Source organism: Lutjanus erythropterus, chromosome 17 (assembly GCF_056507025.1).
Source record: "Lutjanus erythropterus isolate fLutEry1 chromosome 17, fLutEry1.hap2, whole genome shotgun sequence".
NCBI classification, from domain to species: Eukaryota; Metazoa; Chordata; class Actinopteri; order Lutjaniformes; family Lutjanidae; genus Lutjanus; species Lutjanus erythropterus.
Window position 1 is genome coordinate 23,084,390 of NC_139333.1, and position 132,892 is coordinate 23,217,281.

The window sequence follows — 132,892 nt, forward strand, 5'->3', positions numbered from 1 at the left end:
TCTACTGTAGGTAATACACTGACCTCATAAAACCCCTCTTAAAAAAATGAGAACTATTCCTTTAAGAGAACTCATGAGATACTTTGGCATTTTGGATTCCAGTTTGTTGTTTTTCCTCATGGAGCACCTTTTGCTTGAAGAAAACGTGACATTTTAAACACGTCATTGGACTCACACACGTTGGTGTTACATTTCAAGGGAGAGTGTGTTAATAAATGAATATTTTAACACCAATTATACTGTGTTATAATGACTTATTAATGTATGTTGACCCCAAAACATATGTCCTAAAAAGTTAAGTCAAGGTGCTTGATGAGGAAAGAAAGCTACAAAATATCAACATATCTCCGTCAGTTTAGTGTTTATGGAGGATTTCAGTTACCATCATTATCAGTATAGTTACCATGTTATTAATAGAGTCAATATTATTATTATTGCATCACATGGACTCGGGGCAGGGCAGCTCAGAGAGACAGTTTGGCACAGCCAGGGATTTGTTTGGGAGCCCTTCACCAGTTTGGGGGCCCGTCCCCAGTGAAGTCTACTGGTTTCACATGGCAACAACTGTGACAGATTGGGATTGTGACTGTCGAATGGTTATAAAACATTCTCAGACTGGCTTTGGACTTTTTTTTTTTGTGAGGAAGGCACGTTTGGTAAAGTTTAGGTTAGGACTCGGTGATGGGCGGGGTCCTGAGGTTTATTCCAGTGATGGTTGTCGTCTGGTTGGTTGGTTAGACAGAAGCAGCCGGGGCTTGTTCCCAATGTGCCGGTCTGGTTGGCTGAGCTGAGGGAGTGGCAGGGCCGTGGGCCAATGAGCACGCCAGCGGGCAGAGATGGGTGGGTCATCAGTGGGCGGAAAGGTCAGAAGGTCAAGGGGTCATGGGTTAGTTGCCGTGGCAGCTAGAGTTAGACAGACAGAGACGGACAGACGTGGAAAGGAAACAAAAAGGGCACATAAAAGGGGACATAAAAAGAAAAAAAGATAGAAGAGAGATTAGTGTCAGCTAGTGGCGTCAGGATGACAACAAGGCAGATCTACTGCAGTCACACAGCATGAGGGGCACTACATAAGAGCTGCACAACACCTTCATGAGCCCTGCATAACCATTCAGAAGGGCTTACATCAACCACGGGGTGGTGATATAAGGAATGGCTGGTTAGTTGATGCTCATATGTGCTCATGAAGGTGTTTACAGGGTTAAATGTGAGGAGATGCCCCTCGTGTCATGTGACTGCTGCTATAGTGACACTACTCATGCTAGCTGGGCTACGTCTAGCACAGACAGACAGTGAAACCATGAGACAGAGAGGGAGACAGCATGGTTTCATGTGGGTGAGAGTGTGACCTTTAAGAAAAGTGTCCGGGCCTCAGAGATACTTTCACTCACTGACACGAAGAGCTATTTGTTTAGCAGCAGGCATAAGATCTGGATGATTAACAGTCGTGATTATTGATTATGGTTTGATCTTTTTGCTATGAGGTATTAGAAGAGCACCTACTGACTACGGTAAGCAAAGAGGCACCATAAGAGACAGTGATGAGAGGTTAAAAGATGGTGATTTTAGAGGAAACAAATTTAACAATAGACAGACTAACTACAAGAATTTAGAGGCTTTGGTTTTCTTTAGAGATGTTTTTCAATAGTCATCTTTATTGCCTTTTAGTGTTTTTTGTCCATCGTGTACAACAAGAGCACCACCGCTCACATACACACATATATTGTAGCTAGCTAGTCCATTTCTATTGCATAAAACAGTCACGAGGCCTGTGAATCGAGAGGGTCACCTCATCTTAAAGAGATAGTTTGGATTTTTTGAAGCAGAGTTGTATGACGTACTTATCAATAGTTGGTATATTACCTACAATGGATGGTCGACATGCTCGCGGTTTGAAGAAACAGCACTGGTACCAGTAGAGGAAGCTGAGCAATGTACTGGTGAGGACAGGGTCAGCAGCAAAATGTATTTTAGCCACTTAAAAAAATCAATATCAGTTTAAGTGTACACTATATTTAGAATATTTTCACCACTTTACAGACAGCCTTTTCTGATAGGAAACTACTGTTATTTAAGCTAAATATCACTCTCTCCAAACCAACCAAACTCCATTAGCAAAGTGGTGAAAATATTCTAAATATAGTGTACACTTAAACTGATATTGATTTTTTTAAGTGGCTAAAATGTATTTTGCTGCTGATTTTCAAGGCAACTTACTGCAATAGAGTTTTGAGTTTTATGGCCAGTTTTGAAAAAGTTTTACCAACTGCTAAACTTTTGTTCAGAAAATTTACTTTCCTTCTTTCGATACAATTTTTGAGTTTTGGAAACTCAATATTGAGTAAACTCAATTAAATGAGTTTACTCAATATTTTTAAATAAATATGTTATATATATATATATATTATGAATAAATATGTGAATAATGGTTAATATTTTAATATTTTAAATTCAAAAGCATTTAATTTTCAGGCAGCCAAATAATGGCAAATAAAGTTCACAGCTAACTGTGACAAATTTTTTGAGATACAGTTATTTTTGAGTTTCTAAAACTCAAAGATTCAAGTTTATCTAAAGAAGAGAAGTAAACTATCCCACCAAAAGATTATAGGTCAGCAAAACTTTAAAAAAAATTATCTCAAAACTTAAGAGTTTGAGTTGGGCTTGAAACTCAAAAATATTGTAGTATGTTGCCTTAAAATTTTGAGTTGTCTCAACTTGTTTTCTACAGAGTTCTCCTGCTCCCTCTCCAAACTGGGGGCATGTCGACCGACATCTACTGTACGTAACACACTGACTATGGATGAGTACCTCATACAACCCCACTTCAAATAAACCGAACTATCCCTTTAAATAGACAGAGCAAAACACTGCCTTCATTGCCACCTTCGCGGTGACTTAAACAGTAGTAGCTACACACCTTGAATAAAGTTTGAAGTTTACATGGAGACACTTCATCTATAAAAAGCATATCGTAAAAACAAAAATAAAAATTTACAAACTAAAAAAAACTAAAAAAAAAAAAAAAATACTACAAGTATTTCCAAGCGATCTTGTTCCATAAGCTTCATATAAGCACTTAAATCCTTAAAATCCCTATATACAAATTTATTTTGCAGCTAAATACATGGTAACAGCACCACTCTGGCTAGGAAATATATGAAAGATGTAAACAGCCCCAATGATAAAGTCCAGTGGGCGACTGATAAGACCACAAACAACAGTATTTCATACAAAAAGAGCTTGTAACACAGACCTCAGTAGTCATCACACGCTGTGTTTTTAGTAGTAAAGACCAAAGATCATATTTGAATTGAATGACCTTCAGAAAGAGACAATCACTGTTACTTTAAATGTCATATATTCATTGGGCACAACACAGGATTTAATTAATAATCATAAAAAAACATTTGTGGAAATCTACTGGAATGAAGTTGGGTATAAATAAAACTTCCCACAGTTATTTGTAGGGTCAAAAGTAGTAGTGAAAAGAGATAAACGACGACATTAAAAAAAAAAAAAAAAAAAAAAGTTTCTGAGAGAGGACTCCAAATCCAGAGTCACAAGGACCCGAGTCACATGAACGGAGCGATCCATTCTAATTGAGAGGGTCCCGGCCTGCAAGCCGTCCAGTTTATCTAACAGGCGAGCAAAGATAACCGCTGCAGCTGTCACCCTCTAACATGGTTCCTCCCAGTCTGCTCACTTATTTCACTTTCACTGCAACAAATACTGTTTCACATTTTTTTACACTGAGGCTGCTTCAGCGTGTGATCTTTTCGCCTGATACAGTTATTTCTCTTTTTAGGCATGCCGTATTACAGACACATGTAAACTGAGATTGGTCCATTGGTCTGCATGCACGCACACTAACACACACACATATACACATACACATAAAGTGGCTGGTGAGCTAACTAACCTCTGTCTGGGGTCACTACCCTTTGGTAAGGATGGATTCTCTTGTCGTGGCGTCGTACCTTAGTGGTCATGGCACCTGCTTAACAGCCATTGACAAAAATCGCCAAAACAGAACACAGAAGGTTACTCATCAGAAAAGACATCAAACAGTCCACCCATGGCACCAACATCAGTGAAACCAGGAATTTACACAAAGTGTTCAAGGCTGAGGGTGAAAATAAGTCTTCTAAGAGACAGAATTTTTGTTGTTTTGTGGTCTTCTGCTCTCTAAAGAAAAGATTAATCCAAACCACTAATTTCTCACTAAGCTTCACTAGTAGATTCAACTGTATCAGCTGTAAGCAAAGTCACTCTATAGCTCTGTGATTAAAATAAGCTTTAACATATATTAAATCACAAACAGCGGCGCTAAAATATCTATGGGTTCACTAAAATGTGTTAAAATTACAAGCGGAAGCTGAACTATTAAAAAAAGTTAAATAGCTGTCACACCACAACACTAGTCTGCTAATACAAAGAGGAAATTAACAGGAATGGACACTTGACTACAGAATGACTGTCGAGGAATCTGTCATCCTAAAGTATGAGCAAACTTTGAGTGTTTGCTCTGTGGGACAAGTATGTAGGGGAGGGGGAGGAGGGGAGGGGAGGGGTCTCTGCAAGCCAGTCCGTGTGTGTGCTAGGAAGGGTTGCTATCGCTTAGCCTTTGGTTGGGAAAGCCATACCTGCAAAAACACAGGGAGAAGGGACTGTTAGCCCAGAAATGAGCTTCAGCACGCAACTTTATATGTTCTGGATGTATTACAAGAGCTGGACATGGCTGCCAATTTGTCCCAGTGGCAAACTGTGGTGCTGCAACGAAATAAAAGAGTTCTGCTATCTGACCCCACGATAGCACAAAATATCAGGTTCCTAGTCGGTCAAGGTTGTAAGTAGTGCAAAACTTAAGGCTTGGCACGAGCTTGGTTATTTTCAAATACAATTTGTAAAGAAATGTCTCTGTTTTGTTGTCTGACAGTGCGTCCACACCGTTCCCATGCAAGGCCCTGCTCAATTAAAGTGGGGAAAGCAGAGTTTATATCTACCTTGACCCCATGGCTGACACAGAAACAAATAAGTGAAGGGAGATTGATAAGAGAAAGAACTGATGAATCACATTTTGAACATTATTGTCCATATTTGCAATTAACTGTGGAGGTGTCACGATTTCTAATCTAAATTGAAAACTGATAAATATCAAAAGCAAAATCAGGAATTCTCTCAACCTACACCTACTTGTGCTTGTCCGATGCATATCCGATAAAAAACAAAGAAAGTCAAAGACTGCACAGTGTGGCTTATCAGTAGCCTTCAGCTGCAGTTTTCTATCTTTTTAAAAAAGAATCTGAATATGTAAACAACAGCTGTCGGGGCATAAAATCAATGATCTGTTGATCTTACCAAATTTCAAGACTCACTGGTCTGACAGTGGAAAAGTCAGTGCTACAACAAATGTTTAAACTGAAAATCGATTTGTGAACTTAAAATCTTAAAATTCAAATCGAATCATGGATTTGGAGAATTTTGACACCCCTAATTATTGTCAGCTGGGAAAGCTACCGTGGCTTTTGGCCTGCAGGCTGACACTGTTGTTTGTTTTGTCAGCTGACAGTCACATGGTTGCTGCTGCTGGCTGATAGATTTCACTCCATTTAAACAGCCCTCGCTGTTACGTGTTAGGCGGCGCACCTGTGGAATGAAATGGAGCGAACTTCTGAACTAACTTCTGCGTCCATGTGTCATGTTTTCCAAGGAGATGCACACATCCCAGCTTCTCTCTTTCATGTCTCTCAGGTTGTCTTATTGTTATAGATGACTTTTAAATTTGAATGTGTGTGTGCTTTTATGTAACTCTACACTGCTGTTTGACAAGTCTCTCTTGTGAATGACATCATGTGCAAAAGTGAAATAAATAAATAAACAGGGAAAAAGAGAGAGTGTAGACCGATTGTTTTTTTTGTCCTGGCAAACTAATACTCTAGTTAGTAATGGATTAAATTTGGCTTTAAAACTTGCCAGAAACAGACACATTCAGCCAAGTCATATCTTGTATGTTCTGACAGAACAAGAGAAGATTTTTAAAGGTAACATGTTTGCATATGAAAACGTGTAAAATTAAGACATGAAGGTGTGCGTGCAAGTTCAAAATGTTTCAACTTGAGCAGAATTTTTTTGCTTATTCCAGGTGTTCTATGAATCTCCTTCATAGATGAACAGAGAAACAGTGCAGAGGCTGAGCTGAGCACAAACGCACCGGTGGCGAGCTTATATTTGTACAGTTGGCACACCGACTGTTTGGGGTGAATAAATAGAGACTGCAATCAAATTTGCAGTAATGACGTTAGACAACAAAAACTGCTTTTTTTTTCCTTTATAGTAGATGTAGGTACAAGTCTTGACCAGTGCCAGTGCAGAACTTTACATTGAACTTAAGTTATAAACCTGGTGACAGCTGAGTGGAAAAACGCCAATTCTAACTCTTTGCAATATGAATTTGTAGATCACAAAAGTTATAATATTTGTTTGTTGCACACTAAAAACCACAGGGTTAAACTTGGCCAAGTAAGGGGAAAATATAGCACCGGTGGGTTAATTCTACCCAGTACCAATGAATACCACCCAGCAGAAGGGTTGTTTTGATCCAGTAACTGAAAATAACACTGGGTCAAAATGCCCCACTGATACTGGGTCAGGTTAACCCAGTATGGCATCTGTTCTATGTTGATCTCACACTGGGTACATTTTCAATTCAATGCTTTTTATTTTTTTATGCACGCTGTCACCTCATAGTAAAGTCAATGGGGAAAAGTGGGCGGGGCCAGGGACAGAGACACTAATGTAAAGGTTTTTTGACGTATGCAGCTTTGTTTGGAGTCCAGGATCCAGTTCTCATAATACATCCATTGACTCTGTATGACAGTGATTAACTTTTCATTTTTAAATACCTAATACTCCAGTTGAGTCAATCGGGTATTCCAATATGGAGGGCGTGAGTGTGTAGGGATACTCGTAGGGTGTGTAGATGATTCCAGATTCGGGCCCTTGCTGCACCAGCGCCGGGTGCGGATTGCCTCCTGGTACGAGAGCTGAGCTCTGGATCTGACGAATCAGAGGCATGATGGTCGGTGTGGTGACGGGGGCGGGGTTACGCAGGGTCGGAGGCAGGACGGGCGTCGGGCCTGTGATGATCCGAGGCGCCTGAGGGGTCGCTAGAGGGAAGGCGGCGGTGGCTGCGCGGCGCACGAACATACAGTACAAAAATGCAAGTATGCGCACACCCACACGTGAGCGCACACACACACGTACAATAGACAGGGAAGAAGAGGAGAGGACAAACAGACTATTTAACAGCAGAAACAGAGGCATTGTTCATATATACAGTGGACTCCTGTACGAGACCCCTCCTTTGTCACCCACCAACCCTCCTCCACATGTTAAATATGATGTCATCCTTACGCGTCTTGACATTGGCGTCTCTGTAGGTCCCGTTGAGAATGGCCAGCTCCATCAACTGCATTTTCTTCAGGTTGTCCTCCCCCTCAGCCTACACAAACACACACAGACAGAGCAGCACAATCAGCTGACTTAGCGAGGGCTGTCATTCCGCCATTCGACGAGTGAATGAATTAATCTTTGTAAAAGTCAGGTCAAAAAGTCAGCAAATGTTACAGTATGCTAAAAAGATCTGCAACAACTAATGGATTTGTCCAGGCGTTTAATATATGGCATTAGGTATGATACAGGAGATCACATAGAATAGCCTAAATACATGTGATTTTGATAGTTCAGAGGGAATTTTACTGTTTTTCTGAATTTCCCAGAGTCAGAAACTACTAAATACTTTAGGACAGACATTTTTATGTGTACTTGATGTAGTCAGCAGTTATGTCAAGAAATATTAGGCTACCCTGGCTCAATTGTTGAGTGTCTAAGGGATCAAATAACATGATTATGATCCTATAGTCATCCAGGAATTGAGAAAAGTAAACACGTATATTATGAGTCTAAACTATTTGTCTGAAATAGAAAGAAATTAGTTACCAACAATTTTGATAAGTGATTTAGTCATTTAAAGCATTAAAGATGTCACTTTGGACTCTTTTTTTGTAAAGAGCATTTTCCACTTTTTTTTTCTTTCTGACATTTTCTAGGCTTAATCAGGGGTTTTCAAAGTGGGAGGCAGGTCTCTCAACTTAAAATTAGTTCCCCAGAATCAAAAACTAATAAATTACTTAGGGTAGCCTTTTTTATGTATTTGGCATAGCCTGAAGATATATATGTCAATGGTGATCAGTGTCTATGGGCAAAAATAACATAATCATGATACTATACACATTCAGGAATTGAGAGAAATTAAACATGCCTTTTTCCAAGATTTGTCTGAGCTGAGGCCTACAGTCTCAGACTTTGAAAACCGGTGGTTTAGTCTAACAAAATCAAATTAATTCCCAACTATTTTGACAGTTGATTAATCTTTTCAGTAATTTTTTGAGCAAAAATGTCAAATATTTGCTGGTTCCAGCTTCTTAAATGTAAGGATTTGACGTCTTTGTCATTTCTGATAATAATGAAGAGTCTTTGAATTTTTGGACTGTTGGCTGGACAAAATAAGCAATCTGAAGATGCCACTTTGGGCTCTGAGAAATTGTGATGAGCATTTTTCACAGTTGTTTGACATTTTATAGACTAAACAATAGGGTTAGAAATCTCTTAGCACCTGAATTTGATTTGATACCAATTCAGAGGGTTATGTTGCCATTTTAAAACAATTGCATCTTGATGCATCAAAATGTTTTATCCTTATACATGATTTTTTTCTCACTACTATTTGCAATGATCCATAATTAGTTAAGTCAGACAAAACTTTCAAACAGTGCAGCTCTCTGTTTCTATGAAGGTAAAGGGAAAAGGAGCCTGCACAAAATGCCTCTAGACACTAGCTTTTAAGTCAGGGTTCAACAGTCAGGTTGAATCCATCTGCAGTTTCTCACGCTGAGCTTTCCTCACAAAAAGTCAAGAAGTAGCCTCGCCAAGAGCCTAAACATGATGCACATTTATACATCCGTTACGTTTACGTTACACCATCCAATTGGCTCAACCTGATCTTACAAAATCGAATTGGGTTTTAAATGCTCTATTATTGACTTTTTTGCATAGAGACTTAATTTCTCAAGAGAAAATTGTGATTCATCTAAGAATCAATTTGTTTCTAAATCAATTTCCCAAACTCCTACTGAGTGATTTAATGATGAATCATGAAAACAATCAGCAGATGAATAATGATAATGAAAATAATCATTAGTTGCAGCCCTGATGCTGAAACAAATTCTGATTCAATTTAGATGTTTTCAGAAGGGAAAAAAGTCAAACTAAGTCTGACAGGGAGTTAACCAGACTTTGAACATTTCCACACTGCACCTCACAGGCCATATTCAGTGTCAAACATGCTCACTTCTTAGCTCCAGTTACGGGTCGGTGAAAAGCTTGACTGATTTACAGTCAGCCAGCAAGGTCGTCTGGGTTAAACTAACACATATCATTAACTTCACCCTCCACAAGCTTAGATTAACAGGTGTTCAGCTCCTGATTGCCTATAGACACTTCTCACATCCTTTCTACTTTTGGGTTTGGTTGGTGCTGTGCTTTGATTGGAGCGGAAGTGACGGCTGATTGCTGCAATAGAAATCCCCCTGCTGGTCTTTTCACTGTGTTTCTATTGTTGCAAATAATACCGAGGAGAAAAAGGGAAGGAGCCTTGTGATTTCAAAATATGTGCTTTTGTGATTGTATGTCAGAGAGGGGGATAATTTAGAGAGTCCAAGCATCTATATGTCTGTGTCTGTGCAACGTTCCTTTTTCTTTCCTATTTTTCATCATTTCTGTGCACATTTATGCATGTATGTGGGTCTGTAGGGGGGAAATAGGTGGGCCGGAGAATGTGAGAAATGTTGAGGAGTGCAATCAAAATGTCCTCTTGTGTGTGGACAACAAAAAAAAAAAAAGAAAACCCAGGGAGAAAGAGGAATACTGTAGCCAGTAGTTGGGAATGAAGTGAGTTGTGAACGAGTGAAAGGAGTGATGGAGTGGGGAGAACAAGTGAACAGACTCTCCATTCATTCCCTCAGCCTTTCAAACAACCCGGGGTTACCATGGAAACCCCTTTATGCGTGTTCCCTAATTACCCTAACCCCTTACACATACTCTCTCATACACACAGAGACACACACAAAAACACAAAAAAAGACACAAACACACACACACTTTTTGGACTGACAATCCCCTTCCCCCTTCCATGCATACCAACACAGTGAACTCTCATCCAGTCACACACAGTTTTTCCATCAGTCCACAACGTTTGACGCTGAGGGGTTCGGACTGATACTCACAGCGGGCACGAGAAGTTTCTTGACCTCGTTGATGGCCCGCTGGAGCTTGATCTTGGCCCGGTTGTGTGTGTCCTCCACTGTGATCAGGACGTGGAGGTCCTCACTGAGGTGCTCCCAGTTGGGCTTCCCTCGGTTCATCTCCTCCTGGAACACAAAACACATTTTAGGAGCCCTGTTTGAATGCACCACCACACATGCTCGCTCCATTGCTGCAGAGAGGGAACAGGATTTCACTTTTTCTTCTCGTTTTGGCTCGGCTTTTGGATTGGCCTCAAAACTACACACACACAAACACACAGACAAGGCTCAAGGTCGTTGTAATGCAGCTTTGGGAGCGTTATCAAGCTCCTGTTGCTCTTCACTGGGTACACAAGTTTGCTGTTGCATTTTCATTGCATTCTCTGTAACATTTCCCCGAATCACACTGTTATTTGCTTTTTCTTTTTTTTTTATCCCCACCGGGTGATCATGTAATTGTTTCTGTGTGTGTGTGTGAGTGAGTGTGTGCATGATCACTGCAACTTCAGCTTCTCCGCAGTTAACCTTGAATACTACTGGGCCAATCAGCTTAATTTTTTGTGCACGTTCATTATTATATGCTGAAGGACCTCTGTGATTCACAATTCTCGAAAAACCTTGAAAAAACCTTTTTAATGGCTTTAATGACTTTATGTTTTTATGGCAGGACGCATTATGTTTTCAGGTCAACCCATTCTTTTGAACGCCGTATCTCAAGAACGCCTTGAGGGAATTTCTTCAAACTTGGCACAAATGTTCACTTGGACTCAAAGATGAACTGATTAAATTTGGGTGGTCAAAGGTCAAGGTCACTATGACCATATGTCCATCCTGTTCTCATGAATATGATATCTCAAGAATGCTTTGAGGGAATTTCTTCATAACAGCATTTTCCAAACTTTTAAGACTTTGTACAAACTGTTTTGGATAACAAATAGATATAAAACATACCACACACATGCTGGATTGGCTGCTTTCCTCTGTTCAGATCACTGCAATATTTGTTTTGGGGATTTATTTCAAATTCATCAGACAAATTAAAGTCTGTTTGGGTTCTAGGAACTTATGACAGACATTATTTTTAGCCACGTAAGACACAAGGTTTAAAGAATGCTAATGTCTGCGGTTTGGTCTGTCATTCTTTCACTTTGAACCAGACTGAAATGTGTCAGTAAATTCTCAGTCTATTGTTATGAAATTGAGGTTAGTTAGTCATAGATGACATATGAATTAGTTAAGTTAAGATCAATAATAAAGTCAAAATTTTAGTTTACGAATAAATACCCGCAAAACCGATGGCGTCCGCTTCAGCTGTACTTTGAGTTTAGTGCTACTAGTAAATGTTAACATGCTAACTCGCTTAAGTGAGATGTGACCTGTTAGCGTTGTCATTACTTAAATTAGCATTAAGCTAAAAGCACTGCTGTGTGAAAAATCACAAGTCAACACACTCTGGGAAATTAGGTTTTTGCTTTCTTGCTGAGAGTTAAATGACAAGATTGATCCAACTCTCAAATCCATCCATTAAAGGGAAAATTCACCACTTTTTATGGTGATGTCCAGTCAGTCTTGATGGCAAATGTAGTCAACTGAAGCAATTAATTTCTCAGTGTTTTACTAACTGACAATAGCTTTAGGTGAGTTTGGTGACACAAAGCAACATAGGGATGGGTGTCAAAAGCCTGCATGCAATGCATCCTGGTACATGTAGGCATATAGCAATGAAGTGATATAGCAGCACTGAGGAATTTGACTGCATTTACCATCAACACCAACTGGACATCCTTTAAATATAAAACAACATGAGACAGTTAGCTTAGCTTAGCATAAACACTGAAAGCAGCTAGCCTGACTCTGCCCAGTGGTTACAAAATACACCTTACAGCATCTCTAAAGCTTACTAACAAATTTTCAGTGATTTGTACAAAAAACCCAAAGTGTCAAAATGACACTTTGGGTTTTTTGTGTGGAAATGACTGGGGGCTGCCAGTATAGTCCTTTAGAGATGGTAGTCAGATGGTGGAAAAGCTTTAGAAACTCCCTCCCACCACATCACTCTAAGATTCAGGCCTCTGTTTCTGTTACTTTCCGAAAAACTGTCAGTCTGACATTCACACCCACTTCCCACTGTGATTGGCCAGCTGTGTGAAGATGAGAAAGTAAGCTGGGTGGGAACTTTGTTCTTAAACTCTCCTTTTACAATCTTGATACAACTATAAGCCACTTCTTATGGGAACAACTGAGTGTAATCACACAAAGTCTTCAGGGAGGTCTGTCTCCTGAAAATGTGTACCTTTATCTTTGTATTTAAACAATATGACACCCCCTTTGAGTTTGGCTGTTTGGTACAACAGCAAACACCTAGGCTAGCTGTTACCCCCTGTATTTCCTTTCATCTTCATGCTAAGCAACGCTAGCACCTGGCTGTAGCTTACTTTTTAATTGACAGATGTGAGAGCCATCTTGATCGTCTCATCTAACTCTCAGCAAGAAAGCAAATACATGTGACCAAAAATGCTGTACCATTCCTTTAAAGGGTGACTCCATCTGCATATTTTCTGGTGACACAAATTATTGCGCTGATGCCCTCCCCTCCCTCAAAACCCAGGGGGTTTATATGTAGCAGTGTCATCATGCAGAAACCTACATCAGGTCACGCTGGATCTTGTTTTCACAAGGGCTTGGGAAAAATAGCATTTTGAGGCTAATACATATATGCCTCAACCAAAATTAGATTTTTCAGATTTTAATGTATAGAGAACACTATTAGAAAGCTACAGAGCAACATAAAAACCTAAAAAACAAAAAGAAAATAATGGACCTGCCCTTTAAGTAAAGCTTTACACAGCTGTATCAGTAGAGTGTTTACATTTTATAGCCTAAACAACCAGCTAATGAAAAAATCTTAGATTAATCTTTAATGAAAATAACCGATAGTTGCAGCCGCAGTAAAAACTGAAATGATGAAGTCTTCATCTCAGTATTGTGCTGCTGGGACATTGTATCCTCTGTGGATGTTTTGTCAAGTGAGATGTATCATTTTGAAAAACACCAAAAGTCAACATCTTTCTCTCCTCTCCCCCTGTTGCCTCCCACTGTGTCTCTGTTTTCCTTCCTCTCTGTCTCTCTGTGTGTGTCTCTCTGTGTGTGTGTGTGTGTGTGTGTGTGTGTGTGTGTGTGTGTGTGTGTGTGTGTGTATGTACGTCTCTCTCTCTGAGGGGCGTGCGGGGTAGGGAATGTTCTGGAGAGAGAGGGTGGGTTGGAATGCTGGACTTGCTCCACCTGCCGTTTGGAAAGCTTGAGCCGACCGACTCCGTCCAACAGCAAACACCAGGGGAGAGGAAGGGAGAACAGATGGACCGAACACCAGGACAGGAGAGAAAAACTAAGCACCAAAAAGTCATTCGGAGAGGATAGATAGATAGATAGATAGATAGATAGATAGATAGATGGATAGATAGATAGATAGATAGATAGATAGATAGATAGATAGATAGATAGATAGATAGATAGATAGATAGCTAGATAGATAGATAGATAGATAGATAGATAGATAGATAGAAATGAATTGCTATTGCATTTGCTATTGCATGTTTGGTGTTGACAGGACAGCGTTTTTGGATGTAGCAGCACTTATCTACAGGTCCAATACACTCCATATTCGTATTTATCATTTTCCAAACATTTCCCATGTATTTTTCACAGCCTGCAGGCTACTATTGGACTCCATTCGAGTCAAAGCTGTTGCAAGTCCTCTCAAATGCATCCGAACATCCTGTCCTCATTTATTTTTGTCAGTTTTGTTATTACTGAGCATCTCAAAATAAGATAATTTTGAAGCACAGTTAGAATGTAACTTTGACAATAATGAAAGTGCAAATAATGTTCAGTGTCATGGATTACTTCTCTAAACCAAAGCTGAAAACTAATGGAAATCAATGGTTGCCCACTTATTGAGAAAAGTATAAAAAGCTATTTAAGGGAACAGACTGAAAATTTACAGAACACACTGTTGTACATGTATGAAACATTTTATATGTATGGTAGATTCTTATCGGTTGGCTGGCCTCTCCTTGGCAAATAAATTCTAGCTGTAACAGCAGGACTGTCTCAGTATGAGAGGATTGTGCTCGGAGCACAGCATTACATTAAATGGGTCAAACACACAACCTAATGACACTGCTATCATGGCGTTATGCTGGATGGGGAGACAGAATGTGTATATTGCATTGCACTTACTCAAATGTGCTAAATTACTTATATTTTCTCAAAGCATTTATAGCTAGTTTAATCAGCTAGTGGGCTAAGCTAACATTTGCCAAGTCTCTTGTAGAACTGTGCCCAGAGATTGCTGTGCCTACATGACTGACCAATGGGGTTTCTTTGTTTGATGACCAGGCAATAAAAGTGCACATAGAAACTGAAGTGTGTCTGCCCTTTGTCTCACATAACACAACACAGACTGATTTAGTGCTTACATTTACTTGCTTTCTTGCAGACTTAGATGAGAAAATTGTTACCACTCTCTTGTCTGTACGGTAAACTTTAGGCGTCAGCAGCAGGTTAGCTTAGCTTAGCATAAAGACTGGAAACAGGCAGAGACAGCTCATTTGGCTCTGTTGGAAGGTAAAAAAAATCTGTCTAGTGCAGTGACTTCCTGAGTCTCTGGTTATGACAATGTTCCTCAAACTGTGTGGAGTGCGCCACTGGTGGGGCATGGAGCCACTGACCAGGGGAAAAATATGGAGTGAAACTAATTTGAATTAATATTTATTCGTTCATTATCTGCAACTGCTTGACGGGTCGTGGGTGGCTGGAGCTGCCAGCCCCCAAGCTGGCTGGGGGATTCAAACTCTCTTCAAACTTTTTTGCTGTGCAGAAACCATGCTAACCATTGCACCACAGTGCCACCCATTAACATTTGTGTAGGAAAAATAAACAAACAAAAGTCTGCAGTGCTATTTTGCTGACCTTTATTTCACTCAACTTGCATACTTTTTTATTAGCTGCTCCCCCTGTCATTGTTTTCTTAATATTTTTGGGAGCTTTTATGCCCGTTATCGTGTAGGACAGCCGAAGATATGACAGGAAAGGGGACGAGAAAGTAGTGGAATGACATGCAGTTAAGGGCTGTAGGCAGGAGTTGAACCCTCAGCTGCTGCAGAGGACTCACAGCCACTGTGCATGGGGCGAACACTCTACCAGCTGAGTGTGGGGCAAACATACACTTTTTTTCAACTTCTGAGAGGGGGCATGCCAGAAAGAGTTTGAGAACCACCATGTCAAGACACTGAGGATTTTGTAACTTGTGGCAAGGGCCAGGTCAGCTGTTTCACAATCCAGTTTTTATGCTAAGTCAACTGTCTCCTTGTTCTAGCTTCAATCTTCAATCAAACTTCTCACCTAACTCTGTGCAGTGTATCTCACACTATTCAAACAGAAAATGAGATTAACCATGTAAGAATGTGTCTTATTTGTTTGTTTTTTAGTGTGTACGAATGTGTATACCTTCTTCTTGTCTCTCATGGAGCCCTTTCCTCGCACCATGATCTTGCAGCCGGTCTCTGCCTCCAGCTGTTTGGCCGTCAATCCACGAGGACCCAGGATCCTCCCTACAAAGTTAAACTATACAAAAGAGCAAAACACACACTGATAATAAAAAAAACAGGCCTGAAGGAAGACAGACACATTTGACAACACAAACTCAAACTGTCTTTTTTCACAATGAGTGTGTATTTGCATGTGCCGTGGGTGAGTGTGCCTTTGAGGTTTGTGCATCTGTGATGTGTTTGTGTTACTAAGAGAGACAAAAATAGCTCATTATATGGGTGCTGGCTAGTGCTGGTGGCATGACAGGACAGCGCCGTTCTCTTAACCTTATCTGTCACTAAGACTGAGTGATTAACTAGACAGCTGCCCCTCTGTGTGTATGTGTGTCTGTGTGATTCTTTGCCAGTATCCCTCTGTGTCTCTGCTTTGCTCATATCATTTGTCCAGTCCCTTCCTACTTTTTTTTGACTCCGGTGAAGTGACTTTAACCTAATGTTCACTTCAGTAACTGTTGCAACATATTCGCTGCGGCCTCTGCGATGACCCTAGCACACTCACACAAATGCAGATAGAGGAACTGCTTGCTCTCTAAATTTAACCTTGATCTCAACCGTTTTGCAACTCACTCCTGTGTGTGTGTGTGTGTGTGTGTGTGTGTGTGTGTGTCCTGTTAGTCTTCTGTCATGTGAGTGAGGACAGCCTGTCATTGTATTCGGTGATTGGCGAGCTGATGCATGGAGAAAATCATGTGAGCCATTCAATCTGGATCAACGCAACTCATATTGAAGTGCTTAACTGTACTTGGCGTGAGCAGGGACGTGCTGGATGGCAAAGTCTCTTCACTGCAGTGCACTTGTCTTTGTATTTGTGAGAAATACTTAATCCACCTTTTTAAGCTCTTATAAAGATTTATGGTGTAAACTTGTGGCTGAAAATTGAGGGGATTTATATCAGTATATCGCTTTTTTTGAATAAACAAAACTGATTCATTTTTATTGTATTGGAAACACTGGCCAGGGGTCATTATTCATTTATTTTTACATCTAGATGACATCACTGGGTGTGAGTAGAGATGATCTCAGAATGAAATCGGCTTTTAGATAAAAGGTAAAGGCAAAGCGCCCCTGTGATTAAGAGCCTTGGTGACTATCTGGCTGTAACTAAAAGGAGATAAAGTGACAACGGTAAAAAGTAAACAGAAACTCCTCTAAAAGGTCAAAGGTCATGGTTTTAAGCACTCACGTCGGGGTACTCTTTGACAGGCACGTAGAGCTTCTCCTGCAGCTGAGCCACAGGGCCGATAGCTTCAGGAAGCTCTTCCATGTCCCGCCCGTTGAACATGCCACCGTTCACTGTGTCGTTGTACATGTCCTTGCGTACCCTGCCGATTTCTGTGAGACAGGGGAAGACAGACACAGAACAGAAAGAGGGGGTAAAGTTGAGCAAATTTAACTGAGGACATCCAGGAAAATGTCAATCTGGGATGGCAAGTGTCACGTTTCTTCACACGTCCGTTTCTTGGGATGATGACTCACTGTCACCAGAATTATAGCAGACAGAGTGTTACAGCAGACAGTCAGACAATCAGACAGACAGACAGGGAAGGAGGGCAAGGAGGCAGTCACAAGCATTCTGCACCACAATGTAGAATCTAACCACTGAATGCTTTGCAATCAGGCCTCCTCTATTACTCACAATTTCTCTCTTTCTATTTCTTTCCAATACACACACTGTTCCACCTTTCACTGTGTAATATTGTAAAGAAAAACCATACATGTTCATGTACGTCACAGTGACCTACACCCACTTGTGTTTACTGTATGACGCTCTAGTGTAGGACAGTTGTTCAACAACCACACAGACAAGGAAACTTAATTCTTAGAATGCAATGCAAGAGATTATTTTTAGTACTGACTAATCTGCAGATGCAATTCAATAAATCTTTTAGACTATAAAATGCCAAAAAAATGCAAATTCAGTCCAAATACAGTCCAAAACCCCAAAACTATTCATTTACAATTACAAATGAGAAAGAAAAGCATCAAATTCTTACATTTAAGAAGCTAGAACCAGCAAATGTTGGACATTTTTGCCTGAAAAATTAGTGACATGATTAATTGATTATCACATTTTCTTTCCATTGAGTAATCACTGCAGCTTTATTTTCAATTATTTGATAATTCTTCTGGTCTATAAAATACCCCAAAAGTGAAAAATGCTTTTATGTGTCTTGAGACTCATTTTTCTGTCAGATGAACAGCCCCGAACCCAAACACTATCAGTTTACACTGATATAAAACAGAGAAAAGCAGCAAAATTCTCACACAGGAGAAATTGCAAACAGAAGCAATTCTGTTTAAAAATTACTGCTTAAACTGTCAACTTTTTGGCTTAGGTTTGGTGCAGAAGCACCATCATAAATGAGACAATGTTTGTCTGCCTGTCTGCTTGTTTAGTGTTGTCTCAATGACCGATGCTAGCCTCTGATGCCTTTGTAATGACACGCTAGCACAATAATAACTGACTACTGCATCACACAAACACACACACACAGACCCCCAGCTTGAACTCAGACACAGACACACACATACACACACGCCTTGAGGCACAAATATCATCTGACCTAAGCAGGCTGACAGGCATGTCTCCCTGCTCTGAGAGTGATAAGTCTGACCGTAATAACTACAGTAGGACGCTATAATTACAGCCACAGCTACAGTGACAATGATGATCCCCTAATAACCCATTCTGACCTGACCTGACCAAAAGTGACTATTAAAAAACACACACATACACAAACAAATCTGCACAGACAAGCAGAGCTTCAACTGAAACAGGGAGCAACTTGCTGGAGTAAAATGAGAAGTGAGACAAGAACAACACAGTTGAACGAGTGCAAGATAAAGGGGGTAGCTGCAGAAGGCCTTATCTTAACACTTAGACCTGTCATTGGTTTATATATAGACCAGACGCGGCCACAGTGTTTCCAAATATGCAACAAACATGCACCCTGACAATATGTGTGACTGGCAGGCTTTCTTATTACCCCTGCACAAACTTTCTGGTGCTGTGCCCTTGTCCACATTACTCAAGCAGAAGATACAGCCAGGCTGAAAATGAGCACGGTACAATGCCTTTCATTCTGACGTGGGTGTCACATTATCATGTGTGAGCGATGAATGTGCTCGGCTGTCAGTCTTCAACATGAACACACAACTAAAGATGTTAAGTTGACCTGTTTGTCAGGCTCTAGAGGTCGTCTGCTTTGAGCGCAACCTTGCTGCGTCATGAGACTTGTCAAAGAGCACCAAGTCAGGTCCTTGGTGATCCTGATGTGCAGCAACAGAACCAACAACAGGCCTTGGAAGCTTGTGGCAAATGTTGGAAAGTCATATTCAAAAAGGTGACACAAGTAGGGCTGCAGCTATTCACTGATCTGTCGTTTATTTTCTTGATGAATTGATTGATTGTTTGGTCCATAAAATGTTGATCCCTGTTTCCCAAAGTCTAAACTGACATCCTCAAATATCTTGTTTTGTCCACAACCCAAAGATATTTAGTTAACTGTCAAAGAGCACTAAAGAAGGCAGAAAATCTCATTTAAGAAGCTGAAATCAGAGAATTGTGACATTCTAACACAACTAATGACTTAATCAGTTACTCGTTGCAGCTCTGGATATTAGTGACATTCAAAAGATAATAAATTATGGTTTTATTGTTATGTCAAAACTGCTTGCAAAAATGTAAAATACCAACCAGTATAGCTACGATTATTAGTTGATTAATTGATTAGTTGACCAAAAGAAAATTAGTTGCCAACCCAGGGTTCCATGCAGCTTTTTTTGCACTTGCCAGGTCGGGCAAGTGGGTCACAAATCAGCTTCCCCAAAGTCCATTTAAACTTGCCTGTGTACACATCAGCTTATTTATTAGCAGTTATCAAATAACAACAAAGATCAAATTAATTGTCATGTTTAATCCAGGGCTGTAATGTCTATAAAATGTCAGAAAATGCTGAAAAATGTTCATCCCGTCCGAGGTGATGTCTTTAAATGTCTTTCTGTGTCGGTCTATAACCCGAAGATGTTCAGTTTAAAGCTGAAAACAGAATTTTCCGCCATTTTTGCAGGAAAATTGCTATAATCATTAATTGTTAATCAAAATAGTTTGATGGGTTTTGCCACTTTCCCCATTGGGCACTTGAGTTGCTGGATTTACTTGCCTGGCATGACATTTTCCTTGACCCTGCAACTATTTTGATAATTGATTAATCGTTTCAGTCACTTTCAAACAAAAATGTCAAACATTTGGTGGTTCCAGCTTCCTATGCTTAAGGGCTTGTTCCTTTTCTTTGACATTTATGACAGTAAATTTATAACAGTCTTTGGGTTTTGAACCATTGGTTGGACAAAAGAAGCAGTTTGAGGATGTCACTTTGGGCTCTGGGAAATTAAAAAGAGAATTTTTTGCCTTTTTTTTCACATTTTACAGACTAAATTAATCAGTAATAAAAATAATCATTAATTGCAGCCCGTCAACAAGTGAAGGTCAGCTGGTCAGCTGCACAGACAGACAGCATGTAAGCAGCCTCAAATCAAACATTTTACACAGTAACATGCTCCTGCTCCTGCTCAGGGATGGGCTGCAGCATTCACATAAGCCTGCGCATTAGGTCACTGGGAAAGACTAACAACTGTCTGTTTGTTCCCATCACCAACTGCCCGTGTGTGTGTGTGAGTGTGTGTGTGTGTGTGTGTGTGTGTGTGTGTGTGTGTGTCTATGTGAGAGAGACAGAAAGCTCATCTGCTGCTCTCAACAAATTAGAAATGTGACTGAAGACAAACGACACATCCTATTTACAAGTCAGGTTTTAGAGCAACTTACGATTCAAGATTTATTGTGAATTAACAAAATATTTGATTAATAATTAAGACCCAACCAATACCTGATTTTTAGGGCCGATAATGAAATTAAGGAGTAAAAATATTCTGATAATCGTTTATCTGCTGATATTGCATGTATTTATAAAACACAGACACGTAAAAAAGGCAGGATATCTTACCGTTTAAAAACGGACTTTATTAGAGATGCAAAGATTGTTTGATTAGTTGTCAACTATTAAGTTAATTGGCAACTATTCTGATAACTGAATTGATCTGGAGTAATTTTTTAAGGGGAAAAAAGTCAAAATTCTCTGATTTCAGTGTCACAAATTAATGTTTTCTGGTTTCTTTCCTCGTCTTTGACAGTTAACAGAACATCTGTTGGGTTGTGGACAAAACAAAACATTTAAGGATTTCACCTTGGGCACCTTAATCAACAACCAATATAATCGTTAACTGCAGCCCCAAACTTTATTGTCCAAAATGCTATCAGCTCACTGAGACAGTAAACTTTTACTGGTAATTTTACTAATTATATATAACTATAAATAAACACAAAAAAACAGAAAAAGAACAATATGCATCTATAAAATAAACTTGAATTAAAGGTAGAGTAAGTAGGATTTGTCAGTGGCTGCAATATAGTTAATTGTTGAGTCTCAGGACATCAAATACTAACACTTTGGGTAAAGCCTGATCGGTCAGAACTGATCAGTCAGCCACCCGATATTGGCCTAGCACAGCTAAATCATATGTCGGTATTGGCATGTATGTTGTGTGGTATTTTTTTTTCCAGAATAGGATTAAGATTTTTGTTTTATAGGCAGTATATTCATAGTTAGGATTTTTTTTACTCCCAAATAGTGGCATTGATATTGGCCCCAAAAATCGTCTGGCCCTGGGTTTTGGGCTGGAATGGTGTCCCGAGCGGAGCAAAATAATGAGAAAATAAGACGTTACAGGTGAAGGGCGGGGTCTCTGCAGATGCAGGCACCACCACTCACTTCTGATGGGTTTGTTGTTTGTTTGAGAAAAATCCTGCGTAGTTTTCCTTTAAGAAAAACTATCAAACATACATTAAATGCAGTATTTAAAACTAAAAGTAAATCAATACATGAAATATGCATTTCTCTCTGTCTAAAAAAAAGAGTTTTCCCATCAGTGTGTGATCAGACAACCGAAATAGCTGCGAGAGGCCAATATCGGCCAATATCCAAAAATCCTCCAGAGATTTCCTTTAAGAAAAACAAGCAAATTTACAGAAAATACAGCTTTTACAAACAAACAACAAAACAAATAAAAACAATATGCAATATGCATTATGTTGTCTAAAAAAGAAAAAAGTTTTCATATCGGTGTGTTATCAGACAGCCAATATAGCTGCTAGAAGCCGTTATCGGCCCATAATATCGGCCAATTAATATATCTGTCTGGCTCTAATTTATAACCACGGCTTTCTGAAGGAATTCAACGAAAATAAAGTAATTAAATAAGTAATCATTAGCATCTTTCAGTGCTGGCTGGATGACATTACTGTCAGGTTTCCATGGAGATATGGAGGAATTCCTCCAGTTAATCACTATTCAATAAAGTGACTCAATAACGGTTACTAACGGTTATTAACACTGACTGTTAAACTCAACGAGTCTGGCAAAGAAAACATGGACTATTTTCCTCTGTAAGTTAGTGTGCCAAGTGTTTAACATTCCCTCGAGTGGAGGGGTTGTTAGCCGGGTTACCTTCATCCAACAGCCGCTCCAGATGCGTGAAGATGCCGCTGAAGTTGGGCAGGGAGCTCATCACCTTCCTGTCGTTCATCAGCTGCATTAGATAGTCCGGGTTGGACTTGGGTCGCTCCTTCACCTCTGTCTCCCCGACCATGGCTTATGCTTCAGCAGTAGACTGACCTCGCTGAGTCGAGAAACTTATGGGAGAAATTTTAAAAAAGACACGCCCCGACGAGCGATGCGAGGACCCCAGGGGATTCCACCGGCCGACCGCGACCCGCTGACCGCCTCGAACTCAAACCTCAGCCCCGGGTAAGTCGACTCTCCTTCGGTTAACGTTTCGTGTGTGCGCCCGGTTCCCCCTCCTCTGTCCGGCTCTCTCCAGACTTTGAAAAAAGTTCCTTTTCGGGGGGAGTTTGGCTCTGTTTCGCACTTTAGCCGACACTTTCACCGACTCCACGCACTTCTCCAGCCGTTAAATCTCTACCATCAACTGGTGTCCTCCGCCCCGGCTGCTCCGCTGTGTCGGTATTCTCTATCATATGATTACAGTACAGCAGCAGCACGACGGGACTGACGGGAGCGCGCCGCGCGTCACCGCCCTCAGAGAGGAGGGGAGGGCTCGTGCTCGTCTCCTCAGCTCAGCAGCCCCCTCGAGCCCCCGCCTGTCTCTGACACACACATACACACACACACACACCCTACGCCCACAGTATAACAATATAACACATAGGTATGTACACCTGTTCTGCAACAGTTACTGTCCATCACTTGTCCTCCTGTGAAGTGTGTTTGTGTCCAAGTGTCCTCAAGAACTGGACTCTACTAATACTAATAAACTGAAAAATTGTTTGACCAACTTAAAAAAAACTTAAATTGGTAGCATAATTATGTTATATATTATGTTATATGAACATAATTGCTTTAGATCAGATGTACTTAATAATCTCATTACTTTCAAATCAAAAGTTTGCATGTATACAATTTGATGTCATCTTAAAAGTTTCAAATTTTCCAACTCAATTATTTGCTTTACCTAAAAATAAAATCCTGCTCCTTAACAACCTAATAGTATGGTTTCAGAGAAAGTACTTTTTAATTGTAACTATAGTATAACTATATATATGTATATGTTAGCATGACTTAACGACGGCTGTTTTCCTTCAGTGAGTTTACAATTTAATAAATCCAGGTGGACCATTTTACGTCTAACATAATACATTATTTGATCACAAAATAGAAATTTCCTCCTTATTTCTGAGTCATCAGGAGAAAATGATGGCTCAACAACTGTGGGGAAAAAATCTGTAACAGACGTAGACGTCATGGTGTCAGATGCACAGTACTAAGAAAAACCAAACGGACATGCTTTTGCTAAAATAAGAACAAGAAGTTGAGAGAACAGGATGTAATTTCCTTTTTTTCAAATTCAAGGTACTTTACATGAGTAACTTTATACTATATCTCAGAGGCAAATATTATACTTCATAATGACCTACTTAGTTACTAGTTATTTTTTCAGATTACAGCTGTTCATCCCCTTTCCCCTTTATGAGTTGAGAAACTTCCCCTGTTTCTTAAGCTAAATAAACTATTTTAAACCCCCTCTGACATTTCAAGAAAAGTATTTTCTGAGTTCATAAGAAGTTGACTTTTTTGAGATACATGGTTCTCACAGGACAGAAATACTACAAACATATGATGGTCTTATAGAATAGCATGCATCGCTATAGATTAAACTACACAGCAGTATATAAAGTAGGTCAAATAAGCTCAACCATCTAAAGCAGGAAAATGAAAATAACACATTAATGCACCAGTATTTCAATCCAGTACAGACAGGGATCATTTTCATAGAATGAATGACTCATACTTTAAGTACATTTTTTTCATCTTATGATACTTAAGCAAGGTTTTGAATGAAAGACTTTTACTTGTACTTAAGTATTTTCATAGTGAGGTATTAGTACTTTTACTGAAGTAAAGTATCTGAATACTTCTTCTGCTACTGCCTGTAGGCAGTACTTCCATTCTACTAAATTTAGCAAGTAAATGTTGCACTTTTACTACACTACATTTATTTGACAGCAACTAGACTACCTATTATCAGTGATGGAGAAAATATCCATATCTTCTACTTAAGTAAAGGTATCAATACTACCAATTACAAGTAAGAGTCTTGCATTCAAGTTATATGAAATATATTTGCATTGTGTATTAAATCATTCCTGTAGCTGACCCCCTCCACAGATAAATCTGAGAGGTCATGATATGGGACAAGGAAGAAGGAAAAACAGAAAACAAAAAGTGTGTATTCATTATTAAGATCTTTCTCTAACCTGTGCTTTTATTCTGAAATATTACATATTTCTTCCTCTGTTGGGCCTCGAACAGTTATTTTAATCAAACAATCTGAGAAGTTTAGAGGAAGAATGTCTCTTTGGTGAAACTGCTAACTCAAGTCAGTTTTATTTATAGGGTTAAATCATTTTCATCTGTAGGAGGTCAGACCGTACTCTTTGTAATATTATTTAAAGACACCCAACAGCTCCCACCATGAGCAAGCACTGGGAGACAGCGGTGAGGAAAAACTCCCTTTGAAGACGCAGAAACCTCATGAGGAACCGGACTCTGGGTGGGCGGCCATCTGCTTCGACTGGTTGTTTTGAGAGAGAAACTCAACTAACAACTCACAGACTTTTGAAATGTGATGAGGGGCCCTTAATCTGAAAGATAACATTGTGTCGGGGCTCAAACACAGTCAAAGTTTTTGAACAACATTTCCCAGATATATAAATGAGTCTTTTATATTATTATATATATTAATTAAATTTTTATTTTAAGTTTTTTAAATTTTATATCACTTTTTAAAAACTTGTAGGCTATTTTATTCATTTTTATTAATTATCTGTATGTTCTATGTGTGTGCATTAAACAGTACAATATAAAGTAGGTTTTAATGTAGGTCTACAAGCACCTGAAAATTGTACTGAAATAAAACACTTGACCATCACTGACAATTATTTTTATTATTAATTGATCTGTTGACTGTCATTAATGTTGGAAAAGTGTGAAAATCTTCTAAAAATATTGAAATTAAAATGATATAAAACATCAACGTTCTTTTACTCTTTCTGTTTAAAAGTGACTGTTTAAGTGGTTAAGTTTTTAGCACAGGTTTGTTGCAGTCTTCTCTGTTTATTGACTAACGGACTAAACAGCTAATTGTTTCATTAGATTAAACTACACCACAGTATCAGGAGCAGTTGACATTAGCTCCAACCCTGACCACACTGAAGTTCCATCGATGATATAATCATGGAGACTCTTTGCTATTTGTCTAAATAATGAGACATTTTACTTTTGGCACTTTAATTACATTTTGCTGAGAAAACGTATATAATTCTTGCATAAACGTTGTTTTGTCAAGTCGAAGAGTCTAAAACTTATATTGAATATTAAAATTTCAGTGATAGAAAACAGAGAAAAGCTGCAAAATTTTCAAACTGGAGAAGCTGAAGAGAGACATATTTCTGACTGCTTAAATTATGACGTTTTTGTATTAGGTTTGGTCTTTTCTGTTTATTGACTAATCAACTAATAAACAAATTATTTTTATAGATGAAATTATCCAGCAGTTTATGGAGTAGTTAACATTAGGTCAACCTTGACCACACTGAAGTACTATCAATGATACAATGATAAAATAATATAATATAACAGTGGCAGGGGCCGTTTTTCTACATAACCAAACCGTTACTTTCAACACTTTAAGTACGTTTTGCTGATAATCCTTCTGTACTTTTACTTCAGGTTTAAAATACAAGACCGTTACGTGCGATGGGGTTTATTTCTACATGTCTTACAGCTTCTTTTAGTGAAGTAAATGATCTGAATACCTCCTACACACAGATTGAAACTCTGCCCTCTGTTCACACCCTCCACATTCAGGACTTTTGTCAAAGGATCCTGAAATAATAAGAAGGTGTGATCATGTGTGCACCGGGTCTCTCTGGGTGGCTCCTGCTGCTGCTCAGATGTTATTGCTGAAGGAACAGATAGGTGCGAGGGTCTAAACTTAACTTGCTGTAAATCACACACATGTGCACCCACACACACACAGGCGACACAATGTGTGTGCCCATGCATGCCTCGACTTAAGCCTTTTGTCAGGCGCTGCATGCTGGCCTCCCACCTGGTTTCTCTCCTCTGTCCACTGTTACACACACACAGAGTGTGTTTTTCGCCTTGTAAGACTAAACTTATGATTGAGGCTGGGTGGGAAGCTGTGTGTGTGTATGTGTGTGCGCATGTGTGTGTGTGTTGAAGCAGCAGGAATTGTAATGGGGCAGCAGCAGCAGTGTTGGTAATGGCTGGTCAGCTGGTATGGCGAGTATTCAGGGCGGGGGCAGTGCATTGTCCTCTCATAGCTCCAACAATGCCCCTCTGAGCAGGCCACACATCTACCAGTCACGGGCCTCTCTCTGCCTCTGTCTCTGCTTTTCTTTCTGTCTGCCATATTTATTCAGCACCATAGTGAAGTGCAGAGTGAGATGTGATACGCAGCACCGGGCCTGACCTCTGCCTGACACGTCAAGGTCAAACGCTAACCCCGGTTAATATTAGAGCACGTGTCACTCAAACACATCGCACCTTGCATGTTCATTATCGCTTTAAATGATTAATAAATGCATAGGATGTTGCATAAATTCATCCCTGCTGCTTCTTCATGCATAATGAATAGTTCACATTAGTTAATTAAGTCACATTCTGGATGTATAGCTGGCTGTTTAAATTTCCTGTATGATCTCATCGACTACATTCATCTGTTTACTCATATATTCCATTTATCATTCTAGTTTCTACTTTGATTGATCTAGTGTCTGACAAAAACTAACTGGCAACAACTTTAAACATTTAAATAATCTATTACATAAAAACACCAAACTTTCTGTTTCCAGCTCCTTAAATATGAGGATTTGTTGGGTTTTTTTCTTTTAATTAATTCTAAATTTAAATGACCAGTGTGCAGGATTTAGTGGCATCTAGCAGTGAGCTTGCAGACTGAAAATACCTCACCCTCCCCTAACAAGCATGTAGGAGAACCTATGGTGCACTGCTGCATCCTACAAAACCACGCCCATCTGACAGAACAGTAATCAGCAACAGTTTGGATAACTGAGTACTTTGAAGTCACTTATCAAGTAAAAATGTCTGATTTTAGCTTCTTAAATGTGAACATGAGCTACTTTTCTCTGTTTTATATCATTATAAACTGAACATTTTAGGGTTTGGACTGTTGGTGAGAAATGGCCGACCTCTACATACCATCACTGTTGGGCAGAAACCTCTTATCTCCATATATATTTTACCTTTTCTGTCAGAAACCAATGCAATTGGTCATCCTTTATGTCTCTGTGTGCATGGGTTTCACAAATATTTAATCATGGAGAGGTAAAAATAGCTACCAACTTTGATCATGCAGTGTTAAGTTATTTAAAAACAGAGGTTTTTTGCATTTCCAGGAAAATAACGGTTTGGAAGGTCCTGACAGCAACAATATGTTGATTCATGGAAACTGGAATTTTTCACTGTTTTCTGACAGTTGATCAGCCAACAACATAATTGGCAGATTAATTGATCAATCAACTTCAAACAAGAACAGTCACACTTGTAATGATAATATAATGTTTTAGCCAAGCAAAATTTTCGTTAACATCTTGTATGCTGTAATGTTCAGTAAGATTGATTCATTCATTTGGATTCAAACCTATTCAACAGGAGGATTTCACATGGAGAGAACAATGTTGATAATATCTCTATTGCTTTATGCACATTTTGCATCATTATAAATTTAATATGTTTGGGTTAAGGTGTGCTGGACGTGCAAAACAACCAAACTTAAAATGTCACTTTGAGCTTTCTGTGCAAAACCATTAATCAGTTAATCAGACAAGTAATCAATAAAACAATCAGTGATAAAAATAAGATTTTTTTTTCCAGCTTTAACACGTTTAGTGTGTCAAAGGTCTACTTCCCTCATCAGGGTCAGTTAAATAGATCTTATTAAGGTGTTTACATCATTACATATAAAATGACTTATAAAGGGAAACTGATTGTTTTAAACTGGCATGAAGCTGAAATAACACACTCTCTTCACCTTTAGGCTTTCAGTTCACCCCTGTGACACTATCATTGTTGGAAAAAAGACACCCTCTTGTGGACGTTTAATGTAACTGAAACTGTTCGGAGTGAGAGGCCCTGAGTGTTGGTGCATGCCAGCAGATTTGTCAGTGACACAGAGGAAGTTTGGGAGACATTTGGAAGAGACACGACATTAAAGTTGGCTGCAGGCAATGATCAGAAACAGTGGGAGTGTTGGTGAAATCACAGATGAGACCGTCATGGTGAGAAGACGGTGATTCAGCTGGAAACCACCTATATATCAGATTACTGTTGGAGATCTAGAATGGATTATTTTCACAGTCAGTGTGATTTTATTACCTGCAGTCACCAACAGAGAGCAGCAGAATACAGACGACACACAGGCAGCTTGTTTCTGTTTCTTACAGGAGAATTAAAGGATGTTGGCTCTGTGTGAGCAGCTACATCAAGCTGTTTTCTTTGTCAGGAAGAAATGTCTGTGTTTAAAAGTTAGTTTCCTCTACAGATGTATTTCTATTAAACAAAAACAGTTCTGACAGTAGTTGAGAGGCCGTAAAAACAATTAGGAACTAAGACGCCAAACTGGCATTGAAACCAGCAGTAGAAACTAACCAAGTACATTTACTCAAGTACTCAAGAGTATTTCCTTTTTTTCAGATAAACAAACAAAACTGTTATAGATGAAGCAAAGAATAATTAACCGATATGTGTATTTTTACTTGTGATACTTAAAATATATTTCGATGCTAACACTACTTTTAGTTCAATACAATTTTAATGCAGAATATTTACTTGTAACGGAGTATTTTTTGTTTAGAATTGATTTGCTTTCTCCTTCCAACAATCATTCAAACTGTGAGTAGTCAGTGCTGGAAGTATTCAAGTCCTATAATTAAGCAAGTTACTATTGCGAGGCACTTCACTTTTATTTTCTGCTACTTCACTGCTTTTTACTCCACTTGTTTGACAACTTTAGTTAGTTGCTTTATTTATTTATATGTTAAGAGAATTTTATTGATCCACAGGGGATTATCTAAAAGATACCAAGCAGTAAAGTTATGAAGACACTAATCATCAGTGATTATTATCCAGTAATATAACATAGATTAAATGTCTGATATGGGCCGTTCATCATAATAAGTATGGCCGCTGCAGAGACCTCACTTGGCCACCAATATTTGGGACAAATCAGATATTTTGGTACCACAACATGGTAACCATGGGGTTATAGTTTGATAATAAAGTAATAATTTTTAAGTAATAGTCTACCCAGGTGTAATAACCAGGTAATAGCTTGATATTAACAATATCTAGGGAATATTAGACTGAAATTTGTGTAAACTACAACATGTGTATCCAGGTAAAAAGTTACAGCATTGAATATATAATTTGTACAGTACTGCTTTGAAACAAAGGGAATGAATGTCAGCATTATAATATGGTCATTACCAAGTTTTTTAAGGTGTTACAATCATAGTAGGCTATAATACTGTAAAAATATCAACCTATAATACCTCATAATTATCAAGTTATTACCCTATTTATGTCACCATATCACCATTTTTTAAATATAAACATTTTATTAATAGCAGGTTACCATATTGTTATCAAAGTATTAGTATTATTAAATAGTTTTGTTGCATTGCTGTTTTTAAATGTGTTTCCCCATTATTACCTTTATGTTTAGCTCTTGATTACACCGTTACATAAATATTACTCAGCCGTTACCTTGTAATCACTGATTAAATGGTCTGTCAGGAGCCATTCTGCTGCATATTGAGTACTTTTACTTTCAATACTCAAGGTATATTTTGCTGTAAATACTTCTTTTCTTTTACTTAGAAGATTTTTTTTAATGCAGGCCTCTTTCTTGTGACGACACAGTTACTTAAGTAAAATTATCAGATTACTTCTTCCACCACAGTTTGGACTGATTAGTTTTTGAGGGAAAATCTCTAAAGTTGTTCCTCATGTTAGAACCAGTCTTGTTTTTGTTCATGATAACACCCGTTTTTCACCTTGTTCAGATCATTACTTTCTCGTTTGTCTCTGTGTCTCTGAGTCCGTGACGTGAGTCCTGCAGCAGGACATCACCTGCTCACCTGGCCGAGGGGCTCATGCTAATCTAAAGCCGATTAGGCTTCTTATCTGCTCAGCGCTGGTTATGTGCTTTGGTCCAACAAAAATACCGCCAAGAGTTGGCCTCTTTACCTGTTCCTGCTGACTCTTCACGGCTCCCCCTATTTCTCCCCCATCTGCTCTAACACCGGCTTTGATATCATTCCTCCTCATTCTTCATGTCTGAGGTTTGAACAATATGTGGATATCAGTTCAGATGCACAAAGTGGAGGATGAAAATACCTCGCTGGTTGCTATTTATCAATATATTGGCTGAAGGGATCAAAGGATTTGTTGACTGTGTCCTCTGAAGTCAAAGATCAGTCCTACAGAAGTCCATTTCTGCCAAAGTGATGAAAAAAATTGAAACTTTCATTAAAATAATGACTCAGTATCTCAAAAATAATTGTCTTAAATTAATGTGAAACTTCTGAGATAAGTGAATATGACTTTGAGAAAGTTTCTCCTTATTTTGAGATACAAAGTAAATATTTTGAGTTAAACCCTTATTTTGAGGTACTAAGTCATTATTTTGAGATATAAATGATTATTTTAAGATACTAAGTCAATATTCTGAGAAGATTTAAAATGTTTTGAGACACCCAGTCAATATTTTAAGAATCTTTCTCATTATTTTGAGACAGTTTGCCATTATTTTTAGATACTAAGTCATTATTTCGAGAAAGTGTGTCATTATAATGACTTATGGGATCTTTATTTTTTCGTAACTTTCGAAATGGGCCTCCATACGTTCTAGCGCTGATTTAAAGCACAAAAACATCAGTTTGTGGATGAAATCAATTAAAGAAAAACGTGACTAGAGAAACTTTCACCTGTAAAAGTCACTTGCTAATACATGTGGGTGCACTAATTTGTTGATGAATGCATCCAGTGTATAAACTCTGCACCGACACACACATGCACACACACACACACACACTCTCACGTCCTTGTATTGGACATGTGAAGAGTCATCCCATGTCCATGTGAAAGCAGTAATGCCATAATTGCCCTCATCCTATTGACTTAATCAGGAACCCTGCGGCTCTCGCAGCATGCCTCGCCTCTTGATCTGCAGGTTTGTGCGACTCAAGGTCGAGACAACTCAACGTCCTCGTTTCACTGTCGAATCACATCTCTAAAATCCTTTATTCGTGGTATACAATCAGCATAATCTCCTCTTCTACACAGACACACAAAGCCAGAACAAAAAAGTCATATGGAAAAAACAAACTTTACATGGATTTTAAATAAAAGATTTAGCTTAATTACATTATTTTTTAAAAAAGTTAAATTTCTTTCGTCATTTCTACACTATGTACAAAGACCCAGTTGTTAGAATATACATACATATGTGTCAATATACAGATACTGAATGCACAAGGGAAACACCAAAGAGGATCTGAGATTACAGGACAGGGGTCGGGAGCCAAGATTTAGCTGCCAATTTCAGTCGTCCTCCACAGGTTTGGAGTCGGCCTTGCCGCCACCGCCGCCGCCACTGCTCTCCAGGGCTCACATCCCAGATCCCGTGCCTCACTCTGCGACCATGTGCTGCAACATTCATTCACAATTCATACCGACTCATTCAATTCATAATTTTACTCCATCTCAGGAGCTTATCCAGTCTTCATTGTGGACAAAGGTGGACTGGAGTAGAAAAAGAGCTGAGTGGGAGGGGTTAATTAGTTTGATTTGTCTATGTACAGTATGAGCTACACGCCAAAGAGCTAAAGACAGGTCAACAAAAGTGAAACCTGGATCTGCACCTCCATGAGAGGCAACCACCATTCCCGCCAAACTATCCGACAACAATACAAAGGAAAAGTTATGCATATTTACTTGATGCACATTAATCAATACATATCACATTTATCAGATAGAGGTGGACGAAGTACACAAATCCATCACTTGAGTCAAAGTATAGAAACTTCTGGTCGAATATCACTCCAATACAAGTGAAAGTTTTACTTGAGTGAAAGGAACTTTCATATTGGGCAAAAGCAGTAGTGTTTCCTCCACCATTACTACAAAATATAACGTCAAAAATACAATTCTGGTCATAAATATCACCTCCTGCTTCATTTTAACGGTCTAATATACTGCTCACTGTGACTTGGAGAATCCAAGTTTCATAACCAGCTAATAACTCCCCCGAGCAGCTTAAAAGCACTTGAGTACTTGCTTTTAAAAATAATTTTGCTGTAAAAATAGACTTTGTTTTAACTGAAAAAAAGAGAAAAGACATGTTAAGGTCATTTTGTAATGATTCGAAACTAATAAACTTTTTGAGTCAAATAAAATTACTGTTATTTCAGTTGTACTTGAAAAACTGTTCAATAAACTTAAGATTTTAAACCCTTCAGTCACACTGACAAACATTTATTACAATTTGTAAACTTTTAATCAAGTAATTTAATACTAACCTTCACCGTGGTTTGACCAAAACAAGAAAACAAGAAACCATCACCAAACTCTCTCACAGTGCATGCTGGGAAGTCTGCTCATATGCTGATTATGTTTCTTTAGAAGCTTAGTTTAATGAGTTGATTAAACTCTGTACAGAGCTTGCCTTAAATTTAAGCTGACTGAATTTGAAAAGGCAAGTTGAGATCATTTTGTAATGACTCAAATCAAATGAACTTGATATTGATTTGGTCGTACTTAAGGAAACATGTTCAATAAACTTAAGATATTAAGTTTTATATAAGTGGCACCACAGTGTTTGGTGTTTTCATTATCATGAAAACAAACAACTGTGACTTATCTTAACATGTATAAGAGAGACAGCAGGGTTCAATCATGATTCTATATGACTATAAAAAAATAAAGGTCTCAGCAGAGTGTTAATTCTCGCACAATGCATGCTGGGAAAGCTGCAAATGTGCTGATCATGTTTCTTTAGAAACATTCTTACAAGATTTCAAGTCAGAAGAACTTGTGTTTATAAGTTCTGAAGTGTTTTGAAAATAAATACTAGAAATTTTAAGTGTAATTAACTTCAATAATTTACGTTAAGTTAAAGAGAACAGATTAGCTGGCTCTACTAAATTCTTGTATATTTTTTTTTACAGGGTAAGTATTGAAAAGTTTTTGATGGCTCTGGGACCCATTTAATACCTGGCCTTGGTACCCATCACAAGTACAATATTTGTCTTTCAAATGTAGTGGAGTAAAAGTCACAAGTTTCTAAAAAAATAAATACTCAAGTAAAGTACAGATACTCGACAAATGTACTTAAGTACAGTACCCACACACAAATGTACTTTGTTGCTGTCCACCCGTTACCTGATTTATCACTTTGCATTCTCTTGGAAATACAACAAAGATCCAAACCCACAGACTGCTGGAAACCATAACAGTAAATCTCTTTTAAAGTATGCTGTGAAACAAAGTTGGAGCCTGAGATGGATTTCTTTGGTTGGGGAAAACCAAAATGAAAAACATAGCTCATCCTACTCATAATCTCTTTCTATGTATATAATGATTTATGTCCATTTGGAAGGAGTCCATTTAGAGTTCATAGCTAAATATGTGTGTGTGTGTGTGTGTGTGTGTGTGTCTGTGTGTGTAAATGCTGGTAGAAAAACTTAGTAATCTCACACGTCCCCCTCTTCTCCTCTTCAGGTGGAAGTTGTGTCAGTTTTTGCGTGAGCGGTTTGCTCAGCTCACCGTGGCGACCGCTGCCTCACCCCCCTCCTCCACCTTGGTGCCTTTGCCCATGGACTTCATTTTGTCCATGATGTCAGTGAACGTCTCCTTCACCGTCTTCTCCAGCATCCAGCCCTCGCTCTCGCTCTCCGGGTCATCAGGGTTAGCCAGGGTGGACAGCGAGCTGTTGACGTACTGCAGGCCGATGGTCACTGCAACCTGCAACGGACAGGAACATTTCGCATAAAGCGGAACCTGGGTCACTGAGATATGACACTATCATCCTCTGATGATCACTGAAAATATGTTTTATGTCTCATGTTTGTCACCATCAATACTTAGGTTGTTATGTAACAAAATTAACTGGCTTTACCCTTTCTAAGTCCCGCCCCTTTTTGCTCTGTGCTCCAATAACACTTGAGTGAACCCTCAGTCAGTTTCTTTCTGTTTCTGTGCTTTGTGCTCCACTTGTCTATTTTGACAAGAAAACCATATTTTGTGATTAAAAGATGTTGCTTTGAGGTCTGTAAAGGCAACATATAGTCTTATCTTAAGTTGGCTAATGTTAGCAAAATGCTAGCTAATATATATAAATCATTAGCCAGCCAGTTAGCTAGCATTTTGCTAACATTATCTATGGCTTTTACAGGTCCTCCAGCAACATCTTTTAATCATAAAAAAAAATCTCTTTTTGTTAGTGCAATGTGACACAACACAAAAATTACATAAACTAGATAATACCTAAATGCTCAGACACAAACAAAAGGATAAACAAAAACAGAGGTTATGAATTGTTTGTTGTTATAGGACAACTTATATGAATGTGTGAAAATGTGTAATTGGTGTGTGAGTTAAAAGTGAAATGTGTGGGTATGCATGAAGAGGAACAAAATTAAATCTCTGAATTCTTCAGCCTGAAGAATCTGCAGCCTGAAGGTCTCCTCTATCGTTGGAAGTTTTAAAAAGTCATTTAAGACTGTAAATGCTCAAGCTCCAGGAAGTGGGTCTGTCCCTGTCACCTCCCCTAGATTAACCCATTACTCCATCTCACTATCCCACTATCTGTGTCAGAGCAGAGACGCTTGCATAACTACCCTCAAATCTGGGATTCCTCCGACTGTGCGTCTGATCAGCTTCCAGCGTATCGCCTCAGTCCATGTTTTTTAGAGCGCGGGTTTGTCTGCTGGATTTCTGGGACAGGTGTTATCTAAATGTTGCTTCAAGGATTTATCTGTACAAGTTTGTGGCCGTTCTGTGAAACTGCGAGCAGATTCTTGGACCTTAAAAACAGCAGCATCTGGTAGATGTTGGCAGCGGAGGCTCAGGAGAGAGTTGAAGAGAGGCGAGATGCCATTTGGCTGCTATAGGATTACGGTTTGATTAGAAAGTAACAGGTGAGATATTCCAGGTAAACTGCGTGCGTGTACATGCCAAAGGTGCTGCAGGGTAACCTGACAGTAGTGCAGGAAAAGAGGATAGAGTTGTTTTGGAAGGAGACGCAGCAAGTGGCAGTAAGGGTGGAGAGGAAGTGCCAAATGGGTCAAGGCTTTGCGTGTTTATACTCCACAGGAGCTTCACCTCACCTGACTCACAAACAGTTTCAACCTTTCATGGAGTTATTGGAAAGTAGCTCAATAATTAAAGGGAAAAATATGTCATATATTTACTGTAATAAATCATGAAATTACCATAATATGTCATCAGAGATCAAGGAACCATGTTAAACTGAAATAAACTCAATAACGCTACAGCCTCCCTTTATGACACGTAAGAAATCATCAATAATCTTTCAGGAGGAGAACAAGTTTGTAACAGTTATGTTAATGGAGTCTGACAGGCAGTGAGATGTAGTGACTGAACTCCAACTCCAGTGTTAGTATTTTCAGAGCAGTGGGCTTTTGTTTTCAGGATATCGGGTTTAACTTTACACTGACAGACAACTGACAGTTAGAAACAGAGTGGGACTCAGTGTCACTTGTTAATGGCAAATTATAATTACGTGCATCCTGCAGAGCTCCTGCAGAGCTCCTGCAGAGGGGTGTAGGTAAACAACTTGCTTCAACCAAGGATCATATGTTAAATAGGATTTTAAACTATTTAATATACAGCTGCTGCTGCTGCTGTACTCATTTTTGCATGAGCAATCGCTGCATTTTGCCTCTTTAATGTTTACTCAACAATCAAAAGAAGTGTGTTTTTCTTATTGTTAATTCACTTGGACGTTCGAGCTTCACAATACTGAGTTTAACACGAGAAGATTCTGTTCACAGTCATCTGCTGAAGAGGAAAGATTTGAGCTCACCTTGAATCTGAGTTTAAGACCAAGGTGATTTTGGAATGTCACAACAATTAAAGGAAAATTATGTAAAATATTCACTGTAACAAGTCATGAAATGACCATAATATGTCATCAGTGATCAACCATGTTTAATGTTTAAATGTCACATTTTACAGGAAAGTGATGGTTAACCCGATTTAGGACTGTCCCTTCCACCGCATGGGAGACAGTTCTGTCCCAGTCTTGCTTAAACAAGCTCAGGGAGATGGCAGTGCACTATCAAACCAACCAAGTTAGTCTTCATCGTTAATGTCCTTTCTCTTGTAAAAACCAAAGAACAATCTGTTTGAAAGCACTTCTGATAAAGCATCATCACAAAGTGTCAAAGTTTGCTTTATAACAATTCACTGTTGCTCCCTGTGAGCATCAAGTCAAGGAGAAGAAGACACAAGAAAACTTGCTTGGACAGGTGAGATAAATGGGAGCTATATATGTTTTGTCAGGAGTGTTTTGGCTTTACAAAAGAAAGACTTTAAGGATGGAGACGTACTGGTTGGTTTAGCAAATTTAGGTCTGGTTTCCTCAACCTGTTTGAAGGAATGTGTCAAAATTTGTGTGTTTGTGTCGAGGCCCTGACCTCCAGCATCGTGACCAGCACCACCAGAGCTCCGATGGTGTTCATCATGCCTCCATAGTAGGACAGCAGTGCTTCACTGCAGCCGCGCTTCCACACGTTGAGCTCCTCTGTGTAGTGGTCGTAGCTGTAGTGGGCGGAGTTGTTGGTCATCTGGCCCTGGATGCAGGGTCTGGGGGAGCTGGGGTTACAGCAGCTGAATGGGACTCCGTCCATCAGGTACTGGCCGTCCACGTTGCTCCCAATGCGGCTAAGAGGATGAGGCACAGTGTCATGTTAGTGTCACGTTATGATGGGTTGGAGGTGAGAGTGAGATTATAGGTCAGGAACTTAAGATACTACATCTGTAGTGTGTGGGGGCTAAAATTAGCTTCGACAGACTCGTCTTCTGCCAAAATAACTAGAAGGTGTGATCACTATCAAAATGAAAAAAGTGGAGCAAACCAAAAAATTCCAGGCAACTTACTGCAATACGTTTTTGAGTTTTGAACCCAACGTTTAATCTTTTGTTGAGATAATTTGATTTTCTTCTTTAGATAAACTTGAGTCTTTGAGCTTGCATTTCAGAAATTGAGTAAACTCATTGAATTGAAAGCGAATAATGGTTAATAATTTCATATTTTCAGTCAAAATAATTAAATTTTCAGGCACACAAATAATGACTTTATCAGGTTCACAGCTCACTCTGAACAATTTTTGAATACTTTTTCTTGAGTTTCTAAAACTCAAAGATTCAAGTTTACCTAAAGAAGACCAGTATCTCTGAAGATTATAGGTTGTCAAAACTTCTATTTTAAAACTTAAGTTGTCTTGAAAGTTTGAGTTGTCTCACCTTTTTTTTTTTTACAATGTTTGTCACAGAGTGTTTTGTCTCTTCATTGAATATAATGAGATTGATTCAAATTCTGCTAATAAGCAAAGGCAGAGAGGTTTTTTTTTGAGACCATAGTTAATGGTGTTGTGCTTTAAAACATGCTCTCCAATACATCTGCACATACTGCCTTACAATAAAAGGCACTGAACTTGAACAAAGAGGAAAAGCATCAAATTATTATTATATTATGTTTGTCTTATGTCTGTCATGTCATCTGTGTTACTGCCTGTCTTGGCCAGGACACTCTTGAAAAAGTGATTTTTAATCTCAACAAGTTTTTTACTCCAGGTTAAATAAAGATTAAATACGTGTGTGTGTGTGTGTGTGTGTGTGTGTGTGTGTGTGTGTGTGTGTGTGTGTGTTTAAAGCCTGAACAACACTGTCACTGGTGTACAATCATCAGTCAAGAACCACTGATCAACTCTTACAGTATGTGGTGTAAATCAACATACAAGTAACTTCTCACCTACTGATGATTTCAGTAACAATAAATATACCTTTGTGTATAAATAAATGTTTTCAGATTAGTGGCACGTAAATGTGCAGGCACCCAGGCGAGCATATCTGTGTCAGTGTTCAACTGTGATTGATAGTTGTAGGTCAGCGGAAAGACACGTACAATTAGATCACTAAGACCTGAGAGACTCAGATATGGATCAGTGATTTCTAGAAACATCAACACCTGATCGAGCCCCAAATAAGAAAAAAAGAAAGCATCAAGGACATGTGAATCTTCAAAACTTTTAAATGAAACATTACTAGAGTCTTTTTCAATGATTATTGTCTGAGGACTGCCCTTGGACACCTCCCTACATTACTGTCCATTTTTTATAGGGCCATATCATAACAGAAGGTATCTCAGGGAACTTTTCATGTAGATAAAATAAATATAATATTATTTACAGTGATCCAACAAGTCCCACCATGAGCAAGCAATAAGGCGTAAGTGGTGAGGAAAAACTAACTTTTAACAGACAGAAACCTTAAGTAGAACCAGTTTTGGTTTCGCTTGGGTTTTCACTTATTTCAAAATCCGAGCTACAAATTGTTTTATCAGACAGTTCTGTCCCTGGAGCGCTGCCAGCTCCTCGGCTGATTGGACCAGACACTGATTCTTGAAGGACATGGACACCGTAATCCTTGAAATTAAACACTAGCTTTGCGCCAACGCTCAAAAATGTCCTCTTTTTCGATTGTCCTCAACAAGCTAACTGCAACTTGTTGCCCCAAAAATCAGTGCAGATATCAACAAGTTGTCACAAAGAGACAAGATATCACTGGAATGGAAGAACAGTGTACGTTTAATCCCTCTCGTGCCTTTTTGACCTCATGTATCTTTTTCCGTACCTAATCACCAAAGCCCCTCCTCCCAACTTTATCCATAAAACTGCCTAGTAACCTCTTCCGCCCTTGTAGCCCCCCATGGCCATGTCCCCATTGCAACCTATTGCTGTCACCGGTTCTGAGATGGTAATCCTTAGTGCAGGAAAGTGAATAATACACCCGCTCTGACCTACCTTCAAATCCACTTAGACCGAACTCAATAGACAAACTCTAAAGCACTTGTTTCCACCTTGATGCAGCGTTCAATAACACATCAACACATCAATGATCTCTAACTTTTACAGGTTTTAGTCCTGGTCACTTACTCTCTGACTTCCTTGGCGCTGAAGTCCAGGTAGCGGTTGCTAACCCACTGAATCTCAAACCAATCTCTGTAGTTTTCATTCCCGCAGCAACGAAACTCCATCTGCATCAGGTCCAGGGTCCTCTTCATGTAGCAGCGTCCAGGCGTGTCCGTGTCCTTGTAGAACTTCATGCCGTTCCTCAGGCCCTCAGCCAGGGTGAACTGCAGCGGGATCCTCATCACGAAGCACAGCAGGGCCGTCACCAGCAGCAGGGCGTTGAAGCCCACGCAGAACATCAAGAAGGTCTTCAACATGGGCTTCCATTTCACAAACTTCGTAGGGTCCAGGGAGTCGTAGCAGACTTTGCCTCCTAAGGCGTTGATGCCGCAGGTTATTAGACCCATGAATATGAGCAGGTTGGGCAGGAAGTGGCTCTCGTTGTTGTCCATGAGTTCCGAGCGCTTTCGCAGCTCGATCTTAAAGAACAGGCCCATGCTGAAGACCAGCACGCCGGCCATTACAGCGAACCAGTACATGAACCAGACCGTCTGAGCGAGCTTCACTCGCTTCTTCAGGTCAAATTTGACAACCATCAACGCCATCGTTCAACCTGTGGTGTGTCCTTGCCTGTGACGAAGAGAGTCGGTGATAATCTAGAACAACAGGAGCTCTGAGATTTCCAGAGAGCTCCGCAGTTCAGATAAAAGTTCTTGAAAGCGCCAACCTGCAGTTCCTGTGTCCCAGTCTCTTTGCGATCAGGGTCTCCTCTCGTGTCCTCTGGAGTCAGCTCAGCCTGTAATCCATCCCACAGCAAGAAAAAGCAAAGATGAAGAACCCAGGAGAACCCTGGAGCAGCACAGGAGTGTTATTTCCCCAACGCTATCTCCTCTCCCATGGTGACAGAAACTTAAACTTTCATAAGGCTTTATTTCCCCCAACTTTTACCGAGTTTTCCTTCCTTAACGCACAGGTGAGGCTAATTGTGCCGTTCCGTTCTCCAGGAGAGGTGGAGGATTGCCGAGGATCCTCATGATTAAACTCAAAGTTGCAGTACGTCATGCTAAGCCCCTGTAAGCAGCCTGATCCAATTTGCAGAAATCCCTCTACACAAGATGAGCCTGATCGTAAGCCGCTGCCAGGGGCCATAATTGGTTTGAGCGTTCACGTGGTCATGGTCGCCTTGATCGAACGCACCGGGAGCTGTAATGGCATCAGCTGAAGGCTGACAAAGACCGTGGACATGAAAGTGGAGCTAATAATGGAGCATACCCATTCACAGGTAGGGGTCTACAAGTTCAACACAAACAGGATGTCTTCTCTGTGGAGGAAGTAGGCCTTGCTGCTAAAGCCCCAGTAACCCATTCACAGAAACAAAAGAGCTTTCAAGATCACATAGTACGACTGAATATGTGATTAATTATTTTAAAACTGCACAAAAAGCACAAACCTGGATGGATAAAACTTATTGTCATAAATATGGACATAAGATAGTTGTAGAAAACTTCATCTTGCAAGCTAATAAATGGATTTAAGTGCTTTCAGTTATCTGATTGACTCATTGTCACTTGCTATCTTGGCAGTTAGAATCAACACTGTGTCTGGCACAAACATGAGCCAGATACTTAACTGACCAAAGCCGGGCCTTTTCCCGAACGCCTTCTGTTCTGACTTCACTCTGACTGGACACAAGAGCTGCAGGGCTGCTTACTGCAACATCACAGTTGAGTGGTTGTGGTTCCTGCCCAGTGCCGTTAAGAGTCATGACTGCATACCTTTCTCATGCCTTTTTCAAAACATATTTCATCCAGCTTTTAGAACTGCATTTATGTATTTTCATATTGTATCATATTGTTCCTTGATGCATGCCACTAAGTTTCTTACTAAACTACAGAGATAAATATCTAAAGATAGCCTAAATAATGTAGTTTCCCCCGTATTTTGCAGACTATGATGCCTGTGAAGTGTCCAACCGACCCTTCATACATAATTTTCTTCCTTTTTCCTACATACACACTTCAAAAAACACACCTACATCCCCTCAGCTTCTGTGTATAACCACACTCTATCACTGTTTTTCATGAAATGGCCTGACAAAACCCTCAAATATTTTAACGTCTGACTCTGGTCTCCACTATTTTCTTACTTTTCAAGAGGAGATCAATAATAGACTCAGACATTTCTGTACTTTTTTTAAACCTGGACTTCGCAGCCTGGACCCTTTATTGGTTGGTGGGAAGATGACACGACAAGTGATTTAACTTCAGTTTCCCAACTTAAAAAGCTGTCTGATACAAGGTAAAACTGTGAAAATACAGAAAGTGCATATAGAAAATGTAGTGCACTCCAGGGATACTAAATTTGCTTTGCCCAAGGGCCACTTTTGCAAATTGACAGGAGTCCAGGGGCCAGTTAATAAACAGACACTATTTCTCAACTTCATAAATAACAATTTCTTGCAGTGCTAGTAGGCATGAACACTGCACTGACGACTTGTGATCTTGACCTGTGATATAAACCATTTATTACAATGTGGAGCGATCAGTCTTTGTCTGAACAGCTTGGTAAAGAAGAACTTAAATTTATGTTGTTTCTCTTGCAGCTTAAATCTTGTTTGAGACATGAAAATCTGAATAATAGGAAACTGTGTAATGGTATTGTTCACTTTCTGTAATAAAAACAAATCATCATCAACAGAAAACACAAAGGCTCCAGGAAGACCCTTTATTTGCGCCTCGTTTCAATGGCTGCGACTTTTAAATTTCATTTTGACAAACTTCAGACTGGATTTACTTTCCTTTTGTAAGACTCAGAGCACCACTTTAGACTTCAAGCACCATTCAGGATCACATGAAAGGTTCACAGCAGCATGAAGGCACAAGTTAGCACAGGCCCCTTTATCTGGCCGTTATTCAAATAAATCTATTCAAATCCTGTTTTTTTTCTTTAAACCACCATAGAGCGGTTTAAAGCCCTGCTGTTAAACTGGCTTGAATGGTTTTTGATCCATTTAAAGATACAGCAGATTTATCATACAATAGGTTTCAGGATTTTGTCATTGATAAGATATCTGGGTAACAGGAAGCAAATATTACTATTATTAGCGAAACATAATTCTAAGTTTCAAAGTGTGCCGCACTTACAATCACTCATAGACCATTCAGGTGTTCAGGGAACATATTGTGTGCCTTCATATGCACCACCACTCCAGGTACGCTCACATAAAAATGTTTTTCATCACAGATAAATAACCCTCACATTGAACACATTCTTATAATACAGGAAGATTAGTGATCGTCTACTTTTGTGAATTTATTCCACAGCACCTATCCGTTAGCAGAATGGTTTTCCCCTACATAGCAGCAATTACCACCTTACAAAATCTATTCCAACCACCTAAATTAGTTTTTTGACATGCATATTCTGACTCAGTAGGACATGAATGGTCTTTTTTTTAAAAGTTGGAGTACGGGGCACCGCTATAGCTCAGTTGGTAGAGCGTGTGCACTGTGTATTGAGGCTGTCAGTCCTCTGCAGCGGCTGCTTGTGGCCCATTTGCTGCGTGTCATCCCCTCTCTCTGCCCCCTTTCTTATCATATCTTCAGCTGTCCTATCACAATAAATGCAAAAAGCCCCCCAAAAACTGGAGTACATAGAAACTGAAGCCAATACTAGACTTTTAAGAATGAGACTGAAGATTAATGTGCAGCTATTTTTAATAATAATAATTTCAATCATTTTTCAAGTAAAAAATATCAACCATTCTCTTGTTTCAGCTTCTTAATTGTGAGTATTTTCTGCTCTGTTTTGTCTCATGTGGCAGTAAAGTAAATATCTTTAGGTTTTAAACTGTTGGTCAAATCAGACAAGCGACCTAATGATGCTACCATTGGCTTTAGAAAACTGAGATTTTCATTTTCTTTTAATTTTCTGACGTTAATAGACTATTTGTCAAGAAATAGTCAGAAAATGTTCTCTGCAACTAGGTGGAAAAAATAAATGTGCATATTGGTATCATGTCCATACTGGACATCTGCAAAAATCCAATATTGTGCATCCCGATCAGCAAATTATTCAAAACTTAGAATTATTTAGTCGCAGCCATAGCTACCTAACCTCAGCTGCCATTTTACTAGGAACACTGATCTAATGCAGAATTTCTGTCCTGTAATAAATCTGACATTCATAAGTTATAATGTTAAAACTGTCTCACAGAGCAAACTTTATGAACATTTTGGAGGCTGCGTTTCGTGTTGCTGTTGAACCGTACTGCATTATATTGAGATGTGTTTCTGTTATTTAGCCTGCCCTCATTGATACAAGTTGATATAGTATGAGCCAGTTTCTTTTTTTTTTTAAATACAAACACATGATGTCAATACTTTTTTTATAAGGACTGTGACCAAGATATGAACAGGACATTTTTCATTTTTAAATAAAATTGCCACTGCTGTCTGATGGATGAAGTATGTAAAGAAGACTCTGTTTCACTGTTTTAAATGACCACAATGTTATCTTGCTGTACAGCAATTATTATTATTGGCAGAGCAATAAGCTTATATTGGCTGGGGTTAACTGTAAAATGTAAATAAACATATTTACCAGTAAGGGTCGGCTACTGCAGAAAAGAAGGAAATAAATCCAGTTTTCTCTGTGTGACGTAGTCTTTCACTGCCATTTTCAAGAGTTTTGCATTTTTGTCTTTAGTTCAGTTGTTTACTATGACGAGGAGGAAGGCAATACAATGCTCCTAATCAGAGTTTATCAGATTGGCAAAAGAAGTGATGCACGGTCTCAGCTGAGCTGAGATGGTACCACAGACCCAGCAGGTACAGAGGGATTTTTATTTTAATGTTTGCTTGTCATACAGACTAGGCCTGGGTAATAAAACAATACACCTAAGTGCAAACTGCCATGAAAGCACATAACAAATATGCCCAAGCTCATTAACAGCTGATCATATTCTTGCCGGACCATCAACATGTGACACAACAACAGAAATAGTGTGGAGTGAGAGAATGGGTGCAGCTGAAATTAAACACTGTGATAAGTTTTTCAGCTGTATCACCCAGCCCTTATACAGACAGCTTTATAGAGATGTAGCAGTGCAACACATTCAGTGGATGACATCTGTCAATAACAGCTGCGTAAGAAGCTCAAACTGTCTGTGCCTTAAAGAGAAAACCTTCATGAAACCAACTGATCTTTATGAAATAACATCAGCAAGATAATTTATGTGTATTTGATCTTAGAACATTGCATTTGATGGTTAGATTGATGTGTTATTTTGGCCAATACAGGTTTTAAATTATAATTCTAGGAGTCCCAGTTAGTTTTCCTGTCTGCTTCTGGAATGACACTCCAGTTAGGGGACGGTGTCCCTGCAGCGAGCCAGTTGAAGTCGTCCACCTGGCTCCAGTTGTTCCGGTCCCGGTCCAGGCCGGACACAGTGAAGTCCTCCTCCAGGGTGGGGTAAGACCAAGAGAACGGGGCGACGCTCACTCCACGACAGTCCTCGATGATGGCCCGGCTGGTGACATGCAGATACACCTGTGTGTCTGTGGTGTTGTGGGTCCGCAGCTGCTGACAGGGGAAGGCCAGAGTGCTGTTTCTACACTGATCGACGAACACCGAGCTGGACACGGGCCCACACAGGATCTCACAGCTGTCGATGTGCTTCAGGTGCAGCGTGCTGGGAGAACCGAACAGACGGACCTTGCAGTTAGTCAGGTGAGTCAACAGCACGTCTCGCTTCTGGATCTCCTCGGCTGTTTTTGTCAGATGCACATTGTCCATGTTGGAGAAGCCGCACTGCTCAGATGCTACAACTCCGTCCACCTGGGTGCTACCTGAACAGAGATGGACACAAAAACATCAATAAGTATCTTGGTACAAAATACTGGAATTTGTATTTAAGTAATTTGTACTTTGAAAATACAACAATACATTCTATACAAACTGACATGATCACATTTTAGGTAGCCTAAATATAGGTCAGACTTAAACCCCCCTACACTGAGAAGATGAGCTTTGCTAATTTCCCACATCATAGGTTTTAAGTGACTAATCAGGATATCTTAGAGGAGGCCGGGAGCAAATTCAGGGTTGCATGCTGGGTCGTTTCAGCCTGTCCTCACCAGAAAAGGACAGGACTTGCACCCAAGAGACTGGGGTTTATGTCCTGTGTGAAACTAAAAGTCAACGTTGACACATTTAAGGTTTTAAGTTACTTTTCATAAGTAATGTCCCTTACCAAACGTGTCATACTTATTTTAATTCAAAGCATTATCTTTTCTTTAATCAAGCAGTTTCAGTACGTAAACCCACCCAGTATGTTAACCACGTGTTTGGCCCAGTCACACATGTACCTGTTCACACAGGCTCAAATTAAGGGGAGAAGCTGTGAATTTGCATCCTTTCTTAGAATCAAGTTCAACTTTGATGAACTTTGAGGGGACGGAGTCACAGTCTTGACCATGGCCACACCCCTGCATTTATGTATGTGTGACAGGGCCCTGAGCTTGTAATTAGCCACTTAAAAAAAAAATAAAAAAAATAAAAAATACACACACACACATATATATATATGTATATACATTTTTTTCTTCAGTTTAAACTAGAAGATGTATGTTAATATATGGAAATATGGAACTGTTGAAGAATTTATCATATGTGCATAAGGAAAAGATTAGGTCCATCTTGACTTGATAAGTACATTACATCTATTATTTTTTAAATATTTGGAATTACCCTACTCCCATCTCCCCTTTCTTTCATTTACTTCTTTCCATTCCCCATTTTTCCCTCCTCCTCTTTTTCCCCCCATTAATTTATATTTTTATTATTTCTTTTCTTTCTTCTCTTTCCCCCCTTTTTGTTTTTACTTTTTGTAGTTTTTTTTCTTATTTTATTAAATTATTTATGTTTTTGGTATTTGTTATAATAAATATTACCATTAGTCATTATTATGAAATAAACCCCAACAGGGTGATGCAAAATGTTGAATCATCCTGAAGGAGTTTATAATGCAGTCCTGTGACAGGACCTGGTCACTTTACATTATTCAGCTTATTACATGTTACTTACCAAAAAAACAAAAACAAAAAAACAATAATTTTACACAAAATATTGATTTAAAAATATTTTAGGACTTTATTACTGCCCATCATACATAGCAACAGCCTGTCTTTCAGATCTTTGCTGGAACTGACCAACCAGAATTGAGTATGTAACAAAACTATGTAATTAACGGATTTAATAGAAATACTGCCCATGCCTGTACCTGAATCTGCAGGTGTGGCAGGATCAGGTGAGGGTTTATCTGACACAGGAGCAGGGGCTTTATCTGCTGCTTTCGTGCGAGCTTTAAAGGCAAACTTCTTCTTGGGCAGGCTCTCCTCTCTGGTCTCAGTCAGGGATGTTTGTAGTTTCTGGAGAGCAGCCTGGGCCTGTCTCAGGTCGTACTGTGTTAGAAACATCATGCTGTCATTCAGAAACTTCTGCAGCTGTAGTGTTTTGTTCGTAGCCTCCTCCAGCCTCTGAGTGACCACAGCCCGGTCAGCTCCGGAGCAGCTGGACAGCAGCTCCTCGACGGATGCCCGCTCTGTGTTGAAGGTGTTAAAGAAATACTCTCCCTTCTCCTCCGCCACAGCCTGGCTCTCTTTAGCCTCCTTCCTCCGCTCGGCGTCCTCTATCCGGGTCTGGTGCCGCTTCTGGAACCGCTCTTGCATCCTTGCGGCACCGCTTCCACCGGCAAACCCAGTTTCCAAGCTAGCATCAGTGTCCATGTTGTTACACTGTCAGTTGATGCGGAAGTGAAACGTCACGCTGTCTTCTTCGTGGTTATTGTGAGGCAAAGTTGCATACCGCCACCTACTGTATCGGAGGGAGTCATGACAGTAAAAAAAATAATACTAAATAGAAACCTAATATCTATTTAAGTTTTAGCAACCTAGACTAACTGTACCCCACCAAAATAAAATACTTGATTAAAATGCACCTGGTAATACTGACGTACGTGTCTAAAAATCTTTAATTGAAATGTTTTTTTTTACTGTTAGTGGCAATAAATGTATCAAGATTTGACTATGCATGTAGTAAAGCCCAGCCGATACTGGGTTTTGGGGGCCAATATTGGGGAGTAAAAACATTCCAATATCGATATATCGACCAAATTTCTGTACTCTGTTGTTTTATTTTATTGACATTTTCTTGGATTCTTTTTTTATTTCGCTGTTGTGAAGCATATATTTTTAACACGTCTAAAATCCAAAATGACCTCAAATTTTATTGGTAGTTTAATAATAACCTAGAAATAAAAAACACAAATACATTGTAAAAACTATATATATATATATATACATATATATATATATATATATATATATGTATCTATATATATCTATATATATATATATATATATATATATATATATATATATATATATATATATATATATATATGTATAGGCCTAATTTATCTTACATACATCTCTATATGTAGGGTATTGATAAGGCCACTTGCAGACTATATAAAATATGTTTATTGCAAAATAATATTAATAAAAAAGAATCCATTTAATGATAAAATATTTAGAATAATTATTGTTGCCAATATGATTAAGTGGGCCTAATCCTTTTAGTGTGTGAAAACTAAGATTTGGAAAAGCTTATTAGATGATGTCAGATAGTTAGATACTTTAGAATATTATACATATTTTAGAATATGTACTATTTGTATTTTGTGCAGTCTTTGTAGGTATTATAATTGTATTTGATTTATTACTCAATTTTATGTATACAGCTATTTTGTATTAAGGGCTATTTATAGTTTTTTGTGTTGTTCTCCTTAATTTGTGTATATGTGGCCAAGTTTGTTATGTGTATTTTTGTTTACATCAGACACCAAATGAATAAAAATAAAATAAAATATTTTGTAACCCTAGCAAATTAACGTTTCCCTTGATTTTTGATATGCACTCAACCTTATTAAGCTCTATAAGTTATATTTATATAGGCCTACAGTATGTGTGGTGGTATTTCAAAGAGATAAAGACAAAAAGAAGATTCCTATAATAAAAATGTGTAATGTGAGTGGAGTTTAAAAGCCAAATCTTAACTTAATATCTACTAAAACATTTTTATTGTTATCTAAATGTAAAATTTATGGAATAGTAAGTAACTAGGCAGCACTCTCATGAACAGTGTCCATTGTCATACCTGAGCAACGTCAAGGTGTGGCAAATACATCAGAGGCCCGCCCTCTACCGTTGGTAATGATTAAGTCTAATAACATTTATCTGCAATTCATGGGGGCATATAAAACATACAATTATGATTCATATTAATATAAAAAAATGTGTGTTTATTAATATCTCGTCGTTGTTTGTATATTTTCTATTCAAATTCGGACAGTCGTGTGCTATCGTTGTGCACTGCTGATTTGGGTTGCCTTGTTCTGTGCACTACCCCAACAACCCGTGCGGTGATGGCGAGGAAACCCCGTTGACAAGGCACTGCTTTTTCATGACGGTGAGTTTCCCTTTGAGTGTATTATAATTTTGTGATAAAAATTTCAAGGAAAAAACACACACAACCTCCTTCCTCCCTTCCTTCAGGGAGGGAAGAGAGTTTGAGCGGAGAGAAAAATCTATCCGAGACAGAACAGGGACAGTGAGAAAAATATATGAGTGGGAGAGGGAGAAGGAGGAGGAGGAGAAGGAGGGGGGAGCAAATTAAAAGTTGCCAAATGGAGATATTGGGTTTCAAGAGGAGTGAGACAGGAGTAAAGGGTTTGCCTCTTTGAGTCGTCTTTATGTTTTGCTAATCGGGATTAATATGTATGGCTCGACACGGTTTAGTCCTGTAGCCTTTTCGACCAATTCTAGCCGACGTTTTCCAAACAGGCTCCGTCGACACCGCTGCTAGCTAACCAGAACAGGCCGATGTTTATCGTTATAATGTTGCTGAGCGTCCAGTCCGGAGAGCGACCCGACCAGAACACGCGCTGGTACACTATCCCCCGATTGAAACGCGTCGGTTCGACATATCGAGACAAATGTGACGTTTTTCATGCTGGCAGATGAGCCACATAGAGGACAAATGAAAGCCTCCCCAACAGAGAAAGAAAGATCACGTCAGCGACGAGCAGCCACAGGCTGGACGACGGGCGTTTTGTGCTGCTTGAATGCGATTATCATTCTGTCGATTCAGTCTATTTTTGGAAATAAAACTTGCAAGCTGTACATTAGCTGGCTTACTAAAACCAACGGCGACAGCATACGGCACCTGCAGCGGGGACTAGCTTGGTTTGCGTCGAAGTACGCATGCTAGGGCTGATTTCGGAGCTCTAAATTATACAAAATGTTAAAACTTCTCGGATAATGTTTTGTATGTCGACAGCCCTGTTGGAAATTGGCGACATATCTTCAAATGCTGTGCTCTCGAGCAACTTGAAACGGTCGTATTTGTCCGTGAAACGTTAGAACTCGAATCTGTCTAGTTCTTTTTCTAAATGTAGCAAACGTTAAAATTCAAGTTGAATGTGGATTGTTCAGTTGGTGACGTCGTTAACCGTTAACGGCCGTGTTTTTTGGTGGTTTAATGATCGTGCTGGATTATCGAGATAAAGGAATAGAGTCGTATTTTGTGTTTTATTTTACATACAAACAGTCAACAGCTGGGGCATTTTGTGAAATAAAATATCTATTTGTTAATTGTTTGGTTTACGTTTTTTTGGTTTGTTTTGAAAAGTCCCGTCGTTTCGCATTTATTGCAACATTGTGTCCACTTTTGAAAGACAAAGGAGCCTCACTGGATGTTGTCTATCCCATTTGAGGAGGAAAATATAAAGTATTCGCTACGAAAATTAAAAACTCCCTCGATATTCTGTGATATAATATGTTTTAGAAAGTTTCTTGGTGTTTTTACGTCATGGTGAAGTCAGTTCAAACACAGTTTTTAGTGTAGCAACTCTGCCGTCCTTTGTTCTCCCTCAACCAAAGATGGAGGCTGAACGTGGCTGAGCTGTAAAGACAGCCTATGTCATGGTAACAGCCATTTTGTAGCATTGCAGTTACGACGTTTTGCACAATCTCAGAGACACAGCATTCTCCATGAAACAGTGCAAAATAGCTTGTGGTTTAAAAAGCATTTCTGCTGAATTAGACTAAATGATTTTTTTATTTCTGACACCATGTGTTCCACATTGTTTACAGGTATTCTCGGGCACTTTTAACATTTTGCACAGTTTCAGGGACACAGCCCTCTCCATGAAACACAGTTTGAATTAGCTTATTATTTAAATGCTAAATTTATGACTTAAGGACTTATATTTTTTTGGCACCACGTGCTCCAACTATTGTCTAGCAATTTTAACATTTTGCACAGTCTCAGGGTCACAGCCTTGTCCATGAAACACAGTAAAAAAACAATTTAAAGACCATATTATTCAAATGCTGAATTTGTGACTAATTTCTTTTGACACCATGTGCCCCACATTGCTTAAATACAACTATAGTAAGTAGTCAAAGTAACTTCATATTCAAACACTCATTCCCCATTACTCTGTTCTTTGGGCTTCTTTTTGTCCCACTTTAATGTGTTGCACCAAGATCGCTGCATACTTTTGCTGGCTAACACAACATAAAGCCAGCACCTCTTTCAATGTAGAAACTCAAAACAACCGTTCAAGGTATATAAATGGAGCAGGGTGGAGTTATTTACACTCAAATGCCCCTTTGCACGCACACTGTGGAGAGTGGAAAGACAACCAATGTGGGACAGCAGGGGAGGGTGATGGGTGGGAGTTAGTATGTCAGAGACAAACATCTGTAGGTGGGAAAGAAGGCCATCCGGTTCATTACTTACATACAGATCTCCCACAGCACTGAGCAACATATTTGTCCCCCTCTTCCTCTCCACCCCACGTCTCTCTCTCTCTCTCTCACACACACACACACCCATCTCTTCCTTTCTATCTCACCTATCTCTCTCTGCAGCACTCCCACAGCCTGTATTTCACGCTTGTCATTGTGTAATCTACATAAAATCTGTTTCTAAATGCAGTTTCTCACCCTGCAGCCCAGAAAACAAAGGGTGTTAAATGACTGAATCCATGCTTCCTGCTGGAAATCTGTGAGTGAGATGTCCTTACTACTACCAGCATAATATGCATATGCATATACATATTTTCAGCTCATACACTCCTGCCTCAGAATGAAAACAAACAAGTGATAATTTGAGGTTTAGTGTCATGATCAATGAAGCTGTTGGCCACTGATCCATGCAGATTTATACTTTATTTATAAACGATGTTTCTGCAGGTTCTTAAAAGTCCAGTAATTTGAATTTTGGGATATAAAATGTCTAAAATGTGATAGAAGTTAGTGAAATGTCTTAAAAATTGATTGGATTATTTTGATTGGATTAACATTACTTTTATAAAACTGTGGTAACTTCAGTCTCACCTTTAAGTATATTTTAGGGAAACACTTGTATTGATTGCATTGGTTAACAAAACAAAACCATGACTGAACCAGTAACCACAAACATAAACTAATCCATCTCTTCAGGAAGTTGCAAATTCAACCAATATCCGTAAAAACCGCAAGAGCTAGCAGTTTTGTCCAATCATCGTAGCTTCCCGTGCAAATGTCATTTATATGTATTTTTTTTTATTTTACACAAGGACTGAAAAGAACACAGGGTTTGTCATTGTTACTGACATTTATCAATTCTCTGTGCAGTTTAATATTTTATGATTTTTTTTTGCTGTTTTGGAGTTTGAGCTCCAAAAAGATTTGCTTCCTGTGTAATACCCCCCGAGAGGCACTTCTTCATTTACAAATAAAACATATTTTATTAGAAGTTTTGTAATCTTGAGCCTTTTTGGTCAGGTTTCTGATGATACAGAACAGAGTGCAGTTTTATTCTTCCTGGAACAAGCTGCCTTTCAAAAAGCTACTGTGAGATTTAGGCCGCAACAATCCCAAAAAAAGACTGGAGGGACTAACATGTTAAAATTATTTCTGTTAATGTTACTGTCCTCTAATATGGGTACGTGCAACTGAGTGAGATCCAGCTCAAGAATAGTTCTTGGTTAAAGCCTATTGAAAATAACTAACTAATAACAGAAATACATAAAGCTGCTATTAAAGGCAACCAGCAAATGTCTGCAATATTGTTCTGTATTCACATCATGAGTGTCACCAAACTCCAGGCCTAGCATCACCCACTCTGCTCTAGCAATATTTGGGATTTTCCTTCATATCCTTGGTACTTTTTTGCCTGTACAGACATGAAACAGGCCTTAAATTTCACTAATAATGGTTTTCAAAAGGTCTTAAAACCGGCAGAAACCCTGTAAAGATCTTTAGTTCAAATCAGAGAACCGTCCTCCCCTTATTTACTAAATTCTATCTCTTCATAATGTTTCAGGTGTCATGGATGATGATGACGATCGCCGTCTTCTGGATATTTTAGGGTAAATGGACACGCCATCACTTAATGAATGGATGCATGTGATGTTTGTCTCCACCAGGTGGTTCACAGTGTCGCCACATACTTTAAAAAATTTAGGCAATATTACTGGAGTTCCTCTTTGAAATCAAAGTCACAAGTGTCTGCAAACTTATTTCTTCCCCTTTTGTTGAATTAGGGAAGTTAATAATGTAATGGTCCATTCACAAGAGATTTATTGTAAACCATTTTCTGTCACTCAACTTTGGGAGAATTAAGAAATGTTTATTAGACCTGTTGTTGGTTTGTTATAGCACCTTCAACTGTTCTGTGCTTGTTTCAGAGATGTGGATGCATTGAACGATTATCTCCATGGCAGCAACAGCAAATCTGTGAGTGACCCTTTGAGAATATATTCAGTCATTCATTATAAAAATCTGTCTGATTAGTTACTTTATTTTGATGCATAAAGAAGCTGAGTCCGCTCTTTCCTCTGTTGAATTCTTGTCTATGTTGTTTCTGCAGATTGAAGAAGATGATGTAACGAATGCAGCTTATGGGTCAGATGGATCCTTCTTTGCTAGTGACTCGGTGAGTTAATCTGTGATCATCTTGATCCACCATCACATTCTGAACACGACGCGTGTCCACATATAAATCACGTTTTAATACCAGGTGTTAATGGGATGTTGGTGAGATTTGCGCAGTAACACCTCTGTTATGATTTGCTTTGTGTGGAGATGATCTACTCAGTGCTCTTAAGAAACGAGGAAAGTTGAGAATGAAGAAATATTTAAATATTTCAAGTAGGGGCGGGAATCTATTGGCATCTCAAGATTCGATTCTGCTTCAGAGAGCTGTGATGCAAATATAAAACAGTTATGTATGCATTTACAGGTTTATTTTTTTCCCCACTGTGAGATTACTTCCAGCTTGTAAAACATGGTGTATTTCTAGTGATCCATAATAAGTTTAGTTATAAATAACTTGCATACATGTGGCTTTTGTTCAGGTCCCTTTCCTCTTCGGTTCACCTGTAAGGAACATAATGCCCGGCCTTACAAATCTTTTTGTCAGGAAATGGGTTTTAGATTTTCTATTCATTATCTTTCAAGAGACAACCGCAATATATGTAAGAATCGTTTTTTTCTTGACCCCTATGTGAATCCAGTTAGTCCTAATCAGGGGAAATATACTATATAAGGGATAATGTACAGTGAGTTGGTCAATAATTAGAGTCCTGCACCACCCTGTCTGGGCTTATTTTGTAATAATAAAAACTGATTTTATTGCTGCTCCAGAGTCTATGATCAGAACTGTGTCAACATTAACAGCCTTTTATGCACAAATAACAGACCTTAGAAAGCTTTAACTTACCAGAACAGAGTATTCAACAATGGTAAACTACATACTAAAATGATAAAAAAGCATTTTGTATAGTTCTTTTTTTTCTACAGCTGATAAAAAGCATCATACATGTATGAGATGGACCTGCAGGAGAGTCACTCTTTTATTCAGTTCACATGCAAACAGTCTTTTGCTTTCTGCTCATTTTCTGTAAACGCTTCATTCAGGCGGGCTCCAACACTGGCCTCAAGGATGGCTCCTCTTCAATGGGTGAGTTCGGCGAGGATTCAGCAGGGGCAGGCCTCCAGCTCTCCAGCAGCCTTTCATTCATCGAGGATGAATTGGGGACGGAGACGTCGCCTGGAGGGGTGGACCTCGGCGGGGAGGACCAACCCTTCGACATCCTGCAGAAGTCTCTCATGGAGGCCGACATCACGGAGCAGACGCTGGCCCAGGAGGCCTTACTGGACTCCCAGCCCGCTCCCACTCTAGTGCAGGCTCCTGTTCCGTTCCCCTCCCAGCTGGTTTCTGGGGGTTATGGAGGGGGAGTGGGTGTGGTGACCACGGCGACAGCTGCGTTCCCCGCAGGCCAGTTCCTGCAAGGGGTGTCGCAGCTGCCCAATGGCTCCGCCCAGCACATCCAGGTGTTGGGCTCGTTCGGGGCAGGTGGTGGTGTGATGACTCTGAGCAGCTTGGAGAGGTCCCCTCAGATTGTGCTGAGGCCGGGGGCCCCTGTGTCTGCAGCTGGGACCCCAACAGGGGGACAGGTGTTCGCCCCCACCCAAGGGCAGGTGGGGTTACCTTTCAAAAACATCCCCCTTCAAAACATCATCATCCAGAGGGGCCCCGGAGGGACCCAGACTCTTGTCAGACCAATCCAGCCTAAACCCCTTCAGGCTGGGGCTCAGACTGTCTACAGTCTGGGTCTGCAGCCCACTCCCACCACCCTGGCTAATGTAGTAAACGCTAACACGGCTGCTCCCGCGGGACAGTACACCGCCAACGGCTCCATCGTGGTGCAGCCGCCCCTGGAGCAGCAACAAGCACAGACTAACATCCCACCCGGACAGTTCCTGCTGCCCAGCTCTCTGGCCCTCACTCCGGCCAGCACCATCCACAACGGCCCCGCCGACCCCAACTCAAACGCCCTCATCACCAGTCAGAACGCGGTGCAGATTGTTGCGGGGCAGAACTTCACTGCACCGCCAGCAGGCCAGCTCATACTGAATCAGGGAGTAGTGGGTGGGAGTCAGGTCGGAGGGGGTGCAGCTCAAACGTGGACGGGAGTTTCTTGTGCGAGCTCCGTCCCTGCGCAGACATCGTGCGCACCTGGGCGGCTCACTCTAGTCGGCCCGGCGACGGCGGGGATTGGCGGACAAAGCCAGGTCACGGCGAGCCCTGTCCAGCGCCTTCTAGTGACTCAGACTCAGAATTGCACTTCTCTGTCCCCTTTACCCGGTACTGTGACACAGGAGCAAGACTACAGACAGGTACAATCAGAGGTTACTGCTGCTGTTTCATTTATTTTCACCCTGAAAACTGTTATCTGACTTTTGTTTTTTGTTTTTTAATATTTCAGAATTCTTCATCACCGGCCCTCAAACAGGAACGACCGGTACAGCTCAGCAGTGTCCATGGTAACAATTTTGTTTATTTTCAATTATGTTTTTAAATGTTGCACTTTGACCTAATGAGGTTGTTTTTTTCTCTCTTTTAGTCATGACTCAAGATTCAACGCTAAACTCTCAGGTATATCACTTATTCTGCACCTTGTGCATTTTGCACTATACAGTATATTTAAGGTGAATTATGCTAACAGTGATGATATTGGCGTTTTTATGATGTTTTTGCTGGTTTTAGGTCAGTGCTCAGAAGAGACCTGCCCTTCCACCACTTACAAGAGGAGGAATGTGAGTTTTTTTTACTTACTGTGCATTATTTAGACCAGGCCTATTCAAATTCATTCCTTTACCATTTATAAATATGAAAATGAGAGAGAGACATTCATTAGTTATTTGTCAGGCACAGAGATGCTTATTTCATTAAAACGTTTCAACTCAGGCTGCAAAAGGAATCGGGGGTAATTTTTTTTTTACGTTTGTCATTCAGTCATTGACGAAGCTTGTGTCTTTTCCCCCGTCATCTCTGTAGGATTTTACAGCAGTTAAGGAAGGATCATGCTGGTGTTCACACCGCAGATAGGCGTCGATTCAATTCAATCGACGAGGCACTGCAGAGACTTCTCCCTTACCACGTGTTCCAGGGGGCCCCGCCCAGCCAGGATGAGTTCTCACAGGGTACGGCCTTGAATTCATTACCTTTAACCTGAATCTGATGAACTACAGCCTCTTTGTATACCATGTTTATGCATCTATTTCAAGGTTTCTGCAGGTCCTTAAACACTTAAATCTTTTTTGCCAGTATGGACGTGAAATAGGTTTTAAATTGCAGTCATAAAGGTCTGAAAAAGTCTTACATTTGACTTAATGCAAATGTTGCAGAAGTGCAGTTATGTTTGCAGAATTAAAGTACCTTGTTTTGTGTGTTTTGGTTTGCAGTGGATGAAGAATTTGAGGTAGTTGCAACTCAGGTGCTGAACAGGACACAGTCCATGATCAACAAATACAGACGGCTGCTGTTTGTGGAAGCTGAGGTAGGCGCACACAGACACGAGCAACTGGTTGCATACGTGCATTCGTTTCATGTTACGACATGCACGGGCCTAACAGGTCGCCTCTCCCTTCTTCCCTGCAGCGCTCCAGTCCCTCATCGGAGATGGTGATGATTGACAGGACGTTCAACCAAGAGGAGCGCAGCAACCTGACGCAAGACAAACGCATGGTACTAGTGGATCCAGGTAAAAAAATACAAGAAGCGCGAAACCATTTACAGCAAATCATTTTCTCTCAGAGACGGTTAGAGTGATTTCAGTGTGTGTCATGTGGGTTTTTTGCCAGATTCTTTCGTCCTATAGTCACCAAAGTAAATATTGGACCCATTTTCTCAAGCCACATAACTTCTGAACATTCTGACACAAAAAAATTTCAGACAAGCAAATAAGGAGAAAATTGACTTTCTTTGAGACTTGTTTGTCTTATTAACTCCTACTTGCGATATGTGACAACACAGATATGCTCTATAACAATGTCAAACATGTTAAGCTAGCAGATAAACATAAGCGCAAACATTAAATCTGTATGTGGTTTGTGTCAGGAGTCTGTGTGGTTATCCACTTGGTAAACCCAGGGTTGCCCAATCTAGACATGAGTGAGGGACTGTGGTCAAATGCTGCAGAATATTTTACAAACAAAGAGCAGGCTAAAATATTGAACAAATATGGAGAATTTTAACACATAATTTGGGCTAAAAGCAGCACAGTTGCAGCTGCCAAATGCAGGAAGGACATCTTACAAAAAAAATCATAGACTGTGTGAATAATAATGATGATAATACATTTATTTTTTAGAAAGCTTTCAGGATACTTAATGACACTTGAAGTAAAAATGATCATCAGAATAAATAATAAACAAAATATCTGACACACACACAACATTAATGACACATTAAAAGCGGTTCAAGTTTATTATAAATTAATGGTCTTATAATGTCAGAGCTCCATCATTAGGACATGAGTGGATCTGACTATAATAACCTGTGTATTCCATTAAATTAATTTGCTACTTGAATGTGTGCTTATGGTGTGTGAGACAATTTTAGCCTCACCTTATGTTCACATTAGCAGCAAGACAGCTACAAAACGATCAGACGTACTCGGCTGAATGCTGAGAAAAGTTGAGTCCCCCTCCACGCCTGACACACAGCGACAAGTGTTGGACGTCAGTTTCTGGCGCTGTCGCTGGTCTGAACATACTGTTTTTCTTTTATCTGCATGTGACAGCGTCAAACTGAAATTGGGAGATTGGATCACACTCACAAAGATATCGTTTAATACGTTTGCTTGATCATCTGGCATCATCTGATTTGCAGATGGATGATCAAATCTATTAATTGATTTTGTAAGTGCAACAAGTACAAGGCTTTACTGCTGCAGTCAGTCGATATATCATATACAAAAGCGCAGTGAAATGGTTTTGCTGACCAGTCTTTGAACACTTCTGCCTCTTCCCTCTCCCAGGATGTTCTTCTTCAATCCCTCTTCTCTCTTGCTCACCACTTTTTAGTAAGATTTTAAAGATAATTTCAGTTCAATTCAACATAAATTACCATGGTGATGTAACCCAGTGGGAGGTGAACTACTGTCATAGGACTGAAAACACAGGGTTCATCCTTAAGTTCAGAATCAGAATCAGAAATACTTAATTGATCCCTGAGGGGAAACTGTTTGCGTTACAGTTGCTCCCTTTCAAGAATAGAAGTGTCTATATGTAAGCATATAGAAAATATAAATATGTAAAACATGTGCATTATACTTCTCTTGTAACTTGTTATCTTCGTATTTGGTTTTATTTATATCTTTGCCTCATCTTTGTCTGTTTTATAGATGCCTTCTTGGAGGACTTCTGTTGTGGGATGAAATCCAAACTTTTCCAAGATCCCCCTCTCCCCCCTCAGTCGTCGTCCAGCCGCAGCTGGAATCAGTCAGACAGAGGCTCCACGGAGCCACCGTACAGGACAGACTCCCAGCCCGGGTATGGAGACCCGGGAGGGGGTGGAGCGGATAAACCCCACCCTCCACACTTAGAAAACAAGAGCGTCCTGGAACTGAAGAGATCCCAGCAACACTACGGGCCCAGCAGCGCCAGCAACAACAGCCTCACCGCTGCCAACAGTTATCCCCAAGGTAAGCCCTCAACTTTCACAGCAACGCCGGGAGGACAGACGCACTTCCACTTGTCCTCCCACCCGATCCAGCCCCAGTGCCCCCCTCAGCTCACATCGCCCCCTCACCCCGACACAGACTCTGCTCTGGAGGCTGCAGTCAACAGCATCTTGGAATGTTAAGACTGATGATATCAACCCTAATGTATGATTTCTGTTTTTTTGTGTGTCTATGTTTTATTTTTGTCAAACTCTCCTGTTGTAATATTTGTTGTGTTCCCCCACAACCCTGTGTGAAGAGAGGTCAACTCTTTCAGGCCTGTATTATCTTTGTGACACCATCTCCAGCCATGTAGCATGTACTTTGTTCTTTTTGTTTTTTGGTTTATTTTATTTTATTTTCTGAGGCATGACATAGGAGTCAGGGACTCTGTCAAGGTGCCAGATAAATGCAGGCACTTAAAATTTACCTATAAAGACCCGGGAATGTGTGCAATGCAACGGACTAACAGCTGGAAAATGTTGTTTTGTTTATTTTAACTTTTATTTTAACGGGCTGCGACGTCAGTAGCTTGAATATAAGAGTGTCCCTCTCTTCACACAAACATCATTAAGGGGATAGTTTGGATTTATGTGGGGGTTGATGTAGGGTTGTATGAGGTACTTGTTGTCAGAGTTTTAGCTACAGAAGATTCCAGTCAGCACGCCCTCAGTGAGGGGAAGCAGAGATGAGAACCAGTCTGGAAGCACAGCAGTGAACTGTTGTGCAACAAAATGTGTTATAGACACTTACAAAAATGGTCAGCAAAAAAAACCCAGCTTATTTGTAAGCTGCATTTAAAATATTTTCACTATTTTACTTTGCCATCAGACAGCCTTTTCTAACCTGGGATTTACACCAGGCGTGCCTGCGCCGCGGAACGGCTGCGCCGCGGTTTTGCTCCGTCATGCACACGACTTCAATTTACACCAGCAGCGTTTCAGAAGCGTTTCAGCAGCAGAGCGTTTTGCCTGTCTGATTATGTTTACTTGCTCTGATTTTGTTGATTAAGTCCTCTTTCCTTGCTCTTTGTGCTTCTACCATGGATAAGCAGGCTACGTAGTTAAATTGTCTGCACGGGGTCTTTTATTTTGAAAATCAACCGGATTCTCCCCTGTTTTCCGTGCCTGACTTCCTGCCCGTTCGACCAGCTCTGTGCCAATCGACGTGCCATCCGTCGAAAATAGACTCGCTGCGTATTCTCCGTGGAGCGCCGAGCCACTTCTGGGATGCTGCTGAGACGCACCGCGGTGCTTCTGGTGTAAATTACAGCATTGACTACAATGGGTTCTATTTCTGTGCGTGCCACGGCACAGCCGTTCCGCGGCGCAGCCGCGCCTGGTGTAAATGCAGGGTAATGGGGAAACCACCTTTATGTAAGCCAAATATCGCCCTCTTCTAACACACCAAACTCCGTTCACAAAATCTGTAATTTTACTACTGGAGTTGCTGGTCTACCGCTGCCTTGACTGGTTAGTTTGTTTATGTTATTGAGTGACTGGTGAATCTGGACTAACCTTTTAAAACACCAAAGTCACACAATAACACAAACAAACTAACAGATTAAGGCAGGCAGTGGACCAGCAACTCCTGTGTTCTGCAAAGTAAAAAGACTGATTTTGCCTATGGAGTTTGGTTTGTTTGGAGAGAGCGATATGTGGCTTGTGTAACAGCAGTTTCCTGACAGAAAAGGCTGTTGGGCCTCTCAGAAAAGCAGTAAAAATATAAAAAAAATACAGCGTACACTTAAACTGATGTTGAATTTTTTAGGTGCTAAAGCTGCTAAAATGTTTTGTTGCCGACCCTGTGCACAGCAGTACATTGCTTAGCTTCCTACACCAGAACTCCTGCTGCTGCCACTGTAGCTAACACACTGAGTATCGATAAATACCACATACAGCTCTACTTCAAATAATCCAAACTATCCCTTTTAATATTTTGTGCCAGTTGATTCCCCCACTACCTATGCTGAAAAACAGGGATGAGAAGGAGGGACAAAATGATGACTCTGTGCCTAATTTTAGGTTTTTACTTTGAAGTGTTTACATGAAGAAGCTCTATTCAGAAATATCCATGCGCACACACACACACACACACGCTTGAGGTAGATTAATGGTTCAGAGGTGTAGATTTCCTTTAAGATAAGCTCAGTAGAGACACATTGACATAGACAAATTGCACTAAATGTACTGTTGCTTCTTTCAGGAACTATATGAGTATGAGGTTCTTTGTTGATACACAGTGTACGCTCAGCTTAACAGAATGTGAACATTTGGAACTGAACCAAAATCTATCTGCCTGCTTTCGGCTGCCTGCAACAAGGACAACCTCTTAATCACACTAGAAACCAGTCAAACTAGTCACACAGACCTTTATAGTAGTGTTACTGTACTCAGCAGTGCTTCTTTCTTGTGCTTAAGTCACATTTTCTTTGGCATTTTTTCTTTTGTACCTTAAAGGTACGCAAGCCCCGACACAGACACAGGACAAATCTCGATCTCAACCACTTTTTATCATTTCACATTTGTGTCAGCGGGGGCTCAATCCTCAGATTGAGGAAGATTTGTTACAATATTTTTTATTTCCTCTTTTTTCTTTTTCTTTTTAGAAATAACATGATATAAGTCGACTGTTTTTTGTTTGTTGTGACGTGTTCCCCGGCTCTGTGAAAATGACCCTGGAGGGTTGTTGATTGTATGTATATTTGTCTGCCTTCTGCATACAGTATATTGATATATTGATCATATCTATCTATGCTTTACTACCTTGGTATGTCTGCCTGTGTGTGTGTGTTAATCTGTGCATGCACACACACATGGGTGTATGACTGTTTTCATGTAGTTTGGTTGTTTGATCGCCATACTCTCCTTGACTTTATCCCCAAGTGTTTGCTCAGTCTCCCAGGATGTTTTTTTTTCTCACTTTCCAGCATTTCTTTTCAAGCATTTCTCACATTTTTCCCCTCTCAGCAGCGCAACCAAAATTCATGATAGGAGAGAGTGTGGTCTCATCCAGAATCACTGTCAGATCTTTTTGTCTTTGTGATGGTGACAGCAGCTCTGTGGCTCCCACTGTGTTCTAGTTTTGTTGAGTTTTCATTTGGTTTTTAGAGCTGAGACTCAGCTTGTGTACACAAAAATCACAAAGAACTCCAAGGCAGTCTCTTTAAAAACAATTAAAATACCTGTCACAGCATGGTTATTAGGGGTGTAAGTCACAAGACTCATCACGATACAATTTAATATTGATTCTTTGGACAACTATATAACGTTTGCCATATTATGATTCAGTTCAGGGGTCTTTGATCGTTATCAGACAATATCATGTCCCTTTAATACACTGAGTTACATTTATATCAACTCACAAAAAGCAACTAAATTACGATGAGACAATTTTAAATGATATACCATGTACATTTCAAAATAAAAGCACACCTTAAAGATGTGTTACACCCCTAATGGTCATGTTTGACCTTAAAACAAACTCTTGACATGTTTCAGGCCTTTCGAGAGGGAGTCAGATGAGTAGTTTTTTGATTCTCAGATGACAGCTTGATGCCAAAATCCGATAGAGTTTGTCTGTTTTAACGTCTACCATGACCGTGCCATGATAATGAAGGCATTTTAATCGTTTAAAAAAAGTGCCTTGGAGTTTTTTTGTGATTTTTGTGTACATGTTTCCCCCTCCAAACTCATTTTGAATCAAGGATGCATTCTTACCCAAATGTATTCTAAAACTTTACTAAAAATTGTGATATTTAATTATGATTAAGAAGTAATCTGAAATATTGGCCTTATTTCTGTTTTTAAAAGGTCATTTTTGCAAATAAATCTCCAGAAATCTGTGCAAAGAAAGAAAGATTTCCACCAAACCCGACACAGGACCAAAGCTTAGATTTAATGTGTTAAATCTTTTTTGCGGTTGATTCTGGATAGTGCCATCTTTCCCCTGTAAACATGTCTGTGAAATATGCTTGCCAGCAGGCTACAGGAACAGACTGAAGGCCTTCTACATGAGGTGACGTTTGAGTGCCAGTGCCCGCCTGTATCTCTGCCTATAGACCTCTTTATCTACCAGTGCACTCTGAGAAAACTGGGCTCTCTGCTTTGAAAGCAAATCTCCTGTGACATGCAAGAGTCACGTGAGGTTTATTTGTTCCTTCAAGCGGTTGCTGCAAGACTTTGTGCCTCTATAGCACTTACATCCATGAGAAAGTTAGTTTTAGACTTGCACAAAGTAGGGACGTGTTCAGTGTTCAGTGTTCAGTGTGAGACATTGTGTTATCTTGATGCATATCAGCGTCTGAGGGCCTGGTAGGAACATACTGTGCTTTTTCTCCCCTGTTTTCAGTTCAGATAAGTGTCTTTCTGCCTCCATTCTCACTGTTATTTTGTCTCACTTGATTTGTATAGTTTGTTGTTTTTGTATAAAAATGAAAAGTGAAACACAAAATATTTATAATTTTTGTATGGAGAAAAAAGAAGAATGTAAAACAAAGAAAAAAAAATGTGAGAAAATGGAAATTATTTTTTATTGTGTTGGCTGAGGAGAAGCGACGCCAGGACAAAAAAAAAAAAAAAAACATTACAAAAATACTGTCATTTCTTCATTTGTAGCTCATGTGTGTTCACTACAGCGGCGAGGAGAGTCGACAATAAATTCATTTTGAATACAATGACAAACTGGTCCGGTCCAGCTGAGAAAACTCCTTCAGTGTCCCTCCATTACTATTCTGTGAGTGTTCACATACTGGCACTGACGAGCTAAGCATGCATAATAACATCATGTGACAGCCAGGGGAAGCATTCGCAAAAGAAAAACAGATTTGTAACCCTCTGCTACACAGATATCATCTCTTCACGGATACTGATGTCAGGACATTTTGAATTTCATGTTTCTCTAACATCTGGGCTGCCAGAGTAAGATTTTTATCGAGTTAAAAAAATCTGTCGGGTTCCCTTTAATCCTCTCATGGAGCCCAGCACCAGTGCTTCTGCACAAAGGAGCTAAGAAAACTCTGCATAGCAAACATTTAACTGCCCAGCCCCGTTTGGTTTTAGTAACACGACACAACAATGACACCTAGTGGAGCTGCTGGGACACACAGTGGGGCTGTAACACATGGTCAGAAATTATCAAGGAATTATAATGAGTTCTGTTTTCACACACACAAAAAAAGATATAAAGCAAAATAAAATAAACACATATAAGTAAATAAATAGCTTGAAATAAACAAGGTAGGTCATAAACAGTTCAGAGCCCAGAGGCTTTCATTTAACATTTTTACATTTTCTTCATTTTCCTGTGTAGGTGCAGAATGAACCTACTGGTATCTAGAGCTGCACAGATTAATCAGTTAATAACTGATCATTAAATTAATTGTCAACTATTCTGACAATAAGTTTGAGTATTTTTTTTAAGAAATCTCTGATTTCAGCTACTTAAATGTGAATATTTTCCTGGTTTCTTTAACCCTCTTTCACAGTAAACTGAGTATCTTTGGGTTGTGGACAAAACAAGACATTTGATGACACTGATCAACATTTTTCACCAATTTTTGACAACTTACAGTCCAAACAGCTAATCGATTAATCGAGAAAGTAATCAGCAGATTAATCAACTATGAAAATAAGTGTTCAGGGAGTAGTTTGACATTCTGGGGAAGAGGCTTATTCACCTTCTCATGTAAGAGTTAAAGGTCGGGTACGTGATTCTGAAGAAATGGGAGACGCCCACCTAAAGTGCATTAAATAGGAAGCTGCAGCTAGCAGCTGTTTAGCTTAGTCTTGTTTTGTTTGTTAAATCCGTACAAAAACGCCAGCTTGGTGTTATAATAGGGTTCTGTGTGAAGGATTATTTCTTGACTCTGAACTTGCAGGCCACCAGCAAAGACTTTTTTTTGTTTGTTTGTTTTGTTCTTAGGTGTAAAAAAAGAAAAGAAAAAAAAGTTGCAAAAAAAGGCAACTGTCTTTACTAAATTTAACTAAGTTTTGCAGACCTATACTGTTGTGTTGAAATGATTTACTTTTCTTCTAAACTTGGATCTTTGAATTTAGGAGATAAAAAACAGCACACACATAATGACAAACACAGCTCATTAGGAACAATTTTGAAATACAGAATATTTTGGGTTTCTAAAAGATTCAAGAAGTATATTTTAACTGTATTTTATAAATCGAGAGTTTGAGTTTGACCTGAAACTAAAAAAAAACTGTGAAGTGAGTTGACTTGAACCTTCGAGTTTTCTTAACTTTTTTACAGTTTGGATTAAACACATAATATATAAGTAAGTTAATTACTTGAAAGGTGCTAGCAGGTGGATTTTGTTGATGTTTGACAGAGCCAGACTAGCCGTTTCCCTCATGTCTACTCTTTTACGCTAAGCTAATGCTAACCAGCTGCTGGCTTAGCAGTTACAAGACTTGGACTGATGTTCTCATCGAAATCTAAAGCAAATAAGCACATTTTCCAAAAATGCAAAAAAATCCAATCAAACCAACCCTGACAGAAAAGATACCCAGCAGTCATGAACCGTCGCTCCATCACAGCTGTAGTTTCCTCATACAGAGTCACGCTTGTACAAACATCTTCCTTTTGGCCTCAGTGATGCTTCCTCCAACGATCACGCTCTGGAAAAAAATCCCCAAAAAAACAACAAAACAACCATCAGCATGCCAAGTTATCTCTAAATCTTTGCAGGCAACGCTGAGTTTAATAATCCTCACGACTTACTGATATGAGGGTAACTCCAGACGTAGCTGAGCACACAGTATCCTGCTAACAACAAGCCCAGTCCACCGACACCACCTTTCTTCACGTCGATGTACCTCCTGTAATACCACCGCCAGCCTGATGGAAGCAAAACATACGTTAAACATCACACTCAAAACTTAAGTTAAATTAAGACTTAAATTTAAAAAAGAAAAATCAAACACAAAAAACAAAACAAAAAGAATCTAACTCGCATTACACAAAATTTTCAACCAATGCTTTAAAAGCATTGTTATGATCACAGAAAAACTCAAACAGTCGGCCTACTGGAGTGTTTTGTGAGTAATATGCACAGTATATTTGTGTTTGTGTGAGATACGTGTGTTTTTTTTCACCTCTTTGCACCATTTCCACCACCTCTCTTGGGTGGGTGGGAGTTCTGCAGACCAGCCACTCAGGTAGCTCCCTCAGTCTCACCTGTCCGAGGCTTCGTTCTGTCAGAGGAGAGCCAATAAATCACAAATAATCAATGCATTGATACGTAAATACACGCTCACAACACTTCCGCTTTCATTTCATGAGTTCTGGGTTTTGAACTGGTGCCGATACCTGAGTTATCGTACCGATACCAGGTTTCACTGCCTCACTCTGAGGAATACAAACATGTTTTTCTACAAAATCATCTTTCATATTTAACTAAAACTTAAGTTCTTAAATGCTGTCTTAATTAAATCAAGCCAACAAGAACTTTTAAATAAATAGTGTCTAAAGTCAGCAGCTCAGTAACATAAAAACATGTATTAATTTTGTAGATATGGACGATGCACGAAGATTGAGTTGGCTGATTCACGACAGGAGAGACTTGTTGTTCTCTGCAGTTAGGTGGAAAATGACTTGGACAATATCGTGCATCCTTAATTTCAGTCTGTGCCAAAAAAGTTTGAAGCTTTGACACCACGCCCTTCATTTTACCGTCACATACTGACCTTTAGGTCCATTTTCGGCGGTGTTTTGTTTCCTGATCTCGAGCCGCGACTTCTCCATCATCCATCCATCATCGGCTCTCGATGTCTCCACCCTCGCCGGCAGAGTTTGTGGTGCAAAAGGGAAAAGATGAGGGCTGGAAAACTTTGTGACCGGGAGTCCTGTCCTGCGATGGCCCACCTTCAGCCCCTCATTCAGGCTGACTGCTGGCTCGGTTTGAGACGACAGATGTTCAGAAAGGAGGGGAGCTGCAGGGGAGTTTAGTTCAGGAGGGAAACCATCATGTTGCAGGGGGATTAAAGATGTTTGCTTTGACTCTGAAGTTTTTTTATTAACTGTTGGTGCTGTTTTAGTTGTTACCAAACAGCTATCAGCATCTCCTTGATTGCCTGTTGGGAGGGGACTGAGACGAGTGCTGGGTCTGATTTCACTAGCTCCGATCTGGCTCAGGATGCTCGGCCTGCTGGACTGACGGGTGGTGTTAGCTCGGCCTAATGTGGCTTTAGCATCCTGGAGTGTGATCTTGGCCTGGTGACCCATTCCTGATTTTAAGAACATCTTATCCACAGATAAATCCTCGTTTTGCACCAAGAAGTCATTTCTTACACAAGGTCTTTCATTTACTTTAGAGTCCAGAGAGCTAGAGGTATCTTTGGTTGTGGAAAGGGATTGTTGTGCCGCCTTCTTCGCCTTTGACACTTTCATTTTAGAGGCACCTTTGGATTTGGCGTCTGTGGGCAGAAAGGCAGGATGGGCGTTGTCTTTGTCGGGATTAGTTTTGGTCTCTGTTTGTGTTACCGTTCTGGAGCTTAGAGGACCTGCCTCCACTGATCCCTCAGAAACCTGTTTGGTGTTTGCAGCTTCTATCAAAGCGCGGAGGCTCTTCTTTTTGGGCTTAGAGATGGTGGCAGATAGGGACGGTGACTGTGCTGTGGTGGAGATTACGGTGGGCATGGTGGCTGTATTGATTTGTTCAGACAGCTTCTGTTTCTTCCTCTTAGCCGGCGGTGGAGGTGATGCAGAACCCAAAGATGAGGATGGTGTATTTGCACTTGGTAAAGGTGTTTGTGGTGCTGGTGATACCACAGACACCTTTTTACTCTTCTTTGATTGTGGACTGGCAGCCATGGACAGCGTCTCTGTGGACTTTCCTTCCTCGGTCGAGGCTGTGGCCAGTTGAGAAGATGACAATGTCTGATTCGCCGTGACATCATGTTTGACTGGCGGTGTTTTGGAGCTCGCTGCTGCTTTGCAATGCGGCAGGTGACTCTTCAACCTTTTGTAGGTTTTCCCGCAGAATGGGCACACCTCTGTGGGCAAAAACAGTGACAGATCAGAGCTCCTGTGTGGTTTAAACGAGCAGTGTGACGCTAACACTTTTATGTTTACATGTGGTCAGTATGTATAAGAATGCAACTCACAATTATCAATTAATCTGATGATCATTTTCTTGACTAATCAATTCTTCTTCAGAACACTCAGTCTCAATAAACAGATGCACCAGTGTCTCCTCACACTTGACGAATTTGTCCAAATTAACAGAGACTAAAATAACTAAAGTTTTGTATGCACACAATATTGTTTTAGTTAAGTTTTGGTTTTTTTTGTTTTTTTTCAAAAGTTTGGTTTAGTCAGTGATGGAAGTCATATTCAGATCCTTTATTTAAGTTAAAGTACCAATACAGCAATGTAAAAATTCTCTATTACAAAAAGAAAATCCTGCATGAAAAATCCTATTTAGTATTAGCAGCAAAAATGTAGTTAAAGGTACAGGTTAGGTCCCTTCTGTAGAATGCATCACAAAACAAAATTTTAATTTAATTTAATTTAATTCATTTAATTAACATTATGTACTACCCAGGTGCCTTTGGTGTGTATTCCTTTTTTTATATAATTGTTTCACTATTTATATATCAATTTAGTTAATTTATTTTTTATTTTGTCTGTTTTTGTATCTAGTTATTCTTTTTTTAAAAAATTTCCTCAGTTAAGTTCATTATTGGCATTTAATGTTACTATACTTGTTTATGTCAATCAGAACTGTATAGTGCTGAGTATCATGTGTATAAAAACTAAAATAATGCCAATAACATTTAAGTATTCAGATCCTTTATTTAAGTAAAAGCACCAATATACAAATGTAAAAGTACAAGTAAAAGTCCTGCAAGAAAAATCCTATTTAAGTACATTGGTATTAGCAGTAAAATGTAGTTAAAGGTACTGGTTCAGTCCCTCTGGCATGAAATGTTGTTTTTCTTTCATTTATCAGCCTTCTGTACAATATCATCACTAAACATAATTCTGGTTCTTTATTGCACAATAATATCTTATTTAACGTGATGAAGAAGTAAAATACCACAGCTGTAAGGTGCTGGAAAGGCTTAAAAAGTTACCTTGAATGTGATTTAAAGACGAAATTTGCTTTTTGCATGATGCACATGTTCTCTGCATCATGGACTGACCTTGTCATTGAAGTAAAAGTGCTTTGAAGAACTTCCAATAGACTTTTCTACTGCAGATTCTACTGTATTTCATCATTCAGCAGTGCAATAAGTCCCGATACAAATAATAGCACAAACACATGACGTCACGTGACGTTTCCTGTTTTATGAATGACATAAATGAATATTGTGAAACTTACCAGAGCTCATTTTGAACGCGTCTGTAAAACAGCCAATCAGGGTGACGCATGTTCCAGCAGTCAGAAAAGGAAACTCGTATCAGCGGCAAAAACATTAATTTGACGTGAAATTAACCATCACAATATTACTGCACAGTAGTGTCACTTTTAAACACGTTCAGTTAGACACGTTTTCTCATTCAGGGTCGTAACAAGTGTAATGTACAGAGACAACTGTTGGTACTGTGAGGGGAAAGACCCTTTGGGTAGCGCCTGAGGAGCCTGAGTGTAAATCACTAAATTACTTAACTTTAGCTTTAGTTAGCTAAATTATTGCTATTAATAATTAGCGGCATGTTTTCAAACTGTATTGTTAAATGGTTGGTTATACCGGGGCTGTGTGTGACGGTTAATCAAATGTCAAAGATCAACATGCAGTGATCGGTTCAGTGGGTGTGGCGCGTCGATTCGCTCTACGTCAAGATGATTCACTCCTGTCTACTTCCGCCCTTGCGTAAATCCCCGAGCATACCGCTGAATTTTTGGATGAAGTCGGTCAAAAATCCCAAAGAAAACCTTTGATACTTCGGTCAGCGGGGGAATTTATTAGTCTACAGTAGCATTCACGACATTATGTGGCAGAACAAGATATTTAATTCATGGTTTCGTTGAGCGAGTGAAACTGTTTCTCGCCAGTAAATACAACAAGCTCATTCGTTTCATTTTCTCACGTCTGAAAGCTCATTTCCGCCAGTGAAAAGATCCTGTAAATCACAGTAATGTGAAACTTAACACAAAATGATTAGTTAGTATCGACTAATAATGGCTTGTATCTAAGTCATTTAAGAAACTTGGTCATTGTTTTGAGACTTTACCATTATTTTAAGATACGATTTCATTGTGTTGAGACACTAAGACATTATTTTGAGAAAGTTTCTCATTGTTTTGAGAAAACTTCTCATTGTTTTAAATAATAAATCAGTATGATTGAGAAGTTATTCTATTGGGATACTAGGTCCGTATTTTGATAAAGTTTCTCATCATTTTAAGATAAGTCTTTATTTTGATTAAGTTTATTATTTTAAGACGCTAAGGGATTACTTTGAGATAAGTTATTATTCTGAGATAAGTATTAATTATTTATTATTAAGTATTTGAGATTCTCCAAAATAAAATAAACTTCAAAAATATCTTTGTATGTAAAGTAAAATACAAAGACACAGATTTGTAGTTTATTGGATAAAACAGATACACAGATTAATGGCACCTCATATGCATTTGTATATATAAATAGGATTTAACATTTCACTTATCTTTGAAAATCCAAACAATGTTAAGTTTAAATGCAATGTAGAAATACAAACGGTCATTTATTTTAAACAGGTCTCTTATCATATCCACAAAATGTGTTTCTCTTTTGGGTTATACACTTAATAATAAGTTTAATAAAGAGGAAAGAGCCCACTTTCATTAGAAAAGTGTATTTTATTGATAGGGTTAGAGTGGCATGAGACTTGGCACAGGAATGAATTTCAAAAAGGTGATGAAAAAAAAATTACACAAATACATCTACATCATCAAAAGTTCATCTTCATTGGAAAAAAAAGCAGTGATTTTGAAACACATTCAGAACTGGAAAAAAAACCAAAAACGGTATTTCTACAACCATTTACATATACGGAGATAAACCTGAACATTATTTACATGGAAACAGATTACAGTATGTACAAAGCCAGGACAAAAGCAAAAAAAAAAAAAAAAAACTGGAAGCAAACTGAAGCTCACAGGAGCATTATTTTTTGGAGAAAAACTACAGACTGTGCTTGTGAACAGTCCCAAGAAAGCACGGGGTGATTTGGCAGAAACACAGATTTTTAACAGTGCCTGGAAGTTGTCCTCTAACAAAGATTGGCCCCCTACAGAATACAGTCGCTGACAAAAGTATTCAACTCCAGCAGCTTTGTTTTTTTGTCCACATTTTTCCTACAAATTCAAAATGTATTTTAAAGGGAACTCCTAAACAGCACAAGGTTGTGTTTTCAGAGATGCCTGGAGTCAGTGCCAACACAGATATTCTCACATGACAGGTTACATCTTTTACCATTAACAACGTCGGTTACAGTATATTCAGACAAATTTAGAGAAAATCTCTGTACATCTATTAACAGACATTCATAATTCATTCAGGCAAACAGGGAGTGGAGGTCTGTCCCTTTACAAGGCATCTAATCAGAGATCAAGACAAAGAGAGAGAAAGAGGAGAGGAGGGCGGGGGGAGTCTGGGTTAAAGGTCAGGGGTCAAACCCAGGAGCACACAGTACCAACACCACCTGGCAAACAGTACTGAAGCCTGCACCGAGTCTCACTGCTCTGCCGCCCAGACGAAGATTATTCACTTAGTTCACCAACAATGACATCAGCATTAACGCCGGTTTTGATTCAACCCTGAGAAAACAGTGGACTGCATGTTCACTTGCTGGCACACCTGCCTCATGTGCCAAAGAAGGGAATTTTGCCCTCGAAAACAACCAAAAACTTTTGGAAAACTTGCATCTTAATTATCAGTTTAAGGCAGCTAAGATTGAGTTTAATTCTATAGAGGAACACAGGCACAAATGCAGGATATAAAACAGTGATTAAGGTGTCCTTAAGACATTATATGGAAAGGCGTTGTGGGTTCAGTCTCGTGGTTGTGCCCTTTTCTAGCTTTTTTGTTTTTTTTTTGTTTTTTTCCACAAACAAGGTGCCAGTGCTGGAGCCATCGAATCTTTAACCGTTCTGAACACTATCACCGTCGATGAACTACTCCTCGTTCCGGCAAAAATTTGGCTCTGTGCCGGCACTTTTAACCTGCTGATCTCGAACTGAGAAAAAGGAACAGGAAGAGGGAGGAACTGATGCTGCAATCTGAGAGAAAATGAGGATTGTGCAGCCTCCAGGTGATCAGGGGCTTTCAAACAACAATCACAGAACAGCACCGGAGAGTGTGACAGAAATAATGGAGTGATTTTAGGATAAATGGATTCAGTGCTTGGACACGGACTGGCAAGGAGGATTTTGGTGCATTCTGTTATTTGCTTACATATTTCGCCATACCTGTATTTGCTGCTTGGAAAGTTGTGTATCTGGTTAAGAAACCATATGCCTGTTTTTTTTTCACAGCCAGACACTGGCATTATCTCCAGCACCGACACCTTGTGAGTCGAAAATCCCCTAGAGAGTCTTGTGCTGTCAGGCCAGAGGGGAGAGTCTCAAGACGAAGCAGCTACATTAGATGTTGTCCAACATCCAAACTGCCTGCTCATCTTTCTTTATAACCACAGTTAGACAAGTCTGTCCTACTGGCTCGTCCCCCTACCAAACCCTGAACTAACAAGAAGGCCAACTCTTCAAAGAGGTGAGTAAAAACTAATATAAAAACGGCTGAAGAAGAACGCTGACGACTATCGGATTCTTCCAAGGCTGGTCTCTCCCAAGTCCTCGTCAGGAGCGAGTGGGTGGTTTGTCCCCATTCAGGTCCTCTACTTTCTTTCACAGGTTGACAGACGGGGGTCATTGGAGCATGAGCTGTTTGAGGTTGTCGTGCAGGATGGTGTCCTTGACGTCCCGGAACACCAGCCTGATGTTCTCCGTGTTGATGGCCGTGGTGAAGTGGTGATACAGGGGCTTCTGGGTGGCGTCGCGTCTCTTGGCCCGGAAGCACTCCACCATGAACGCCTGGATGTCCGGCAGGCTGTGCTCCTGCCCAGTGTATTCAGGAAAGTAGTCCTTGAGCGGAACGCTCTTCACCTTCTCCTCCAGCAGGTCCGTCTTGTTCAGGAAGAGGATGATCGACACGTTGACGAAGACGCGGTTGTTGACGATGGTCTCGAAGATGTTGAGCGATTCACGCAGCCGGTTGGTCACCCTGTCCTCCATCAGCACCTGTTAAAGACAACAATTACTACTGTTAGCACTAGTATCATAAACACAACAGAAATTAATGAGCCTCAGAAAATATGACCACCTACAGTTCAAAAGCCTTTTAAATTCTGCATGATGCATCCTGTCTGATCTTGTTACAGTATGTGTATTTGTTCCAAACCATTTGGTGGAGATTATTCAGTTTGGTATGCAACGTTTTTTTGGATTCTGTCCTCCCTGTGAACAAAGTGTGAGTTCTAGGGGTGTAACAGTCCATCAATCTGGATCGATCTATCGATGCAATGATTGACGATGCAAAGTGAAAACATCAATCCATAACATCATTAAGATACACCTTTATTTTGAAATTCCCACGGCACGTCTGTCACTGTTTCTGTCACAGCACACCTCCTTCCTAAACATTCAAACAGCACTAACTCCACATAGATAATGGCAAGCAGCCAAGAAAAAGACGATGAGGATATTTACTCTGGATACATGACAAACATGGCACAGGCTTAGGCAACATTAGCTGCTCTCTTTCATCAATGTCAGGCCGAAAAAAATGTGCATGCAGGCTGAAATTCATGTGAGGTTTTCTGACAGGAGATCTAAAAACACAAACCAGCTGTGAGTAAAAAAAAATATGAATAAATTTGTTTAGTGATGCAAATGCTAAGTTCGCTAGCTGCTAGGGTAATTTATGCAATGTAAAATGCCATAGGATAAAGTTATTATTTAGCCTAGTTTTATACTTTTGTTAAATGTTCTTGTTGTTGTTGTTGGCACTGTCACTGTCCAAAGATTTGATATATCATATTATATTGAAACCTGTCAACTGGGTCAATTTTCTGTCTGTTAGCTGAACTGTGCTAATCCGGTTAGCGTGTTCATGTACACTCCATGTAGTGAGTGTTGACAATAAGGTGAACACAAGTGAGAGCTGGAAGATCTCGTCTCTCGTGTGTCATTTACATTAACTGTTTACAACCGTTTCCCGGTTAAAGGAATAGTTAGAATTTTTTGTGTGGGGTATGGAAGCTGAGGAATGTGCTGCTGTGGACAGGGTCAGCAGCAAAACCTGTTTTACCACTTAAAAGAAGGCCCACCTAAAACTAGAATTACCGCCTCGCTGTTATATTCCTCCACCAGTCAAGTTGCTGTTTACATCCATGTCTGTCATATATTACAGGTAGTGAAGACTTTAATAATATAGTTTTGGGCAAAGTTATAACTATACTATAGAGTACAGAGGACTGATAGAGAGCAGAACATTATGTTGTCACAGTGAAGGTGACCTTTGATGCTTTTGAGATAAAATGTCATCACTGCATCATTTTATTCCATATAGATACTTGTGAGAAATTTTGTCATAATTATTACTTAACTGTAGCCAAAAATGTGTTTAGTTAGGTCACAGTAACCTTGACTTAAGACCTCCAAATTCTGACCAGTTCATCTTTGAGTCCATGTGGATGTTTGTACCAAATTCCCTCATGGTGTTCATGAGATATCACGTTCACAAGAGTGGAATGGACATATGGATGTACATATGGACACACAACCTGAAAACAAAATGCCTCCAGGCACGGCTCTCACCAGCAGTATAAAGATCAATATCAGTTAAAGTGTACACTATATTTAGAATATTTTCACTGCTTTACTTTGCTGTCAGCTGTCAGGAAATCACTGTTTCCCATATATCGCTCTCTGCAAACAGGACAGTAATTTTACTTCTGTTATTTATCTGTTGGTTTGTGTGACTTCAGTGTTTTAAAAGGTTATTTTGGCTTCACCAGTGCCACAAAGTTTACCCATCAGAAGAGGCTGTTCGATGGCAAAGTAAATCAGTGAAAATATTTTAAATATAGCATACACTTCAACTGATATTGATCCTTTGAGGTGGACATTTTTATGTCTGAAATATGTTTTGCTGCTGACGCTGTCCACAGCAGCACACTGCCTAGCTGCTTATTTGTTCTAAATAAAAGACAAACATGTTATCATGAGCACATTTTTGGTGTTTATGTACTGAAGCAAGACCCCAAACCCGAGTATCAAACTGTTAATGTGCTCTTGTGATGGAACTTCTTAATGGTACCATAGATTACAATCTGCACTTGTGCACCAAATGAAAGGTAGTTGTATTTGCATCAGTGTTCACATGCTGAGATAAACCACAACTGCACAAAGCACTCGTGAGCATATAGACTCAGCAACGATGACTTATCAAAAAGTCACCAAACAATATCAGCGAGAACAAACAGGTTAATGTGGCATTTATCAGTCTATCACGTGTGTGTGAGAGAGAGAGGAAATGAGATGCCACGGCCGGCGTGCTCACCTGGTCGTATTCGGAGGAGGACACGAGGAAGAGGATGGAGGTGACCGAGTCGAAACACTCGAACCAGCGCCTCCTCTCCGACCGCTGCCCTCCCACATCCACCATCTTGAAGGGAACGTTCTTGATCTCAAAGTCATACTCGTGGATGCCCTTGGTAGGTTTACGGGCGAGCAGGATGTCCTGCTGAGTGGGTAGATAATTCTGCAGGAGAGACGGAAACACACAATGGATCAATATCTACATGTAGAGAAGATGAATGTGAGAGAAAATACAACTTGTCAATAATCACATGATGAAGACAGACACTCAGCTTGTAGACGAAAGAAAGAAAACAAATGACATAAAAAAAAAAATTACAACTGAAATTAGTTTTATGTGGAATTAGTCAGCCAATAATCAGAAGATGTGTCTTTACAAAAACATTTATTCAGGCCCTCCAGTAATCTTTTGTGCAAACTTTATTTATACTAAAAGGTGGATATTTGGTAAAGAAATACATCATTAAAGAAAGAATTTATTCACATACATTATTTTACAGCTCAGTCTTAAACCAAATATTATGCCTTTTCTCCCAAGCTCGGCAAACAAAGTCTGCTGTAAAAATAGTTTCCTTTCCTAAAGCACAACTCAGGTTTTTCATAGTGATGCAAACAAAAGAAATCAACATAATTCTGGGCATTTTTGTAAAAAAGTACACCTGCTGTGTCTTTGTAGACAGGATGACAAAAACACTATTTAATTTTGAATTTCACAGAGCTCAGACAAGAAAGTCTGTCCTCCTCTGGAGTGGCATTAATCCTCCTGGTGTCTGGGAATAATAATGATAAAGTTTCTGAACCTAAATGTGCACATAGGGATCTTTTTCTTTTGTTTAAAACATACTTCTCAAACATAAACAGACCATTTCTCTCAATTCATTTTGCTCCTAATTTCCTGAATATCACAAAGTAACCTGATCTGGAAAAGAAATGACAAATCATTCAAATAAAATAAGGATTTCAACTCATTAATCCAGGGACGACTGTGCAAAATGTCCCAATCAAATATCTTTTTAGAGAGTCTCTGATCAGACATCTTTACAAGTCTGTTCCAGAGCTAAAGAAATTTTGAACACATTCATGAGCTTTGAGTAAATCACAGCAAATTATGATATTGCAAGGAAACACAAACTGCAGTATCAAAAATAAATCCAACCAGTACCCAGATAGGCAACATAAACCTAATAGACGGATTACTCAGTTAAAAATGATTCATTCAATTGATTGTTGCTAAAATCAACACATGCCCATTATGACAAAGTTAGCTTCCTAGCTGTAGCCAGCAGTGGTGATGGTGTTTGTTGCAGGTCTGATGGTTCTGACCAAAACTTTACTAATTTCCAAAACCAACAAGCCTGAGGTGATGCCAGTTTTCTCACGGCAGCTGGTGGTCAGCGAACAGGAGCTTATTTGACAAAATGTGTCAGCATTATCGGTGATGAACAAGCATCTTAGCTGCTCGTCAGCTAACCTTAAATTGTCTAGACATGTTGCAATATGGACTATAACATGTACACGTGTGATTATAACAATCAGTGCAGGCAGAAACAACTTACCGGCTCGCCAAGCTTATCCAGATTATCCAAGAAATACTTCACAGACTCACCCTGTGACAGGACAGAGCAGGGATTTCTGTTAATTCTACATATTTTTATTACATTCAGTCATTTTAATCATAAAGGAGACAGTTAACATGCGAGATACTTTTAATAAACAGCTATTATTACAGAATACAGTTGTTGAAGCGCGGGACAAAAAATCCCTATTCAGCTGACACACACACACACACAAACACACACAGACACCCGTAGACACACACACAATTCCAGGTAATCTGTTTGTTTTCTGTTCTACAACTGTGTGTCCGCCCAAGAGCTGAGTCTGCTGTGTGTAGCTGAGGCAGGATGCAAAGTATTTGGTAGCGCAGGAGACACGTGTTTAGAAGTGTGTCTTTGATGTATACAGAAATGTGGCTAGATCTATGTGTGTCACTGTGTGTGTGTGTGTGTGTTGGGGCGTTTTTTCTAGACCGTTCAGATGCTGTTCATGCGCAATTAGTGCAAGCCCAGACATGAGGCTGCCAAGACTGAGATGCATTCCTTTATCTGCGTCTGTGTGTGTGCATGTGTGTCTGTGTGTGTGTGTCTTGTACTCGGCTTAAAGCAAAAAAAAAAAAAAAACTGACTGCAAAAGGCAAAACAGATTTCCTGTGACCCGCAGTGTGTGCAGTGTAACACACTACAACTTTCACAGGGATCATTTTGCATGCATTTTGCATTAATGGCAACGTAAACCAACGCCCCTGCCGTAAAATTCAAATTTGATCAGCAGTAGTGGTTGCGTGGGTTGGATTTCACTCATTCTTGATAATTGGGACCAAACTGGGTTTTGATTTTTACTCTTTAATTATGTTAAGAAAAGATCAAACTCTTGGCAACTAAATCTTGCAACGGGTCAACATCATACTGATTAAATTTTATTTCATTTCATCATTTGACAGCACGGTTGTGGTGACCAGCCATTTTATTTCTTTTAAGCTGCTAAGAGTTCTCTTAATGTTAATCAAAATACACATTTTAAAACCAAAATTATCATTTAGCTTCGATTTAGAAGGGCTGCAGAGTTGACATGTTATGGCCGAGACACATCTGAAAGCAATATTAGTTAATGAATTTGTTGAAAAATGAAAGTCTATTGGTGCCTGAGCAGTATTCCTGCCTTTTTTTAAACCAGGAAGTGAGACAGGGGCCCTTAGGGTACAGCTAACACTTTTAATGCCTGAAAGTTTTGGACACATCACTCTCATCTTTTCTTTTGTTATTTTTGTACACTAGAGACATAAAAACTACGAAGTAGCAGTATTACATGGAAATATGTAGGGAGCAAAAAATGTGAAAACAAGCTGAAATTTGTTTTATATTTTAGATTCATTAAAAGGCAAAAGGACTGTCTTCTGCACATGCAATCAAAGATTTAATAATACCTTTGCTATTAAAGCTTTGACTGCAAGCACAAAAGATAGTTTGCAAGATACATTTTGCTTTTATTGTCCATTCATGGTCGTCTACACACCTGCTGACCTACAAATGTGCAAAAGTTTTTTGTTCTTTGGTATTTAAGATTCTTCAAAGGAGCCAGTTTTTGCTTTGTACACTGTTGGTATAATCTGAACCATTTCTTATGGTACTGTATATAAATGCTTAAAGAATAAGAGTGATGGTATTAATAGTTTTGAAAGTTTTTTTTTGGTAGAACATGATTTCTCCCCGTTCTCAAGAATGGCTGATATCTGAGTAACGCCATGCACCATCCATTTCCCCTCACTGTACACTTCTGTACTCACCTTTTGATCTTTTAAAAAACTAACCTGACCTGAAAAACCTGTGTGTGTGTGTGTATGTATGTGTGTGTGTGTGCACACATGGGAAGTGTGTGCAGAGTAAGATTACACCAGGGAGGGGTAGAATGGCGTGGAGCTACCTTTTCTGTGAAGCTCATTTTAATTCTGGCTTCGCTCGAGTAAAAAAGCAGCTCAAATCTGAGGGGAGCGGAGGTGGTTTTGAAATCGTCAAAATCAGCCAGATACAAAAAAAAAAAAAAAAAAAAAAAAGGAAGAGAAAGAAGAAGAGCGATCACTCTGAGCGCTTTCTGTTCATTATGAAGCATGACGACGCCTGCAGTAAATCTGAGTGTGCTGAAGAAGCAAAACTGAAACGTAACATTACATAACGTCAGCGTGTCATCTGAATTTCAGCTACACAACACTTTAAATTCAGGCAGATTTATTGGGGTTTTTTTTGTGTGTGTGACTTATTATCCATATCTGCGGCAACTTTTGACAATGAAGAAATAATCCCAGGTGAGGAGAGAGAGAGAGAGAAAATGTTTACGGCTGATTTTAAAGACAGAGTGTGAACTTTGTACCACACAGAGTGAGAGGATCCATGTGTGGTTTCAGTCTGTACATGTGTTTTTAATGATAATTACACGCAAGCCTGAAGGCTCTTGTGATTTGTGATGCAAATACGTAAAGGGCATGGTCGAAACACAATGGTTTGTATCTGCTGGCAGAAAAACAAATTAGTCCTCGCTAACAAGAGCTGGGAAAACTCAAACAGCTCCCACAACAGCAACTCTTCAGCAGCTGCAGCTGGTTTTATATGTGTCTGTCTGAATGGCAGAGCTGGTGTTTTAAATTCAATTTACATTTAGACTCAAAATCAAAGTTTTATACACGATGAAGGGATGCAATGAATGGCTTTTTTTCTCAGGGACTTTTTAAGAGTAAAAGTCAAGCACTTTAAAGGTAACTACGTGTTTTTTATTAAGCAAGTGCAGACAGCGTAGGGGTGTCTCTTCTTCTTCTTCTTTTTTTTTTAACACAAGGTGCTTAAACCAAACTATCTGCAGACTATTGAAGCTTTTATCATCATATTTAAATTGCGTTCACAGAATACAACAAATAAATATGATGGCACTGTTTCATTTTAAATATCTGTGGCTTAAATGAGTGATTGTGTTGATGACAGACCAGATTATCTTGAAAATGACGCATTTTTCAAGAAGTTTATTCGCATGCAAGTGAATTCCTAACTAGAGCTGCAACGATTAACTGAATGATCGATTACCAAATTAATCATCAGTTGTTTTGATAATCGATTAATTCTAGCTTCTTACAAGTGATGACTTTCTGGTTTCTGAGGACGTAATCTTGGCATTTACATCTTTGACATTTTCTGAACCAAACCACTAATCGATTAATCAAGAAAATGATTGACAGATTAGTATTTATTAATGAGGATGAAAATCATCATTGTAGGAAATAGGTCAATTTTCAACTGACAAGATTATGATGGGATTAATTAATCGATTAATCAAGAAAATAGTCGACAGATCAATCCTCCTTCCTTCCTACTCCTGATAACATCATTGTTAAGCATTTTTCAAAGTTTCAGCTTCTCATGAACCCTGAACTATCATTTAATCTGTAGATTTTTTATTCCAGTTAATCGTTCAGCTGCCCCAAAGCCTCAAAATATTCAGGAAAAGCAGCAAATCCTCACATTTGATAAGCAGGAACCATGAAATGTTTTGGCATGTTAGATTGATAAGTGACAAAAGTCTACTGAACTAATTAGTCAACTGATCGTCCTGTACAGTAACCTGTGCATATTTATATGTAGTCCTGTATTGGTGTTATGCTTTCGTTGCCTGTAAATCAGAAAGTAAAAAAAAAAAAAATTATAAAGTTGCAAATGTCAGAATAAAGGCCGAAGTATTTTTTTGATCAATAGTTTAGTCTACAAAATACCAAAATATCTATAAAATATCAGAAAATTTCATCTTAAACTTGCTTATTTTTCTACCCAACAGCCCAGATTTTTCACTTATAGTGACATAAAACACAAAAAAATCACCACCTCTTTTAATATTTGTCAATGGACAAACTGATTAACCGACAAACTGTTTCTACTACAATAAAATTAAAGCAACATGCATGAGGGCACTGACTGTACATGTACATTTAATATTGATTAATTGTTTTGGGACTTTGTTGATTAATTTGTTGGTCTAAATTGTCACTTGTTCAAGCCTCTAAACAGTGACGGTTATTTAAATATTTTTGGGTTTTGAATGGTTCATCCACCAACACAAGCCACTTAAAGATGTTAACTTGCACTATGGAAAAAAAGGTTTGGGGAATTTTTCGAACACAAACATATGTTAATAATGGTTAGTTGCAGCCTTACACGCACACAGAATGTATTTGTGTGTGTGTGTCCTTGTGTAACTTGAGGTGTGAGTGTTTGTGTGCAGAGCAGCGCCGAGTGTTTGTAAGCATAAAGCTGTTTAACTACAGATCAACATTCCAGCTCTGATCACTCTTATTCCCCTTTCTGTCTGCACAATCAACAAACGGAGTGTGTGAGAGGCTAACAAAACGCCATTGACACAAGTCCAGCCTTATGCAACGCACAGAAACATTTCAATTTACTGCTTTTGTCTCATTACTGAAAGAAACTTGAAGAAGTGTGTCCCCGTCTCCTCAGAACGGACTCTTCGAATGCTGGCAGCATCCATCATATCAAAGTTATAAAAGTTAAAGGCATAATACGCAACATTTTCCTAAAAAACAAGGTAAAGAATTGTATATAATAACTTTCAATCACCACTTATGGCCCACTGGTGGTGGCTGTATCTGCTGCCTGTATTTTGTCATCATTCTGCTGTGTTCAGGACGCTTTATAAACATCATTATTAAATATCAAAGCAAATCTTTCTGCTCAGAGAAATCCTACTGATTCTACCTTTAACTAAAACCAAACTAAAAACTAACTGAAATAAAAATTAACACTAGAATTTAGAAAAAAACTAAACAAAAACTAACTGAAAAGAATGATGTATGAAGTATGAAACTAACTAAAATAATAAAAAAAACTTCTTGAATATTGCACCTGGGAAAACAAATAGAATTTTAAAAAATAGGTTTAATAGATAAATAAAAATAATAATAAAGAATCTACAACTTTACAATTTTAACAATTAAAACTAAACTGAAGTGAGCAAACCCACTCTGGAAACTAACTGAAACTGAAGACAAATATTGAAAAACAAAATAAAAATAAAAACTAATGCAAAACTATAATAACTCTGCATCACATGACCTGACAGCTTACATCAAAGTAAACAAATACAAGGCAGCACAATTTGTTATTTTTAAAATAAAGCTACAACAAATCATTATCATCTAATCTCTCAATCATTTTCTCAATTAATCAATTAGCTGTTTGGACCGTCAAAGAACAGAAAATGGTCAAAAATGTTGATCACTGTCTCCTTAAGGCCAATGTCATGTCCTCAAATGTCTTGTTTTGTCCATAACCCAAAAATATTCAGTTTCCTGTCACAGAAGGGTAAATAAACTAGAAAATATTCACATTTGAGAAGCTGAAATCAAAGATTTTTGACATTTTCTCTAAAGAAATGACTCAAAACGATTAATGACTTTGTTGTTTGGTCCATATAACGTCAGAAAATTGTGAAAAATGTTGATCAATGTTTTCCAAAGCCTGAGGAGACGTCATGAAATGTCTTGTTTTGTCGAGAAAATTAAGATATTCAGTTTACTGTCGAAGTGGAGTAAAGAACATTAAAGAGGCTAATATCAGAGATTTTTTCCCTTAAAAAAATACTCAAAACAATCAATCAAAATATTTGGCCAGTAGTTGAATAGATGGCCACTAATGATTTTAAGTAATAAGTTTAAGCAGGTTGTGAAAGTGATACCAGCCCAAAAAAAATAAAAAACAGTAGCTGAGAAAAGTCCCAGTAAGGACGTGAGCGTGTTCTCGTCCACAGCTGTTTTTTCTGGGGTAAATGTCAGTGTGTTAGAACCCGTGTGCTGACAGCCAAGACATAAGGAGGGGAGAGGTGTAAACAGGAAGCTGACTCAATCACATGTCTGACCACTCAAGAGCGAGAGAGAGACACACACATACAGGGAGAGAGGGAAGGGAGGATGGATTAAAACCAGTTTCACTTTCTATTTTCACTGCCGTTTCTCGAAACACGAGAAAACTCTTTCTGGATTCGGCGTGTACCAGAGTGACGCAGAGAAAACTTCTCGTCAGTTCTGTAAAGATGTCCACCTACCAGCTGAAACTCCCTGCGACGGTCGTAGGCGTTCTGTATGCCCGAGTCTGCCCACAGAGCTTTGATGGCCGTCAGGTACCGCAGGAAGATGGGCGTCTCCAGCTGCCCGCTCACCATCCCGGCCGACCGGGTGTCGAAGGCCATCAGGCTGTCCCCGTGCCGCTGGTTGTCCTGGTCGCCCCACGGGATGTGCAGCTTCTCCCGGGCGTCCACCAACACACGTATACCTGGAGAGGAAGTGAAAAGATCAGAGCATAAGAGAGGCCCAAATGTTAGGATCTACAGCAGCAGGTCAGGTGTGAATGAAACTCAAAGTGGAAGAGAGACTAGCAGAGCAGACACAAGAACACAACGTCCTACACAACCGCACTGATTAATCGATTAGCTGTCAGCTGTAATTCTCAATAACTGATTAATCATTTTGAGCCTTTTTTATTTAAGAAAAATGCCAAACTTCTCTGACTTCAGCTTCTGAATGTGAATATTTTCTGGTTTCTTTAGTCCTCTCTGACAGTAAACTGGATATCTTTGGCTCATTGACGAAACAAGACATTTGTCAACAATACCTGAGTAACATTTTCCACCATCTTCTGTTATTTTATGGACCAAACAACTGATCAATTAATCAAGAAAACAATCAACAGATTAACCCCTCAATGAGATAATCGTTAGCTGCAGCCCCACTGTTTTGTCGGAGTGAAGGAGGATGTAAAACAAAAGATGGTTTAAAAGATTAAAATGCGTATTTTTCCTTTTTCCTGTAGTGATATTTCTAGCTGTCTTCATGTACCAGCAAGTTAAAGGGACAGTTCACCCTAAAATCAAAAATACATATTTTCCCCCTGGCCTGTAGGGACGTTTAACCATCTATATATTTTTTTGGTGTGAATGAAATGAAAAGATATCAGGAGATATCAGTTGTAGAGATGTCTGCCTTCTCTACAATATAATGGGACTAAATGGCACTAGTCCTGTGGTGTTCAAAGCACCAAACATACATTTGAAAAATGTAAAAATCAGTGTCTCTTTCCAAAAATCACGACCCAGTAACTCAAGATAATTCACAGACTTGTTGTGCTTTGTATCATGTAGAACCTACTGTCTTTCAAGTAGAAAGAATTTAAGACATTTTAAGACTTTTTACGGAGCCTGCATTTATCCATCTAGACTGTTTTATAGTTTCTAAAAGAAAGGAAGTAGCTCTGGTAGATTCTACTCCAGAAAGAAAGTAGTTCCTACATGAAATTGCTCACAACAAGGTGTGTGGATAATTTTGAGTAACCAGGTCGAGATTTTTGCATTTTTCAAATGTATTTTTGGTGCTCTGATCACCACAGGACTTGTGCCATTTAGCTGCATTATACAGACGATATTTCTAAAACAAGACCAGTCACATAAACACAACGTATACCTATTACGTAATATGTATTTTTTGATTTTTGGGTGAATGGCCCCTTAAAAAATAAGGCTTTTAAATCCTTTTTAATACCGATTAAATCAAATGCCAATATTGCCCTCTCTGCAATATAACAGGACTGTGTGACACTAAAAGAGACAAAAAATATGTTTGAAAAACTCAACAGCAATATCTCTTTACAGAAATCATGACCTGGTTACTCAAGGTAATCCACAGACCTTGGTATGACCAGTTTAATTCACTATATTCTCTCTACCATCCATCAGTGGTATCACTGCAGAGAAGGCAGCGTGCATCTACTCACGGGTGAGAGGCTCGTGCTCGTGACGGCACAGAATGTAAACATGAATGGCGTCCTCTTCAGCTGAGCTGTAACCTGTACGCTTCCTTCTGTGCAGTGATACACTTGACAGGTGTACTTTGGTAGGAACAAAGTAGTTCCTACATGAAACTGCTCATTACCTTCAGTAACCGGGTCAAGATTTCTGGGACGTTCTTTTGTTTTTTTCAGCCCTACTTTGAGCGCCACAAGCTAAATGCCATCCAGTTCCATTATAATGAAGAGAGGGCAGACATCTTAATGGCCGAAATATCCAAAACTCAGCAACTCGCCAAATCAATCTAGATGAATGAATAGCATTACAGTGAACTGTCACTTTAACTTAATCCTATATCACAAATATTTCTATGACACAAACGATTAAAAAGTGTTTTCCTATGATTTACATTATTTTGAAACTACCTCCGCAATGATAACTGACCTCAAACATGAGGGGGTGGACGAACAGCAACATCTGACCTGACAAATGGTGCAAATAAATACATATGTGAAGCTTATGATATTTTATATTACATTTTATATTTTTGAGACCTTCAGAGAGGTGTCACCTGTCTTATCTTAATGTACACTGTGTTTTCTACTCCCCGTTTATCTAAACAGCTTTCGGTTCAGTTACTTTTGAGACGGAGATTTGACACAACAGATAAAATAACAAGCTTTTGAAATACAACAGATCAAAAAAAGATTTGGCTTCTGATATCTTGCAAAAGCAGTGTGTAGATCACATTTCAGATGTCTATGAGTTGTTAACACCTCCAGCATACAGTTATTTTTCCCTTGAAACTGCTCACATAATTTCCATAAAGGTTGAAATGAGGTTACAGGTTTGTGTATCAGTTTTTTCTTCTTTCCTCTCTTCTTCTTCTTCTTCTTAATAAACTGTCATATAATAACTAACCAGTCAGAGGAGACAAACCACCAGTACTTTTACTTCAATACTGTAACTACATTAACTTATTAGAGCTGCACAATTATTTGAAATCACAATACGGCTAAGTGCAAAATCCAAAGCTGCAATTTTTTGATACAATAAAAGTATTTGATAAAACAGCATTATAATGAAATATTGGAGTACTGCAGACATGTTTATTTGGTACAATACGAGTCCAATAAATATCCCATCCTTACAATGTTCAGTATTTTTCAATGAAATTTAAAATTGTGATGCAAAAATTATCACCCCTACTAATTGTGAATGTTATCACGATCTCAATATTTGTCAAAATAGTCGCAATATGTTTTTTTTTTTAACCATATCGTGCAGCCCTACTGCTGATACTTATATACTTTTACTTGAGTAGGATTTTTCATGCAGTATTTGTTAGAGCCTGACTGATATATCTGTCGACAGAAATTATCGCCCCAGTATCGGCCTAAACAGCTATATTGGTCTACATTGATATCGGCAAGTACAAAGTTTTTTTTTTTCCAACAGAACATAATGCAGATTGTTTTTGTTAGTTTGGTAGGCAGCTTTTTATGTATAAATGATATGTTCTCTTAACAAAGGATTAATGCATATTTTACTCATTTTTATTTTTTATTCATAATTATTGAAATTATCAATGAAAGTTTGCTGTTTCAGTGCCCTGATATGACATTTATTGTTAGACTGTAAAGTATCCTGACTCAATTTTGTCACAAATGTTAACTTTTTTCTGGAATCACTAGGAAAAAAATGTGTTTTTGTATATACTTTATGTTTTGTATGAAGAATATAAGCAGATTTATTGATATCTGAATTTTTTTGCTCCCTAATATCGATATCAGCCAAAAAAATCAAGTTGCACTTAGGCCCTACATAAAACTGTTTATGAAGTGGTTTGAACTAACTCCACCTCCAGCAGCTACAGTAACGTGCTGCTTATATACTGACTCAGTATTGTAATCTAATTATGTAATGTAAAATATTAGTCACAGGGACCACACCAGCACTTTTACTATCTCAACAACATTTTGCAGCCAATACTTTCACTTTTAAGGAGGATTTTCCACGCCGGACTTTTACTTTCAATGAAGTACTTCAATATTGCTGTAGAAGTACTTTAAGTCAAGGATCTGAGTAGGTCTTCCTGCACTGGCTGTAGGATGTACTCCTGCACGTACAAAGAGTGGACAAACAGGAACACCTTACACCACTGGTGGGCTCACCCTCCATTAGCATTACATCCCTATCATAGTCGTCGTGCAACAAAACTTGCCTTTGGCTATTTGAAACTGCTGGCGTGTAGCTAAGGTCTATGATACAACTTTATAACGTTACATTTGTTTAGACTATACGGCTATGAAATGTTACAGAGTGAGATTCAGTAGTAACGCGGTTAATATGGGTGTGCCTGGAGCAGATGTAGACTGTTTATGTATGTCCTCAAACAGATGTGGAAACTTTCCCATCCAGTTTAAACGCCTTTCCGTCGCAGCCAAACGGCGTATAACCTGTCCTAATGTACCTGCCGTCAGCAGCGAGGTTACCTTTGATAACATTGCTGTAAATTGTGGCTCTGAACTCCTCTCGGGCTTGCTGGTCGAAGTCCTGGCCATGGATGATCCGCATTTGTTTGAGGAAAGTCGACTTGCCGCTCTCGCCAGCGCCGAGCAGTAGGATCTTCACCAGCCGCTTCACGTACGTTTTCTCCCGGGAGAGACATTTGTCGATCTCCTTAGACTTTCGCAACTGTTCCACCTCGCCATTATTCAGCAGGCAGACGGGTAGACAAACTTTTAACACGGATCTGGTCGGCAGGAAATCCGCCATGTTCGCACAAACTTCATCGATGCTAATTTGATGCGCGTTCGCGGGGCGCAGGCACGCCAGACTCGTGGCTAGGAGGGAAACCCCAGAGCCGCGCAGAATCTCGCGAGAGTAATCATTGCATGACAAACCACCATCTTTCCCTAACCGTAAGCAAACGTTTTATATCCATAAACATATCCAGAATTTAACACCGGCGTTCTGGCATGATTAAAAATAATAAGTTTGTATAAGGTGCACAATGAAGAAACAACGGGTACAAATCTCGCGAGAGTTTTGCAAACTAAGGGTTCCCCTCTAGACACGACCCACGCGACCAAGCCCCTTCCCTAAACTCAGGAAGTAGTGTTGCTGACTGTTTACCATCAATCTTATGTGACTTTATGCTTAGCTATTTACGTCTCGTTGACTCACACAAACATAACATTTTATCCTTAGCCAAATATGTCTTCACACAGACAAATATATCTCCACGAGATTCATACAGGAATATGTCAGTTGAAACATGAATATAGCTAGATAATTATCAGCCTTAACGGTCTTAACGACGCAGATACACAATTTACAACTAAGAGGTTTAGTTTTGTGGACACCTGTAACTAGCTGGGTATTACTACAGTTTTGTTTTTACAATCTCAAGCCTCTAGAAAATAAATCTAGGTTTGACTGTAAACCGCTGGTTGGTGGTACAATGTCGCCCTCTGCTGGTTCAGTGTGGTAATTGCGTAACACAGTTTGCCTAACAGAAAAGACGTGCTCTGATTGGTTGATTCCCCTCTCATTTTAGACATGCCGCATTCAATGGCTATTGGAAATATAATGATTTGTACTTCAACGCCCTTCCTAACATCAATAAAAAATAAGAACAGAGAAAGCCTTGATGTTTTATGAGTATATCTGTTTAATGAGTCTTGAGGGTATTTATGAGCTGAAGATCAGAGAACGGCTGACAATATTTGATGAAAGAAGTGCTACGTTTTTTTTTTTTTTATTGTTCTCGACTTTTCTTTGTAATTTTATGTCATTGATAGATATTGAGTGATGTTATGCATTTGCGTGTTTTTTAAATTACAATGTCATCAAAATAATTCAATTATAACGTCCCCGTGAATGCAACAAGTCAGTATGCATCAGCATCTCCCCAGTTTCCAACGCTCCAAACAAGAGCTTATGGAGAACACGTGAAGGCAGCATCAGTATCTATCATTGCACTTCCCCTCCAGCATCCCCACACGACACAGGGCGCACAGGCGACAGTAGCATCGTATGTGTGTGTGAGAGAGAGTGAAAAGCATCAGACACCATGACCATCAGAAACACTCTCCGGGATCATGGACAGAGGTATCGACCTCGAATGGCTTGTCTTAAGAAGGTAGGCTCTCCTTTTACATCAGACTTGATGATCACAGTCTTATTGACTATACCTGCAGACGCACCTATAGATTAGGTCACTTATATGAATTGTCTAACGCAGTGCTTGAACTGAAATGGACTGATGCAGCCTTAGAAAACCTGGCTGTATCGGCATTTTTTTTAACATTAAAAACCACATTCTCTGCAGGTTCTCAGTGGAATTCCTGATGTTTTTAGTGTTTATAAGACATTTTTGCAAAGCAACAAAGCTCATATGTACCCTTTGGACACCAGAATGCTTTGAAAAACAACAACAAATAGATAATTCATGTACCATGTTTCAATTATGCGTGCAAATCTACATTTTAGTCACCCAGTTGATTATAATTTGGGGACAAAAATAACATTTCATAACAGACAACCATTCTGAAATACATGCAACATAATGACAGCATATCAAAACTAAAATAATAAATGTGCCATGTTTCAATTATGCATGCAAATCTGAATTGTAGTCACCTAGTGGATAAGAATTTTGTGGGAAAAAACATTTCAGAACATTCAACCATTCAGAAATACATGGCACAGAATGACAAGACGTCAAAACTACAGTTATAAATGTGCCATGTTTCAATTAAACATGCAAATCTGAATTTTACTCACCAAACTGATCAGAATTTGGGGACAAAAATAACATTGCATAATATTCAACCATTCTGAAATACATGCAACATAATGAGAAGACATAAAAACTACAGTAATAAATGTGCAATGTTTCAATTATGCATGCAAATCTGATTTTTAGTCACCTTGTTGATTAAAATTTGAAGAAGAAAAAAAATCATAATACCCAAGCATGCAGAAATACACGGGACAGAATGACAACACATCAAACTATAATGAAATTTTACTCACCTTATGGATTAGATTTGGGGAAAAGTAAGATTTCATAGGAACCGAGCATTCAGAAATACATGTAATAGAATGACAAGACATCAAAACTAAAATATTAAATGTGCCATGTTTCAATTATGCGTGAAAATCTGGATTTTAGTCACCAAATTGAAAAGAATTTGGGGAAAAATAAGATTTCATAAGAGGCAAGCTTTTAGAAACACATGTAACAGACTGACAGGACATCAAAAAAAACAAAACAAAAACAAATGTCATCTTAGTCTGTCTGTCTGTCTGTCACACTAAATGTTTGATTGTGTTTGTTTTGTTGCAACCTTTTCACAGTGATAAGGTCATTCAGTTTAATAAGCATTAAGCCTGGATCAGTATCACAGCCTTCATCTACACCGAGCAGAAGAAGTTAATCCAGGCTCTGTGCACTGGACAACAACAGCCAGACGAGTGGGGCTCAATTCATCATCTCACATTTCAAATTCATTCACTTGATCTGGGTGTTTATCACAGTGAAATCGCTTTTGTGCAGGAAATAATTAAGACAAGAAGTCTTTCATTAGCAAAATATTTTCAGAGTCTATTGATCCGGCGCTGACAATGCCCAGCTCTCCAGGGGAATGCTCATTTCCAGGAGAACTTCATGTTTTGGTCCATGAAAGCCCACTTTGGTCGGGCTCAGCCTGGGGCTTATAGCCTCTCCAGGATGACTTCAAAGCTCAAAGCCACTTCAAACGGGCCCGGGAGTCAGCGTCTCTCTCTCTCTCTCTCTCTCTCTCTCTCTCTCTCTCTCTCTCTCTCACACACACACACACAATTTCACACACATGTACGCACACAAACTGAATTAATGTACTGCATGGTTTCTTGCTTTCCAGTAGCTGCACACCTGAGCTGTGGTATCAGATGATGTGATAACTGTTTATAGAGGGCAGTGACTCACTGAACGCCTCCCACACACAAACCAAACAAAGGCCATGAGATCACAAACCTCTCATCTCACCTCCCGCCACGTTGAAATGCAGCGTTAAGGCTCAGTGTAATGTCATTTCTGAATAAAAAGTGAAATAGTGACAATGAGAGAGTCTTTAAATCACCCAGTATTTGTCTGAGAAAAGTTTTCATTACAAGCTTTGATAGGGAGCCTTAAAGGGATAATTCAGATATTTTTGAAGGGGGTTGCATGAGGTACTTATCCATAGTCAGTGTAGAGTAGATGGTGGCTGACACGCCCCCAGTTTGGAAAAACAGCAGGGGTAGCAAAATGTATTTTAACCATCTAAAAAAAAAAATCAATATCAATTGAAGCATATGCTGTATTTATAATATTCACACCACTTTACTGTCAGGAAACTGTCATTATATAAACCAAATATCACTCTGTCCAAAACAACCAGACTCCATTGGGAAAATCAGTAATTTTACCTTGCAGAACATGTGAGTAGCTGGTGTACCGCTGCCTTGATCTGTTGGTTTGCTCATGTTATTGTGTGGCTTTGATGAATTTAAACTAACCTTTTAAAACACTTGAGTCACACAATAACACAAACAAGCAAAATAGGCGTCAGTAGCCCAGCAACTCCTGTGTTCTGTGAGGTAAAACTGGCGTTTTTGCCAACGGAGTCAGGCGGCTTAGTGATATTTGGCCTTCGGAAAAGTAAGACTGTACATTGGCAAGAATCTGTCAATATGATACCTATCAGGATATATGGTTATCAGTTAAAAAATCAATACATTGCAATACCGCAATAGCAAGGTGTTATATTGCTAACTGACATAGTACAAAGAACATCAACATATGCATAAAATCTGAGTTAAAAAGTTACTTGTTTATGCAGTGAGAACAGTGAAGTTTTTGCGGTCAGTGTTTTAACACAACACAAAGTGAACCACTGCCACAAATCTTTGTATCACAATATAATGATACAGTGTTTTAAAGAATTGATACGATATCAAAAAACATAATATCGTGATCGTGATCATAATATGTTTTCTGACTCCCCTACAAAAAAGGCTGTTTGATGGTAAGATATGGAAAAAATAACAATACTTGGCTTATATAACAGTAGTTTCCCACCAGAAAAAGCTGTCTGATAACAAGGTAAAGTGGTGAAAATATTCTAAATATAGTGCATTCTTCAACCTTTTTCAGCTTTTTTTTAGGAGGTTAAAAGTTTGTTGCTGACCCTGTCCACAGCAATTCATTGCTTAACTTCCTACGCCGGTACACCTGCCACTTCTCCAAACTGGAGATGTGCCGACCGTCATAAAACACTGACTATGGATAAGAACCTCTTACAGCCTCACCTCAAATAATCCAATATGTCATTTTAATATCCCACGGGGACAATCTGACCATTTTAGTTTTCAGAGAAAATTAGCTGCCACTTATCTAAACACCTATCTTTCATTAAAAGAGGTCAAAAAGAGGTGAATTATTTTGGAGCACATTTCATTCACAATTCCATCAAATTGCAGCACATGCTGCACTTATTTTCTTACTTTGCTCTGCAACATGTTGTTGCATCAATGTGTCGGCATGGTGACTTCTGCCCCTCCACCCCCTTCACCACCTCATTCACAATCAGTTGTCGTGGTTACCTCCTCTCAGTCTCACCCTTCATGTTTCTTTGCAGGCGGAGATGGTGGTGCTGGAGATGCAGGACCCCAAATCAGGAGTTAAGTCACAGCCTCAGAGACTGGTCATCACAACAATACCACACGCTATTACTGGTAAATATAACACACACACACACACACACACACACACACTGGTGAATGCACATATACAGTCGTACACACTTGATGTTATTCAGCCGCTGGTTGAGTGATTGCGCCTGCATAGTCTCACTGGAGGATACCAGAGCTCCGGGCTCAAACTCGAGAGCTACAGATTTAATCTCCATGACAACCCCCGTGGTCTCGGAGTCGGAGAGAGGGAAAAAGTAGGAGGTGAAGGAGGAGGATGGTGATTGAGCGGGCGAGAGGAAAAGAGCGAGAAACAGAGACAGAAGCAAGAGAAAAACCAAGAGAGACAGCGAGGAGGCGGAGAGGAAGAGAGGAAACCTCGGCTTTTACGTCATTTGTGAGCTTTGAATCCAACCAGGTTAAAACAGATGAAGCTGCTTGTCCTCTTCACACTATTTCTTTCCTCTCCTTTCCTTTTTTCTGTCACCTCTTGTCTCCTTTCCTTTCAGTTTCTTTCCTTTCTCTTTCTCTCCCACTCCATCCTTTCCTTTCCTTTTTTCTTCATCCCTTTCTATGCTCCTGCATCCCATCCCGTCCCGTCCCACCCTGTCCTTTCCTTTCCTTTTTTCCTTTAACTCTTGTCTCCTTTCCTTTCAGTTTCTTTCCTTTCCTTTCAGTTTCTTTCCTTTCCTTTCAGTTTCTTTCTTTTCCTTTCTTCACTCCTCCTCTGTCCCTTCCTGTCCCATTCCCTTTTTCTTCCTTCATTTTTTCCTTGCCTCTGGCCTCCATTTCTTTCCCTTCCTTGTCTCTCCTCCTCCACCCTTTCCCTTCCTTTCCTTTCCTTTTCCTTTTCCTTTCCTTTTTCTTCATCTCTTGTCGTCCTTTCCTTACCATACTTTCCTTTCCCTTCCTCTTTGCCATCCTGTTCAGTCCCATGCCTCCTTTCCTTTCTCTCCATTCCATTTCCTTTCCCTTCTTCACTTCACCTCTGTCCAGTCCTATCTTTTTTTCTCCCTTCCGTTATTTCTTGGGTCTTGCCTCCACTCCCTTCCATCTCTTTCCTTTCCCTTTCTCTCCTTCTCCACCCTTTCTTTTCCTTGCCTTCCTTCTTTCCTCCTCCTCCTCCTCCTCCTCATCTCCTCTTCCATCTGTCTCCTCACATCAGGAGGTTCACAGTCAGTTGTGCTGTATCACAGAGGGGTCTGTCTGGCATTTAGAGGCACACAATCACCTTCACTGTTAAAGCTGCTTTTGTAACTGGTTATATATACATATATTATATCTATTTTATATATATTTTTTACCTCTGACCTCCTTCTGTTCCCCTCAGGTGAAGACATCATCGCGTGGTTAGCAGACAGATTCCAAATAAACACACAAGGTGAGGCACCTGATGCCACTCATATGTGCATAACACACAGAGGAATTCAGTTGAAAGTGTCTCTTTTAATTAAAAATTGTTTTTATGATGTTATCATACTGTATGGCCTTTCAAGTGATTGTAATTAGCCATGAACCTTCGTTTGAAGTGAATATCATCAGAAATGTCAGTCAAAGTTAAATTCCTGCTCATCTCTCTATCTGTTGTCTTCAGAGGCGAGGAGTTTTGGCTCCATGCTGGTGGCGTTAGGATACATCTACCCTCTACAAGACCACAAACGCTTAGTGATCAAACCAGATGCATCCCTCTATCGCTTCCAGGTAAACACGGCACACATTTAAAACCAAAGTCTCGCACCAATTTCAGTTTTCAACCACTAGTAGCACAACGGGCCTCATGCCAGAGCATTTTTGGATTCTTATCTTAACTCCCTCTTACTTTATTTCATATGAAGGGCTCGTACAAACATACAGCGTCAGGAACTGTGTAAATGATCCGCCTGTGTGTATTTGAGTGCATGTGCATGACACTTGTAAATTAGCATAATTAACGCCACAATGATACCATATTTTGAAGTCCTGCTTTCAGAGATCCTTAAAAGAAAGCCTGTGATTTTAACAGTGTCAGCAGTGGCATTAAGGGACCTGCTGAAGCACATAACAGGAAAAAACGAATGCTGTCACTGAGGAGGGGGTCAAGGGGAAGTTTCCATAAAATTTCCATTGTTGAATGAGGAAACTTAAACTTAAGATGAGAAAAAAATAAGAATGAAAATGAAAATGACGAAAATAATTAGAAAAAAGTGTGTTTCGTAACTTATTAATTAATAATGAGTCATTGATCAATCAGTTGTTTGCATTTTCAACTATTAATTAAGGAAAATACACAAATTTGCCACCCTTTCTTTTAACTTTAAGCCTTCCTCCTTTAATAAAATAAAATAAAATAAAATAAAAGTAGTCAGCCATGACTTCAGCATGTGCAAAAAACAAATTAGTCCTTAATAAATAAAATAAAAATAAGAGAAATAAAATAAATCTGTTTTTGTCCTTTCCAGACACCATATTTCTGGCCCACACAGCAGTGGCCCGTCGAGGATACAGATTATGGTGAGTGTGACTGGAGTTTTTTTTTTTCCACATTTCTCTCTGTCTCACTCCACTAACACTCCTTTCCTCGCCGTTATTGCAGCAATCTATCTGGCGAAAAGAAACATACGCAAGAAAGGCATCCTGGAGCTGCACGAGCAGGTGAGAACTGAGACCCGTGAGTGATTCATTGTGCTCGCTGGCATTTACCAAGGTGTTACTTTATGTCCTCAGGAGCAGTATAACCGCCTTCACAAGTGGATGAATCATAAATGGGATTTCATTGTGATGCAAGCTAAAGAGCAGTACAGGTAGGTGTGTGAGAAACTCAAAGACGACGCTACGTTTTTAAGATCAACGAGGTGTTACGATTGTTCTGTGAGCTTGTGTGTGATTTTCAGGGCTGCAAAGGAGAGGAAGAAACCGGACCGTGTGGTGTTCGAGTGCCAGGAGAGAGCCTACTGGGTAGTTCACAGACCTCCGGTGAGAATACACTTCACAGCTTCATGTAGATATGAGTGGATTTCCAGCAGACACAGAAGTCTGAAAATAAATTGCACTCCACCTCTATACCTCCCAGGGTATCTAATTATCTCTACCCATGATGCCTCATTACCATTACATGTCCAGTCAGAGGAAAAGGGCATGACTGATTAATATTTCACGCTGCGTAGGAGAATGCAGTGCAATAGTTTGCACCTTATGTTTGCGGCATCGTGAGTCAGTGCTTCACCCTGTTTTAATGACCAGGCTGAGCGGGAACCTGCACCCCAGACCTCCAGGGTCCCTGAAGGACCCACGTTCACCATGTGTCATTTTGATTCAAGGTAATTTGATCAAGTACAGATTTGTTTGGGAATACTTTCCACTAAAGTAAATATCAACTGACAGGATAAGTGCCTTAATGCAGGTCCTGTCTGGGGCCCAGACATTTATTATTTCAGATCATACATAACCTGTTTACACCTGGTATTAACATGCGTCCTATGGGCAGGCTTGGGGAATAATGGATTATATTAAACGGAATTATGTAATTAGGATACAAAAAAAGGTATCTGTATTCCATTACAGTGTCAGAAAAAAAAACATAATCAGATTGCAGATATATTTAGTAAAAATCTCATTTAAATAAACTTTTACAGTTCAGACCAGCCATGAACATTAGACCACTAACATTAGCTACACAAATCAATAACTAATGGTAGCTACACTGAACAACTGCTAACGTTAGCTAACCAGACCAACCACTAACAGTAGACTGCTAACATTAGCTACACAAACCAATGATTAATGTTTGCTACACAGAACAGCCGCTAACTTTAGCTACACAGACCAACCGCTAGAGTTAGCCTCATAGACCAACAGCTATCACACACTTTTTTATTTAAACTGCAGTAAAATCAGGATTTGTTTCATCTCTTTTATCACTCGACAGTTACAGACAGTACACAGACTTATTCTTTTGTTCCAACGAGCCAAAGCCGACTTTCTATCTAAGATAATGTCATAAACCAGAAACAGATGGATCCAGACAAACAACTTCCTTTAAGTTGTATTTGTAGTGTTGAACAGTGAATTCAGTAAATCATATTTTACTCGTTCCTGGCGACTGGCCTGTTGTTGTCAGATGGTCAGGAAAAGTGTGACACATTAGCAGCCTACGATTAGCATTAGAAAACAGCCATCTGCTTGAATTAATTAGTCATTTGGTAAACACACATTTTTTTGTTGTTGTTGTGCGTGTGTGTTTGTGTGTGTAGCCGGGGACAGTGAGTGCCATGGACTACGGGCTGGATCGACGAATAGATCCTAACGCAGACGAGGTAACAGGTGAGTCTCTGAGTGACGTGTACGATCATAATTCCTGTCAATCAGCTTATATTCAATAAGAGGCTTTAATGCATGAATCCAGCTGCAGTAAGGGCTGCTGATCTTCTCTTTCCTTTTCCCCGTCAGCTGTTTCAAATCATTTAACTTATCTTTTACTACAATTAATCTCTTCTCTTTTCCTCTTTTCTCTTTTCTTCTCTCTGCAGGCATTTCCCACGGCTTTCTTTATGTATTCACACTTTTAAACTTACAAACACCAGCACACACACATGCAACACCCATGTTTGCATATATTATTATTATATATGTATAATAATAATAAGGTAAGGTAAGAAAATCCTTTATTTGTCCCACAACAGGAAAATTTGCAGCGTTACAGCAGCAAAGTGAAATCATAATAATACTTTTATTGCATAAAAATCAAGGAAAATAAAATTTTTTAAAAGAAGTGCAGCAGTGCGTTTATGCAAAGCAAAATGCAAAGCAGAGTCATAGCTAATTAAAGGCTGAAGTTAGTGAAGAGATAAGTTTTTAGCTTTCTTTTAAATATAGTCAGTGAGCTGCTTCTCTTAGATCCATAGGCAGTGTGCTCCTTTGGGGTGTAACTTAAAAACGCTGCATCCCTGACTTTCTTTCGGCTGTTTCTGGGAAGCTCCAATAAACCAGCAGCAGATGATTGTAGTGTTCTTGGAGGCAAACGGAGAACGAGGGAGTTAGCAAAGTAGCTTGGTCCTAGCCTATTAAGGGCTCCGTATGAAAGGAGAAGGATCTTAAAATAAATTCTGAATGCTGCAGGAAGCAGCAGTGCAGAGCAGCTAAAACTGGGCTAATGTGCTCTTCCCCTTCTGGTTCTGGTTAATTTTGGTGCACAAAATAACAAGGTCCCAATTAACAAAAAGAAAAACCCTCGTCAAGTGTAATGCATCGTGTAAACATTGTGTTATGAGAGTGCGATACTACTCTTGTAACCCAAGAACCACATCTTAACCTTCAAACAGCCGTTTGTAGGAGAAGGAATCCAAAACATCTTCAATTTCAACGTCAAAAACACACAAAAACATCATGCACACAAACACACAGCAGCTTTTTTAAGATATGATAAATAACCTGCAGTGTAATATTTCATATGTTTTCCTCTGCAGGCAAAAACACCTGATTTCTACGAGAGAATCGTGAGTGACATTTTATTTTCCACCCCTACTTTTTACGGTCGTACTAACCATCAGCGGTGATCCACAGAGACAGATCTGTTGTCTTCACATTTTTACAGCTGTCATCTGTCTCTCCCGCTTCCTGCAGATGATCTTTACCCAGCAGTCCATCATGAGGCCCAGAGTGAAGTCATCTGTGTCCATTGGCGCGTAAGCCACTCCATCATATTCCCAGTCTGCTTATATATGACAAACCAGTCACCTCAGATTGGCTGAATCATATGGTGAATGTCTCAAAATGGCAAAAAACCTGTTTCAGTTTATCTTCACTGTGAATGTAGGACAGCTGTGGAGATTAGGTTTAATGAGTTCATGTGATATCGTTACAGTAAATGTAGGTTCACTGACTTGTTTGTTATCAGCCAACTAACATGTGATGAGCTATTTCTAAATTGGATTAGAAAACTGGAGTCACCAAGGCTGTAAAATATATGATTTTAATAGTTTAAAGTTGTTGGAATGAATCTGGATCTAAAATAAAATAAAATAAGCCTTCACTGGTTTCAAGAGGGAGATTCTGACGCTGCGGCAACACAAGGATAGAAATAAGTACAGACGAAAAGAGAAAGTGAAAAAATAAAGAATCCATATTAGTAAGTACGTAAAATAAAAATAAGAACTATAAAGAGCAGTTAAACTCAACATCACATACACATCTGCTGTCTTGGCTTGACTCAGTTTGACTCAGAATGGCAGCACAACACGGCATTGATTTGCATTTCCAACAACAGGGCTGCCTGCTCACATAATTTAGTACAGTATAATATGGTGATGGATATAAAATATTATGTAATGTGAAATGTAGTAATATAATACATCATAAGAGTATCGTACAGCAACATAGTACAGGATATATTACAACTGGGATGTTCATTGAGAAAAAGCAAAGAACTGTACTGTGCTTGTTGGCTAGTAGGTAGTAAGATGCTTATTGCATTAATACGTGCTAATAATAGCATGTTAGATAGATAGTTGTTAGATTTTAAGACATTTAAAACCACTTATGAGAAACTCGTTAACAGTTTATAGACTGATTTAGAATGTGGTCTTATGAGTTATGACAGAAAAGTTTATTAATAGTTTAAAAACATTTATTGAGTTTATCTAACTTACATATTATGTCATTGTCAAACTTTTCTGTTGTTGCTGTATTAAGATTTCTGTATATTTCCTTATGCATTTATTAGCAGTTGTCAGCGGAGGAAAAATGTCTGAAAATAGTAATTAATAATAAAAAAAAGGGTTAATAAGTGCATAATAAAGAATTAATTAACCTTAATATGCACTGTTCACACTTTCAATCTGGTAACCCCAAAATGTGTAATTAACTGTTAATAAGTGCAGAATGAAGTATGTAAAAATCTTAGTAAAGGTTTAACAATGACACAACAGGTTAAACTCAGTAAATGTGTTCATAATGCTGTTATAAACAATTATAAGAAACTTTTAAGGCTTTTACTAACAAGCAGTTTCTTGTAAGACTGCTTTTTATTAATATCTTTTAACCTTACAATAAATGTGTTTATTATGCTATTATTAACACTTATATTGTCTTATAACACATTCATGTTAATAAACATCTTATAAGGGCCTTGTTACTAATTAACTAACTTTTTTTAGATGCACCTTAATAAAAAGTCTTACCTGAAGTGGTGTGATCAACATAACTGGTTATTCCTGGTATACACCTGAGCATATCGTGACATTACTTTTATAAATGATATGTAGGAAAGGAAAGCAGTAAGAAAGGAAGTAAGGAAGTCCTTTCTTCAGACAGTAAAACAGTAACTTATTTTCTCCTGTTCTTGCAGATTGGTGAAGTACTGTGCCACCTACAGCAGCCATGATCCTTTCCTCTCCCAGTGTCTTCCCAGCAACCCCTGGCTCACTGATGATGTCACGTACTGGACCTTGAACATGCCCAAGTGAGTCAGCTGATGGTGATACATAATTTATACTGTATAATTCAAAATTCCTCTTTCATCTTGATGAATTTCTTCCTCTCCCTCTCTCTCTCTCTGTGGAAAAGTGTGGAAATACCAACTAAGATGCGTGTGGAGAGGTGGACGTTCAGCTTTGGAGAGCTGCTCTCAGACCCTCGAGGACGAGACGACTTCAGACTCTTCCTGAAGAAAGAATTCAGCGGTACGAGGGTGGTTATTTTAATTAGATCACATACAAAAAACAAACAAACAAACAAAAAAAGTAGAACAGCACCAATTACATCTTCATTTGGTACAGATTCCTGTAGTAAATGATAATTACCTCTAATATTTCAAATAATTTCGCAACTGCAAAATCAGTCAAAATAATCGCAGTTAGATAATTTAATCTCTATCTGCATCATGTCAGCAGCAACAGAAAATAAATTGCCGTTATGTTAATGTGTGCAAGGTTATGCAAGGAAGATTATGATAACGATTTCATTACACACAACACAGTTCCAAAACTTTAACAAAACTTTCAAGGATTTGAATAATTCCATGCCTTTTCCAGGCCTGGAAAACAAGATTTTAAAACTTCATGACCTTTCTGGGTTTTCCATTTTTATGAATCCTGTTGCAAACGTGCTGCATTGTAGGTATAATTTTGGTCACACCATGTTCAGCCATGAGAACAGGCTAAGAATAGTGAAATAGTCTGTGTTTTCTGTCTTTCTTTATTGTTTTCTGTTCTATTCTAAAGGTGAGAACTTGGCGTTCTGGGAGAGCTGTGAAGATCTGAAGTGGGGCACTGCTGCGACGATGAGCGGGAAAGCAGAGCAGATCTACAAGTAATGTTCATTAATCTTGTGATGTTGATTGCAGTAGCATTTGGAAATAGAGCAGAAACAATTAGTTGACAGAAAAGTGATTGCATCTATTTTTATAATGGATAGTTGGAAATCCCAGCTGGAAATCATTTGGTCTCACATTGATCAGTTGAAATGAGATGTGTGCAGTGAAGTATAGAGAACAATATTGTGAAATGTAGCGGAGAAGAAGTAAAAAGAAGCACGAAAAGATTACTCAAGTACAAGTTTGAGGCACTTGTACTTGAGTAAATATACTTAGTTACTTTCCACCACTGCTTGTTATAGTGTTCTGTCTGTTTGTTCCACTCTCCTGATCTCAGGACATTCCTGGCACGTGGTGCACCACGGTGGATCAACATCGACGGAAAGACGATGGAAATCACAGTGAAAGGCCTGCAACACCCACACAGATACGTCTTGGACGCGGCCCAAACTCACATCTACATGCTCATGAAGAAGGTCAGTGAACACACCATGAGCTGCGTTTGAAAAACACAAGATGATGTTTGTGTTATAATTACCACAAGCTTGAAATCACCAACACCAAACACCAGTGACTCATGATGAGTTTGTGTGTGTGTGTGTGTGTGTGTGTGTGTGTGTGTGTGTGTGTGCTGCAGGACTCATATGGCCGATACATGAAATCTCCGGTGTTTAAGGACACGACGAAGAAGGCCATCTGTCCTGATGAGCACAAGTTCACGTAAGTAGCAGCTTTTAATTCAGACATTTTTTTATTTAAGGGGAAAATCCTTCTTATTAATGGTGGTGGTCAGATAAAACCCTTGGAATATAAAAAGGTTCCCGGTAGATCCCCAAGTGTGATCTAAAATGTTTGGAATCCGAAAAGGTTCTTGGTAGAACCCCTTTGGCGGGTTCTAGATAAAACCCTTGGAATATAAAGTGGTTCTCCATGGAACTCCCTGGGTGGGTTTCTTGTCAGCACCCTTAGAAAATGGAATGGTTCCAGATAGCACCCCCTAGATGGACTCTAGATAAAACCCTTGGAATAGAAAAAGGTACTCCATGGACCCACCTGGGGTTTTGTTAGGACCCTTAGAAAGTGGAACGGCTCCAGGTAGAATCCTCAGAGCAGTTTCTGGGTGGAACCATTACACCATAGAAAGGGTTCTCTGTAGAACCTCTTATAGGGGGCTCTGGGTGAAGCCTTTCATAGACGGTTCTAGATCGAACTCTCTGAAAGGGTCCCATGTGGAACCTTTATAAAAGGTTCTAACAGGAACCAAAAAGGATTCCTGATAGAAAGCCAAAGAACCCTTTATGGTTCTATTTAGCATTTTTATTTTTAGGAGTAACCCAGCCAGGAGTATGAAGGAAAGAGCTGACATGAACCACTCAAGACATTTTTTTGCTATATTAGCTAACTAGCAGTGTGTCCGCATTAGCAAACAAGCTAACGTGAGCTAACATTTAGCTAACATTTAGCCAGGCAAAACCACAATATCACAATATATTTTAAAGGGTTTTGCAGTTAAGTTACCTTTGACTTTGGACTTTGTGTTGAACTCTCTGTTGTGATGGATGCCAGTTATTTGTTGAAGTTAGCGCACTCCATTTCTAAGCTAACATTAGCGTTGGGGAACGCACATAAGCACATATCTTTTCGATTTTCCTGAAAAAAACGTCCACAGACTGTTACAGGCAACTGAGAAAGTCAAGGAAATTCTCATTTATTAGGTTACACTACAGTTCACACATTAATGCAAAATGATTAACACATGATTTGCTTCACATTCTTACATACTGTGCCTTTAATTCATGGCACATTTTCAGACGATGTTGAGCTTTTATCGACTGCTTTAATTGGGAAAAAATACAGAGCTTAAAGTACAACAAATGAAGAGAAGAAAGCTCTGTAAAGGATGACTTGGCATTGAGATCGCTGAGGGAAAACAAAGTTTATGTTTCTCATTTCTCTGGCTGATATTAGTGTCCCTGCAGCCTCTTGAAACCACCACATTCATCACTCTCCAAAACTTAATTTTCACCTTGTCTTTCCTTCCCTCCTCTTCTCTTTGCTGCTCAATCTCACTCTCCACCTCTTCCCTCTTGTCATCTCTCCTGTTTCTCTCCGCCGTACACCCTTCTCCTTCCTCTCCTCTCTCCTCTTTCTCGCGGTCTCCCAGTGACGCCCAGCTGGAGCAGAATGCAAAGAACAGACAGCCGGGTCTCAGCCCCATCGTCCTCCGGCAGCTGGAGCAGGAGCAGAAGGCCAAGATGGCCGCCAATGTTGACATCACACAGGTCATGAGCAAACTCAGCAAGCAGGGCAGGGAGGCACCACCTCCTCCTCCTGCTGCTGCTCCTCCTGCTCAGAAAGAACAGAAACAGGGTTGAATTGTACCTACTAATGTGTCAGGGTTACGATTTTCCAGTGTTATTTTATTGGATTTTTTATATATAGAAGCTATAGTTTGCTTCTCATTTATAATGTTTCCATTTCAGCTTAAGTTTGAAGCTGCTATAATCAATATTTTTATAATAATAATGGTTCAAATGACTGTTTAATGTGAAAGGGGTTGCTCATAGTAATAAACCCATAAAGAATATATAATTATAAACCTCACAGTGTGTTAACATTATGTTACTGTGTTAGCATAAAAGCTCTAAAAATCAACTCAATCAGTCAAACAGCAGACAGTTAGCAATTAATTGGTGAACATAGTGATGCATATAGCACCAAAAGAGATAGATAGATTTTTTTCTCAAACATTGGTGGAGACCAAAAACAGAGCTAAAAGAGTAAATACTGGTCTTAAATTCACCAGGTGCTCAGAAAACACAACTCCAGATTAAAGCTAGTGTTGCTGAATGTGTAAAACCACGCAATCATTTGTCACATGAGCTTAAAAGACAATAATATGTCAGTGTTGTGTTCAGTTTGTTTCCGCTGCCCCCGAGTGGCCAAAAACGGAAGTGTTGCAGATTTAGTGATGTTCAAGCGTCTGCAAACACTGCTAAAGTCGCTTGGTAAAAACGCAGCACCATCTAGCAACTGATTTTATTATTCTAGTACCAAGAATTTAATTCACATTTTAGTATTAATAATAAAAAGCAGAGACTGATACTTGGCATTCTGGTATTGAAATATTGCCACACAAAATATTATTATTATACTGTCTCCCCCAACCCCAATGTCAGAGAATCACAAAGGCCAATTTCCAGCGTGACGTTCAGTGGATGAAACTCTTATTTTGGTAGTTATTTAAGCCTCAGAATGCCACAAAAAAAATCTACATCATCCAAACTCGATCCTGCAAACTGCTGTCACATTGATGTGTGTTAGTGCCACAGACAGTGCAAGTAATGTTCCTTCAAAAAAAAAAAAAAAAACAAAGAAAAAGAAAAGGAAGGTGAATTAATTGCGACTGGGAACGTGCAATACTAAAAACAAAGCTGTAATTTAGTTGCATGGTGTTATGGTGTTAAAAGGCAAGTGTTAAATTTGTACATGAGGTACAAGTATAAATAATAAACTAATAAAAGACTATTTTAAAGGGTTAGTTCACCCAACTCATTAAAAAATGTTGCACAGACCTCTCATGGTATTTAGCCCAACACATATTTTTGTTTTACATGCCACTGAGACCGAAACCCATTTACCTAACAGATGTCTGAGTTACACACATCTCAAAGGTGGACTAGTAAAACCACTATGAGAGGTTTTGTGATTTTTTTTTTTTTTTTGTTTGAGCCTGTAAACACTAATCACACTAAAGTCTGTACATGATTCACGTTCAGAACTGATCATAAGACGGGACGTCTGTTACCATCTGTTACATTTTTTTTTGTCCATACAAGCTGTTTTTTCTCTCATGTTGTTTGTCATAATTCACGTGTTGTACTGTTCATTTTCACTCATACACTGTTATGTTTATTAGTATTAGTGTAGGTATATGACTGTATGTTTTCTTTTTCATCAGTCACAAGCTAATAAAACCCCCACAAATCACCTCATGTTCATCTGTTTGTCTTGAGTTGTCGTTCATTCACTGTTTTCATGTGATTTTGTTGTCATGCCGCCTGTTCATCTGGACTGTCGTCAGCCTGTCAGCCCATTTGTAATCATTAATGATGATGCTGTCATTATTGGCAATTATGTCAGACAAATCTCAGTGAGGCCTAGAGAAAATTTCTTTGTTTATTCCTTCCTATCTTTATTTTTCTTTACACTTCATTCTATTTTCCCCTCATACTTCTTTGTCGTCCTCTTCCATGTTTGTTTGATTCTCCCATATTGTTTTCACCATACCTATTTTTCTTTCTTTTATTCTGTATTTCTTCCTTTTTCCTGTATGTCTTTCTCCCCATGTTTTTTCTTTCTTTTTTTCCCATGCTTATTTACCTTTCTTTCTTTACCCTGAAAATTACCAATACAAAACATGTTTAAAAAATGTGATTCCCACAATCACTCATGTCAGTGAGGCATTAAAATTACATAAAAATACACATATTACAGCTGAAACAATTAGTTGATTAATTGATTATTTGAGTCATAGAAAACAAATAGCATTTTTTTCAATATTTTATAAATTTTTTAAGTCACTTTTGATACAGCTTAAAGCAGTTTTGCTCCTTTTTTGTGATAGTGAAGTGCATATTTATATTATATTTTGTTATAGCTAGTTGTAAATAGCTAGTTGTAGCCTAAAATGCATTATACATAATATATAATAGTTTCTATAAATTTTCACAGTGCACTGTAATATCTTCTAACACAAGGCTTTATAAGAATGATTCCAACATCAGGCTATATATCTTTTAATTGCATTTTCCTTTTAGTATGGAAGTTTTCTGAAGGTCATGGTGTTTAAAACTGCTGCTGATTACATTTTTTTCAACCAAAGAGCTGCCAAAAGACATCAGTATTTTTTGATGAGTATGAATTTGTTGTAGACACTACACTGTTAGTGGAGGAGACAAAGCAAAGTATGAGAATTTATGTAATTAAATGACTCTGATGCTTATTAGATTTTCAATTATTAAGTCTTTCAGCGTGTTAGAGCCACAACAGAACAAGTTTCCTCTGAGCTGCCGCTCTGTTGGGAGCTCAAATGTCAGGATAAACAAGGCTGTATGACACTGTGGTGACAGAAAACCCCACGATGTTCATTAACACAACAACACAACAAATACGCCTGACTGTCAGTGGCAGATTGTACATTTATTCAAATATTGTACAGAAGTACAGATTAAAGGTACTTGAACTCTTGTAGAATATGATGCATTGTCGTAAATTACCAAACAGTTTATAAAGTAGATAAAATTAACATAAACAAACATTAATGCTGCAGTAATATTGATGCAGAAACAACATATATAATAGTCCATTTTACTGCAGAATGAGCACCTTTACTGTTGATATTTAAATAATGATAGGGTGAGATCACAGTGTGGTAAAGTATCTGAAAACTTCCTCTAACACTGGTGATGCTGTGAAATTTTTCTAAACTTAGGCTTACTATTTATGCAGATGAAGTCTCTTGTTAACATGCATGGAGGGAACATCTGCTGAAAACTTTTCAGACACATTTTTGGAGTGAAATCCTCTCTGTTGCCCTCTGACTTGTGTCTGTTGCACTTTGACCTCACAGCTGTGCCGCTTCACCACTCCTGTCCCCCACCTCGCCGTCTACTCTGGCATCTCTGACTTCCCCTCTGCCAACACCTCGCCCTCCCTCCCTTTCTTGGCCCACACCCCGGCTTGCCCGTCCCCCATCAGCGTGGCCTTGGACAGCACCTCGGCCTCTGAGCGGCGAGTGGAGGCGGCTGAAGGAGAAGGCGGCGAGGGGAATCCTGCGGCTCGGGTCCCGGTGGGTGGAAACGCATCCAGGTCTCGCATGGCCCTGTCCCTGAGGCGACTGCTGAAGCGCGGCTGCACCCCCTCGACCATGTTTGCCAGCCTGTCGCCCAAGTGCCACTCAGCCGCTGGGACGAGTAGCCGCATCCAGCCCATCAGCCCGGATCAACCCAGTCAGGCCCCACCCAGACGGATTGCCAAGTGAGTGTGAGACAAAACGTACTAGACGTGCACACAAAAACAATCCTGCATGCAAAATCCATCACCTAATCTGTAAAGCAAAAGAAACAATATCAATACCACAGTGTGAAAATACTCTGGATAAAACACAATAAAACAAACTATCTGATCAAAGCAGTAGAACAAGAATTCCCATACTCTGTGAGGTAATAATGAAAAAAAAGGGGTTTTGTCACCCTGCCACCCTCAAATTAAAGATGAAACTTCTCACTTTCACCTCATTTTTACCTTTGAAATCCAATGTTCTGGAGTAGAAGTACCATCCTTGTATTTTCTGGCCGCGCTGGATTTTAACAGAGTATTGATGTCAGACATGTGTCTCATCATCTCTCTGCAACTTTGCAGTTTTTTCCAGATTAAAGTGGATATTCCTCCAGAGTGCCGCATCTACCCCATAGAGTCTGAGGACGAGGAGGAGGAGAACAGGGCTGCCTCTCGTGGAGGAGTGGGAGCCAAAGAGATCATCTGCCCCTGGGAGAGCCTCACTCCGCAGAACGGGACGGGCTAATAGGCTTTACATTCACACAGGTATAAAAGGATGAGGTTTTTTAAAATCTGCGTCTGTGTGAGCAGGCAGATTTTTATCATGTTCTGACAGAGATAAAAGATCTCATACAGAGCCTAAAGGGGTAAAATCTCAGTGTGTATCAACCCTGTGTAAATGTGGCCGTATTCTCACCACCAGGCCACAAACTGCAACATAAATACCAAACAACATCAGGACTGACACAAAACAGTCGATCTGGGACGCTCTAGAGATGGCTTTTGGTCTATAGTAGACTGAGCTTCAATTTACTGTGTTTGAGTTTTAACTTTTTAAAGGAAACGTATGTTTTGAGTGTCAAACACCAACTGCCTGTCGCCCTGAAAGGACCCAGTTTCATCTCTGCTGCAGCATCGTTTTTTTCTTCACCGTCCACCCTTAAAAGTATCACAATTTCTCCAAAATATGGCTAAACACACTGCGTTTTTCACAGGTTTAACTTTGTTACTGAAGACCCAATTCTTCCAGTGCAACACCTCCTCTTTTAGCTTTCTTTAATTTATATTTTGTTTGCTTTTTGCTGTTCTGGCCTTCTCCACACAGCCAGGAATATAACTGTAGTAAAGGAAAACTCACTGTGAGTAATTTGTGTGTAATTTTGTGATGTAAACTCCTCCTCAGGTTGTTAAAATCCTAAATTCCCCAGGCAAAAATACTGAGGACATGATCTTGGTAGCACTACAGCTGTGTTTTCTGACACAAAGAAGTTATATTCAACCATATTTTGACATGTTTGCTGTTTGGCGCAAACCTACAAGAAGCATTTGATACTCAAAACACATGTTTTTGGTGGAATATTCTTTTAAAGGGACTGTTCACCCCCAAATCAAAAATACATCTTTTTCCTCTGACCTGTAGTGCTGTTGATCTGTCTGCCCTCTCTTTATTATGATGGAACTAGATGGCACTCGGCTTGTGATGCTCAAAGTAGACGCTGACACTTTTTCAGGAATCCTCTAGGACACTGAATCCGGTGGGATTCCTGCAGGATGGGAGTCAGTTTCATTATGAAGCACCTACTGCAATGCCGCCATGCAACCAGCAGAGATTTGCAAAGTTGTGCCAACATTAGCATGACCTCCGTGAATGTTGTCCTGAGCTGAAACAAGATTTGCGGCTCCTGGCGGCTGGTTAAGAAGCGTGAGAAGTCAGCTGTCAATGGTCGTATAAAACAGAGCTCAAAAAATAGAACTGACCCTTTGCTAAGCTCCGCCCTCCTTAGTTACGATTGCTGCGCCCGTCAAACGTTTCATTCTTGCACTGCACATATGAGTGATAATGGTGGCAGATTTAACATTGAAATTGAGAGGAATTGTTGAATGGGAGCATCTGACACGCAGAGGCCCTTCAGCATGAAGTCATGAATGTGAACAAAAATAATTTACTGATCCGCTCAGTAATATTTCAGATTAGCTGCAAACAAGATGTAGTTCCAGTGATCACATTCATGCACATGGAAGCTTCCCTTGGCGGCGATAATCAACACTATCTGTTGTCTTTTTTAATTTGTTTTCATTTTCTTCTGTCCTGTTTCGCCCACATGCTCAAAGCACCAAAATATAGCTTCGAAAAACCCAAGAACGATGTCTCTTTCCAGAAATCATGACAAGCTGAGCGCCATCCAGTTCCATTCCTGCCGATCACTCCAAAAACTCAGCAGCCGACACCAGAATTATCCAAATGAATAAATAGCACTGCACGAGCAAAATATATTTCTGATGTCGGGGCGAACTGTTCCTTTAACTGCAGCCTTACTGACACCAACCCCTTACAGATGTGAGCACCAGCTGAGCCAGCTGTTTATGTTGGATGTTTAGTTTTGTGAGGCCCCGCTCCGTCAGAGGACAACAGGGCGAACAGACATCTGAGAGCTTTGGAAACCTGAGCTGTAGCTTTCACATTCAAACCTCATTCTGTATCTTTTGATGAACAAGTAGCCCAGCAGCAGCAGCCTTATCGACCTTCACACACCTGACGTATTTTGTGTTTCTGGCCTCAGAAGTTTCTGACAAAAGCAGGCGTGTGCACGGACATTTTTTGACAACCGGGGACAACAAAAGCTATAAATGAAAACTTCAGTACTTTTCTGATTGCCAAGAAGCATAAATAAAACTAAAAATAAAAGTTTACATCCTGCAAAGTGATACGCCAAAGCAGACGGACTCTGCCTGTGCACATGCCTGCTGAACTATAGATAATGTATTTATATATTTATTGATTAATGATCGGTTTTCTGAAGTAGAGAATTGTTCTTGTGCTGCTAAATAGACTTAGATGCCTCATCTCCCGTTTACTTACCTCTTACACACACAGGATGTGAAATGGCTGAACAGATGCAGTTCAGGTAAAATGGGAGCACATGAGCAGCTTGTCTACGTGTTGCTTTTTTGACCTGATCTTCGCGACCGAAGAGCGACTGTAACGAGGGTCAGGTAATAGTTTTTTTGTATTTGGCTCCACTGCTGTTTTTGTACGCTCTGTGTAGCGGTCGTCTGCTGTGCACTACCCCGAGCGAGGTGTTGGTATTTTTCTCACACGTCTCTCCATTTGGGGTTGAGGGCAGTACAATGTGAATTAACTGTCAGAATGTATTATCTTTAACATGTTTACAGATGCAAGAATGTGAAAAATACCTTAAATTTGTTGTATTTGATTTGTACATTCCATGGCTTGTGTCAAGTGCCTCAATAAATGACTGTCTTAACAAAATGGTGCAGGTTCTTGATGAGATGCTAACAGAAAGGGGCATATTTTCTCAAATATCTTGCAGTGATAGGCTGATTATCTGGCATTTTAAATAAATGGCATTGGCCTGCGCTCACAAGGCTGATAAACAGAAAACGTCTGCAGGCCTTGTCATTGTGACCTCTGTGGAAAGATGCACGTGCTCGCCTCCTCAGTTTTGGCCAGATGGTGAAAAAGTTTGTTTCGAGTCCTGTCCAGCACCCTGCTGTAAATGATTGCCCAAATTTCCTCAGTTGACAGTTTCTTTTCTAAATGTTAACACGTTTCTCCACCCTAATACATATCTTTAAAACCAGCAGATGACCTATAGACACTAATTCCTTGATAGAAAGTAGTTCCAATGAAAACTGCTTACAGTGAGGTATTTTAGAAAGTTTCTGTTGACTTTTAAGATGAACCACAAAAACAAAATTATAGATTATAGATACAGATATCCTAAAACCTGAGCAAAAACAAGCAAATCTATCAAAGTTGCAACAGACCACTCGAGGTAAGTGGGAAATGAAGTTTCTGTTTTAATTTATGCTACCTAATTAGCCCTTTATTCTGTACCACATATTGATTGCACACAGATAATGTTTTGTGATAATAAAAAATCAGTATACTTTATGTTGCTCAGACGTATGTCAGTCAAACTGCAGCTGTGACCCAAATCCATACTGATTCTAATCAGGTTTTTAGCATGCAGTGTGTTCACATTAAAAAGTTAAAACTACCAAAATTCTAACATAACACAAGTGGTAAGAAAGAAGTCTTTTTTTTTGTTTTAATTTAGGTAAGTTAGTCCTTTAATCTCAGGCTATTCTCTCTATAAATACTCAGCAGCACAACATGTATATTAAATCAATTTTTTATGTACTAAATAACTGGTAAATATGGTTATAAATACCATATAAATAAACTTATTATTATTAGAAATTAGTATGTGGGACATGGTGTGCAACTTTGGAATATAAGTGACAAAAAACTCCAGAAAGAGAAAGCAAAAATATTTTTCTGAAGATTTGCCAAAAGATCATCAATGACTTGATTTGGTCTATTTTCTTTTGTGAACATACACAAAACAGGCAGAAAATCTGTACAGTTTGGAATTGGGACACATTTTCTGTATCTTAAGGAAAAGTTCACCCCAAAATCAAAAGTATGTATTTTATCATCTAGGCTGTTTTGCTGCGAGTTGCAGAGTTTTGCAGATATTGGATTTCTCTCCTATAGAATGGAACTGAATGGCACTCTGCAAAAACAAGAAAACAAACATTTTAAAAATGTCTCTTTGCAGATATCATGACCCGGTTACTCAAGATAATTCACAGACCTTGTTGTGAGCAGTTTTATGTAGATTGCTCTATTGCCAAAAGAAAGTCACTGAACAAAACTGGATGGATAAATAACACAACAGGTAAGAGAAAAAATATGCATTTTTTATTTTGGAGGTGAACTGTCCCTTTAAATAAAACTATCTTTTACTCAGCCTGTTGAACTCATCACAAACTGCTCGATCAATGAATAATCAACTCATGCAATTTGGTTGGACTGACCCTTTAAAGTATATTCAAGAGAAATAGCTTTTCAAATGAGTAAAGACCCTCCTCTCCAGCCTCAATCAGTGGTAATGACAGTGATTAACCACTAGGTGGAGATATAGCAATGGCAATGGGATCGTAGCATCATCGCTATGATGTAACACCAGCTGGTAGATGGGAATCAAAGACCCAGGTGCACTGACAACAGAAATATTAAGAGAGAAAAAAAATGTGTGTGTGGTTTTTTATGCACGTTTAATATTTAGATGAGATGAAATATTCTTCTAACAGAAGCTATAAAGCTCATTTGTCTCAGACAAAAAAAGGTTTGTGTGAATTTTCCCAGCAGTCCTGATATTTTGTTTCCACTAACTAAGGTCAAAATTTCAGTTAAAGTATGACCTTGACCATTTCCATACAGATATTACTGCAGAGTTTGTGTGCAAAAAACAAAAAAACAAGCATGTGCGTTTGTTGTTGACATAATTTCTGCCATCACATGTCTCACTGCCTGCGTAGGGGAAACACACCATCATCATCATCATCAGTGAGGTTACTGAACTGAGGCCGGAGCAGAGCTTTGATCTGCGTGTGTGTTGTCGGCGTCTCTGAACAGAAACGTCCGATCGCTATCACAATACCCACACAGGGACGTCCACACACAGTCCATTAGCTTACCAAGGAGGAGGGAATTTATGCAACACACTTAACATTCATCTGAGGTGTGCATATATTAAAATACATTTGTGTGGAAGCATCTTTTAATGAAAACCCTTGGTGTTTGTTGCTACACCTGAATCAGTCAGTATCATGGCTTCCATGTTGTTTTTGAGTTGTGTCATGTTTATTTTAGTTGTTTTTTTTAACCACACTGCCTCAGTTTGAGAACACTTCATCCACTATCTGTTCTCTGCCTTCGACTCTGACTTCCCACTTATCTATGGCTGGAATTATTGGACTGTGTAAAGAAAAGAAAAGAGAACAAATCAGCAGTTTAAGCAGGAAAATACAGCCAAAACATTAAAAAAAATATCAGATTCTATGATCTAAATTGCTGCGTAGAGACAGAAAAGTGCCCAAAAGTATTCAAAATCAATCTAATATTAGTTAAGAAATATTTTTTTGGGAAGAAATAGAAACTTTTTGCAGAGAATTAAGTGACAAGATCAACACCACTCTCAAGTTTTAGTGATAATAATGGAGCTACAGCCTGCAGGCAATTAGTTTAGAATAAAGACTGTAAGCAGTGGAAACAGCTAGCTTAGCTTGCCCGCAACCCTCAAACTCACAAATTAACATGCTGTGTCTCGTGGTGCAGAAAAGAAAGCCTAGAAGTAAAATTCAGGCAAATAAATTACTTACTTTGCATTCCGTCTGAATGCACTTTTAGAAGCGATAGAAAACACTTTTTTTTTTTTTAACCTTTGAACAGAACCAAACCAGCTGCTTCTCCTGATCAGCTAGCTTACTGCTAATGTCTACACAGCTGGTAACAGTTGTTTGTGGTTAAATAATAATAATTGCACAAATGTTCTAGCAGTCAAAAATGTGCAAATAACACTAATTGTCTGCTTTGCATTCTGCCACACAGTTAGAAGTGTTAGTAAGTTGTAGTAGTTAGTAAACACATTTTGTACCTTTGAAAAAGCCCAAGCTACCTGTGTGCTACCTGCTTCTTTATGCGTCTTTATGCTAAGCTAATCACCATCTGGTTCTTGCTCCATGCTTATGCACAGACATGAGAATGATTTGGATCTTCTTATCTCATCCTTGCAAAAATAGTGTAATTGTAATATTGGTATGGTGTCTTTGATGCTTCTTAGCTTACAGAGCAGGGATCATTAACTGGTGTCCACAGGCCACATCCATCCAGACCACCAGAGCCTCTCATCTGGACCAAAGAAACTGCCACTGATGAAAGCATTGCAATATTATATATTATTATGAACTGTGTGTTTGTGGCACAGTTCACAGAAAAGATGCAGTATTAAGTCACTGCAAATGCAAACCGAACGGTTGCTGCAGGTTCACATTAAAAGCATGAGTAGACTTTTATTATGAAGTAATCACAGGAAACGTGTGTGTGTTTGTCAGTAAGCTTAGTTTTCCAACTTTTTTTTTGACAGCAGATCAGTCTGAGAGGGAGTAATGGAACAAGCGGAAGCAGCCACAGTCAGCTGTTAGATTAAGAGCTGCACAGATCCAACTTCTCAGCGATATAACCAACTCCTTTCACTGTTTTTGCAGACTCATGCCATGTGCAGCATAAAATCAGTTGCTCGCAGACTGAGAGAAAAAGGCCAACATTGCCTGACTTCTTTATTAAAACGATGATAGTTTGTTTTGCTGCCCCAAAAGTCTGTGTAATTCTACAGATTATCCTGTTTTTAGGAGTCTGTATGTAAAGTTGCAATAAAAACTGACATTATTACTTAGTGCTTAGTGAAAATTTGCCTCATTAGACATCCAGCAGACAGACCAACACTAGCATCCTATTATAGTTGTGTTTAAAGTCACCTGATGAAGGTCCAATATTTACTCGTCTTTTAGCTCTAGTTTGGTCTCAGCCAGCTCATGAGAAAAACATCAGACTCTTTAGATTGCAGTGTGGGGTTATTTCCTCTTTGTCTGACTTGAAATGGGAAACTGGACCGAGATAAACATGCACACAAAGCAATGCACACACACACACTTACAGTTACACACACACACTCTCCACAGACGTAAACATGTGTCGGCCCGCTGTGTGTGACCTCGCCGTGACATGATGAATGACCAAATCAGAAGCGTAATGAAACGCTGCACATTCACCTGCTGCTGCTGCTTCCCTATGTATGCATGTGTGTGTATATGTGTGTGTGTGTTTGTGTGCGTGAGTGAGTGCCTGCGGGACCTCAATCAGAATCACAGGTGACCTGGTGTCTCACTGAGCCTCCTAGGTTTGACAAGAGCAGATAATTACCAGTGACCCCCCACCTCGTAAAATCAACCAAGGAGAGAAAGTGAGCGCATGAAGGGGGAAGAGGAGAAATGACCTCGAAGCTTCAACTATATTTAGGTCACCTTTTATGGCCTTCTCCTCAGCTTTCTCCCTCTGTGTTAGCCTTTAACCTCCACACACTTTCTTGCCCTGCTTTAATTCTTCTTTGTACCTGGGGGACACTGATCGTCTGACTGAGCCATACCCTGCTGATCAACTCAGCCATAAACCTGTCAGCCTCGTGCCCAACACTGGGAGGACTGGTTGCACGTGATTGTGAGACACACGCACGAAAGTAATAGCATGTTATCAGTGAGATTTAGGAAGAGTTATGGTTGCGTGATGTCTGCCAAATTGTCATAAGTTTGAAACAACCCATGGCTGATGATAATGTTGTTGTATTTCTATTACGTGCTTCAGCAATAAAGCTGAAAAAAGTAATTTAAAATTAGATTAAAACATTATTTCACTGAACACTAAATAGTGTGATTATATAAGTTGTTTTTCCTTTAATAAATCAGATGCAAGGGGCTATAGCATAATAATAATTAGAATAATAAACCTGCCCTTCATTTTTGCACTTTCTGGCTGACACTCTTTATTCATTAGTTTTAAGGTGCTTACATTTTTTGATAATTTACTCTTATTGCCTTTTTACCCACAAAGCTTTTATTGCATTTTCAGTGACAAGATTTTACTCGTCATATGGAAAATTAACCCATATTTGGCTTTTGCTGGGTCTTCATTTCAAATCCCGGTTCCTCCTGACCCTTGGTGGCTTTTGTTAGTTTATTAATGTCAGATATCACAATGGGGAGATCCCAACCCTAGGAGGGGTTAATTCTTCATATACAACATTTAATAAGTTTAGGGAAGATCCAGTGAGGGAAGCAGGACTTGAGAACGTAAAAATATAAATGTTATGTATTTTATTAGCTACTTTTATGGCCAATTTTAAAGACATATTGACCAATAGCCCATATACCACAACATTTATAGCCTCACCAACCTTAACCAGACAGTTGAAGGATCAGTGTTTTAGTGGCATGTAAATGTGCAGGAAAATGGTAAAATGGCAAAAAATGTGAAAGGCACCTGGACGCCTGTAGTTTTGCAGGACATAGCAGTGCACGCTTTGGTGAGCTCCCTCTCGGCCCGAGCACATGAGATCTGTTTATCTAGTTAGTTAGGTTAAGTTAGGTTTTCAATTGTGTATAAGGATTGTTGTGTTTTTGTTACCTTAGAAACAAGTCATTTACCTCTCCAGGGGGGTGCAGGTCCATAGAGACCATGTTGCACTGCCTTGTTTCCACAGTAACCCAGAGTGGACAAACTAAAAACTGGCTCTAGGTAAGGTCTTTTGTGTTTTGTGCAAGTTTTGTGTGAGTTTTGTGCGAGTTTGCGGCCACCGTAGGTCCCTCTACATGCTTGAAAAGGTCCTTTAATTCTTCCCTTTCCCTGAAGCTCCGAGGACTTTGATCACTCCAGCGCCAAAGAGAGGAAGACGTCTGTCCAAAGGAGGTTTTACTAAAGGGCACCTTACAATTCCTTGTAGACGCAGCCTGAGTTGCGGAGCCAGAAACCCTGAGAGGTTTCATTGTGTCACTGAGCACCAGGAGCCTGAACATGCAAGCTTTCATGGATATTTATAAGATACCTATGAAAATGAGATCAACAAACATGGAAACAGTAAACTGTCAGTTATGTATGTACAATTCATCCCTTAAAAAGACGAATGTAACTACTTTAAATGTACAGTCACCAGTATCGTCCTTCGGTTGGTTAGCCCTCAAGAAAATGTGTAATGGCTGTCATCAGCTTGTGTCAGCGATGATAAGCCCCGCCCGTGGTCAACACCCCAAGCTGCGATTCTTTTTATTTAATTTTAACATGAACGAAGGTTTTATTTCCATTTAATGCTTTGCAGCTCAATGCAATACACCCAAGACATCCTCATACCAACATGACACAATAGGTTGATTGCCCTTTATTCCCAAAACGACGTGGCGGAGAGCACCAGCAGCGACAGGCTCCCCAGACTTTATCCAATGGGAGTGTAACGGATCGTCATTGGTCCGTGGTCCATATGGATCATCCTCCAATGGTTCGGCCTGTATGTCATCTGCAGACTAAATGAAACCATTATGGTGTGAAACAGTTTTACTGTCACCATTACTTTTTAAAGTAACAATTCCCTGAATCTCGATGCAGGGTTGCAGAAGACGATAGAGATGCGTGCTGTGCTTTACTCTGCAGGACATCTCTGTGTGGCAGGGGAGGCTTAAAAAAATAAGCGCTGTCTTCTATCGAGTGAAATCTCAACCATGGCCTCAGCATTTTCAGTGGTGTAATTGGGAAACTGGGCAGGCTTGTCAACGTAGAAATAGATCATAAGATTGAAACTTTGGCGATATTGGCTAACTTCTACACACAGCTCTGCTCACCAGTGAAAATCTGTGTCTGTCTGTCTGTGACACATGCTTCAGTGTTCAGTGATTGGCTGTTACTCATGACTTCTAACCAATCAGATAGTGCTGTGGGTGAACTAATACTTCGTAAGTCATGTGACGGTCACGATTTGGTTAGGCACAAAAACTACTTTGGGCAATAAAACAACTTGGATTTTAGGGAATTTCTTCTAGACAGTAGGTGTAGCTGTCTTCTCCTTTCAGATAAACAAGGGAACAATTTGATAGCGTTGCTATGTCAGCTAAGGTCGGAGAGGTGTTTGTTTGTCTCGACTCTCTGAATGGAGCAGACGTAACTGTTATCATATCACTGACCCTGTGAGGAACGGGAGGAAAGGGTGCTAAGCTGCGGTCTCAGACCTTGAGTATTTATATTTCTCGTGTCTGGATTTACAGATTAACAGGCTGATTCTACATGCTGTAGGTGCATTGGGTCTGACCTTATTTGGGCAAAGGTTCATCATGACCTTATCTGTGAATGTTTAAAGCGTGGACTGATTATTTCTTCATTCTCCTTGGCCAAGCATTATTTAACCAGTTTCAATGTAAGACATATTGGACTCTGGTGTATTTTCTCCTTTTGATGTATGGGCAAAAAGATAACATCTATGACATAAGGTAGGTTTAAGAAAAGATAATGGTTTGGGTTGAAAAAAATATGTTACGTATGTCACATGACAGAAGCGATGCGACAGAAGTCACGTCTGTAACGAAATTTAAGTTACTAAAAACTTTTGAAGAAAGTAGTTATGGTAGATTCCACTGTTGAAAGAAAATAGTTCTACATGAAACACACTCAACAGAATCTGTGGATAATCCTCATAATTTCTGGAATGAGACACTGCTGTTGAAAATGTTTTTTTTTTTGGCACTTTGAGCACCACAAGCTGATTGCCATCTAGTCCCATTATACTGGTGAGAAGGCAGACATCTCCACCGGCGATATCTCCAAAAGTTGCCCACACCAAATCTATCTAGATGGATAAACAGAACCAAAGGTAAGAGGGAAGATATGTATATTTGATTTGAAGTGCATTTTTTTGTTGTAAAATTTAATTATTACATAGTATGTCATGTAGCTTTGGCAATAATTTCAGTTGAACATTCATGCCAATAAAGTTTATTTGAAATGTGAGAGAGAAAGAGACAATTTGGTCATGACCATGTCAGGATATCAGCCGAATTTCAGCCAGAATAAAACTGTAAAGTCTCTGTCAGCTGCGCCTGAGGGAAAAGTTTCTCCACAATGACAAACCAACCAACCAACCCACCGCTGTCTCCCTCTGTCACACACACACACACACACAGAGCCGTACACACCAAAATATGCACGGACATGCACATGCATTGTACATATACTGACACCCACACTCACAACACACACACCCAAACACACGCGCACGCTTTATGCACGTCCACGCGTACAATCTTTGTCTCATGAGAAATGGTATTAATACCTGGCGGGCTTTAAAATGTCAACCAATCTCAAACAAGGTGCACAAAGACCCAATTTATTTATGGATCTGACACTTCTCACGTCTTTCTGCTCTTGAGCTATTTTTGCTTTCAAAGTGTGTCTGTAGAACGAGGAGGAGGAAGAAGAGGAGGAGGAGGAGGAGGAGGAGGAGGAGGGACGGAGATGAAGATGTGGACAGACAGACTGACCGAGTGCTGGGGAAGGTGTGTGGGCCGGCGGCCAAAGACATCAGCCGGTGAAGCCCTGAGGAGTTGGTATTTTAACCCACACTTGGGGTAAAATGTCCCTCAGGACGACTCTTCCGTTTCTGACACATGGCTGTGATCAAAGAGCCGCGCTGGGTGATAAAAATATCACAAATGTGGGCTAATCACAAATCTGCATTCAGCCCTGATGGCTGCTTTCTAATATGAGATGATGGCGTTTATTTACTCTCGCCTCTGTCTGCTTCCTTTTGTCTTCTCATTCTCACTCCGTCCTCCTCTCTTAGTATTCACCTCCACAGTCACACACACATTAGTCCAATCGCCTGAGCTGTTTACTCATTGAGTGATGATTGCCTGTTTAAATATCTGTCCACACCAGTGTACACAGCTACACACACATAAACATACACACATGTCTGATTGCATCCCAGACAGCCAGTAACATCAGTGTCTTCCTTTAAAGGGACAGTTCACCCCCGAATCAAAAATACGTATTTTCATATTCTGGCCTGTGGTGCTATTTATTCATCTCTATTTTTTTTTTTTTTTTTTTTGGTGAGAGATGCTTTGGCTTAAGAGATATTGGCCACAGAAATGTTGTCTGTGTCTCAAATATAATGGGGCTAACTGGCACTCAGCTTGTGGTGCTCAAAGGGCCAAAAAAAAATACAGTTGGAAAACTCAACAGCTGTGTTTCTTTCCAAAAATCATGACCCAGTTTCTCAGGATAATCCACAGATTTTCTATCTACCAGAACTACTTTCTTGCTATGTTTTGAATCACTTTCAAGTTTTTAGTAACTTTAGTTTTGTTACCGAAACTACCAGAGCTACTTTCTTTTCTGCTTGTTCTTCTTTTCAACTTCTTCTTTCTGCTTCTTCTAAGAGCACCACTGTCTGCTCTTTCGCACCATAAGTCATTTAGTCCCATTATATTTGACAGGAGGCAGACATCTCTATGGCTGATATCTTCAGAACTCTGCAACTCACACCCGAACTATGTAGATGGATAAATAGCAATACAGGTATGAGGAAAAGTATGTATTTTTAATTTTGGGGTGAGTACGATCTAGGTAAGTCAGAAACATCTGCTACACATTTACAGTTAACTGTGCTCAAAAATCGACATTTTACTGTGTATTTAATGCATTTATTACAGGCTTGAAATGTTTTTGTTGGACATCTTGTATATTGCATGTCCTAAAATTAGAATTTGTCACTTTTCACGTGGATATCCAATCAGTGTTGATGGTAAATGCTGTCAATAGAAACAGTGAATCCCTCAGTGTGTGCTATATTGACAGAGAAAACTGCAGTCTATTGTTCTTCCTGCGCCAGTGATGTAGTTGGTGTTAAGGAAGAACTACGGGCTGTTTCAACTTTAAGCAAATTGAACATTGTTGTCATTTTTATGTGGAGATGTTGCACGTCATAGCTTTAAATATCATTTCAGGAATGTCAAATAAAAACCAAAAAATAAGTAAAAAAACATGTGACTACGACAGAATTTAAAGCAACGCCAAGTTATTTTTTATATTCACAGTTACTTAAATGACTGTGTGTAATGTAAAAGGGGTCGCTTGTAGTGACAAACCTGCTGAGAATTATCACGCAACGCTGCAGTTCCCCTCAGCTGGAGGTTGTTAGTGTCTTTCTGTTTATTATTTACAGCCCCGCGACATTTCCAGCTGCAGGAGGCAGATGTTCTCAGCAAAAAAGCTCAGATAAACCCTCTGAGACTACCCGCCCGGCACCAAACAGCAGACAAGGTTAGTGATTAGGTGGTGAACCGAGTGAAACACCTACCTGCCTTCTAAAGAGCCACACTCATCAAAACACGTTTTAGAAATTTCTCAGTCTATATCTCAGTCCACTAATTCTGTGGAACGACATCATCGTGTTGTCTTATAAACATAAACCGCACCTGAAAGGACCATTATGAACATTTCTCAAAGGCCCAAATATTCTTATTGGGTGAGCAAATCTTTTGTTTACTGACAACCAGGCTTTGGAAAGTATAATCACTAAATCCACTCTGCTGTGCAACAGAGCCACAGCGTGACGGCTGTGTGAGTGTGTTTGTGAATGAGTAAATGAGCGACACACTATAAAGTGCTTTGGATAAAAGTGCCATATAAATGCAGTCCATTTACCATTTCATTTAGTTTTAAGGTTAAGACTCCCGGTTATGTGAAAGAGATGTTATCGCTGCCAGTCCCACTGAAAATCAACACCCCAGTCTGCAGCTCCTCAGTGTGAAAATGGCAGTGAGCCAAAATAAACTTGTCTGTCTACATGTGCAACCCAAAGAGTCCCAGATATTTTTCTCAGGAGCTTGTAGATCAAACCAGAACCAAACCCAGAGTAAACATTGGATATAACTCAAATTTAATCTGCAATTAGATGGGCTGTTTCTTTCTGGATATGTAAAGACCTGAATGTACTCCAACACTGAAAAATACACAAAGAGCTGGGCCTTCAACATGTAGCAGTTTCAACCCAGGGTGCAGATCCGATTGTAATTTGGGGGGAAAGTAGTGAAATCAGCCCTGGACTTATGTAATAATGTTTAAATATCCTCTGCTCCAGGCCGTCATTCAGTTGGACAGATTTCTAACCAAACTCCTTTCTAAAATCAGGTGTTTCATTGCAGGATAACATTTTTTCACAGTAAAATTTATGGTTACACCATCACTAAAACTCTTTTTGGATTCACTTTGATCTACAGGCACAATCGGCATTCATATAATTTACTCAGTAATATCATTTACTGACCTGTGATGAAGTGTTTGCCATCGACAAACACAGCTTGCACTGACTGGTCCAGCACTACCACACTTGTATTTACCCAGCAGATCTCAATTGTAATTTAGGAGGGCAGTGGTGAAATCAGCCCTGGACTTATCTAATAATGTTCAATAAGCTGGACAGATTTCCAACCAAACCCCTTTCTAAAAGCAGATGTTTTATGGTAGGATCATTATTTGTCACAATAAAAATTTTAGTTTCACCATTGCTGAGACTCAGATTCACTTTGATTTACAGGCACAATTGTCACACATATAATTTAGTCAGTAATATCATTAACTAACCTGTGATGATGTTTGCCACTGACTGGCCCAGCACTACCACACTCACCCAGCAAATCTCATTATGATTTAAGAGAGGGACAGTGGTAAAATCAGCCCAGGACTTAGCTGATAATGTTTAATGTGTTTTATGGTAGAATAACACTTTTTTACGGTAAGAATTATAGTTACATCATCACTGAGACACTTTTTGGATTCACTTTGGTCTACAGGCACACATATAATTTACTCATTAACATCATTTATTAACCTGTGATGAAGTGTTTGCCACAAACACACCTTGCACTGACTGTCCCAGCACTACCATGCTTGTTTTCACCCAGCAGATCCCATTGTAATTTAGGAGAAGGACAGTGGAGAAATCAGCCCTGGACTTATCTAATAATGTTTAAATATCCTCTGCTCCAGGCAGACCAAGGTGCACATTTAATTGTAATTTAGGGGGGAAAGTAGTGAAATCAGCCCTGGACTTATCTGATAATGTTTAAATATCCTTTGCTCCAGGCAGTCATTCAAGTGGACAGACTTTTAACCAAATTCCTTTCTAAAAGCAGGTGTTTTATGGTAGGATCACAATCTTTTACAGTAAAAAATGTATCACCATCACTAAGAGTCTCCTCTGACTTGCTTTGATCTACAGGCACAATCGGCACACAAATAATTTACTCAGTAACATCATTTACTAACCTGTGATTAAGTGTTTGCCACAGCTGTACACAAGTTGCTTTGACTGACGCAGAAAAAGACAGGGTTTAAAATCACATATGTGTTTGATTTGTTGGGAAAGCCCAGAGCTGACCCATATTTTGCCAGTCAAGTCACTGCACCTTTTTGTAGTTGTGGCACAGAGCAAGGCTGTTAACTTCTACAAATCAAATCTTGTCTCAAAATGACTCGACTACTATATTAACTGTGATGGGAACAGAGAGAAGGAGGGCTGGAAATGGAGGGCAGCGTGACTCGCTGCTCCAACAATCTCAGCTCTGGTGCTGAAAGTTTTCTGAACTACTTTTCGACTTGACATTGACACAGCCTCCTCTACTGCAGTCCAGTGTGACTGACTCGTCTGCTGACAGCGAGGATTTCATAACTGTACTCGAAAGTCGACCCCGGTTTCTTTTTTATTTACGAAAATAAGTCACTTTTTCACTCAGACAGCTCTCCACACCCCTGAAACAGCTCTCATTATGGTTTGAAATGATCATCTGCTTGCTGCTGATACTGGCGAATTTTGATTTTAATGCTACTGAACTGCTGCTCTGCTTTTGCCACTGCCGACCTCACAATCCTAATCAACTGTCTGGGAAAAAATGACTCTGACAACAAGTGGATATGTTGCTGTAATAAAGGGTTTTGTAGATGCTGACACATCTCTGACTCTCTTTCAATTGTTTCTGCTCCCCAGGACTCAATTTTTGGTTTTAAATTTGGATTTTTCTTTTAGGGCACATAATTTGTAAGCACGATGATATGTGAGCATAAAATTGCATCTAATTGCTATGCAGATGACACAGCTTTGTGTCTGACTGAAAAACACTGATGCTGGCAAACTTACTCACACTGTGACTTGTTGTTTCTCAAATATCAAGTGGTGGATGTCTCAAGAGTTTCCTCTGGCTCAGTGATTATAAATCAAAGATTGTTTATTTTGTCACTTTTGACATCAGTATCACTAATGACATCCACAACAGTCTTGTCATTCTCTGCTTGGAGCTGTCTTCTAGCTGCCGAACATCTTTAAAATTAGGGTTTCATTCTTAGCCTGCACTTCAGAAGGTTATCCATGCTTTTATCTTTAATTGTAGAGTACTATACTCGCTGAACCCCAAACTATCAAGGCCATTTCATCCCTGCGAAGCTTTTATCTAACTCATAGATGCTTGTCTTTAACGGTTGTCTGTCAGTTTTAGAGTTTCTGTGTTTAAGACCCAAGAGGGAGCAGGCTTTAGCAGCGAGGGTGTTAAAGTATTACAATAAAGTCAGTGTCTTCTTTAAAAGCTTAACCTAAAGGACAAATTATTCCTCATCTTTTCGTTCTCTTGTTTTGCTCTGTTTTATCATGTTATGTACAAATGTTTAGGGCCCTAAAGGACCCTATTGTAATGCAAGGAATTAATTGTCTTTTTTTCCTGCAAAATGAATCACAGTTTTGAGGGGCTGTTCTTGATAATTGGGACACATCAAGTCCTACCAGAACAAAACAAAACAAAAAACCCTTTTAAACTTAACAACACTTACACTCTAATTCCAATTTTTAAGGATTTATATATGTTATATATGTTTAATTTAATAAATGGTTTGGTTTGCCTTAATTTTTTAAAGTTTTTATACTAAAGTTCTGTGCCAGAAATCACCTTTGTCACAGACAAGAATTCACAACTTCAAATAATTTAAAAGTCTTCAAAACCCCACTCTTACCCGACTCTCCCCTGTCTGAGGATTTCAAAGCATGTTCTGTATTATCATCACTCCTTTGTGTATTAGCATACAGTATCAACATTGATTAGTTGTGTGGTATATAATCAATTTAAATAGGCTATGGTAATGCAGTATGTAACTATGCCACATGCATAATGACGCATCTCCATATGAGCCCCGATGGTGCAGCATAGAAAACCAGAGACACCCCACAGATAAAAGCTAATTAGTGAGCAGGAGACGACCAAGAAGCTGCCATCAGTCCTGCGTACAAGTTATTTTATCGTGAACAAGTGTGCCAAACAAACAAACATTCAACTCTGCAAAATTTATTGAGTGTATGCAAATCTAATCAAGCAAGCCATTGTCAGACAGCTGATCTGACGCTAAGCTAAACATGTTTGTTCACAATCCGCAGGCGCTGACATTAATCGTCACAGCATCCTTTATGTCAGTAGACGATGCTTGTATCTTTTGTTTTGGTGGACCTTGTGTGAAGTCATTGCAGCCAAAAGTTGACACAGCAGGTTCAGGTGTACCCTCTGTGTGTTGTTGCCACAGCAGTCACCTGTGGCTGGTGTTGCCACATCGGTTTGATGTTTTCCAGCCCAATAACAGCTCAGGATCTGTCCAACGTGACCCATGACAGAGACTTTTTGCGGGGTAAGTTTAAGCATCAATTATTTTTAACATTATACACACCTTCAAAACTTGGCTTCAGTCTCGCAAAACATTTTTAATTAGATTTTAAGCCTTCTAACACAACTTTAACCTCAATCTTTAAGCGATATTGATCCTGATACAACAGCATTCAAAGGAAAGGTGGAGAAACAAGGTTTATCAATAGGAGGAAGAAGACATTATATCATGTGTGAGGTTTGTTTACTCTGGCTCAAACAATACCTTAACGTATAAACCTGCTACAGATGTGAACATTGTGGACTACAGGAAATGGTGGAGCATGGAGATAAACCAGAGGGACCTGCTTGAAACTACAAAGGAAGCAAATGACACTGAGTACAAGACTGTGGCCGCCACACATCCCGACACACGCCGGGATGCAAGGGCCCGATCATCACTGCTGGTACTTAAATTTTCAGTCCTTTATTTCAGTGATATTGTGTGATAACTGAGTGCACTTTACACCACTTGACTGGGTTTATAGTTGCCATTTTTTATTGTGAAGAATTGCGGTCTGTTAACTCCCACGCTTGAAGTTGAACTCAATTTAAAGGTTATTTTTGCCTCTTTATACACTGTTCAGTCAGAAAAGATTATTGATATGAGAATTCAGCACAGCAGTATAGTTAATGTTGGGCGTCTTGGCTCTGACCTCATCACTCCCTGCAGCATGGGTGTAAAAACCTACACACTCAGAGAGAGATTGGGGAGTGATGATAGCAGACAGATTCCCCCAGAAGACCAGAGTCAGAGCGTACAGGTGGATGTTGGGTGGAGGTGGAGCTGATTAAAAGCAAAGCGGCAGAGATGTTCGTAGAGGGCAGTGAAGAAGAAGCAGCCCTGGCAGAGCAGAGTGAGGACCGAGCAATTGGGAGAGACTGAGCTCCCAAGAAAAACAACACCATCAGTTGTTTGTTGAAACGTCTAAAATGACCTCTGGATATGTTTTCCTGACAAACACTGACAACTGTGACTCTTGACTGTCTGGAGCACAGGTGGAGGTCTGGAAGATCTTTCACTTGCCGTAGCAAAGTCTTTTTTAAAGACTTAAACCACAATTTTTGCCAAACCTGAACGTGAAACTTGGGCACTTTTCATGCAGATGTCCAGTCATTGCTGAAGGTAAATGTAGCCAATTGAAGCAATAAATTCCTCAGTGCTGTTATATGGAGAAGAAAACTAAGTTTTCCTGCTTGCAGAGTCATGCAGCAGTGCCTACATATACCAGGATGCATTGCGTGCAAGCTTCTGATGCCCATGTTGCCGTGTTATGACTAACCTATCCCAGTGGCAGGGCTGCAACTAAGGATTATTTTCATCATCAATATATTGGTTTATTTTCTCAGTTAAGTGACCGGTCGTTTGCTCCATAAAATCCAAGATTACGTCCTCAAATATCTTGTTTTGTCCACAACTCAAATATATTTTACTGTCAGAGAAAATATTCACATTTAAGAATCAATATACACATTTTAGTGCTTTATAAACGGTGTACCAGTGTTTTATTTATTTGGGGACCCAAATGAAATCTGTTTTGACCCACGTGTGGGTCACGAACTAGTCTCTGGGAATGACTACTCTAGATAGAGGGATGTCAAGACACTCTATAGTGACAAACTTGGCACAGGTACAAATCAGTTTAGTTAAGGTCAGACATTTCATAAGAAAAACACATTTTTGAGTAGAGGGGATGTTATTTGTGTCAGTTAAATTGGTAAAATAAAGGATGGGCCAAAGAAGGCAGACTGAAGCTGAGCAAGAACGGTTCAAAGTGATTTAATCACAAACAAAAATGAACTGAGGAACAGGCTTACATGGATGACAGGTTAGTCCAAAAACACAAAACTAAAGCTGGTGAAATCCAAAACAAGGTAAAAGGAAAGGAAGGAAAACACAGACAAGGCTCAGATACTCAAAACCAAGGAGAACAATGAATTGACACGGACAGAAACACAAGGACTAAATTTGATGAGCAACTAATCAGACACAGGTGGAACCAATGGCAAGCAAAAATGACGGGAAAAAGGACAAAGACAGGAAGTAAAGTCAAGACACATTAGGGACGAGAAAATAAAACAGGAAATAGCCAACAAAAAAATACAAATTGGAACACGCAAACTTTTTTTGTTTTGAAGGCAATAAAAACACATTTTTGCAGTTTTGAGGGGCAACAACAGACGATGTCTTTCTGGACTTAGTTGGAGGGACTTGGAGGCTTAATTGAATACTTGGACATTTTGGGAAATACGCTTAATATTTGCTTCTGGCACAGAGTTAGATGAGAGGATCGAGGACATTCTCCTATCTGTGCAGTTAGCTTAGCTTGGCTTTGTCCAGCTGTGATCTTGCAGATTGCAAACACCTCATCTGTCCCTCCCCTTCTAAAATGACAATGTCTGCTGATGTCAGGCAAGAAATCATCCAGCACATAACACCTTGGAGGTGCTGGCAGGATGATTTTGCTTTGGACAGAGTCAGGCTAGCTGTTTCCCTCTTTTTCCACTCGTTATGCTAACCAGCTGTTGGATGTGGCTTCATATTTACCTTACAGAGATGAGAGTGGTATCAAATTTCCCAAAAGGCAGTGCCTTAAATAGAGCCCCATATGGTAAAGTGTGCATCGGATATGAGTTTCAGAGATGTCACCTCTGAACATCACAGCACAAGTTCAGTTAACTGGCCTGAAGAGGCTCTATTATCTACATGTGCAGTCTGCTATTTTAAGCACAGCCATTGTAAAACAAGTTGCACAACTAACCTTAAAAATAGCCTGACCTCCGCCACAACAACAGAGTTGTCAACCAGGAGGATGATTCACTGAACACACCAAGACCTCGAGGAAGGTTCGTTTGAACGGCCACAGTGTGAAGTGCTGTCCGTGGTGCTGAATCCATGCCAGCTGTTTAACACATGATTGGAGCTGCAGCTGAAGATAAATGCCATAATGGAAACATCTGTTTCCAGATGTTTTCCTCCAAATTAATCAACAAAATACATTGTTTGTAGTTGCCTTTGAGATCTGGCCACAGTCACATACAAATCACTGTTCCGATAATGAAACTTTGTCCTGACATGTCACCACTATGGTTAAGGTTCAGGCACAAAAACAACTTGGTTATGATTTGGGAGCAGCCTGGTCTCACAAAATGAATGAATGAAATGAATCTTAAACCAGTTTGCATGTAATCAGAATACCTTTTTTTTAATTACTGACTGTAAAAAAAAAATCAATTCAATTAATTTTACTACATAAGTAAACACCTAACTTACTTCACTTCTGTAATGCACTTATTTTAACCTATAACATGATCTTTCCTTAAACCTATGCAGACAGTTTCACAACATTAACCATGATGCATATTACCATGATAACAAAAATCTCCTGAATATTGTTATTGTGTCCAAAATGCATAAAATGCACTGGACTAAAAAGCATTAAATGGGTGGGAAAATACTTTTTGAGCCGGTGTGGAATTTTTCACTGCAATACTGCAGGTGGCCACTGGGGAAAATTGGCTGCAAGGCTGGGTGGCAATGAATTAATTGAATTAATGAATTAATATTGAATTTATTGCCAACAATTTTGATAATCAATTAATCGCTTTAAGAAAAAAAATTCTCTGATTTCAGCTTTGTGACTTTTTTTTTTTTTTTTTTTAAACAATGAACTGAATACCTTTGGGTTGTGGACAAAACAAGACGTTTGAGGATGTAATCTTGTTTTTTGGGAAACAGCGATTGACATTTTTCACCATTTTCTAACATTTTCTAACAAAATAATCGTTCATTGCAGCCCTAAAGTCTCTGCTGCGTACGTGTACCCTACACATCTGTGTGAGTCACCGAGGGGCGGGGACAAATCGTCAATATGTGACGAGCTGATAATGAGACTGGGCTGGTCCCTCATGTCAAAGTCCAACATTTTGTTTTTTTTCCCCCTTCTTTGCTCCCACAAGTCATAATTCAGTTTCATAGACTGCAAAATGACATATCTCAAGTTGTCTCTTTTGTCTAAGAGAATGCAAAAGTCAAATGGATTCAATGTACAGTTACATAAAACACGGAAAAGCAATGCTTGCCATGCAAATGTTTGGCTATTTTCCTGAAAAAGTGACTTAAATGATTAATTGATCAACAAACTTGAACTGAATTGTTTCACTACAACACATAATCTCAGATATTAACAGTATACAGTGTGTATGTTGTGTGTAGGGGTGCAGATGTTCCCGGCAGGAGCTGCACATACAGTAAATCTGTACATAAATCCTCCTTGACAACACTCAAAATTGTAGAATTAATTATTTGTCTGTCACCCAGTGAGCTTTCCCCAGTAAACATAATTTTGTTTGTGGCTGAATCAGTCTGAGTTAATCTGTGGATGTGATCGGGCTGCTGGCCGGAGAACATATGTTCTCTGCTGGCTGTTTTATACACACTGTCCAGCTGCTGAGATCCCTCTGAAACATCTGTCTGCTATTGTCTGTTCCCATTCATCAGAGAGGTATCACTGTATCTGCTACACACGTACAGATATAGACGCCTCAGTCACACATCTCACATCTCAAACACTCTATTTTAACACCCGTCTGTATTTATAGCGCTGTGTTAAAAGGCCTGTCACCTGACCAAGCTGCATAGTGAGGTAAAAGAAGAAAACAGCTTTTATTAGGAACGATGCTAACCTGCAAACGACAGCGCTCTTTAAAACTATGAAACGCCTGTCCGACGGTGTGAGTGAAGGAGGGGAGGAGAGCAAAGAGAAATTGTTTCTCTCCTCTGTGAAATTACTGTCACAAGTAAGCCATGAAGAGAAGGGGGGGGAAGAAGTGAGAGGCAATCAGACATTTTTCTCTCTCTGATTCTCACACTCAGCTTTACTTTCTCCTCTCAGACTCACACTTATGCATGTCAACACCATTCCAGTCAACATTACTTAAAAACCATGTGTTCTCTGTCTGCAGAACGAAAGGAGCGAGAAATATGACGGACTGATTTTTGTTCTTTTTGCTTGCAGGCTGGCGAATGATTGCCTGCACAATGAGCACTTTGATCCGTGAATGAGACAGCCGGCGCACAACACCGAGAGGCACATTTGTATTGGTGCAGCTCTTCCAAGTTCATTGTCATATTTGCTTTGGCTCTTTGGTTTTAACCGGTTTGTGTGTTTACCTTGTCGATAATCCAAGGTAAATGTGCTGTTTGGGGGATTGACTTTGCAGCTACAACGAGGGATTATTTTCTTTATCGATTCACTTCATTTAGGAAAAAAAAAAAGCTGCAAACACATAAAACACAAGCAAATGCAGCCAGTTTTCAGGGGCCACTAAATATTTATGAACATGCTAATAAATAGTTCAAAGCAATGCCAAACTGTCAGTATGTGTTTGTGTTGGAAGCATCCAGAGAACACTACTTCAAATTGTCTTTTTAGGGGACACTGAATGTTAATGAACAGGCTGATAATTGGTTCAAAGCTAATGGTAAACCGACTGCACATCTCAAATATGTCCTTTAGGCCTGGAGCTAAACAAGTAATTTCATTGTAGAGTACTCTGTCATTTGCTCTCTCAATTAATTGATTTGTTTTTTGGTTCAGTAAATGTCAGAAAATGGTAAAAAATGTTCAAAACTTTTTCCTGCAGCCCAAGATGTGTTTATTAAATTGCTTGTCTCTTATTAATATAAAAATCAAATGATTGTACATATTGTGAAACCCAAAGATTTTAATTAATTACAATTATATACAGCGTGAAAAACAGAACATTTTAACATTTGTGAAGTTGGCATCGGGCCAATGTTGCTTTAAAAAAACTAACTTTATTTGATTATTAAAATGAGTGATGTTTAATTTTCTTTCAATTTACACAAATAAATATTAAATAAAGAATAAAGATTTTATACAGTGATTTATTATAACAGCTTCACAAACTTGGGAAACTTCCTTTATTTCAAATAACGCATTAATGAGGGCAGAGGTCAAATAGGGTCTGCAGGACTTTGCCAGAGGGTCCATGAAAAGTTTTTACATTCTTTCATAATCATTTAAAAATATGTAATTTATTTGTTTTTAACAAAAGATTTCATACTACAGTGAATGAAATTTAAACTTTAAAATAGTTCATAGGTTACGTCATAGTCAAACTGTCTATAACTCTTAAAAAAAATTAAATCCTCCTCCTGCCCGTCGACTAGGCGTCACCACAAGTTATCTATTAATGGTGGAAGAACTTCTGCATTAAGGTATGTTCAGACAAAGTGGCATGAAGTTAACTGATGCTAACTGAAGCAAATGAAATGTTTCAGCTTGACCGAAAAATCTCGTACATGACTGACACAAGAGGAAAAAGAAGAGACCGGAGGAAAATAACAGAAATAACTAGACTCCCTGGTGAGTTCTGAGATCTGTTAGAGGCTGAGCTGCCACACAAAAAACACTCCCACATACACGGCGTACATGTTGCTCACTAGCTGTAGCTAACATCTGCACAGGCGGTACTGACGTCAAACAAACACGGACTATACAAACAGTTCTGAGGTCAACTTCACGCAAAATAACACAAGTCCTGTGTGTGGTGTCTGAACTAAGAAATGATTGATGGGGTTAGTAAGTATAGCTGAAAATCAAGAGCTTTTTCAGCTTAAAAAATTAAGTTTGTTACATTTACACATTTTAATGAGTTGATAACTTATTTTATGAAGTTGGTCAAACTTAAAATGAAGAAAGCTGTCTTAACTCAATAACATCTTGGTTTTGAACAAACATTTCTGCCTTTATTCAGCAACAGAAAGAATTAAGTTAGAGCAACTTGAATATGTAGTGAGCAAACTTAAAAAAGAGTAGAAGTGAATTTGCCACGCCTGCCACAAGAGAAAGGATAGAGAAAAACTGGAGTTTGCTTTGAATATCTACTTTGTGAGTACTTTGCTGTTTTATTGGCAACAACTAATGACTATATTGATACAAGAAGCAAAAAATAGTTTTTATACACAACAGTTTGCTTTTAATTTTTAGCTTGTCCCACCTATTAAAGTTGGTAATTTTAGCAAGCTTGTGTAGGCTCTAGTCTTTCTTTTATATTTAGTTTTACAGTGACAGCTAAATGACTAAAAGGCTTACTTAAGAAAACTAATCACATTATTTATAATATTATAAATATTTATAATGAGCACTTATATATATATATGTGTAGTACCA

The 132,892-nt window shown here is 39.3% G+C and overlaps 7 protein-coding genes across 13 annotated transcripts; 2 read left to right on the forward strand and 5 right to left on the reverse strand.

Moving 5' to 3' along the window:
• Positions 1–336: 336 nt before the first annotated feature.
• qki2 (QKI, KH domain containing, RNA binding 2) lies at positions 337–23,095 on the reverse strand. Of its 4 annotated transcripts, XM_084741588.1 has the most exons (9): positions 22,537–23,095; positions 17,157–17,305; positions 15,873–15,989; positions 10,347–10,490; positions 7,417–7,504; positions 6,906–7,190; positions 4,647–4,670; positions 3,923–3,997; positions 337–903 (listed from the first exon to the last, which is right to left on the reverse strand). In XM_084741588.1, the coding sequence occupies exons 1-9, from the start codon at positions 22,676–22,678 to the stop codon at positions 881–883; spliced, it is 1,047 nt and encodes a 348-aa protein (XP_084597714.1). In that variant the 5' UTR covers positions 22,679–23,095; the 3' UTR covers positions 337–880. The 4 variants fall into 4 exon arrangements, with proteins under 4 accessions (XP_084597714.1, XP_084597715.1, XP_084597716.1 ...); XM_084741589.1 differs by lacking the exon at positions 4,647–4,670 and having other exon boundaries at positions 3,923–4,000; XM_084741590.1 differs by lacking the exon at positions 4,647–4,670 and having other exon boundaries at positions 22,537–23,094.
• Positions 23,096–33,520: 10,425 nt separating this feature from the next.
• prph2a (peripherin 2a (retinal degeneration, slow)) lies at positions 33,521–40,928 on the reverse strand. The gene is made up of 3 exons (XM_084741592.1): positions 39,894–40,928; positions 37,374–37,620; positions 33,521–34,677 (listed from the first exon to the last, which is right to left on the reverse strand). The coding sequence occupies exons 1-3, from the start codon at positions 40,472–40,474 to the stop codon at positions 34,471–34,473; spliced, it is 1,035 nt and encodes a 344-aa protein (XP_084597718.1). The 5' UTR covers positions 40,475–40,928; the 3' UTR covers positions 33,521–34,470.
• Positions 40,929–44,680: 3,752 nt separating this feature from the next.
• tbcc (tubulin folding cofactor C) lies at positions 44,681–47,656 on the reverse strand. The gene is made up of 2 exons (XM_084740632.1): positions 47,152–47,656; positions 44,681–45,718 (listed from the first exon to the last, which is right to left on the reverse strand). Exons 1-2 carry the CDS (start codon positions 47,654–47,656, stop codon positions 45,186–45,188), a joined length of 1,038 nt encoding a protein of 345 aa, XP_084596758.1. The 3' UTR covers positions 44,681–45,185.
• Positions 47,657–49,118: 1,462 nt separating this feature from the next.
• bicral (BICRA like chromatin remodeling complex associated protein) lies at positions 49,119–63,743 on the forward strand. Of its 4 annotated transcripts, XM_084740631.1 has the most exons (14): positions 49,131–49,400; positions 51,951–52,004; positions 53,307–53,352; positions 53,671–53,719; positions 53,853–53,918; positions 54,902–56,164; positions 56,254–56,311; positions 56,392–56,423; positions 56,535–56,584; positions 56,826–56,971; positions 57,233–57,327; positions 57,429–57,531; positions 59,176–59,475; positions 63,477–63,743. In XM_084740631.1, exons 3-14 carry the CDS (start codon positions 53,312–53,314, stop codon positions 63,512–63,514), a joined length of 2,241 nt encoding a protein of 746 aa, XP_084596757.1. In that variant the 5' UTR covers positions 49,131–49,400; positions 51,951–52,004; positions 53,307–53,311; the 3' UTR covers positions 63,515–63,743. The 4 variants fall into 4 exon arrangements, with proteins under 4 accessions (XP_084596756.1, XP_084596755.1, XP_084596754.1 ...); XM_084740629.1 differs by lacking the exon at positions 63,477–63,743 and having other exon boundaries at positions 49,121–49,400; positions 51,936–52,004; positions 59,176–60,267; XM_084740628.1 differs by lacking the exon at positions 63,477–63,743 and having other exon boundaries at positions 49,121–49,400; positions 59,176–60,267.
• Positions 63,744–65,985: 2,242 nt separating this feature from the next.
• Positions 65,986–70,417, reverse strand: LOC146312253 (uncharacterized). Its single transcript, XM_084741001.1, has 5 exons — positions 69,830–70,417; positions 67,191–68,498; positions 66,600–66,698; positions 66,226–66,342; positions 65,986–66,122 (listed from the first exon to the last, which is right to left on the reverse strand). The coding sequence occupies exons 1-5, from the start codon at positions 69,837–69,839 to the stop codon at positions 66,094–66,096; spliced, it is 1,563 nt and encodes a 520-aa protein (XP_084597127.1). The 5' UTR covers positions 69,840–70,417; the 3' UTR covers positions 65,986–66,093.
• Positions 70,418–71,273: 856 nt separating this feature from the next.
• Positions 71,274–88,306, reverse strand: LOC146312254 (guanine nucleotide-binding protein subunit alpha-13-like). Its single transcript, XM_084741219.1, has 5 exons — positions 87,976–88,306; positions 83,747–83,973; positions 77,650–77,700; positions 76,056–76,256; positions 71,274–73,732 (listed from the first exon to the last, which is right to left on the reverse strand). Exons 1-5 carry the CDS (start codon positions 88,256–88,258, stop codon positions 73,361–73,363), a joined length of 1,134 nt encoding a protein of 377 aa, XP_084597345.1. The 5' UTR covers positions 88,259–88,306; the 3' UTR covers positions 71,274–73,360.
• An 876-nt stretch (positions 88,307–89,182) lies between these two features.
• rgs9b (regulator of G protein signaling 9b) lies at positions 89,183–108,538 on the forward strand. The gene is made up of 19 exons (XM_084741221.1): positions 89,183–89,627; positions 93,151–93,247; positions 94,533–94,583; positions 94,797–94,903; positions 95,641–95,692; positions 95,775–95,833; positions 95,906–95,982; positions 96,073–96,154; positions 97,432–97,494; positions 98,644–98,673; positions 98,801–98,862; positions 100,524–100,637; positions 100,742–100,857; positions 101,398–101,485; positions 101,827–101,965; positions 102,127–102,209; positions 103,654–103,771; positions 107,122–107,528; positions 107,913–108,538. The coding sequence occupies exons 1-19, from the start codon at positions 89,559–89,561 to the stop codon at positions 108,073–108,075; spliced, it is 1,977 nt and encodes a 658-aa protein (XP_084597347.1). The 5' UTR covers positions 89,183–89,558; the 3' UTR covers positions 108,076–108,538.
• The last annotated feature ends 24,354 nt before the right edge of the window (positions 108,539–132,892 follow it).

Coding starts and splice junctions, on each gene's coding strand:
- qki2 (XM_084741588.1), bottom strand. CDS start 22,678: ATGGTCGGGGAGACAGAGGTGAAGGAGCGACCCAAGTCCAACCCGGAC. Junction 3,998..4,646: donor TTCTCCCTGTGTTTTTGCAG/GTATGGCTTTCC, acceptor GCTGTTAAGCAG/GTGCCATGACCACTAAGGTA. Junction 904..3,922: donor GGTAGTGACCCCAGACAGAG/GTTAGTTAGCTC, acceptor GTCTAACTCTAG/CTGCCACGGCAACTAACCCA.
- prph2a (XM_084741592.1), bottom strand. CDS start 40,474: ATGGCGTTGATGGTTGTCAAATTTGACCTGAAGAAGCGAGTGAAGCTC. Junction 37,621..39,893: donor AGCGCCAAGGAAGTCAGAGA/GTAAGTGACCAG, acceptor TCATCCTCTTAG/CCGCATTGGGAGCAACGTGG. Junction 34,678..37,373: donor TGCTGGTCACGATGCTGGAG/GTCAGGGCCTCG, acceptor TGTCCGTTGCAG/GTTGCAGTGACCATCGGCCT.
- tbcc (XM_084740632.1), bottom strand. CDS start 47,656: ATGGACACTGATGCTAGCTTGGAAACTGGGTTTGCCGGTGGAAGCGGT. Junction 45,719..47,151: donor TGCCACACCTGCAGATTCAG/GTACAGGCATGG, acceptor ATCTCTGTTCAG/GTAGCACCCAGGTGGACGGA.
- bicral (XM_084740630.1), top strand. CDS start 53,312: ATGGATGATGATGACGATCGCCGTCTTCTGGATATTTTAGG. Junction 56,312..56,391: donor ACAGCTCAGCAGTGTCCATG/GTAACAATTTTG, acceptor TCTCTCTTTTAG/TCATGACTCAAGATTCAACG. Junction 56,424..56,534: donor ATTCAACGCTAAACTCTCAG/GTATATCACTTA, acceptor TGCTGGTTTTAG/GTCAGTGCTCAGAAGAGACC.
- LOC146312253 (XM_084741001.1), bottom strand. Junction 66,343..66,599: donor GGTGGAAATGGTGCAAAGAG/GTGAAAAAAAAC, acceptor TGCTTCCATCAG/GCTGGCGGTGGTATTACAGG. Junction 66,123..66,225: donor CTGGAGTTACCCTCATATCA/GTAAGTCGTGAG, acceptor ATTTTTTTCCAG/AGCGTGATCGTTGGAGGAAG.
- LOC146312254 (XM_084741219.1), bottom strand. CDS start 88,258: ATGGCGGATTTCCTGCCGACCAGATCCGTGTTAAAAGTTTGTCTACCC. Junction 76,257..77,649: donor TGGATAAGCTTGGCGAGCCG/GTAAGTTGTTTC, acceptor TCTCTCCTGCAG/AATTATCTACCCACTCAGCA. Junction 73,733..76,055: donor CCTCCTCCGAATACGACCAG/GTGAGCACGCCG, acceptor TGTCTTTAACAG/GTGCTGATGGAGGACAGGGT.
- rgs9b (XM_084741221.1), top strand. CDS start 89,559: ATGACCATCAGAAACACTCTCCGGGATCATGGACAGAGGTATCGACCT. Junction 94,904..95,640: donor CATCCCTCTATCGCTTCCAG/GTAAACACGGCA, acceptor TGTCCTTTCCAG/ACACCATATTTCTGGCCCAC. Junction 102,210..103,653: donor CCTGATGAGCACAAGTTCAC/GTAAGTAGCAGC, acceptor GCGGTCTCCCAG/TGACGCCCAGCTGGAGCAGA.